Source organism: Lichenostomus cassidix, chromosome Z, assembly GCF_008360975.1.
Source record: "Lichenostomus cassidix isolate B80296 chromosome Z, HeHo_3.0, whole genome shotgun sequence".
Lineage (NCBI taxonomy): Eukaryota > Metazoa > Chordata > Aves > Passeriformes > Meliphagidae > Lichenostomus > Lichenostomus cassidix.
In genome coordinates this window covers 25,670,718-25,814,896 of record NC_139511.1, presented here as the reverse complement: position 1 = coordinate 25,814,896, position 144,179 = coordinate 25,670,718, and the positions used below count along the sequence as shown (strand labels likewise).

Genomic DNA, 144,179 nt, shown 5'->3' with positions numbered 1-144,179 from the left:
CCCCCAGCCTGTAGCACTGTATGGGGTGATTGTAACCCAAGGGCAGGACCCAGCGCTTGGCCTTGTTGCACCTCACCAGTTTGTCCTTGGCCCACTGATTGAGTCTGTCCAGGTCTCTGCTGAGCCTTCCTACCCTTGAGCAGATCAGCACTCCTGCCCAGTTTGGTGTCATCTGCAAACTGACCAAGCGGGCACTCAATCCCCATATCCAGATCATCAATAAAGATGTTGAGCAGGACCAAGCCCAGAACTGACCCCTGGGGAACACTGGTAGCAGTGAGTATACAGACAGTACCCATGTCATTGGGTATTGTCTGTATGCTCTTAAATAGTTAGTATCTCCATAATTTATGGAACCTGTGTATATATCTTCAACATGAAATAAAAGTTACGAACAATGGGTCTGCTGAATATATTATGTATTACTTGTAGACTATGCATACTAAATATTAAGTATATAGGGTTTCTTGCCATCACGAAGTATAATAGTTTTTTAAAAAATGTGTAAGACACCTTTATGTATAAACCTGTGTTTTGAAATAAACAGTTTGTTACGCTTTATAAAAATTAGGGTGGGGGAATGCATTGTTTCACGTGTATTACTGGCAGTGGTAAAGCACCTCTGATCAACAGTAAATGCTTGATACAACAGGGAAACCAAAGAAAAGAAAATTCTCAGATCTTAGCCGAAATCAGCTAACGGTAGTTAATACATGTTGTTTCAGAGGTGTAAGATTTACACACAGTTAAGTTATTGGAAATGTTACATATTTAAGAGTAATGTTGTATATGTACACAATATAAGAGGAAATGTTAGAAGCTTAAGTAGTTATGAAAAGTTTATGGATCATGAAATAGTTAATAAAAAGGGTTTAAGGTCTAAATGGCTATGAATATGTAAAATAATATATCAGTAAGCTAGACAGTATAGGGAAAAACAGTGTAAAGGAATGTGAACCTCAAGATCCATCCAGGGTAAATTTCATAAATTAATTCTCCACGTGTTCTTATCAGCAGCATGCTCCTTGTGTCACATTACAGGTGTTCTGAAGTAATTGCTTCCTTAATGCCATAGTTTAGCTTGCCTCCAAGTGAAAAAAAAGAACCAGTTGTGGCATATTGTGACAAAAAGCATCAGTCACAACTTACATTGTCATTGTTTTAGGTGCTGCAGAAACATGTGCAAGGACAGAGCCTTTTCAAATATCTTACAGATACAGATAGGACACCATAGGTTAAGACTGAAAGATGAGCAGAATGGAATATATGTTGTGTTTGGAGGGATTACTGGTAGCTGTTTCTGCCCAGGAGTTTGAAAATGAATGATAAAGCACCTGTGTTCATTTTAATTGAGAGTTTAAGGAAATTACTGAGGAAATAAGCATGGATACTTATTAAGGAAATTGACTGTGCCTGATTTGAGACAATAACTGCTATTATGCTATGGAATGGACAATATGCTATGGACAATAAATGCTATGGAATGAATAAAATAAGAGGCTTAAAAGGCTAGGAAAGTAATCACAGTAACTCATGTTTATGTAAAAGAAAGAGTTAGAAGAACACAAAGGTGATTTGTTCTACATAATCGGATAAAAAGCAAACTTTGTTGCAAAAAAGTGTTGGATTTGACAAGAAGTTGGAATAGTATGGCTTACAGCATCTCAATAATTAAAAAATCAGTAATCATGTCACTTAAGAACCATTTCTCATAAGACATGTTTTCTAGTCCTTTTTTTATAAGCCTTGTTGCCCTTGTCTGGACACCCTCCAGTGCCTCAACGTCCTTTTTGAAGCAAGAGGCCGAGAAGTGAACTTGTCCTTGTGGCCTTTTTGTAAAGTTTAGCTTTTCTAATAAACATGGTCCACTCTTTTATTCATCATTTGAAATCCCTAGTAAAGTCTGGTCATACTTCCTTACATTTTCATGTTTTTCAAGACTGTTTTTTTTAATGCAGATTGTGAGAACATTGTGCCTGTTTCTTACACCATCTGAGCGGAAGTGTTCCAGACTCTGTAGAAGTGAATCCTCTTTTAGATATGAGTCAGGACTTTTTGTTCAAGGCTTACTCAAAGTAAGTAAAATGCTTAGGAAAGTTCTGTTCTGTCGTTTAAGAACATTGTTCAGTGTAAGTTTGTTCATATGATACGTAAACACATATACACATTCATGATCAAAAAAATGTCACCTTCCCTTGATGTCATCTTTTCTGAAGCTGTAGTTTTCCTTGTAATTATCTTCATGTTAAAATTCTAAGCCAGTCTTTTCTGTGACATATTTGTTTCTTGAGGATTGTATAGAATTGTTCCTTTACATTGAGGTACCATAATTACACTGTTTTTTCTGCTTGGGGCTAGAATCCCAAAAGGCATTCAAGTTTTTGTGTTTTAACAAAACCAAGGAAGAACAGTCGCATCAGTCCTGGAGTTTCCAAGCATTTTAAACACTCTGTAGTAATGGGTGAAGATGAATAGAAAAATAATGCTTCCTGCTCTAGTGAGCAGTCAAACTTAGCAGATAACTATAATACTGTAGTGCTAATGGGCTCAGGAACCAGGTGACACAATACTGTAAGACACAGGTCACCTCAGTACCTTTTTTCACTGTTTTGTTAAGGAAATCATCCAGTATTAAAGACTTATTACTGAACTACAACCACCAGATGTACCAAACAAAATACATCCAAACAAATGGGTTATAAAATTTAGGTATGATGCTTTAATATTGTTTTGTCCCAATACAGCTTTGTGTTTTTAACTAAAATAGTTTTTTTTCACTAAAACAGGATGCAACAGGAAGCTTTGTGTTGCCCTTCCGTCAAGTAATGTATGCCCCATACCCTACTACACATATAGATGTGGATGTCAACACAGTGAAGCAGATGCCCCCCTGTCATGAACATATTTATAACCAACGACGATACATGAGATCTGAGCTGACAGCATTTTGGAGAGCTAATTCAGATGAAGAAATGTCTCAAGATCGTGTTATTCACACAGATGAGAGTTTCACACCTGACTTGTACGTACTATTCCCACATCTCACAAAGTTACTTGACTTGGGACAAGAATCTAAAGGAGTACAGAACTTACTGCCAATAAAGTACATGGAGCTTCTTAAAAGAAAAAACTTCTTCAGCTTTGGTAGTTACATTTGTTTTGGCTGAATTTACCAGGTCCTTCAGTAGTTTGGTTACATCAAATATCATTGAAAATAATTTTCAGTGGTAATTCTGACCATGTTATATTAATTTTGTTGCCTGTTTTAATTAGGGGTAAAATAGAGCTAAGTGTATTTGATGGGGCCCAATGGCTTTCCTGGATTTAGTTAACTTCATCTGAATGGTTTAAAATTCTGTGTTATCTTTAAAAATACCAGAATTTTTGTAATCACTACAATTTTAAACTCAATTTCAGTTTCAGCCTGACTGTCAACAGTAATGCTATTGCTGTGCTCAGCTCCTGGAATGTTACTATCCCTTAATGGCATTACTTCACATGTTTGTTTGCTTTCTTTTCTATAGAAATGTCTTTCAAGATATCCTGCATCGAGATACATTAGTAAAAGCCTTCCTGGATCAGGTAATGGTTACTTTTCAGAAAAAAACCCAGAAATACAGTTCAGTACTTTGACCCCTTGTAACAGAAAATTTAACACAAATAGATCATTTAATGGTTTGGTAGCTTTTCTTCATACTACTGCTATGATTGTTCCTTACATAAGTAGAAAGAAAAATACTGATATAAAACTGAAACTCCTCCTTGCACTCTATTGCTGTGCAACAGTGTCTGCAATTTCAGTACTGAAAAAACTGTCTGACTGTGCATTATTTTAGATAATTATCCAAAAAGAATTGTAATGCAGCTTCGTTTATTTTATCTGAGCTGACAGAAAACACAGAAAGCATGCTGACTATATATACAAATCTGTTATTTGCCTGCTTTGCTAAAATTAAGGATATATTAAATGTGTATGCAATGTTTCTTTATTTTCCACATTCTTAAAATGTTTCTTCAATTTCCATGTCAGTCTAATATTCTAGTACAATTTTTAACAGATCTTTCACCTGAAACCTGGCTTGTCTCTAAGGAGTACTTTCCTCGCGCAGTTTCTGCTAGTCCTTCACAGAAAAGCCTTGACTTTAATAAAGTACATAGAGGATGACACGTAAGTGAACAGTTAACAGAAAACAGATATAAAGAAACTTCTTTTTTTCTTTTCTAAAACACACATTTTCATTTTCTTGCAGGCAAAAAGGAAAAAAACCTTTTAAATCCCTTCGTAGCTTAAAGGTAGATCTTGACTTGACAGCAGAGGGCGATCTTAACATAATAATGGCTTTGGCTGAGAAGATTAAACCAGGTCTGCACTCGTTTATCTTTGGGAGGCCATTCTACACCAGTGTACAAGAACGTGACATGCTCATGACATTTTAAAATTTTCCCTGCATGTGATATTGCAGTGCTGCAGAGCACAGTATCTGTCAGCGTGACCCCCACACAGGTGACAAGCATTGACAACTGAGGATGAAGCATCAGGAGCACAGTAGCCCTGAGGTGTGTCTCAAGCAGTAGGGGTCTTGTCAGAGGGAATATCATCTTAGCTAGATAATCATGATTTTAATTAATTTTTCTCTTCTGTGTGTTTTTTTTTGTTGTAAAAGTAAATGTTATCAGAGGTTCCTTGGCCATATTGGCTTGGTAGAAAAATGTGAACATGTTTTGGTGTATGATAAAAGGAAGTATTTTAATTTTTACTCCTCAGAGACTTCTTTCAGGTGTGTGTCAGATTTTCCCTGTTCTGCTGTGTCAGTGTTTTCAGTATTTCCACAGAAAACAATACATATGTCCTCTCTAACCATGGAGGTTGCAGAACAGACACCTTCCAAGAGTTTCAGAGGGTTTTTAAAACTGTTGTTTTTATGTATGTGGTGCAAATCTGAAACACCACTTTCCTCCTCTGCCTCTTTTAACACTACTGGCTCCTTCCTTTAGAGCATTTAAAGTTACTTGGAATTTTTAATATACTGCAAAGTGCTATTCCTGAGTGCAGACTGTTGATTATTAGCAGATTAAATAGCAGAACGTTGCATGTGGGAACTAGGTCATTATTCAAGCAGCTCTGTGCAGGTAAGTGCCAACCAGGATACTCCGTCATGTATTTCTGGGCTGTCCTGCAGTGGAACGTTCAGTGGTTAGCTAACTGAGGTCTTTCAAAACCTAGAACACAAGACTTGTGTCATTCCACAGCAGTTGCCAGTCTTTCTGTGTGTAAAATGCTACTGGTAGTTCCATTGTCAGTTTCAGTGAGGTTCATACAATCATTTAGAATGGAAAAGACCTTCATGATCATTGAGTCCAGCCATTAACCCAGAACTGCCATGTCCACCAGTAAGCAACGTTTGTAAGTGCCACATCTATACATTTTTTTAACTTTCCCAGGGGCAGTGATTTTACCACTTCCTGGGTAGATTGTGCCAATGCTTGACAAAATATTCAGATTAAAGTATTCTTTCCAAAGAACATCAAAGTGATAGCCAAACTAAAAGATAAAAAAACAGGTGGTTTTTTTTCATTTACATCACCATAAATATATTTAGTAATCCTTAATTCAGAGATGTGCACAGCTATGAACTAATGTGATTAGCATTTTAGTGAGTTAACTGTAGTCATTAAACTTACCTAATTTACTAGTTCAGCTTAGCATATCTCCAACATAGCTTGAAAATCAAAACACATTTTCTATTGGTATGCCTCAACCTCTCTGTCTCAGTAGCATGTAGAGTGGTGTGGTGTCAAGTGAATCCAGACTTTTTACCCGGAAATCAGAGGTAGTAATCTGTACTGCTTGTTGGTTTATCTTCTCACTTTTTGGATAAATACAGGAATTTGTGTTAAGTTTTGGTGTAAAGTCATAACTCAATATTGAAAAAGTAAAAGAACTGCACTGATTATAGAAGCCATGGTTGCTTTGTTGCTTACCTTGTTTGTAACTCTCTTTGTAAACAGGTTTTTGTTTTCAAGATAGCTTTTTAGTGTTATTTCATGCAGCGAGGCAGAAAAATTAACAGAAATTAGATCCACAACTTTTCCTGAAGTGTCTAATACTCATATTTTAAAGTAAATACTGTCCCTTATTTAGATGCCAGAATTTCCTTGCATTTCCTGAACAACAAAGATTCTAAATCAAATGTTTAAAGCTTCTAAAAGACGTGAAATTGAGCCCCATCTGCACACCATTTTTGTGAATTTGCATCATCAGTATTACCTGGTTGCAAAAGCATTGACATTTTGTGGAGCCATCTTTTTGCTGTACATGCATGTAGACTTCTTGCATTAAGCTTGGTGAGTCATCAAAAGAACTTGTCAGAATTATGGTGACGTAAATTACTTCTGCTGAGATTCTGTTTGTCTTTCTACCACTACTTTTCCCTTCTGTGTTTTCAATCGAGGCATTACAGCCTGAATGTGCTTAAGTTTTTATTCTCATGTCTAAGATAGTGAAAGAAATGTAATAAACACTGCTGAAACTTCTAATGTAGAAGTCGTGTCAAAATATAAGAGCTTTAAATCTGCTGCTGAAATTAATCCTTTCAGCTTGATAAGCATTGGAAACTCAACACTGACACTACTAACAGTAAAGCTGTTTCTTTACTGAAGATTCTGTTACTTTTTGACATTACTAAAAACTGGAAACTCAATTGCTACTTTTGTTGCACAGCTGTCACAAGTGCAGAATGTATGGCGAAGTATATTGTTAAATGCATCTGCATGTTGTGTTGTAAATCTAGCTCAGGAAACAAAGTATTCCAATAAAATTAATGCACAATTTTTGGAATTCTTTTGTTGCTGATTTTTTTCACAGAATTTCTGTTCTGTATCTGACAGCATTATTATCGTTTATGCTTTCAATTAAAAAACAAATCTTTTTTGTTAATTTAAAGGTTATGCTTGGATGTTGATGTCACTGATGAAAATCATGTTACTTAGTTCCTTCATTTTTGTTAAGGATTTAATCATTTCAGCCTGAGACCAGTGGGACTTGCTATGCCTCTGATGTACTCAAATACGAATTTTAAGAAGTTTTAATCGCATAGGTGACAATTCAGAAATGTTTTATTTAGCTGTCAGTGAATACCTTCCTTCTGGATTTTATTTCCTTACATTTAAAAGAAAATGGCAAATTTATTTCTTCCTGCTGGATTTGAAAGGGAAGTAGTGTTTTCAAGCATTTTTAGTAGCACATTATTCCTGGTCTTTGCATACCTGTGAAGGTAGTGCAGCGAGATATCCACTGGAATGTCTTCTTTGTTAGAACCACAGAGGATATTGCCTGTCTATATACCAGTATGTTGTAATGTTATGTTTTATTCCAGAGCAGAATAGGCATTTTCGTGGCATTCTTATCTCAAAGCCAGCAGTATGATATAGAAATACAGAATACCAGGACTTCTGCACTTCATTCTGTACAGGCAAAAGATGTTAGAAATCTTTCTCTTCCTGTTCTCAGGAAGAGGGCACAATTCTTGTGAGGGCACAAGAATGTGGTCCAGCGCATAAGGACAAACAGGCATGTTGCTCACATCTGTTGAGCTCCTACACAGCAAGTATTTTGTCCTCTTCAGCAGTGAGGAGGTGCAAACTGCACATCAGTATGCAGAGGAGGGTTTTTGCATGAGAGTAGAACATGGTTCTTGTTTACTTCTGTCCTGATGTAGAGCTCCTGTTACACCTCCTACATGGGCAAGACACGAAGGAAACTCCAGGGCAGCATGTCCTTATTTACAAGGCTGTTAACATGACATTTCAGTTAAAGGAAGTGATTATTTCACTTATAAAAGCCATGCTGTTTATATGCATGTCCAGAGGTTTCAAACACAGAAGACTTCTCAATTGAAGTTCAGAAGTATGAAATAAAGGATACATTCCTGACAATGGCCATCCAAGTAAGTCTGACTTCAGTTCTAAATAAAATAATAGAGCTACCCTGCAAGAATTTTTTTAATGCTTGATTAGCATTGGGCAACTTTTAAAAGCAGAAGATCAGAGGAAAGAGAAATTTCTGGTTAACACAGAATGACAAGTGGTAATTGTTTCCTTCTCTTAGATAGATGGAGGAGGCGTTTGTCAACTGAAAAAGAGCCAAAAGACAGTCTGAGGGACTGCATCTTGACCAGTTTTACTCAGGTATCAAACAAAATCATGCCGTGTGTCCTCTTTGACCTCATGTCTAACTACATGGGGGAGGAGAAGGTGATTGCGAGCTTTCAGCACAGACTTACAAAGTGAACAATGCTTCACCCATCTCATTATATTTTGTGATAAAATGACTGCATTTGAGGACATGGAGAACAGGATGTAACAGGGTGACTTCAGCAAGGCTCCCAGCACCCTCCCACAATAGCCTTGTAGGGTGATAGCATGGGGATGGGTGCCCCACAGGAGCAGTACATACCTGGTTGGGTGGTTGGGTTCAGATGGGATAGCTACAGAGTCACATCTGACTGGAGGATGGTGCCCTGTGGGATCCCAGAGGGTCTCCGCTGGGGTTTGTCCTGTGTAACGCTTCTGCCTGTGACCTGGGAAGGTGACCAAATCCATCAGGTTTGCAGGTGGTGCCAAATCAGGGATCACTGTTCAATATGTGCAAGGTCAGGCCAGCTGTCTAGAGGGACTGGGATGGGTGGGAGGAAAGATTGGGTTCACATTCCTTCAGGCGGGAGAAAAGGGCAGCCCTGCCCTGGGCAAGCTGAGCTTTGGAAGGCAGGGCCGTGAGACCATGGGCAGTTCTGGGGAGAAGGCCCTGTATCCTGGTGAGCTGAGCAGTACCAGGGGGGCTGGAGATAAGAAAAGCTTATTTCCCAAGAGGGCAGCTGGGCGATGGGGATGTGCTCAGAGAGGTGGTGCCGTTGCCCTACCTGGAGGGTTTCCAGGCTTCACAGGATAACATCCTGAGCCCTGGTCTGACTTCAGGGCTGAGCCTGCTCTGAGCAGGAATAGGAATGGAAACCCTCCGAGGTCCTTACCACCCCGAAGTGTCCTGTGGTGCTATGGTCTGGCAGGCAGGCTGCAGCCATTGTTCCTTAGGCTAGAGAAAACTGAGGTAGGCAGTGACTTCTGGATGGTGAGGGTCCAATCCCCTGTTTGGACCAGGTCAACTCTTACCAATGTTGCTCACAGAATTCTCTGTTCTGTTCTGACCAGAACTTCATTGCAAAAGCTTCAAGGTGGCCCTGGGCTCACCAGTGAAACTAGGGGTATGCTAGTACATTAATCCCAAAAAGAAAAGTATAGGTGTCACGAATACTTTATCTATAGTGTCTAGCACACGTTAAAATTAACTGCAGCATGTCCTCTAATTGAAAGGTGGGGGCTAATCAGGACTTTTTGGAGAAATATCTCTCTATAGCAAGGAAACAAAGACTTAAGATAGAGGAATGTATATGCACAAGCAAGGATGAGTAAGTAAAATCAATTAAGATATTTTTGGCTGAATTGCGAAGTAAGAGTGTGATTGTCAAGGGCAAACATCTGAAGCTTCATCCTTAATCTCAATCTAACAAAAAGCCAAAATGTTTGAAAATGTACAACAGCCAAAAGCTAATGGATGAAGCTTTGAGTTCAATGCCAGTTTCTCTTCCATTTAGAAAATGGTCTCATTATAGTACAAGAGAGTGTCTTTTTCAGCTTCAATTAAATATGACTAATGGCCAGACCTTGCGTTTTCAGCAGAAGCAGGAACATAAGAAATTAGAGGTCAGGGAACACTGAGATTTAGTACTGCAGCGTATACATAGAGTAATTCAATATTTCTGCCAAAAGTGTTTAGTAGTGTAGCTGACTGATGAAACTGCAGTTTTGGCCTTTGGCATGCATCCATAGGAATGCAAAGCAGTTTGTCCTTGCTGGGATTTCTGTCTGTCTCAGCCTGCCTCTTCACTGGAGATTAGTCATGCATCACTTCATTGCATTCTCTGTCCTGCCTCTGTAACAGCAGTATTTGAAAATAGTTTCTGATAACCTAAAATCTGGCGGAAGGACCTTCTGGGATTTGGGTTTTGTTTAGTAGCTAGAGGCAGTTCCACAGACAAAACATGGAGGTCCTGAGGGACCTGGACAATAAGTAATGACTAATTCATATCAGTTTTTGGCAGAGAACTGGGTGCTGGCATTCTGAAGAACATTTTGGGTTCAGTCTGCTTTTAGCATCAAAACTGCCAAAGTCTGGCACTTTCCCTTCAGGTTGGAGACTTGAGAGGTAGCTGATGCAAACATGATTTACATGTTTTTGAATAATGATCCACTAGGAGGAAATGTGTAGGACAGCAAAGTTCTCAGAGATCTAGGCAATCAGATAAACCAGCTTGTAATTAAATAACAATGCAGGATATTAGGCTTGACTGTGAAACTGTTAATTGTAGGTTTGAAGTCCAGTGAAATATATAAGCATGCAATTGCAGTCAAATTACATTTTTGTTAGCGTGGAGGTGCAAAGTGATTTCCTCCAACACCAAATCTAATGGGCACAGTCCAGGTGGCAGGTTGTCCAAGGAGGGTCCCTTTGCTGTCCCACTGGGCTGGGGCACACAAGTCAGCATCACTGCTATCTGCAGACATCACTGCTATCTGCATATGTGCTGCTGTTGTTAGGGGATCCACCTTCCTTTTTTCTCTACCTGACTTCATACTTTACTCCTCATTTTTTCTTATATTAAACTGACATTTTTGCCATCCTTGGATCTTACTCCACCAAGCTCCTCTCAGCACCCCACACTTGATTATTTTTTGCTGTTGATCCTAGTTTTGCTACATCCACACACAAATGTGATATTTCTGATACTATCACTTAGGCAACATTGGGCATATGGGGCTTTTAGGCAATATTGGGCACATGTGACTACCAACAATAACATTTGGTGTGAGTGGCTTTGCGCTCAAAGATCTCCTGTCATTGTCCACTTCAGCCTGGTTGAACTTATTCCTAGATGTAATTGCTTGACTTTAGCCTCTATGCCCCTGGCTAGGTCATATTGAGCGTGAGCAATTTCTCACTATATGCATCAGCAATGTATAAACCAGAGCAGCAGAGTAACTTGTCTTTTGCCCATCTGGTGTGCTCTGTCACTGGTCTCCCATAGGACCTTGGCTGCTGTGGAGCCACATTCCCACAGGATCTTTGGTATGCCAAGGCCACTAGAGTTCTGAGCTCTAGAATGTGCAGGAAGCCAAGCTTTCAGTGCCAGGATCTCCAGGATGGAGAAACATAGTCACTAATAAGGTTCCTTATAGGGCATAGGAACATGAGTTAGTGTCACAGCAATTCCAAAACAAAGTTGTGGTTATGGTTCAGGGAGTTCCATGCCAGGTTGTCTTGATTGCAGTGCACTCATGGATGTTTGACTTCCTGTGACTACATCAAATAAAGTTACTCTTTGATGCCAGCTAATAGTTGCCATGGTAGCTCTATAAATTGTGAATTGTACTTTAGACTCTTTCACCTTCTCGCAAGTTCTCCACAAAAAATCAGCTATATTTCTGAGCATTTTTAGGGTAGTTGCAGCACGATGGAGTCCAGGCTGAACTATATTTACAGCTATCTGTATTTCAGGCAAGATTTTCACATAGATATAAAACATATACAAATAAAGTATAAACTGGGAAGATGGGACAAAAATGAAAAAAATTATTCCAGTCATCTTTCTGATAATACATTTAAGAAAAAAAAACATTAAAAACACTGTTAGCTAATAGACTACATTAACTTTCAGCATGTCTCTTTTTAAATTAATCACTGATTTTTTCATTCACATCTTTGCATATATCAATAGATTGCTTTGTCCATTTATGAGCAAACCTGCCACTTGGTCACATGTGAAAATAAATGTCTGTCTTTTTACTGCTCTCATGGATGTGGTTGTGGCTAGCACAGGTTTTTCCCATGAGAAATTTTCTTGTGTTTTATAAATAAAGTTTGGATGTTGTTGGAACAGTGTCCCAGAACTTGGACAGTGCAGGCCTGGCCAATCAGGCCTGGGGGAAGGCTTCTGACTGACCAATCTGGGTGACTTTTGAGAACTCTATATATGTGATGAAATCAAAACAGTAAAGGTCATTCCTTCTTGCCACTGAGAACTGATGCATTCATTACTCTGCTAGCTGCTCAACAGCGACATGTGGTGACAATCTGATGTCTTTAATTAGCTTCAGAGAATTGTCAGCTTGTAAATGTGCTTATTACCAAAAAAAAGTTAGCCAAATCTATAGCATCATACATTAGGGTAAGAGTATATGTATATTTTTAATTATGGATTTTTCTTAATAGAGAGCATGCACACATAAATTATACGGTTTTTGACTGGAGAGTTATATTGGTGGAGGCTGCATTTAATGTTCCGGGTTTTTTTAATGTGGCTTTTTTGTGGCTTTCTCTGCTGGTAATTTTATCTGAGAGTGCAAATTCACAAACTGAATACCAAACTGTCCCTCAGCTGTGTTAATTTCTGATGCCTAGTAATGTCACATACTGCAAAAACAATTCATTGGGATAAATGCCAAAAGGTATGTGGTTTGGATCAAGCACAGCCCTTCTACAAAATGTAATGTTTGGAAACTCCAGCAATTTTGAGGCGGGCCTTGGACAGCTAAGAACTACCAGAGCAATGCTGAAGCCACAGCCTGCAATCACAGAGAAATCTGAGAGTAACAGTTTTGAAATAGAATTTCAGCCCCGTTTCTGAAAGCTGCAGTTTGCCTCTGTGCGAGGAGGCAGGGCAGGTGCTCCTGGTAGTCTCAGCTGTTTGTTGAACTTCCCATGACTGCTCTGATTTTCAGACACTGTGAAGGATGGTGAAATAAGTTGTTTTTTTAAAAAAAGAAAAAAAAAATTACTGGAGTCTGATAGAGAGGAAGAGAGATAAGATATTTTGCAGGAAACTGAAGAGAGAATCCAAAAGGCAGCATTCTGGTGCTCTGAGTCCCAGGCTGAGTATCCAAGAAAGTGCAGCAGGATGGAAACTCAGGTCACTTCCCACCAGTCCTTGTTGTTTGAATTCTGGCTTTTACCTTTACAGCTCAGTGTGGGAAAGACAGGTTTTTCTACAAAGGGAGAAATCTCCCTATGGCCTTAAAACAGTTTAAATGGGAAAGAATTAAGAATTTTTCACTTGAGGCCTTTTGTCTGAACTCCAAAGAGCCTGATTGTGCAGAGGTTGAAAACATTTTTGCTTTTAAACCTAAACAGGGCAACTACTTTCCTTCAAAACAAGCCAGTGTTATTCTGTTGTGCGATGAAAGATCAATTCTTTAGGTTGTGAAAAGAAGGCTTTTAGATAACTTGGATAACAGAGGTCACAAAACCATCCTCTGCCTTGCTCAGGGCACAGAGACCTCCTGTCTGCCTGCAGGCAGCTGCTGGAAACAGCTTTGCTGCAGTCGGTGGAGCCTGTGACTGAACCAATCAAGGAGCAGCCAGTGGGATTTCAAATGTTCTCTGTTTGCAAAGAATTCACAAAATATTTTGAGGAAGGAGCTGAGAAGAGCAGCCCAATGACACAGCAAAAACAAACTGTGTGCTTATGACTCTGCTGAAGGGTAGCATTTACTCCAGTGCAAACAAAGGGTTTGGGTGGAAGGAGGAGGACTTGGCTTTTGGGAAATTCTTCCCAAGTGGGGAGGAAAAAAATCCATCCATGGAGGTCAGGAAAACTGAGTCAAGCTTTCTTGAAAGGAAAGAAAGGGCAACACAAGGATGCTGGCAAAAGCAGAGCAGCAAGAGATGATCAGTGGTGTTCTGGGGAAACCCATGGTCAAGGGATGCAAAGGGAGACTGTCAAAGCTGTGTGTGACAACGACAGCACTGAAACGAAAGCCAGCATAAGCATTCACAGGACACAGAACAGCCTCTGTATGTGTGTGGTTACTTAAATGCATGCCTTTTGTTTTGCTACATCGTGGTAGCACTTGGTGAAATGCAGTGGGAGTGGTTTCATAGAGAAAAATAGTTGATACTGAGGACCTGAGGTCCACGTGCATGTTTCAGCAGCACAGTGCTTCAGACAGGCTTTAGTTCCATCCCATACCCTGACTGCTCACTGGCTGAAGTACCTCTTCCCGTTCCTGGTTTAATGGGATGCAATCCATTTTATGCAGACCATTAAATGAGGCAAACCACAGTGAGGAAAGATGATGTTGAGGTGAATTATTTTAGGAGAGCATTCCTGGTGTGAACTGAAATCTGCATCACAGATGCACTCTCTGACCAAGCTGCTGATCACAAATAATTGGTGCTTAAATGAAACTAGAGGGAAGAAGGATAACAGAAAGGAGAACATATGCAAAGAAAAAGAGGGAAAGGAAAGGGTTAATTTTCCAGGAGGTTCCAAAGCAAAAGGAAAAATGGACTACCTATGGATCTTTATCTTCAAAGGTAGCATGGCATGGGACAGAAAATAACATGTTTCAAGATCACTGTCTCAGTTAGAAAAATGGTCTTTATCCCAAATGCATTTGAATGTTCAGCACTAAAAAAAATCTGAATGGTGGAAACCAAATAGATATTAGAATGACCATATTTATGTGGTTTTTTTTTTTTTTTCACCACATCTGGTCTGGATTACTGTTCTTTTCTTTCTTGTTGTAGAAGACTGTTGAAATGCATGTATCTAATTCCGTCCTCCTTTCTCCTCTATTTCAACTAATCACTAAGTGTAGGCAACATTTTTATTTTTAGCAGAAAATTCAAGCAGCATGCGTCAAGAAAAAGCAAGCAAGAACATGCCTCAGCAAATATAATAAAGTATGTGCTTTATTATAAGGTGAATTTTTAAAACTATTATAATATATCAAAATGCTTGTGAAGACATGTGACCTGTTCAGAAGGAGTTGAAGTGGACTGAAATACATCAATTCATATCAGCCATGGGATGAGGTTGAGGAAAAATTTAGTATGTTTAAGTTTTTCAGCATTTGTTTGAAAGAGTATACAGAAAGAAATTTATTATTGTGCTCATTGCTATAGGTTCCTCTGTTTCCAATGTACCCCAATTTAATTCCACTTCTGCTTTTCACAGAGTTCTTCTCCCAGGGCTCTTTGTGCTGAAGCATCTCCAATTATCAGGAGTTTGGCTTCTCATTAAAAAACTCCTACAGTACAGAGAAGAAAGGCATCTTGGAGCCATCTCACACTTGCTTGTGGGCAGAAATTGTGGAATGCTGACTATTCTGCATGTCAAATCTTGCCAAGGGCTGTAGAAAAATAAAACCATTATTTAAAACAGCATTGTTATTTTTTCCAACAAAACCAAGACTCATCTGGTTCTCATAGTGTTTGAGACTGTGTTAATGCAGATTTTGCTGACTTAGACTTCGGAACCAGATATTTTTAGTGTTTCATGTTTGAAACCTGCTTGGATCCAGGCAGGGGGGGGCTGTAGGTGAGGGGAAAAAGACAACCAAGGGCAAGATCCATGCTTTTGCCTGATTTTTGAGGCAGGAGAGAGTTAAATGTTATCTACCACAAGCTGGAAGGAGCTTGTACAACCAGAAGTTGCTTATATCATGGCAGCATCTCAGGGTTTCAGCTTGGTCCGCTGAACATACCTGGAAAAAACAGCTCCAGGGATTGTACAGTCATCTGGATAGTGTGGGGGTTACACAGTTTTTGATGCTCTGGGTTGTTAGCTTTACATTTCTTGTTAAGAGACAGCTTTGATGAGTACAAATGACTCTACAGACAGGCAATAGCACAGGCAAAAGATGATGAGGTTTCTACCTCATTAATCAGTGCTAAGTGATTGTGGTGAGCAACTTAAAGCCTGCTAAAAAATGGTCCAGAACAGGAATTTTTCAAGATCTTCTAGGTTTAAGTACTGGTTTCCTTTATTAAGCAATTTCTCTGAAGGAGACATTATATTTGCTGTTAAATCTTTTGGGTCTGTATGACAACTGTTGTGGGTTAAAGGGTGGCAGAAAAATTCATGGAAGTAGAAAATTTTACTTAACAAGACAGCTGGGTTTTGTCCGAAGTAGAGACATGTCCCATAGTCAATTTGCACCAAGTTATGGCTTGTCAGTAAGAAAGCTAGGCTTTGTTCTCTAATGTGTGTCTGCAGCACAGTATCTCGCAGCCTTGGTGATGCAGACATGTCATTCATGATCAGCTTCTGACCAGTTTGCTCATATGGATGCCCAAAACCAGCAATGCACCATGGTGGTGTTTCCATAATGCTGATCTTCACTCAGTTAGTAAAGGCCAAAAAAACACAGCGTAAGTCTTTCCCTGTTCTTCTCTCTTGTAGTTTAGTCTCTCTGCTAAGCACAGAGCCTTCCTTGCTGGCTATGTAGCAAAACTGCCCACTCAGTCACTCTTGAATCTCCCTGATAGGAGGTGACACATATATTGCTGATGGCAAGCTTCTCTGCTACCTTTTCTGCATGAAGGTTTTCAGGACAAAGGGAAGAGGAAATGGAAGCAGAAGGTAAAGGAGAAAGTAAAGAAGGCCTTTACTAATTACCTTCCTGGAAATCTGCCTAATATGAAAACTAAATATGATTAGTTTTCAGTAAGGCACTCAGAAACAGTGAGATGAGAACAGTAAATCATTTGTAACAGTTTAGATAAAACAGCTACAAACAAAAAAACCACCCCATCATGAAAGCAAAAAGAAAAATTAAAAAAAAAGAAAAACCCCAAACAATAATCCAAATGCAACGGATTTCTGATTTTTTGAGTGATTCAATTGCATAAATGCTGGTTTATTTGAGATTATTTTGTTTGCCCTTCGTTGTCTATACAGTAAATATTGAAATGTGAATGTTGTAATAGAACTAACTTCTCACAGGCTTTTTACTGTTTCATTTCAAAGCTTGCAAGGACATTTTTGACACACTTGTTATATGTTACATACATCCCATAGAAATGACAGTCTCACTTGCTAAAGAGACAAACTAAAATTTCTCTGTTTTTTAATCTCAGGCATTCTGAATACTTGCATATTTTTGCATGCAGCTTATTATACCCTCGGACCCCATTCAGAAATAATGATTACAGAACTAGTTGGACTAGAGCAGTCCGGATGGAACCAGTTAAGTTCCCACTTTAAGTAATACATGAAAGTTATTTAGTAACTATAAAATCAGAAACACTCCAGAATTACATACACCTGGAAAAACTTACAAGGAAAAATCTCTCTCTGATGTAATTCAAGAGTAATCGCAGTATTTTCCTACAAAGATTCACATCTTCCTTTGTTTCCTCCTTCTCTGTAGGAGTTGGAGATGGGGTTTTACAGTCAGATCCTGGTTTGTTAATGGACATCACTTTCAGGGTGGTTCAGGTATCTCTTCTATCACTTTACTTTGGAAATACCTGTAAAGAATGTTTGTCATGAGCTAACCTGTGTCAAGATCTTCATTGGACAATGAAGACCTTGCTGAATGCATGGTTTGATTGGCTTAAAAAGAAATATCTCTTCAAACGTAGCAGGTTCAGATAGGCTCAGGGGACCATGCCTCATCTGAAAATTATGGCGGAACTTGGAGACCAAAACCTGTGGTTCCACACTGGAATCTAAAACTGTGAAATTGTAATCCATGATGACAAGAACAAAAACATCTTGCATCAGTTTACTAACAAAACAATATGTGTGATTAAAAATGTATACGAAATTCAAACACAAGGACACTTTAGGCCTGACACTTGTTTTTTCTCTCCAGTTTCAAATCTTTTTTTCTAGAGTATAACATCTGACTCAGAGATCACTGAGAGCTTCCAGTGCCAGAAAGAACTGTTTCTTTTTGTCATCTAGCTATGGATAGAAGGAGTTAAAGCATCGTTGCATTCTCTGCCTTACTGTATATGCATTGCACAGTCAGCAAGGACAGAATAGTGTGGACAGAGATTTCTTAGTTGAGGTGCAAAAAGGCACTGGGTACTGAAATCTGAGTTTTATTCTTCACTTTCCTTTAATGTTCAGTGTGATTTTAAGTCCTTCCCATTACACTGTTGTAAAAGGTTTTTTGGCCATCTGGATATCAAATGGTGATTAGTTTATGTAGTCTGGGAATGCATTTACATAAATATTCATAACACAGTCACCCTGAGAGCAAATGAAAGTGTCTGGATATGGCTTCATGCTCAGGCTGAATAATCCCACTGGAGTTACAAGGAAATTTCTGCATGTAGGCAGGACCCACTTATGCACATTTTATTTCATTTATTTGAACCCTCTGCTTTCCACTAGTGAATTATAATTCCTAGGCAAATTGTACCACTGCAGATAATCTGCAGGTATGTTTAGACTAGTTCTGTATTTTGAAATACGTTCCCCACTCCCTTCCATTAGTCTTTGACCAGCTGTATTGCACAGTTTTATCTTATGATGAATTAGTTCACATTTTCACAGCTCAGGGAGGTGATGTGATGTGCTTCTACCTGCTCTTTAATGAGTAGGTACATCGTGTTTTACTGGTGGTCATGAAATTGGTGCTCTGAGAGATGGGACTCTTATTAAAGCTAGCATATTAATTTCAAAAAAAGGAAGTCATGCTTTGAGATTTTAGACTACGAATCTGCCTGTATTATCAAGCAAGTCTTTAGTGTTGTTTGAAGGAGACAGTCACCTTGACAAATGTAAGCCTTGTGGCCTGACTGTATTTTGAAGTTGTATTTACCTGAATCCTTTATTTTATGAGAAATAGATTGCATACTTTTATAGGCATTACTGGGCCCTTGCCTTTCTTTCAACTGCTGTGGTAGGAATAACACTGCAAAACTTGTAGGACCCAGGTGATATTGCTGCATGTGAATGAAGAGTTACTGTGTTCTTCTGGATGTTACTATAAATTCACCCAGTGAAACAGAGTGCAGAGAGAAAAAAATCACTCTGCCCTGGTAGCCAGTGCACATAAAGTTAGTCAACACATCTGTGCTGAAAACTGAAGCGCACTGAGGCTGCAGCCTCCAGGGTCGAAGAAAGAACCAGGTGGCAGGTATGGAAGTGTATGGAAGACAGTAGGGTTATCTTTAGGTAAGAGAGTGAATTAAGTAACTTTTTTTTTTTTTTTTAAGAAAAACACAAGATATTGTGCTCTGTGGTCTGTCTTGTCATAATATTCTGAATCCAAATTTAATTTAGCATTCTGGATTTGTGGAGTCTTCAAAGAATAGCTTCTGGGAGTGTATTTTATTTAGGTATGTTTTACAAAATATAAACAATGTAAACACCAGAAATGCCTTTCCAGGGATTGTATGATCTTCCTAATTAATAATAATGTTGAAAATTATGGAATTTCATCATCTGTATATTCTTTCAGCTGATGCTATTGCACTGAGCTCCTAAACTAATTATATGCTGCAAAAAGCTTCTGCAAGCCTTCCCTCTCCCAGTCGTCAGACTGGAAAATAAGCTTTAATAACATGTGTGGGAGTTCAATCTGGGGATGAACAGACCTGAATATTCAAGTGCTCTTGCCATCCACTTCTCTTCTATATCAAGGCTTCTCAATGTTGAGTGCCTCTTCTGATGATAAAATAACCAGATCCAAAACAATTAGGGCCTTGAAAGCTTTGATTTTTCCTTGGGGACTTCCAGGCAGCCAGTGCAGCTGTCTGAGCAGCAGTGTAATGCTCTCCTATCACAAAGTCCCACTTAAGTGAGCTACCAGGTTCCAAATTAGTTTTAGTGTCCAAATGGTGTCATTAAATAGAAGGAGAGATTAAAGCTAGATAAGGAACAGGCCAGCCAGAATCTGAAATGTTAATCCACAGCTTTTCCAGTTGCAGATACATCTTTCTGAAAAGTGTTAAAATGCTATGTCAACACTCATCAGGTAAGGTTAAATGCTAAGAAAAAATATTTATGATTGGTGGGGGGGGGATATTTTGAAGAGTATGATCATACCTAAACTGTTCTGATGTGCCATTCACAACACATGCGATGCAAGAGACACCATGAATTTTTCAGTACTCCCCACATGTTGTGAAGTATTTAATGACAAAGCATGGCAGACATTGGTTTGTGGTTGGTCTCCCTTCAAAATGTAGCTGAAGTATTTACAGAGTAGTGAAATTCTGCACCATTTTCATAATTTTCTTTCTTCCCTAAGGTATTTGCCCAATAACGACAGGCCAAGCAATGCAGAGGACCATATGAGCACAGAGGGAGGAGACATCATGGTAGCTTTAAGCAGGAGCTGAGAAGTTCCATGGGGGGCTTCTAAGAGTGGAGGGAAAATAGATCAGGAGAAAACTTGTAGACAGCTCTAGTAGTAGCCATGCGTAGCAAAGTATTTTAAGTAGCTCTTGTACACCAGGAAGGAGCCAAGCCGGATTCTCAATGACACTCCTCTTGCCTCTCTGTAGCATTGTAGCTATATCTTTCTTTCATCTCTGAGTGTCTCACGTTAAACAGAACATTTCTCTTATTAATTTCCTGCTGCAGCAAATGCTGATGAGAAGGCTAGGCGTAGGTGAAAATATAAACTTGTTTGATATTTGATAAAACCTGGAGATTGCTTCCTCTCCTGAAGAAGTCATTGTGCATTGTGTCCTCTTGTGAAACACTGGCAGCAAGGGCTGAAGGAGAGGGCTTATTAATTCAGCTGATGTCCTCAGGCTAACCAAGCATCCAGGCTATTCTGTCTGGTGTTCTAAAGGCTATTATGATTTTCACCTGTTGGAGAGATATCCTTCAACTATATGGAATCATTGGGGGAAGCTGGTTTCAGCTGTGCCTTTTCTGTAATGTGCCTTGAGTGGCTGAAAACAAAATCCTTCATCAAATAGCTCTTAATGGAGCCGGAAACAGAACCAATGTGTGCTTTGTGGACCTGACAGAGTCCTGAGCCCCTTCATGTTACATTAATGTTATAGCAATCCCAGGAGGAGATAAAATTTTGGCATTAGTTCCAGCAAAGCATTCTTTCTGCTCTTCATAGGAAAGAGGAAGCAAAGATTTGAAAAAACACCAAAGAAACCCATACAAAACCAAACCAACCAAACAAACAAACCCCCAAAACTATAGGGAGGGGACTTATGTTTTGTCAAAATACACTAAGATTATAGCACTTTCTGATTCCATTTTTTTTGGAAAAGAAATCCTAAAGAGATGTTGCCATTATAAGAGCAGATGTAAGTTCAGAAAACATCTTGAATATAGGCATTGTCCTGAGAGAAACCTTGAGCAGTGTTTGAGTCAGAGGAAACAGTGTTTGAATTTTGCTGTTTACTTTTTGTGGGTAGGACTGGCAAACAATTCTCTAATCTCAGAGGGACAAAGGGCACTGGGTTGAACTCTTAAACAACTTCATATAAAACATATAATCTTTTTATTCTAGAAGTGGAAGATTTTTCAAGTTCATGCTGTTAAAATTGAGGAAAACTTGTTTCCATGTACTTCAAGATAAAATCTGGAGGGTGATACCAACTGCCAGCAGAGGAGTTGTATTTTGCTTTGGAGAGTTGCAGGAAAGTTATCTTAAAGCAAAAGCACGGCTACTAATTTGGGCACATGTTGCCTTTTCCCTCTACGTATTCCTAGGTGTTTTCTCCTTAATTTCAGCATCACTCACACTGCTTGGCAAACATCAGAGAGATTTCATTACTGTAGAAACACATGTCTTTGCCTCTTGCCTTCAGCTTTCAGCCACATAAAACCGTGAGAATATCTCACAGATGAGCAGACACAGGCAGGTAGCAAGGTAAACAAGATGATTCATGCCAGTATTTTGACCTCAGCAGGGTTTCTCTTTCAGCCATGAAACCACTAGCAAATTTAGTCTGCTGGCATTCACCTGCTCTTTCCACAAAACATGACTCCTCCTGTGAGACACTGCCATGGGTCTTAACAGCAGTAACTGTCTCTGAGCACCCTACACACAGGTTAGTGCCAGTGTCAGACCTCACATAAACGTTTTTCTTCTCCCCTCACCAAATTTTCAGCCCAGACCCATAATCAATTCTCCAGGCAGTTGTGACAGAGCTGAAATAAAGGCAGGCACATGTGCAGCAAAACATGCTTAGGCCTCTGGCACCACAACCAGGCCACCAAATGTTCTGGCTGATGCCATTCAGTTGCTGGAAATGAATTTTTCTATGGGCAACTGTAATTATCAGGACAATCAGAAGAGGGAATAGCTGTCTTTCTGAATCACTGAACCAAAAAATAGGTTTTTGACAGGATCATCATAATCTCTGGTCAACATCAACAAAAAAAGGATTCTAAACTAATAAAGCTGTTGTGGAGCCATCCAATGGCTTTATTCAGAATTCTTGTACCTTTCCCACTCTTGACCTGCCTCTTGGCGGTTCTGGGAATGATGAACGCTGGTTGCAAGGAGTAGCCATTATACAGGAGCTGCTTGTGGATGCTCCATAAGTCACCAAAAAGAATGGCAAAGCCAGTCTTACAATGCTTTCTGTAACCTGATATTCACCGCTGTTGCTTGCCACCATACTGTGTATACTGGAACATCTCCAAATTGCAGAAAAAACAAAGTCACCTTAAATTGCAGAAAACAAAAACCCAAGAATCAAACCAAACCAAACAAAAACCAACCAACCAATCAAAACCAAAACAAAATAGCAAACAAGCAAAAAAAAAAAAAAAAAACCCACAAAAAACTCACTACAAACAAGCTACAAACAAACAAAAACAGGCACACAAAACCCCAAAACTAAATAAAAAACCCCAAAACCACACAACCCCCCCTAAAAATTTAGTCAATACATGAAATAGCTGATTCTGTGTTCACTTATGATAGCAAGGGCACTGTTTGAAATCCCCTGTAACGAACATGTTCTTTTACCAGGTATAGCAGTGGGAGATTTCCAGGTTGCGTTTCTTTAGAATAAGAAAAAAATCAGGTGGCACAATTCCTAAATATAGCATACAGAAGATTTACTGCTTTAGTATTTCCGCTTCATGCCAACAAGTTCAATATATGCTCTCCATATTAATTGAAAAAAAACCCACAAACAAACAAAAACACAAAAACAAACAAAAAACCCCCAAAACAAAAAAATCAACAAATCAAACCAATACACAGTAACATGAGTGTCAGGGACTCACAGGAATAGAGTACTCAGACTTTCTAAGAAGAATATTTACACCATATGGAAGCATATTGGAAGGAAGGAAAGGAAGGAAAGGAAGGAAAGGAAGGAAGGCAAGGAAGGCAAGGAAGGCAAGGAAGGCAAGGAAGGCAGGAAGGCAGGAAGGAAGGAAGGAAGGAAGGAAGGAAGGAATCTTCTTTTTATAGGTCCTTCTGTTTGTAGTAACAGGACCACATGTGTATGGTAGGGAAGGTAAACTGTCTATCTGTCCTACATGAATGGGAGGTGGAGACCACACTTTTGGGTCTAAGTCATTCTGGCCATCTGAAGAGGGTGGCTAGGGACTAGAAATAAAGGTAGTAATGAATGTGTAGAAGACACATATTTGTTTGCATCAGCAGGTGTATGACATATCATCATGGTACCAGTTCTTTCCTCACTGTACTTCAGACACTCCCTCGGCAGCACCAGCATCATCATGCCTTCAGCACATCTCAGCAGTGCAGCCACAGCTGTTCGCAGGCCAACTGACTGCCTGTTGTGGCTACACCTGGGCTGCTCAACACTCTGCATGTTTCCAGAACTATCTGAGAAGCAACTGTGCTAGATCTGTGCCATACATAGGAATTTCAAGGATATAGTATGGTGTGAAGGATATAGTGTAGTGTGAAAGAGCACTACTGTGTTGAGTATGTTTTTATGACAATAGGCCTTCACCGTGTAGTAAGGTGGAGTTAAGTCAGAACTTAATGCTCAGTACCATGTACAGCCTGGTCATGCTGTGAACAGTGAAGAGCTGTGAGTCAACCATAATGGATACTGACATCAAGTACCCTCCGGGCTACCACCTCAAAGGAGTGTAGGGAGGTAAAATCCTGCAAGAAAGTATATTTAGCTTTGAATACATTGTGGCTTGAACTTATTCAGAATTTCATTAACTGATTGTATGCATTGAATTTTTTGTCTACTCTCAATTTTTTTGGTTTATCATTTTTCTATAAATAACACAGGGAAGCAAAGTCATGCTGGTGATAAAAAGGAAAACTCTCTTAAAGAAGATCTCCTCTACAGATACAAAGGGTATCTAAAAGGCTGAGGTAGTAAATGGCTTTTAACCATTGCTGTGTGCTTTGTGCTTAGCCCAGCTTGAGGTGGGCACTGCAACAGGCTGAGGCCAGTTTGGTGCCACCACCTGGACTGGACAGCTGATTCAGGGCTTTGACATAAAATGAAACCAATAAGTTTGCTGTAGAATTCAGTAAAAATTCTATTCTTTAAAGTTTGTAGCAAAAATTATCTCCAAGTTTAAATTGGGTTTAACAAAGCCACAGCAATTTCCTGTATAATCAAATCAAAACCAAAAGCTGACCACTTGAAAAAGGAAAGAGGATGAGGCTTGCTCTAATTTTATCCTGCTTTCCCAAGAAAGCAGAGTTTATCATAGCATCTTGGTTACATACATGTTTGTATTCTTCCCATTGTCCCCCGTTCAACTTTGATTATCCTACCCATTTTTGTAAAATCAGTTAAGGGATACAAATACAAAAAATTGCATGTTCCAGCAAATCCTATGCATATTTACATCAGGGTAGACAAAAATATGTCCACAAACCTTGTGATCTACCAAGGAGAAAATGTGACTTTACTCCTATCAGGCACAATACAATACAATACTAATACAAAACAATACAAAAAACAGGCAGAGAAGAGCCACAGGAAAATAACCCTTGTTAGCTCCACTTACAAAATTTTGGTTCTTTCAGAGCATACAAACACACACAGCACCAAGCAGCAACATCACAACAGGTCGTTACTTCTAGTTCAAAGTGTTTGTACCAATGTGATTTATCCAATCTGTGTAATTCTCCATTCTGTATTCCCAACAGTGGAAGAGACTAAGCAATCCTCAACCATTTGATGCTGAATTAAATTGCATTTCAGTTTGCTTGTACTGATAATAATTAATCTGAATACCTACTTTCTTTTTTTTTCCTTTGACCTGTGTATTTTGTGTGGTAGGAAGAGGAAAGACCCTTGACTCATGCATCTTTGCTGCATGAGCTTAGAATAATAGGGCATGGATGACTGAATCGATTCCTGGTTAAATTCAGCTGAAGTAAATTGACTGATTGGGTTCACAGCCCTGGTCTCTGGCTTCTTTCCCAGCAGCAAAGGAGCAACTTCCATCAAGCATGCTGGTGAATGTAGCCATGGCAATGATCCAGAGTGCAACATGACTACAGAGAAGGGAGAGGCAGGCATCTTTCTGTTCAGAAAGTCAGCTGTCCTTGATGTGCTTTTAAGCACTCTAGTAATTTGTGATGGTTAGAAAATAAAGGGGTTGTGGATTGAAGTTCAGGAGAAGAACTGTGTCTGTAGTTTGTCCTTTCTGGGCCCTTCTTTTGTCACCAAAAATAGGTCCTTCCTAAGCAAAGCTGGCAGGTTCTTGATACGCTTTAATGATTATAAATCACAGAAAAAAGAATGCTGTCCTCAAAGGCACTGTCTGTCCCTGTTTGACTATATATAACCAAATGGATTTTGTCAACTACTCCTACTGCATTTTTGAAGCATCTTTCCATGGAGCATTTAGAGGGATGCAAAACTTTTAACTTTTGGGGATTATGGGAAGACAGTAACATGTTTTGGTTGTCCAGTTGTTTTAACAAGGAACTTGTCTGAAAATTATTTTACTGTGTCACTGGTTTTTGACCTGGTATTGTACTAGTATTATGTTTAGGTCTTTCTAAATACCTTAGGAGATTTTGAGTTTGGCATTTTCTCTTTTTTAACTTAACCCCTTCTTAGGGCTGTGATCCCACAAACTTTCAGTATGCATGTTTTATTGTCTTTAATTTTGAGAAGAGGGACATGGAACACAGTAATGTCAGTGTCTAACCTGGCTGCAGGGCAGGAAATAGAACTGGTTCACTGCCTGAAAGCAGGGAATTGGTAATGATATAAAACAGCAGCTCTACCAGTGACTTTAAACCTGTTTAAGCATCTCTGCTATCAGAAAGATTATTTCTATTGCTATTTGTTCAGATAGCTTTGTGAGAAACACCTTATGGCTGCCACACAAAAACTAAAAGATTGTTTCAAAAGGGGCCACTTTTCAGGCTTTTCTTACTGTGTTTGTGAAGGTGCAAGGGTTACTTCCACTATCTTTATTTGCACATTTGGAAACAGAAGTTAATCAGTCACAACAGGGTATTTCCTTCCAAGCATCCCAGTCACAGTATGCTGGCAGCTTCTTAGGTACCCATCCACATTTTCTTCTATGGTTTGGCAGCCAATAGTTCCTAATTCAAGCTCTCACCTAAGAGGCTACAGATTCAGTCTGTCCCTCAGGCCACCTGAGGTTCTGCTTTCACTCTGCCACATGGAAGCTGCTGCCTCACTTTATCTCCCATTTGAAAAGAAACAGAAGTCGGGCCCTTCTGTGACAGTACAGTTGGGATCCACAGCTGGGCAAGAGGCCACCTTCTTTGTCTTTCACAATGGGAAAGGAGGCACACTGGTCTTTGACAAATCTTGCTGATTTGCTGCTATTTTCTGCAAGCCTGTAAAATGGGCAGTTCTTCATCAATGTTTGCCATGCTGCTCTTGTTCACAGAACACCTGCAATTTTCTATGATTCTCTGTCTTTCATCTTTGTTAGGCTGTACCCTTGTGGGTCTCTGCTGCTTGAAAAGAGGGGCATTTGGATTTTGTTCACTCAGTGAAAACAGGATTTCCCAAATTCATTCAGCATTGCTGTTGGGTTTGAAATTTTTCCAGTTAAGAACAGAGAGTTTGGCACATAACCACCTTATTTTTAGTTGGGTGTCAGTGAAATGGGTCTCTGCTGTTATTCTCTCTCTTCCCTCCCACCTCCTGCCTCTTTTTTGTCTGTGGAAAAGATGGGTCAGATGGAAAGGTGTAAGAAATCTTTGTAGGCATGAAAAAGAAAGAACTTTTTGTCCAAGCTGTATATATATATATAGTCAGCTGGGAGAATGTGTGTTATTGTTGGGTTTTTTCCCTGCTGAGACAATCAATTCAATGTAACTGTGAAGGTGGGTATTGCTATACAGATGGTTATGTATCAACCTACTCCCATAAACGCCATGGGTTAGATAAAATGAAAATCTCATTAGCTTATAAAACAGTAACATGGATACTGTTATTTATTTTATCTGCCAGCCCTGAGGCAACAGGTCTATGGTCCATGGTGTATGCTGATGACTACCAGATCAGCTGGGATACTGCTGTGGAGAGCAAACTCCTCCAGAGCACTGTGTCTGCGAAGAACCCTGTGAAAGAGGGTCATGGGGCAGAGGTTTTCCTGCTGTTGCTACAGGTTCCATGACAGGTCAAAGACCACATTTTTTGCCTGAGCTAAGGTTAAGTTTTCACCCAACTCTGTGCAGTATGGTGTGGGATTAGGCCTCTTACCAGAAGCTGTGGGAAGTAATTGTCCCACCATCTTCTGCACTGGGGCAACCTCATCTTGAGTCCTGTGTGCAGTTTTGTGCCATTATGGAAGACATAAAGGCATTAGAGAGGGTCTAAAAAAGGGTCCCAAAGACGGGAAGGTGAAGGGCCTTGAGGGGACGCTGTATGAGGCATGGCTGAGGTCACTTGGTCTGTTCAGCCTGGAGGAGACTGAGGGGAGACCTCAGTGCAGTTACAACTTATTCGTGAGGGGAAGAGGAGGGGCAAACACTGATCTCTTCTCTCTGGTGCCCAGTGACAGCACGCAAGAGAATGGCCTGAAGTTGTGTCAGGGGAGGTTTAGGTTGGATACCAGGAGAATGTTCTTCCCCCAGAGGGTGGTTGGGCACTGAACAGCTCCCCGGGGAAGTGGTCACAGCACCAGCCTGACAGAGCCCAAGAAACATTTGTTCAAGGCTCTCAGGCAAATGGTGCGATTCTTGAGGACGTCCCGCGCAGGGCCGGGAGCTGGACTCGATGATGGTGAGGAGTCCCTCCCAGCCCTGAGGGCGCGGCCTGACCCTGGGGCCTCGGTGCGGCTGGGGATCGCCCGCGCGCGGGCAGGGGCGCAGCGCCCGCTGGGGGGCGCCCTCCGCCGCGGGAGGGCTGCGCGGGGAGCGGGGGTGGTGCCGGGGGGGCGGGACGGGAGCCGGGCCGCGCCGAGCCGGGCCGGGCCGGGCCGAGTCCAAGCCAGGCTGCCAGGCTGTCGCGTCCTTTTCCCAGCCCTCAGGCAAGGAAGGCACCTGGAGGTGCGGTGGGAGGTAAGGCGGGGGCGGTTGCGATGGGTCAGGGCGGCGCACGCGAGGGTGGGGTTGGTCCCGCCGCCTACAAACTTCCCGCCGTGAGCGGGACGCGTTTGCGGCGCGGCAGCCGCCTCCCCGCTCCCCTCTGCTGTCGGTGCCAGCGGAGGTGACAGCCCTGCCCATCTCCTGCCGACCCCGCCTGGACTGCCGTGCTCGGGGCTCGGCCGGTGCTCGCCCCGTCGGGAAGGGGGTCCTGCTGCCCCGTGGCCGCTCTGCCTGGCGCCCCGGGGCTCCGCCTTCGGCCGGCGCGGGCGGAACCTGCCCCCGTCCCAGCCGGAGCGGCAGGTGGTGCGCGCCGCTGGAGAGCACGGGACGGTGCTGGTGAGCGCGCTGCGTTCCGAGCAGCAGCGGCTGGGCTGCAGCCCGCACGAAGGTGCGCTTTCCCAAGTGCTTCTCTTTTTTCCTTTCTCTTTTTTTTTCCTGTTTGTTTGTCAGTTCGTTCCCCTTTTCCTTCTCCCCATCCCGTCTCTCAGAGGTAGGTCGCTACGTGCTTCGCCCCAGAGCTTCAGGAGGCGGCTCGGTGCTGCCCGGGCTCTCTGGACCTGTTGCCCACGGCGGGTGCTCGGGAGCGGGAGGGTCGAGCTGGGCTGGGCAGGGCGCGGGGTGCCGCCGCCTCTCTCACCGTGCCCTGGCGTGGCGGGGCGAGCTCCGGAGTGCTGCGTTGCTGGTCCTGTTGTAGCCGTGTTGAGCGAAGGGATGGGAGCATTCACCGGGAGCTTGTCTCCTTCTTTGGCAAACGCTGAGACACAGCCTCTTAAAAAAAGTCAATTTTACTGCACTTCGTTTAATTCTGTGGGCGAAGGTAGTGTGTCAAGAACCTGCTGTGCAGCTGATCTGCCTGGTCTGTTAGCTGTAGACACACAGGCTCAGGGTGCTGGATTTTGTTTCTAGTTTGCAAGGTTGCTCAAGGAAGAATGGTTTATGTTAAACTCCTTGTTCACTAGTGGAACACAGTATTTGAAATCTCTGCAGGGCTTTACAATCACAGTTTGACAGCCTGACAGCTGGCCTCTCAGAGGCTGACCGAGGGCTTGTTGCGGAGAAATGAGTAATTGCCGGTGCACGGACTCACAAGCCCTAGAGGTACCCGCTGTTGGCTTAAAAGAGAAGAACAGCATTGCAAGCACAGAGCGGCCCTGGTTGGCAGAGTCTTCTGGAGAGTGCTGCTTGGAGCTGACTGACCCTGCAGATCATCTGTCTTCTGGCAAGACTGCTGCCAGCTGGCATTTGAAGATGTAGAGCCCTTCTTGCTCCCATTTGATGGTCAAATCAGCCTGTTCTGGGGCTGGTTGTGGGCAGTTCTTATTAACAAAATACTCTGATTGAATAGCTGTATGATTATCAAAAGGATAAAGGTATTTGAGGATCCTTCCCACCCCTGCTTACATTTAAATAATTTCCTATATAGGCAGTAGGATTGCTTCTATTCTCCAAGCCATTTTGCACACAGATACAATTTTTACATACTTGGGGATACTTGTGAGACAACCTTCTGGACATAGTGGCTGGAGAGTTTATGGCATGGTTGCACTGCAGTATGTAGAGGAGAGCCTGTTTCCCACTTTTCCACATTCAGAATTTGCAAACTACTCTGAGTGGACCAGTAATTGGGGCAGTTGTGCTTCCCTACTTCATGAGGCACAGAAAAGATCATTCCTGTAACATAAAAATGCCCCAAACATAACAAAAAAAACAAACAAAAACAAAATAAAGAAAAAACCCCAAACAAAACAAAAAAAAACCAGAAAAAAAAGGAGGAAATTACTTTTTTTTTTTTTTTTACAGAAAAAATGTACATCTGAAAGAAGGATGTAGGGCAGAAAGAAACAGAAGGAGCACAAGGTAGACAGAGTACAGTCAAGCAATACTGGGAAATACCAGAAAGTGTTAAAGAGAAAAGGAGGTGGGTGCAGAAAAGCATGATGTTGCTTGGTATCAGGCCTCTTGGAATGATGATTTTATGCAGTTTGCTGGTGTGTTGGTGTAGTAGCTGGTGCTGCTTAGAGCACATTAGTTAGTGATGTGAAACTTGGGACTGGACCAAATCACTTCTTTGCTGGTATTTCTCTCCTGAAAAATATTTCTTTATTAACTGCCAGCAAAGTACTTGGCATTGTTAGGTCCCTGGGGAAGGTACTTGTGTTCTGGAACAGAAACTAAGAGAAGCAGAGAGGTCCAGGTGCCTTGGGAACAAGGATCACAAAGTCATTTGGTATAGCAGTTGTTAAAAAATGTTACAGGAAAACTGTGGTACTGTATTTAATATTTAGTCTTTCTCACTAGTTAGGTAAACTGTGATTTCAGATGGAATATTTTATAGACAAAACACAATGTTGTTTTCATTTTTCTGGCTTAGGGCATTATCTCAGGATTAGATGCTTCAGTAGTACCTTTGACAGATAGAAGTGTGTCTTGTGAGCCCCTTCTGAGCCAGGGACTTAGGCATAGACTGGCCAGATAAGATGGAGAGAAAAGTTGAAATGAGTAAGATATAACTGGAATTTTAAGCTAAGTACTTTTGAAGTAAATTTATTTCCAGAGAAATTACACTGTACTATTCTACTAAGCTGTTCTGGTGATGGGTGATTAGCATATTATTAGTATATTAAAGGAAAAAGGCTTAGGAATGAACTGCAGGTGTGACTGAAGATCAGTTATACACAGAGTAACTGAGAGATTATTTTAAAGGCGTTTGGACCAGACAAGAAAAGCAGAGGAGGTTTTGCTCGCTGTTCTTACCATCCAGTCTTGCTGCCACACTCCCCTTTCTCTTTTGTGCTGGTTCTCATATGCAGTGGATGTTCTTCCCTGGTTTTAAATCTTCACCTTTGAACAAAGGCACGGATTTTATTTGTTTGGTTATTTTGGATAATATCCTGTTGGTCTGATAGGCTCAGGAAAAGGTTCAACAAGTATTAAAGCAGGACAAGGATGTGACGCTGAAGAAAGGAGGGAGGAAGAGAGGTTGTAACTGGGGAGAGTGCTGAACAGTGTATAAAGCAGCTTCATGAGCCCTGATACCAGGCCTTTACTGGGTCAGGTGTACTCAAACTGGAAAAGTGTGACTGAGGGATGATTTCTTGCTCTGTGGTCATGCATTCCTTACATCAGCTCTTCATCTTGGGAGAAATGCAGTTTATTTTTTGCCAGCTCATAGCTATCTGTATTTCAAAGTAATCCAGCCTTTCATTGATCAGTACAATATGGTACAAATGTAATCATTTCAGATGGTGCTTCCCTGCAGAACTTTCACTTTTTCTTCTTTTACACAGAAAAAAAAATCAAGAGGATCTTGAAATGTAGTCAGTTATTTTCTTGAAAGAAATTTTAACTGGCTTTGAACCTCTTGCCATTTCTAAGAGTCATAGAAAACCATTTTCACTTTCCCATTTTAGTGTCTTCCCTCCTTCCACTCCTACCCCCCATCTTTCTTCTTGTACCCACTGACATAGTATTAGAGTGCTTGATTTAGGAAGACATTGAAGTGGTGTCTATTCACAAAGATATTAAAGCCAATACACTAAAAGAACCTGAACCAACAGACGTGGTTTTATTTCTTTTGATCTCCAGTTACAGTAGTAATAAAAAGTTACAAAAAGTTTAATTGTAATAGTTACATGTAACAACAGTAGTGTAGAATTTTTCATAGAAACATGCACTACTTAATTTTTAGGTACTCATGTAAGAAAAAAAGAAGTCAAGACTTAGTTATTTGACTTCAAATAGTAGACGACCATATTCAGTTTAGAAAACACAACTCTTCCACAGGAATAGAAAGTTGCATACCCTCACAGAGGGTTAACACTGAATTCCAGGTGAGAAATGGGAAAATAATATTGGTTGCAGTTACTTCATTTTTCTTCTGTAAGATACATAAAATTAACTTCAACTTGTAAAAGCACATATTTTTTACAGAGAGCTAGCATAGGCAGTTCTTAAACCCCTGTGTTCCCTATAAATGCTTAGCTGATCCCAGTTAGGTAAACTTACTGGTACCCTAAATTATCTGGGTACCCCAAATCTGGGTACCCCAAATTATCATCTAATGAGGTCTCTATTTCCCCCTTTCAATAAAACCCAACCAACCTGCATCTTGGAAGTGTGAGTCACAACTGACAGTGAGGAATACATGAGTTAATAGGCATATCTGCTTTATATTCATGGAAGTACCTTCCCAGAAGAGCAGATGAAGGAAGTAAATGTTTCCACACTGTCCCAGGGATGGGTTTTTTTTAGGTCATGGTGCTGTGATTACCTAACCAAAACGTGCTGTGATTCCATGAAGAATTGATAGAATCCAGTGGACTGTGCAAGGTTGTTGCCAGTCATAATCTGTTGAAGCCTGTGCTGACTCTCTGTTTAGAGACTGGAATCTGAGTGCAGAACTGAGCAAAGAGAAGAAAGTTCAGCGTAGATATAAATACATTGATACAACCTTACATCACCTTGCCTGATACATTATGCATAGAGAAACCTCAAGGTCACAGGCTTCAATTCATCAACTTCCTTCAGAATTGGTCTACATTCATTCCACACAGTAACTATACATTAAAAGCAGGAAATTAAAAAAAAATCCGAATTAAGTGTGCTTGAACATAGTTTGCAGATATCAAACATCATTTCAGTGTCAACATAGTGGCAAAGTGTTTAAATGAGTAAAATAGAGACTGATTAATGAAGTTGGTAATGTAACATTATCTATGTGTCAGAGTGATCTTATGTTCCCTATACAGCCAGTTTAGAACTGGTGGTGATTGAAAGCAGAATTACATTCAGGAGTGTGAAACCTATTCTTTCCTCCCCGTCTCTGTAAAGCAGGAGCACCTGAGAGGGAAGTGGGTGTGTCTGATCTTGTTTCCCCGGTGTCTGATTTGGAGGCCTAAAATTAGGCAGTTGTAAATACCCTGTTGTTGCATTCCTGGAATAAGGAATGATAACACCATTCCATTACAATAGCTGCATGCAGAATAAGTTTTCCTTCCCAAAGTGGGAAAGTATTTTAAGTTATTTATTTCATTTGAATAAATGAAAGGAAAGCAACCCAAGTTTACAGTCTGGTCCTTAAACTTCTCAGCAAAATGTTGAGATTCTGTCCTCATGTAGTGGTAACTGTACATTGAATTTACTTTTTGTTAAAATAATCCCTTCTTCCCCAGTTCCAGAAGTCATGGAAATATTTTAACTCTTCTTCTTACATTCTAATTTAACAAACTCCATTTATGATAAAAATATATATGGAATGAGATATGCTTGAAGATATAAGAAATCTGAGGTGGAATAAAATCTGTGTCAGAACCCGTCCAGTTTTCTTATTTATAGGGAGTGGTACAGAGACCCCAGGGTATTCAAGGTGTCTTGAGTAACAGTTACATTGGTGAAGATGATAACTTGAAGAACTGCTTGGTTCTGCCTGAATGAAAGGAAGAAAGGTGGGAGAGGCATAGAAGAGATTTGTTAAGATCTGTGTTCATACAGTAGTTCTTTTCAGATTAATTTTGTCTGCTTATGAGCTTGAAGCACATAGAACACATATGTGTTTTACACAGTGTTATGAATCAATGTATCTTAAAAATCTATGCTGTAGTTATTCAATATGCTGTATAGAAATATATATAAAAATATCTATAAAATATTTCATATATCTAGAAATAGATATATTTATATCTCTACAGGCTATTATAGAGATATGTCTATATATATGAGTATAATGTCTAGAGACAAGTATACTTGCAGAATAAGGATCAAAGCTGAAAATTGACTTTTCTTGTTTGGAAGGACTGTCTAGCACTGGTTTTTAGGTTTAAAGAGGTCTTGGTCATCTTAAATTCTCATCTGTTTTGTAATTTAAGATCTTCAGAGTGTACAAGACTGCAGGAAAGTTTTTCTTCCTTATGCATGTCTGCATCTTGTACTTGTTTTCTGAATTAGCGAACTAATGCAAAAATAAAATCTATGCAGTGTTTAGATGTAAATTTTTCATGTTGTAAAACAACTATCATATTATGTGGAAAGACCACTTTTTTATAGTGCAAAGAGAATACAGAAGCAATATCCACTTGTATGTTGAAAGAGCTTATCTTCTACAGAAGCACTGATACCAACTGCCCCTTCATTTGAGTACTCTCTGTGTTTAACTTAGAGCACCAAATGGTTTTGAAAATAAGCCCCAACTATCAATTTGAAAGTTATTAAAATGTGGAAATGAAAAACTTATCAGGAAGGGGGAAATTATTGGATTATTAAAAAGAAACAAAACATAGAAGGTTTTACCTCTTTATGCAGCGTTTTTTTTCATAAGACTGTCAAAAATTATAAGACATGTTCGCAATTCCATTTGAACGGCTTCCCAGGAGCAGTGGCTGTGTTGCTTATCTATTAGGAAATTGGTGATTCTTTGAAAGTACTTTTTTATGCAGTATATAGAGCTTCTTAGGATCCATTTTTGAAAACTGTTTCTTGCATTTGGTTGCTCTTCTGACAAACATGTCTCCAGTTCTTCAATTTGATGATGAATTTCATTTTGGAATGTCTCAATCTTGCTTGTATTCCAAGCATCAACAGGAACATTTTTGCTAAATAGTTGGAAGATCTGTTGGAGGAACTCGTAAATGATCATTTTGATGTTCTTCTGTGTGACCTTGGTAATCTCCATGGGGAATCTGAAATCAGTTGTTTCACTGAGACATTGCTGAGAAAAATAACCACCCATTTTCCACAGAAAGTTCATGATGTGGTAGTTCACTTTGGTTCCTTGGAAAAGGCAAACTGGATGTGAGATTTTGATGTACATTACCAGTATAATGCAAGTTTGCAGTACGCTTCTCTGAACTGTGATGGTCATGCTGATGAAGCAGTCAGCACTATTTTCCTTTCCTTTTTGCAGATCCGTAAGCTTGCAGTTTCTTGGTTGTCTTGTCTTGCTCATATGCTTCTCTTTCACATCTCTGAATTTATTTCCTCTGTATGATGTGCTGGGTATTACTCACTGTGTAGGAATTGCTCTATTGGCTATGGTCCTGCCAAGGTTTACTGTTTATTTCTCACAGTTGTGAAGGTTTTACTCATTTCTGCTTTGACTGTATTTAATTGAAAAAAGAGTAAATCAGTCAATCTAATGAGTCAGAGCATATTGGCAGATTAGCAGGTTAGAATCTGGTAATAGCATTTCATCTTCTCATATTCTCACTAGCACAGGCAGTCCTGCCTGAGAAATTTTATGCTTAAGTTGGCAAAGACAGTGAAAAAGGATGGCATCCCTAGCTAACAGATATGTGATCAAAGCAAGATGTAGTTTTATTGATTTAAGAACAAGTGGGGTTATTTTAGTAGGATAAATTGTTTGGTTTGGGCAATGGTTTAAATTTTATTAGCAAAATAACCTTTTTGTTGAAACAAGCATTGACTCACTAGGAGCACATATTACTATCACTATGCTGGCAAAAAAATAAATATATACAACTCTTAGGACAGATGCCTTTTTCTCCAAAATCTCTGATAGTTCACTGCTCAGAGAAGCGTTGTTCTACTTCATCACTTGATGAATCATACTAATTTTAGAGCCATTAAGGAAAACATGCTTTTATATAAAAAAGAGGAATTCCTTACATTTCAGAGTTAGAACACTCTTGTTCTGAAGCCTCCTCCTGTTGTCCTGAAGTGGGTTATTTCACCTGGTGTGCAAGAGAGAGTCTGGCTCTGCTTATGCACTGAAATTCAAAATAAAGCATCTTTTAAATCCAAACAAGTCAAATCAGTATTTGTCCTGAGTTATTTGGTTTACTGCTCTTAAATCATGTTCCCTCTGACCCTCTGGTTCCTCTGAGGTCTGGATCATTAGTAAACAGATTCAAGCCTTCATGCTTTTTCATGTGAGATATATAGAGCTTTCTGATTCAAGCATTTAACTTGCATAATAAATCTCATCCTACAAAACATGGGGACATTCTGGCCTATAGGAACTCATGAGTCAGTTTAGTGTCTCCAGTTGTCCACTCTGTGAATTGTAGGAATGGCCATAAACCTCTTTTTCCTGTTGCCTCAAAAATCAGTGCTGTAATTTTACTTAAACCTTGCAGATAGTTTTTACTGAATATGTGGCTCTACTATTTATCAAAAATCTATTGTTTCATTCCCTGGTTTTACTGGAACTGGAGGGTCTGCTGGGGATTCCTTAATATTTTAATGTGATCCCCCTCATTCACTGTAAACAATTTTCCAGCATCATAATGTTTCCATCTTGTGAAAGACCCTTACTGCCTTTAAATGCCACATTGATTCAGGCTAGGAGTGTGTGTTTGTGCAGGGGGAGTAGGGGCCTTTCAGACCCCAAGCCCTCTGCTTGTTCTGTTTCTTTAACCTGTGCAATACCAGTCTCTTTTCTTTCCACAGTAAAATATAGCCTTTCCACATTCAGTATAGTGTATGTGCATCCCCAGGTAGGGTTATCAGTTAACAGTTTCCAAAAACTGATACGCTCCTTCAGGATTCTCTCAGTACAAACCAACACATCACTTTCAATTCAACAAAGTATAAAAAAGGATATGCACAGAACCTGACAGGGCCCCATTGCTTGTTTTAAAGATGCCTGTATCATGGGTTGATTGTTTCCCCCAGTCTGGTCTGCAATGGGACTAAAATCCTTACTTCCCATTCATGCTCAATATTTTGATCCATATTCTCTGTATCTGTCCCCACTCCAATGTTACATGGTGGGAAAAGGAGGAAACTAACATTCACACATCTTCTGGATCATCCTCTCTGCAACACACAATCTTTGCCTTCTTCTCCTTAGAACCTGGCATCAGCACAACTCCTCCCAACACTCACTTTTTCTGAATATCCAGATCTCTATACAGTGTCATAAAAGCATCAGCATAAACCAAAACTCATCCCATCTACTAAGTCAGCTACAAACTAGCAATTCCAAAATAAAACTGCAACAATCCATTTTCCCTGTTCTCCAATTTATAAGGTGTCCACCATTGATTACAATATTTATTCATTTTATATTTAGTCATTGGATCTTCATCAGCTTACTCCAGTTGTTCAAAATACAACCCCAAGGCTACAGTGTGGAATTGTGATCTGGTTTGCCAATACTCAATTGCCCAATTCCTTTTTTCTTAGGTCCAGACCTCCAATACAAATCACTTTTTTGCTCTCTGCTCTGACTCTTTGTCATCAGAGAAAGGAAGAGCACTCTCTCCCAACACGCAGTTTTGTGTGTAACATTTTCAAAGCCTAGGCATGCATTTATTTCTCACTTCTGTCCCCCTGTTGTTAGTTACACACCGCTCTGACCTCGTGTCAGCAAAGGTAGGACCCCTTCCCGCTTTTGCACATTGTTTTTGTTGTGTACAGTGACAGCCACTGTTACGAATCCTCTTGACCCAATTTACATGGAGGTTGAAGTTTTCCAGTACCAATCCCACTGACTGGCCCAGGGCTGGTCCCACTGATCAGTTACAACAAAATAAAATTTGATACTCACCAGTCCAGAAATTCCCACCACTTTTGCCCCTGCTCAAATACCTCTGGATTGTTACACCTTTGATCACCTTTGCTCACCGCCTCAACACTGGAGAGGATTTGATGGTGTCCCCAGTCAGACTGGTCCAAATCCTATGTGATTTGTTTCTCCTTTGCTGGGTGCAGCAAGATGATCCAGGGAAGGCTTTATAGCAGTCCTGTTTGGGTCACCAAGATTGTTGTCCCAAAATGGATTCTTTCACCTGTTATGCAAAGGAGTGATCCACACACAGAGCCAAGGTATTTGATTTATTTGCAGGAAAGGGTGCTGTTTGGCAAACCCACAAAGTCAGCACACAGACTATCACGGCTTTTTACTATCCTACGTTTTAGCAAACAAAGGCATTAATGTTCATTCATTGCAAGTTACATCGTTCTCTTTTTAATTAGTATTCTATCTTGGTTAAATAATCCCCTTTCTTCTTCTGCTAATTAGTCTGCATGCTCAGTCTTTTTCTTATTTGAGTCAGTGGGTTTCTTCAGTCTGTGGTCACAGTTTTCTCTTGCCAGAATTAACCTTTACCCAGACGGAGTGTTGGCTTTTTTACTTCCTTATCTTGGGAGTTCTGCCAGATGTCCTTGTGGCCTATAAATTCTGCATTCTTTGCATCCACTATCACTGTTGCATCCTTCTCCCCCAGCTCTGCTAACCTCCTGCTAGGTCTGTGTTCGCTGAAGCATGATAAGCCCTAAACCATAACAAGACTATTCTATGGACAAGTAATTCATCTTTGTAACACCTGGACATCATTCCCATGAAAATAAGCTTTCAAGGAGACTGAATTCACTTGTGTTAGTAGCAAAATGTCCCATGTTCAGGACCACTCCTGCTGGTGTAATGCTGGAATTTGTCTCCTGGGGTCTGGCTGGTGTACTTCTCTGACTATCAAGTCTTTGGGCCAGGTAGCCACCACTGGATGAATTGTAAGCATCTGAATAAATCTGAGCCTTTGGTAAAGACAGTTCTGAGAAAGTGGCACATAAGCACTGTGGCTTGAAATTGAAGTTCTTGGTTTGTTCCTGAATATGCATTAGCAAAATGCCATGTTTCTACATATCTCTGACTTCCTCTAGTGTACTACCAGCCCTTTAAACTGCTTCTTGCAATGGCAATATAAGAGGTCAATGGTGGTAGAAAAGGAAGACCGAGTTGAACGTTAAGATACGCAAAATTACAACGTATTTAGCAGGCAGATTTGCTTTTCTTCTTGTGGGAATCCTTATGGATTGCTAACTCTAAAAGTGAGTTGAAGTTATTTATCTTTATGTTATTCAGCCTGCAAAATTACAGGGATATTTGAAAAATAATATGAAAAATGTATAAGCTCAGAAATACTTGATGTTGTCCTGATTTTGTCTGGGATGGGATCATTTTTCCCTAATAGCAGGTACAGGGCTGTTGTTTCCTGTGCTCTGTCAATGAGCAGGTGCACAAAAAGCTGCAAGGGAGCGCAGCCAGGACAGCTGACCTGAACTGGTAAAAGGGATATTCCACACCATAGATCATCATGCCCAATATATAAACTGTGAGGGAGTTGTACAGGAGCTGCAGATCTGTCACTAACCAGTGGGTGATGAACAAGTGTATTGTGCATCGCTTATCCTTCTTGGGTTTTCTTCCTCTTTATTACTATTTCTTTGGTAGTTGTTATTGTTGATATTAGTTTAGATTTTGTGTCACTTATTAAACTACTTATATATAAACACACACGCATTTTACTTTTCTTTTAGATTTTACTTCCCACTGGGGAAGGGGGAGGAATGACTGAGTGAGTGGCTGTGTGGTTCTTGGTTGCCAGCTGGGGTTAAACCATGACAGATGCAAGCATTGAAGGAATTCCAGGATGACCTTGAGATTAGAAACTATTTTGTTAAAGGAAAGATAAATCCTGTTGATGCTTGGGATGTTGTGATCTGACAGAGTGAAAGATTGCTATGGATAAGCAATTTCTTTATCAAACTAGCGAATGTCTTCAGCAGTTACATGGCAGTATCCTGTTAATATAGGAACTCTCACATGGTTAATCTTTTTTTGCTTCTGCTGATGTTTATGCTATAGTAATATTGTGGTACTTTCACAAATTATCTACACCCAGAGGTCTTCAGAGAGGTTAATTTATGAATGAAATTTGTGGTACAGATGACTTTGTGTTTGAAAGATGGGACAGAGAATCAGGAGGGCTATGGTAGATTTAATGCATTGATTTGCCACAGATGTCTTTTTAATTTTAATTTGGTGTATATGTGTATGGATCTTTTGCATTAAATGGAACATTGATTTCAATCAAGAAAGGACCTGTCCTGTCATCTACTAAAGCAACATGAGAAACAGCTCAGTGCTGCATGACAAATGTGGATCTGATTCACTGTTCAACAGTTGTATTCTGTTTATACACTGTCACCCCTCTTTTCCTTCCATTGTCGTTTCATAGGGGACCATGAAATATTTTATTGTTGTGAAAAAAAAATTAAAGTTTCAAGGGGACATTAAGCAGTATGAGGTGACTGTAGCTGATGAAGGAGAGAATATACAGTGTAAAAACCTTCATGTCAGGGTTAGGGATCAGAGACCTGTTGGCTTTGTGCTGCTTATCTAAGGATGAGTCAGGACAATTGGGTGTCAGAGGAGCTGAGTTGTCTCTACAGAATACTATGTTTAATCCCCCCAGTTTGGGGACTTCTGAGGACCCACATGGAAATTACCGTCTTCTAAATCAAAACTCTTCTTCCCTGAAAACAGAGAAAGAAGATATACACATTCTACCTTGTGCAAACCATCCACCCTGTGAGAAAGGGCCCCACACTGACCCTTTCCTTGTCTTTTCCTGAATGTAAGGAAATACTTTTTGTGTGGGAATGAGAAGAGTGGCTTGAATGAATAAGTCAAAAGCTGTACATCTGTGCTTTGGTTTCAATGCTTCAGGATTTTGCCATTGTGTTCTTGCCTCCTAAACGCTTCTCTGAAGTTTGGTCAATGGAGCCAGAGTTGCAGAAAGAACCATTTTTTGACTGGTGGGATAGAGTATGGTTGTTTGGTTTTTGTTTGTTGTTTTTGGTTGCTTGCTTTTGTGGGCTTTTTTTCAACATAACAACAATAATAATAATAATAATAATAATTTTTAAAGTCTCTCTGCCACAGATTCTGTATGTCTGCATCAAAATGTCTTTTGCTGTGCTCGCATAGGCTGTCATGCTTCAGTGAAGGCTAAAGAACTTTTGAACTGAAAATCCAATATTTTGTGCCAAAGTAGATCAGGATATGAAAATTTTGTGGCTCATCTGGGAGCTGAAAAAAAATCCAGAGGTTAAAACTGAAGGTCTAGTAGGAAGGACTAGGAGTCAACTGAATGGAACTGAGATCCCAGATCTGAATTCACCTGAATGATGCCTAGGTTCAAAGTGTCTTTGTTTTCCTGTATTTTAGCTACATCTCTACAAAGCAGATACATCTAGTTACTACATGTCTAGTTACAAACATGTTGGGAGTGTTATGGAGCTTTATCCAGGCTCTTTGTCGAGATTGTCTAGTGAAAGCATTGTGGAAATACTGAAAAAAGGAGGAAAGAAATGTCTGAGGCCTGAAAATCAGTTTTAATTTCAGACAATGCTAAATTCTGAGAGAGAGGCTACTTTAACTTCTGCATTGTCTTTGTTTCCCTCAGCAATGCTCTCTTTTCTTGCTTAAGAAGTAATAGTGATAAACTGTTAGTTTATGTGATAAAAACTTGCCTGTGCTCTACAAGGTAGTGCAGAAAAACACTGGCAGGTGGAAGAGTCTTAGTAACTCTTTCCCCAGCTGCTCCCAGCACCATCCATGACAGGAGTCGTCAGCCTATCTCCACAAACCCAGAAGACAGAAGGGCACAGTGGCAGGCAGAAACCCAGTGCAAGGATTCTGAGGAAGGGCCCCTTCTAGCATTGTCCTGGGCAGCCTCACCCCCATGGCATGGGAGATGCATGCATCAAGACAAGTCAGTGCTGGAGCACCTTCCTGGTTTTGCTACCTGGAAATAGACAACACATTGCAGGATACAGAGGAAGACTTTCAGGATTACACAGGACCTATTATGAGATGTTTAGGGGAGAAACCAAGGGCAGGGAAAGGGATAGATGGGTTGTTTAGGAAGTAAAAAGCATGTGAAATAGAGGCATGAAAAGGACTGATCATGTTTAAACAGCAGCTGGTCAAAACACTTCTCTGTTGTGACCTGTGCCTGAAGAGCAGTATGCCCTCCCAATAAACTCAATTTCCCAGAATTTTCTCAAGTGAGGAACTGTTTGGCTTTCCAAAGGAATTTCCATTTGGCTGCATTGTCAGACTCTGTGTAAGATTTTTGTGACTAGTGTTCTCAATCTGCTTGCAATCAATTGTAATAAACAGTTAGACTAATGTTATTGTTCATCCATCTGTAAGAAGGTCATCTTGGCAGCTAGTAAAAAAGCAGTTATGAAAGCACTACCTCAGTGATACCAGATACAAAGCTCCCAATGCTTTCTGACTTGTACTAGTTAGTGCTGGTCTAGTTAAAATTGAGGTTTTGTGTGGTTAAATAAGAAACCAAAATGCCTCACTAGATTTGCTTGGTTTTCCTCCTGAACAATGTTTTTCTTTCTGAAAAGACTGCATACTTGCTTACCTCTAACTGCAGAGGAAACGTTTCACACTGATGTCTTCTTAGAGATCTTTGTCAGCCGAATTACTCCTTGGTGCAAGTCTCTTAACGGGACATGGATGATACCAAGCTTAAGGTGAAGTTTTACTGCACACAGCCAAATTGATCTAATGGTTAGCTCCTACCCAAAGAGCTCGTCCTTTTTGTCTCCTGTTTGGCCTTAGAACTGTTCCAGCTTGGGAGAATAGTGTGACTGGAAAGCCAACGTCTTTCCTTTTCTCTGGGCAGGGATGATCATGATGACAACAAATTTTGTCCTGTTTTTCTACTTTGAACTGCCTAATCAGAGTAAAGCTAATGCTGGCACACAGGGATGAGCAGAACATGTCTGTTAGCATGGGAGCAGTATCTGTTTTTTAAAAAGAGACATGACACCAAGAGGCTGGAAACCTGGTATTCCAAGTTTAGGATCCAGTGCTGTGTAGAAAGCAATCTGAAGTAATCATGATCTTTTCTCATTGTGACATCCACAATCCACAGAGAGAAGTTATAGCTATATTGCAAAGTGTCTCAGCACTTCATCTCTAGTGTTTGAATGTGAGACTGAATACAGAATATAGAATAGATCAAAACCTTTTAAAACCAAACTAAGGGAAAGCTAAGAAATATAACAATTTAACCTGAGATTCCTGGCTACTGTATGTATGCTACAGACCTCTTTCTTTCAGGGAATGCCAGATACAAGTCAGTTTGTGTTCTATATTAGCCATTATGACTCTTAGAGGCTAAAAATATTAATCAATATTATTCCACATTATGTTATTCCACATTAACATTATTGACTCTATTCCACAATATATGCATGTAGGGATTCTGCAGGCTATCTTGTATCATCCTCATAATAATAAGTAACAGAGTATTTCTGGTCACTCAAATTGGGGGGCAAATACTATTCTGATGTAATGAAAACATCTTTGTATTGCTGAAAAATCCTTTTTATGTCAGCATGGCAGTTTGCATGTGAGAAATGTCTTAACAATGCTCTAAGGAGGCCGTAAGGAGACCGTTAACTAAATAGTGATACAGAATTGCCCTGTAGTAGTGAGGCAAAGACTTAATTATATGAGCCAGGGATGTTTATAAATTTTTAATCTTATTTTATGAACTAATGAACTTTGGTTTCTGACCTCTTTCACTTCATTCTCCCAATTCCTTTTCCTTACATCATGTCAGAGGTTACAGAAGGTAAGGCAGAGGACATGCTAATTTTCAACTCCACATCCTTCTGTGGTGTTACAGCAGTGATGGACAAGGGAATTGCAACAGACATCACCTAACTGGACTTGTGCAGAGCATTGGACATGGCCATCCTTGTCTCTAAACTGGAGAGACGTGGATTTGACCCTGAGATTAGCTCAGCTGACTGGAGCATGGTGCTAATAACTCCAGTGTCATGGTTCAATCCCTGGGGGCCATTCATTTAAGAGGTGGATTTGATGATCCTTGTGGGTCCCTTCCAGCTGAGAATATTCTGCAATTCTGTGATTTCATGGGTGGACCACTTGGTGGATAAAAAATTGACTGGATGGTTCCTCTCAAAGGGTTGTGGTCAACAACTCAAGGTCCAAGTGGAAAGCAGTGATGAGGGGCATTCCTTGGGAGTTTGTATTGGGACCATTGCTTTTTACTATATTTGCTGGTGACCTGAGAGAGCGGGATCAAGGACACTCTCAGCAAGTTTGCTGGTGACACCAAGCTGAGTGCTGCAGCTGACTGCTGGAGGGAATGAGTGTCGCCCAGAGGTACCTGGACAGGCTTGAGAGGCGGGCCTGTGTGAACCTTGTGAAGTTCCACAAGGCCAAATTCAAGGTCCTGCATCTGGATCAGGGCAATCCCATGCACAAATACACACCCACAAAGGCTGGGTGGAGAAAGCATTGTTACTTCCTATGGAGTAGGATTAGAGGGTGTTTGTGGATGAAAAGCTCAACATAACCTGGCAGTGTGCATTCACATCTCAGAAAGTGAAACATGTCCTGTGCTGTATCCAGAGAAGCATAGCCAGTAGGGTGAGGGAGGGGATTTTGCCCCTCTGGTCTGCTGTGGTGAGACCCCACCTGGAGCACTGCACCCAGCTCTGGGGTCCTCAACACAAGAAAGATGTGGCCCTGTTGGAGCAAGTCAGGAGAAGAACCACTAAGTTAATGGAGCACCTGTCCTGTGAAGACAGGCTTCATGAGAGAGTTGGGGCTGTGCAGCATGGAGTGGAGAAGACTCCAGGGAGACCTCATAGCACCTTCCAGTACCTAGAGGGTCCTTATAAGAAGGCTGGAGAGGGCCTTTACACAAAGGCATGTAGTAATAGGACAAGTGGGGATGGCCTTAAGCTAAAGGACGGCCAGTTTAGGCTAGATATTAGGAATAAAGTCTTTACTGTGAAGGTCAAACAGGTTGCCCAGAGAGGTTGCCTAGAGGTGTTCAAGACCAGGCTGGATGAGGCTTTGATGGTCTAGTGTAAGGTTCCCTGCCCACAGCTGGGGGGTTGGAGCTGAATGGTCTGTAAGGTCCCTTCCAGCCCAGCTATTCTATGATGCCACATGCTGAGTGATTAGGTTTTTCCTTTGTGTGGTCAGTAGGCTTGTTTTCATCCTCATTCGGCTGCTGATTTTGTGTGCTCTGGACGACTGAGTTTATTTTGAGGTTTTAATGGCTCCTTTGTCACCGAAGGAGGATGATCGTTTGGAAAGTTATTGTTAGCAAGACAGGCACTTTGCACTGTGTAGAGTCTTGCTTCTAAGGAGTCAATTGAAAAATGTAATAGAGACATAATTAAATATTTTCCCTTAAAATGTTCTTGAAAGTTAATGGCATACATTGACAATATGTCTTTCGAATTAAGTCTAGGAAACTGTTGTCAAGTGTCACTGCTGGGGACATTTATTAACAACTGTAAAATAAGGTGAGAAACAAGAATATTTACATCGGCTTGGTTTTACAACAGGAGTAGTAGCCATGCCAAGTTCTGCTTTTTTGATGAGTTTTATAATTGTTTTGTTTGTGTGGGACTTTTGTGTTTGGTGGTCTTTTCTTTATTGTGTCCCCATGTCAACGTGCAGTTTGTGTATGTGTGTCCTGTCCCTTCCTCAAATGTTAGTGTTTCAGATTAGCTTTGTTTCCCCGGGGGAGCTGGTGGCCATTACCAGGAATTCTAAATCTGCCTTGCTAATGATCTTGGCTAAGTATGAACTGTTAAATGGTCACAGAAACACTTCTCTCTGTGGTTGATGTATTATCAAGTAACAAAGTTGTTCTGATGCCTCTCATAAACCTTGCCAGGAATGTGTGATCAGAAACATCCTGTAAAAGGATGGATTCCAGTTGGGAATAGCTCATGTAGCGCCATGAAAATATGGCTGTATCTGTTCCCTATCTGCCATGTGCAGAGAATTGTTTAGAGAACCATCCATTCTCACAGAATCACAGAATGGATAAGGTTGGAAGGAACTACAGTAGGTCCCACATCTGTTCCAACTTCTCCTTAACACTATATCAGAAACAGTTTGGATTTCATGCTTGAAGACTCACAACGAATCCAGTGATATTCAGTTCATTTGCTGTGTAGATTACAACTCCAGAGTGAAAACTACTGGTACTGTCTTTTTTGCTGCTTAGAGTTTTGCAGAAGTCTGTCTGTGAAAGAGCTAGGTGGGTTTCCTAAGCGCTTTCTTAGTCTTTGCTCAGTAAGCAATTGGACTATATGGGAGAAGATCACTTCTGGAATTGGTGAACTGGCATATGAATCTTTTAATTCTGTGTCATTTGTAACTGATCATTGGCGCCAATGCAAATTTTAAATTTGCTCAGCACACAACAGACAACTAAAGAGGGTTGCACATGACAGATCGGTGTTTTGAATAGCTTCTGAGCACAAGAACTTTTGATGTGCTGAGGTAATGCTTATTTCAAAGTCTGCTGGAAGGCGAGCTTGAAAACCCTTGATTAGTAAAGAGCGTGTGTGTAGAAAATGGCAAGTTTGTGCTATCCATTTTCCTTGCATCCTAAAGTCCGGACATTTCATTTCTCCTGTGAATTTATTAGATCCAAGGATGCGATTATCCAGTGGAAATTGGGATACATGTTTTGTTGAGCAGGTTCAAGCTGAGTTAAACAGAGGGGCCAAAGTCTGTTTAAAGAATGTGTTTGGAGTCTAGCTTTATGAACAGATGGCAACTCCAAATGAGGCAACTGTGGTTTTCTTCCTTGGTCTGCTATTGGTCTGGTGTGTGACCTTGGACAAATGACTTGCTCTCATATTTCTTGCTTTCATCTGCTGTTCCCAAAGCACTTGAGGAGATACATTTTTACACGAGACCTTGGTTTTAATAAGAATATATCTTACAGCAAAGAGAGCTATCATTTGAAAACCAGATTTTTCACTATTAAAATAAAGTACCTTTCATAATCTGATTTTTTAAAATTGTACTGATAAAGCTACAAAACAGAATTTAATTACAGTAATGAATTTTATAGAATTATAAAGAAGGAAAATTTCTCTTAGATTGTACATCTCATTATGCTTGCAAGCGTAATTTCTTACTTTCTGGATTTTTCTAGTGCTTTGTGATAGCAGTATACTGGTTTCTGCAGTGTCATGAAGTGTGGTGGATTGCAGGGGCAGTGTGCTTCCATTGGGCACGCAGGGAACGAGAGAATCAGGAAGTGTAACATATAGTATGGGAGATATTGTGGGCACTCCACTGTAATCCCTGAACAAAATCTTGATTTCACACTATCTTTAAGAGATACTATCTTGCAGTGAAAATACTTAGGCTGAAAAGCCTTCTGCTGAAGCATCTTGTCTCTGGGAATGGAGGAAAAGAATAGGATGAGCTGCTAAAAAATAGAATCATAGAGTATCCTCAGTTGGAAGGGACCTGTGAGGGTTGTGAATGTTCAGCTCCTGGCTGATATCTGTAGTGCACAGCACAGGGGGTACATGGTTTAACTCCCTTAGTGTTCTTCTTCAGTGGTTTTTCTTGCAAAATCCTTTGCAAGTAAACAGATTTTGCACTCCTTCCTGACTACATATCTGCACAGCTTTTCTCTCTTTAATTTGCAGAACTGCAAATTATTAATAATCAGTCTCTTAGCAGTACAGCTGGAGCAGAGCTGGGAGTTGCTTGTGTAACCAGCTGTCTCACTCAACCAGGTAAGTTTTCTGCAGTCTCCAGAATCTCTAGAATTATCAAGGCTTTTGCATTGAGACAGACTGCAGAACCCACATGGCATGAGGAATCAGAGTCTGCTGTGATAACATCAGTAATCGCAACCTTCCAGGTACTATATTCTGCATCATACAGTAAGCTAACATGTTAACAAAACAGAACTTAGCAAATAAATAAAGGCCTGAGAGAGAGCTGTGCATGACCAAAACAGCTTCTGTTTTCCTAAATCTGTCCTACCGTTATTCTTATCTAGGAACTAGTTCAGATTAAGGGATGGTATCCTTGGCTATGGGTGGGTTGACCCTGGCTAGATGCCAGGAATCCACCAAAGTTTCTCTATCACTCCCCTCCACAAAACGAACAGAGGATAGAAAATTCAACGGAAGGTTCATGAGTTCAGATAAGGATTGGGAGAGAGATCACTCACCATCAGGAACAAAACAGGCTCAGCTTAGAGATATGAAGTGAATTTATTGCGCTAACAAAATCAGAGCAGATAATGAGAAGTAAAATAAGCCCTTAAAAACACCTTCCCCTCACCCCTCCCTCCTTCCAGCTCTACCTCCTACCCCAGTGGTGCAAGGAGACAGGGAATGGGGGTTATGGTCAGTTCATCACCCGAGGCTTCTCCCTCTGCTTGGGGAGAGGAGTCATTCCCCTGCTGCACCGTGGGGTTCCTCCCACAGGAAACTGCTCTCCATGAACTCCTCTGACATGGCTCCATCTCACAAGCAGCAGCTCTCTATGAACTGCTGCAGGCTGAGTCCATCCCAGGGGCACCAGTGCCCCTCAGACTGCTGCAGTGTGGTCACTCTTCCATGGAATGCAGTCCTTCAAGGACAGGCTGCTCCAGCATGGGAGCAGAGCCCTTCTCTCCATGGACCTCCCATGGGGTTACAGCCTCCTCTCAGGCCTCCACCTGCGCCAGTGTGGGGCTCCTCCATGGGGTGCAGGTGGATCTCTGCATCCCCATGGACCTCCATGGGCTGCAGGGGCACAGCTGCTTCTCCATGGTCTCCACCATGGGCTGCAGGGGAATCTCAGCTCCAGTGCCTGGAGCATCTTCTCCTCATCCTTCTGCACTGACCTTGGTGTCTTCAGAGTTGTTTGTCTCACATATTCTCACTCCACTTTTTTCTGATTGCAAATAAAACTGTGCAAACCCTTTTTGTTTTTCTTTCTTCTTAAATCTGTTCTCACAGAGGCATTACTGCCATTTCTAATTCACCCAGCCTTGGCCAGTAGCACATCCATCTTCGAAGCCACCAGGAACTGGCTCTGCCAAACATGGAAGAAACTCCCAGCAGCTTCTCACAGAAGCCCCGCCCTGTAGCACCCCCACCCCACTTCCAAAACCAGGCCATACAAATCCAATACAAATGGTCATAATCAACATCTTCTAAGAGAAAGCAAGGTGGATATACGAATTTAATTTACACTACAGTAGAAAGTTTCACATGATAATATGGAGTAAATAAGATTTATTATCTAAAGGATTTAGCCTTGGGGGACTGAATTCAACTGAGAGCCTTTTAATATAACACCTTGTGCCTCATGGCAACCTATTCAATACAATGAAAATAAAACACGGTGACTGATAGGAGTCTGTGTTTGCAAGGGCCACACAGTAGAGGCCACACGCGAGTAGAGGCCACATATCAAAGTGTCAATTGCCCTGGTTCTAACTGTAAACCCTGTGTATCTTACCACTATCCAGAGCCTCATCCAAGAAGAAGTAAATACTCCAGTTTATGTACTTTGCTGTGAAAATAACCCACATGGCTTACATGAAAGCTTTAGCTTTTGCCATGTTCTAGTCATGGCAGTGGCAGCTGCACTTGGTCCTGCTGGACTACTTCATTTATCTGTGCCAGAGCCACCAGTGTTGTGCATTATTGGAGCACTGATTAGCCTGAGCATACTGCTGGACCAGTGTGCTCCAAAGGACCAGAAGGCATCCCTAGTTTTCATTCTTTGAGGAGCATAATGTAGTGACACTTTGAGGACAGGTCTGGGTTGGTAACCAGAAAGCCAATACATTTTTGTGTCCTTGAGGTGCAGTGATGAAGCATCAGTGCTGGCTAGGTCACTTGGCTTAAGTGATCAGGTTGTGCACCATATGGAATTGTCCACCTGGCTGGTAATGCTGCCCCTGTAAATCATACAGTCAAAATTTTTTTAGTCCTATGCCCTTTCAGAATGTAGTCCATTTTAGACCATGTCAGTCCAGAGGCATAGTTGTCTTACCTTCTGTTCTTTATGAATGGTTTCCTAGTGAATTAAGCTACTGATAGATAATTTACTTTCTCAGGTTGCTTGTTAAGAACTTTGAACATGCATTTATTTGTTGTAATATGTGTGATTGTTTATTATGCCATGCAATTTGACATCTAGTCCAGAAAAGTGGAGTTGCTGAGTTATTCTTTGTAATCATGATGTTTCTAAGGCAGGGCGATTAGCTGTAATACAGACTTGTGGTCTGCATTGCAGCAAATTAAGCTGATAGATACTATGTTGTTATATTGTTCATATTGCCCAGTCATTTGTAAATTGTGGGATTTAATTATGTCCTAATGATTGTTTTTCTATAGCTACAGTACTACTGTCAGGCATTTGTGTTACATTCAGCGCAAACTGTACTGTTTTTCATGATCAAAGCTAATTTTGTCTTTAGACAGGTCAGACTTGTTTTATTAGTTAAACTAAAGGAAGGGATGTGCAAAGGTCCAGTATATTTCATCTGACGAGAAAGATGTTTTTTAAACATCTCAGATTTGAATTCCAAGATTTGTTTCAAAAGCACTTCATGGGGAGTACACAAAAAATCAGATCTACTAAAATACATTTTTGCCACACTTTTTCATATTATGGTCATTTATGCACAAAGTTTATTCCTGAAGATCTTTCTGTGTACATGCTAGTGTTTCAACTCAAAGTAGACATAAGGATAATAGTAGGGGTTGTTTTAGTTTTCCAGGGTGCTGGGGCCTGGATCAGTAAGCTGATTCCTTGTATTCCACAAATGTCCTCTTTCCTCAGTCCATTTCATTATAACTTCACAGAAAAAAAGAAGTGCAGCTGAACCAATTTACTTGTTTGGCTTGCTGCCTGCAGTATGGAACATGTTCCATCAAAGTCTCATCTTTTAATGCTCCTGTGAGCAGTAGTACAGTAGTGCACCATCTGCACCCTAGACTAATTCATCTGATAATGTTTTAGAGACCAAAACATTACGAAGTCTTAAATAGACAAGAAGCATAAAGCTTCACATAATGTTTCTTGCATTTTTTCAGTAAAGCTGTTCTGTAACATCTGCCTGATGCTGGAATAAACCATGCAATTAATCTAACAGTACTAATGACAAAGGGATGTGAGAGATCAGAAGCAAGCCGATAAGGTTACCCCTTACACTTTGGCAGCCATATGTTGAAATCTCTTTTGTGCAAGGCACAGTTCAGGCATGGAGTATGCAGTTTCACAGTCTAGGTACAGTATCTCTGCTGCAGAGCTGAAATACAAGTCAGTATATCCATAGACTGCTGTCAACAGATAGGTTTTATATGTCCAACCTACCACAGATGACATCTGTTCTGTTGAGCTTTGCAGGATATTGTGTCACTTGGCTTTAGGGGTGTTGGATGGATACCTGTGTTAAGGGTCGTATTCTGCCTCCATGGGAGGGTCTCCTGAAGAACTGGAGATTACATTAGTAATCTGTAAGTAAACTGGAGAGTGCAAGCTTTGAATGAAATCTGTAGAATGTGAAGGGCACCTGTTGTATCTCTGTGGGCCAGAATAGCTACATGCTACATCAACGTGACTCTAGACAGAATCTGCTTTGCTAAATTACATTGGAATGATACAGTTTTCGTGGCACCTACACAATTTCAGAAGCACCCTTACTTTAACCTTTTATTGTATTCTCAAGACTTATCAGTATGTTTATAATGCAGTACATCTCAGTTAACCCATTAAATGGATCTGGATGGACCTTTGAAAGTTATTTTTGTTGAAGTATAGACATGACCATTTTTCTGCTGTGAGGTTAATTTGTCTGCTTCTGTTCAATACAGTGATTGAAATATAGTTGAATCTGAATGTGTGCTTGCATTGCAAGTTAAGTCTTTATTTTCCCATACTTAGGACATTTGGACATTTTGTCTGTTGTTTTGATTACTTCTTTATTCTTTCAGTAAGTAGTGGAAAATACAGTGCCAGTGTCCATATTTCTTTTGCAGTAAAGAAGCTGGAGCTGAAAGAAACAGAAGAATGATGACACTTAGCAGAATTTGGAAAATCCTGACTTTCTGACACTAGTATATTATCCATTATAATTATAACTGGTGTTATTCAGTGTTTGGAGTTTCTCCTGTATTTTATTGTGTTCCTTTATAGTAACCATGTTCTTTAAATTCACATATCACCTATACCACACTTTTCATGTCATTTTAATCAGGTTATTAAAGAATGAATAACAGAATGAGTAGTGCTTTTTATCTTGAATTCTCATGTGTGCCACATCAGTATGGCTCTGACCTAAATGAAGCTAATGTCCTTTTATTTTAGAGCAATTAGGTGAAGAATTGCATGATAGGTTCTAGTCTTACAGGCTGTCCGACTTTGTAGTATGTTGTCCTGTTGTTAAAACAGGAAGTCCACAAGAATAATCCTCTAATTGCATGTACTCCCACACACATGCAATAATTTAATAATTGAACCTGACTGAACATGATTATATGAAGGGCAGCAAATGTTGGTGGTTTACACTATCTTTGTATATTTGCCTGATTGTTTTCCATGGTTGAACCTAGGCTTGGAAATTCAATAGAGACAAAATGGGGTGTGGCCAGCAGCATTTGATTTAGTGCCTGTCTGTCATCCTTCTGAATTGCTGTTCAGCTGACACTTAAACCAAAGCCTCATGTAGTTCCTGGATAAGTGAAGAAGAGGAGAAAGAAAAAGTGTGAGGTGATGAAGAGGGTGTTTTGAAGTGAAGAAAGGAATAGAAGGTATAGAAATTCCTCTCAGAAAAAGAACAATGAGGAAAGCATTTCAGAATTTGGTCTGATCTTACAGCATCAGTGAGATGTGTATTTTCTGCACATGAAGCAGTGTGGGAGAAGGCATCTATTAGTTACCATCCAATTGCCTGTAATCATGACAACTGCAGATATACCTTCTGTGTTTTGCACCTTGGTACTCATTTATTATTGGTGGCTCCTAAAGAAATACCTAAAGTTGAAGTTTCCAGTCTTGCTGATGCCAGAGTGGTGGTTTCAAGAAAGTGACTCCCTCAGAAAACTGCTTGCTTAGATTCTTGTTTCTATGGCTTGCCATCATGGATTGTTACTCATTTTTCTAAAGAAAATTTGGACTTCAGTCCCTGCTGTGCTACAATGGGGATTCAGTCTTCTCAGTTAGTCACCCTGGTGGCATTCTTTTCAGAGAGCAGGTGTATTATTATTTGAGAGTACTCTTGGGATCTATGGTGATTGCTGCCTCAAAAATTCTGATGGCATCTGCCTCTCTAATGGCAGATATTGTGTGTGATACAGCTGGGTATACTCAAATAATTTGGGACTGGATCAAAACCATAAATGTATGGAATGCATGAGTGGCAAAAGATGTAATTGAAATGAGATAGCCAAAGAATAGTAAGGTAGCAATGCAGTTTCCTAACCATTTGTTATGTAGCAATTAGAATGATGAAATCATCCTAGAGGAAGTAGGTCTGACATTGTTTTGGGTTCATGCCAATATAGGAATAAATTACAAATACTAAAATCTGTGTGAATTTAATCAGTATCCTCAGTATTGTTAAAGATTCAACCAAATTCTAATGGATAAAATAAAATGTTAGGATAAATATAACAGAGCTATGTAACAGAAGTGCTAAATATATAGTGAAAAAAAAGATCTCAACACCATTATTTTTATGTGTTGAAGAGTGTGTGTTTCTGGCAAGAAACAGGGGAGGGAAGGAGACAGAGAACCTGGGCACGGGGACATTCAGAAATATAACAGATACTCTTGTTTCTGTTATGACGTGAGAGAGGGCATGGCATCTAGACCATGGTCTGGATGAACTGGTGAAAAGACAGTTGCTGGTCCAAGAGTTTCCCATTTGGAGAAATGCACAGAAGTGAGGAGAAGACTGTGGTAGTCTTCTACTAAGTCTTCTGAAACCTCAGGCAATAATCAAGCAATAAGTGATGTTTTGAAAGGATAGTCTTGTTGTTCTTCTACAGTTAGATATAATTAAATTGAATGTATGAATTATTATTTGTATGAGATTCTCCAAATTACTTGCAAAGATTGTATCTTGAAGCCTTCCTGGGTTTTTTTAAAGTCAGTGTTTCACCACCGGAATATTAACTCACAATAAAGTGCCAAGTATTCATATTCTCAAATTGGAGGTAATCTGTTAAAAGAGTACAATAGAGAATAAGTGCAGATTGAGTGCAGGTAGTGCAGATAGTACAGGGCTGCAGATAGTACAGTTTATGCCAATGATTTCTCCACCATTTTGGTGGCTTTTCCTTCTGATCTCACATGTTTTCTCTCTTTGGTGGTCTTCTGGCTTAAGGGCTTTTTCTGGGTTGGATTTTTTTGTTTGGTTATTTGGTGGGGTGGGGAGGGGGAGAGGGGATGCCTTGGGGTGGTGGTTTTGTTGGTTGGTTTGGTCTGGTGCTTTTCACTGGTTTTGGTGGTGGTGGATTGGGGTTTGGGTGGTTTTTTGCTATAATTACTCTGAACTAACCTCTGCTTCTGATGTCTTTAAGTGTCATGTAACTGTGCCAGTCTCACGAAATCTTGCTTTGAGGAAATAGGAATCTTACTGGTGAATTGGTTATATGCATGTGTTTGGTGATGTGCTGAATATGCTGTGAATCTTTGATTCCTGTGATTGCTGTGAATCTGTTGTTCTACTGCTGTAAACATAGTTGATTTGGATGTGTCTTTGATAAGACAGCCTGTCCTGCAATATATGTTTCCCAGTATCTACACTGTCTTAGTTAAAAAGTGCCGAGATTTTGATACTCTTTACAGTTCCCATTAAAATTCTTCTGTGAAGTTGTGGGATGAGATATGGTGGAAAGTGGCCTTAAGAAACATCACCACAGAACCCCCCTCACAACCTTTTAATTATATTAGCAAATAAAATTTATAATGGTGTTACTCTGATTGGGGCCTGAGACAAATGAAGACCTTCCTATTGAGTTACAGCATGTGCTACCCACAAATGTGCAAGTGGAAAGATGAAGCTACCAGGCTTTCCTTTTTCTTGGTCAGAAATTGTTGGGGACATGATGTGGGAAAGATGCTGCATAAATGCATTCCATAGGAGGAAGCATAGCCACCTGAAAACTCCTGCATTCAAACCATGCCACTTTTACAGTCACTTTTGGATGAAAATCCGCAATTGACTTGTTTCGAGCTAAACTGAGCAGTGCCAGGCTGTGGGGAACCACTCCAGTGCAATGCAGATGGCAGCTTCCAGAGCTTGTCAGCTGTGCTTTCCCTGTGTGCTGGCAGCTGTGACCGAACAGACGACAAAGAACACTCATTTATTTTTCTTCAGAGTAAACTGATTGCTATGATCAAGGAGGAAAGATGATCCCTTAACCCTTGTTACTGATTATGTGCATCATATACTGTAAGGATAATGAATTTTGTTCCTTTTTTTGTAGAGTTGGGTATTTATTGGCTACAGCTGTGGGCAACTTGGTTCAAAAAGCAAGATACTTAATTTGCAGTGAAGGTAGTTTTTCCTTTATTTATATCTTTTAAGAACTTGGTCCTATAGCTCTGTTCCAGTAGATTTTTTGGGTGCGTGGTTAGAAGGAGAGCTAGTACTGTGAGAGAGTTGCTCTGACCACAAAGTGTACAAAGTAATCAAATACTGTACTTCACCTATAAAGTGCTTAACCACAGGGATAAACTCATATAAAAAACTACCCACATGCTTCTTCCAGATCAGTTTGTGAGTAGTTTTGTTTGCATGTTAAGTTCCTTCCAAAGCACATCATGGGTTAAGCTGTATGCAGAAAAGGCTTTTGAAGTAGTTTAGTTCACTAGAAAGGTTAAGCAGAGTCATAAACTGGGAAGTTACTTTTCAGTGCGTAGGGGGAAGAAGGCAGTTCCACAGTTGTTCCCTGGAGCACACTGCTAGGGCATTGCTCCTCTAGTGCTGGTACCTTATGGTCTGTGCAGAGCTATGCCGTCAATAGAGTCCTGGCTAGTTACTCTTTGCTAAACTGCAATAAGGGGCAGCATGTTTTTGCTGTCATAAACTCTCCCCAGGTGAAAAATCTTATTACAGCAACAGTTGTATTGTCAGTTGGAGAGGAGGCTGGCATTCCTCAGTGGAGGTAGTTTAAAATGCTAAAGTGTTCTTTCCAATATTAATTGTTTGATATGTGATGTCTCTGACTTCCTTTACTTGCTTTCATAATTCACAGATAGCAAGGAAAACAGGTTTTTTCATCCAAATGAGTCCTTCAAGACTGCTGATTTAGAGCTCTGGAGTGTGGATGGTTATTACACCCCAGGTATTCTGTTTCTATCTAGCAGATCCTCTTTTTTTCCCCCCTGTGCATGGTAGTGTCCAGTCGATTGACAGGGGCACTTTAAAGAACACAGACACCAGTGGAAAGAATGGTCTTATTTTACTATGAATATTAAGGCAACACAAAAGTCAAATGATACATCCAGTAAAACTATGCATGTGGCTTTAGCAGCAAGCAAAAATAAGCAAGGTAATACACCTAATCATTTCTATACAAGAGAAAGGATAGTGATTGAGAAAGGTACATCACCAATTGCCTGAATACTTCACCATCATCCAGACTCCGCAGTTGCTGGGGAGACCCATTTTGCAGCAGGGACGTGGAGAATCCTCTCCAGCAATTGGGAAAATCCTGTGCAGTGCACACACCCATAGCTGGGGTCTCCAAATTCACCCCAAAAGTGGGTTCTGCTTTTATTGGTTCAAATCAGCAAGTCGAAGCGGCTTGGTTATGTTTAGCACAGAAACATCTGGATTTGGTGGCACAGTTCCTGACCAGCCAGGGCCAGGGCTTGGCCAGAGCCCAGGCCTTGACTGCAAGGGTTTGCCCCTAAAATACCTACAAACAAGCCTGTATTCATGTCAGATGTGAAAGTTTCTTAAAGTGTTACATTTCTTGCAGATAACTACACAAGGTTATAAGGAGCTGTAAGTGTCTTTGTCATCTATTTTTATCTAAATAATACTGATGGTGTTAGTCACATAGTGCCCAGGATCCATCTTGTAAGTCAGCTCTGGCTGAGGTCTGCTGCCTCAGCACATCAGGTAGTAGGTGTTTTTGGCCAAATGATAAGTTTGAACATGCTGAAGTTACATTGTGGTGATTAGAATTACTGTCCAGCGAAAAATCTCTTTAGCCATCAAGTCAGTTTTGTCCTGCATGTTAAGATCAATGTAGAAATCAACACTATAGATGATTTATTTCTTTGAATTTTGAAAGCATAGATGCTGCAACTAGACATTTATGACCTTACCACTGCTTGCAAAGGATATGCCATGTGACTGCATGCTTCTGAAGCAGCATTAGCATCACTTGGCAAGTTGCAGGCTACAGCTACCCCATTCCCTTGACCTATAAAATTGTGAAATGACAAATCTGTGAAATCTTTTGCATTCTTCAAAAGACATCTGTACAAATACCTTAACTTTGTTTCCTTGGTATTAGTTCGAAAATGTCCGTCCTGTGGTGTAACAGGCACAGCATCGCCAACTCAGGCAAGAGATGGGATTGTCCTGCTCTTCTCTGTGCTGGTGCAGCCTCACCTGGAGTGCTGCAGGCAGTTTTGAGTGCCACAATGTAAGAAAGATATTAAACTGTTAAATAGAGAATGTCCAAATGAGGATGGTGGAGGGGCTTGAGGTGAAGCTGAATGAGGAATGCCTGACGTCACTTGGTCTGTTCAGCCTGCAGCAGACTGAAGTGAGACCTCATTGCAGTTACAACTTCCTTGTGGGGGAAGAGGAGGGGCAGACACCGATCTCTTCACTCGCATGACCAGTGACAGGACCTGAGGGAATGGCCTGAAGCTGTGTCAGGGGAGGTTGGATATCAGGAAAAGGCTCTTCATCCAGAGGGTGACTGGTCGCTGGAACAGGCTCCCCAGAGAAGTGATCACACCACCAAGCCTGACTGAGCTCAAGAAGTGTTTTGACAATACTCTATGGGTCATACTGTGACTCTTGGGGATGTCCTTTGCAGGGCCAGGAGTTGTACTCAATGATCCTTGTGGATCCAGTCCAACTCAGATGATTCTGTGATAATCAACTGTAGTTGCTTCCACTCTTTGTATTGCTGTATTGAGTGCTTTGATCCAAACCATGGAAAGATTTCTTCTTTTATTTCCTACACTTAGCTTTTCTGATAACAATGTAGAGCTGTTTTTTTAAAGTTAATGGATTGGGTCCTACAGCTGCTGGAGGTCCGTTTCAGGATAAGGTTTCAGATTTATGGTATAAATAATATAATATATTAACAATAATATATAATAATATTAACAATTAAATTATCGCTTTTGAGTTATTTGCAGTCAATTTGAGGGGCTACACTTACTCCAACATGATTTTAGGTAAGTTTTGCTTCTTAGCAACATTAAGGGTAGTTTTTTTGTAACTGAAAATCATGTTCATGTTCAGATTTATCAATGTTTGTTAGAAAGGGTGCAGTGAGTGCACCAGCTAAGGATGTCATGGCCTCCTTGCATATCTTTGCTTTGGAAAATACCTCTGCTATCATGAGAGGCACTGTGTCACCAGCTGTGTATCTCTGCTGTCTGTCCGGCCACATTAATCTGACCTTCGGTAGGAGAAGCCAGACTAAGGCTAATGGGTTTGAATGGGTGTTAGCTGAACTTTTTACATCTTGTTTTCAGTGTGTGTGCTTGCAGAAAGGCCTGTTTTCACCATGGAGTGTTAGCTATTTGTCTCTGTCAGCACAGTGTTTGTAACTTGACTCTACCATTGTATCCCTGTTTTTCTCCATGCTTGCCTTGGACAAGAAAATGAGTGGTTTTATTTGAAATGTCACTGAGATGGAACATATGATTTAGACTTTTTTCTTAAAGCAGAACACATACATGGTTTCCTAAAGCTAACATTTAGACCAAAAATAAAGCTGGCCAGTGAATGCAAAGTTGGGCACCTGAGGTTCTAGGGCATAGACTGCCGGCTTCTAGCAGATAGTTCATTTTATTACCTTGTACAGAAAGGCCGTGATGTGAGGTCTCAGACCACACTTTTGTGCATGCACATTTTTCTTCTCTCTATCGTTCATGTGAACTGACTGGCATTTTTTTCAACAGAACTGAGTGGACTTGATTTTGGGCTTTCATATGGGAATTGCACGGATGATCTGATAGTGTTGGAGAGGGCAGGAAAAAATATTTTAGCTCTCTCAATGTCTACTCAGTAGTACCAGTGCTTTTAAAAACCAGAATGCAGATTTAGGATTTAAGCTGAAGAGAACAAAGAGATTTTTGAAGTTCAACCATAGTTTAAGAAGGACAGCTTACTGTTTTGTAAAGGAGAGTGTTCAGAGTTTAACAGTAACATTTTAGCTCTGTTCTCTGAATTCATTATCACAGCTCCCACTGAATGCAGCTTAGTCAACATTTCATCTTCAGGAATGGCTTGGAATCAGAAATTTAACAAGCTGGAGGAAACAAACCTATTTATCATAGAGAATCAAAATGTAATCTAATTTGTATGTCCTCTTCTTCTTCAAGGCCTTTAAAATTCTCTTACTCCTTTCAGCTGATCTTTGTGTATGATTTTTAAAGGAATGAATAATAACTGTTGTCTGTTGCAGCAAATGCTGCAATATGCATACTACAAAAGCTTAGCAACCATCCACTGTTGTGGTGAGGTCGCCATCCACAAAAACAGAGAGATTTTGGCAGAAGCAGGGTGAGTGAGCTGGTTCTACTGGTGCTCATACCGCGGTTAGTAAACTTACCTGCCCAGTCCACCAGTGTGGTCAGCTGTGTAAGAGCAGTGTTTGAAACAGTAGCTGGTGAAACAAGCCACATGCAGCCGTAAAGGCTTTGCTTTATTGGTGGTGGAAGGACATAACAGGTAACATGGGCTTGGTGATGGAAAACAGAGGCTGTTTGTGTACTTAAAGAATGTGGTTTAGTGAGACAGGATAAGTGGCACACGATTCACTGTGCTTGCACACGTGCTACCAACAGCTCAGACCAGTAAAAGCCTGTGAACCAGTGAGAGAACTGGAAAAACCTGAGTATGTGATGAAAAAAACAGCATTTAAAGGGACTGTCAGAACTGCATGCTTCAGTGTGACCTGTCACTCTGTCAGACTTCAGCCTCGGTAGCTGCCTGAGCTAAAGGGAGTTCCCAATATGCTTTAAAGGTTTGGGAGGTTTGAAATTATCGTGGCAAGCACTGTGATTCACTTAAGTAGCCATGGCTAAATAACCACTCCCATGTGGTCTGTCTCATCCTCTGCCTTCCACACTCCTTCCCTTACTTGGTCCTTTTCCCTGCTTTGTGTGGCCAAACAGGGGTTCAGAGAAGTTGATTTGGATGAAAGGTTGGCGGTTTGTTTAATTATTGCAGTTTACATGTGAGTCTTATGCAGCTCCCTGCAAAGGGATGTATAAATGCCTGGGCCAGGTATCATAGGGGAGATGACAAGAAGGTAGGAACATGTAAGGAGAGGAGAGGAAGCAGGACTGAGTTTTCAGAAAAATAGCGTAGCCTGACACATTCCTGCATGACTGTCAGTCTGTAATGGGTCAAGACCTTACATTCCTGGGTAACAGAGGAATAGAAGCTGAACTTCAGTGTAATCAAAATCATGTATTTTTTGTAGTTTCTTTATTGTAGTTCTGAGAGATATTTACTTCAGTTCACCTCAAACTGTATGTACAGGAATTCCACATTCCTAACTAGAATGCCATGGATGCTGTAACCAATATAAACTTACAGTGAAGAAGTGTCAGGGTACTTTCAGTATCTTCTTCGTGATCAGTGTTCTTTTACAGAACTTCAGGTGCGGTATAATTGATTTAAGACTTGTAAAAGGCATTAGAATGATACTTGTTGAAAGGCCAGTCTTCTGTTAAAACATAAACATTTATCCCCGTAAAGGAAAAACATGCTTTATTTTCATTAATAAACAGCATTTTTCATCTAAGATTTGAGCACTCATACCTGATTCTGCTTCTGTCAAATAGGTGATGAACTTCATCATAGAAATTATTGCTGTTTTAAATTATTACTTCTAATTGTTTTGTACAACTGGTCTTAAAAGGAAAAGAGGGGCTTCTCCATCTGCATAGAATGGAACTTTGTTCAAAGAACTGGAATTAAATATTTGTAAATAAAGTATTGGGATATTTAAATGCAGCAGTTCTACCTAACATCACCTCACATACTCAGGGAAAATATAATGCAATATTTAAGGGTATTTGTCTAAAAAGGACTACAAAGTTCTTGTATTATCCCTTGATGTAAGCCCAAGCCATTCCTACTCAGTCATGGCAGAGAGATTGACTATATCCTGTAGCCAATTATTATTTTTCAATTTTATCCCTATGGAAACCTCAGTATTTTTGCAGAATCATAAATCAGCACTTATTTCAGATTGATCCAGTTTAGTAACTGATTGTCTTTTCTTACATAGCTGCATTCATTTTTAAAGCACACAGTTTTACAGACAGTGATCCATTGTATCTTGCTTTCCCTTTCCAGTCTTTTTCCTTAGAAAAGTATCAAAGGTTACTTATATTTACTCCATTGAGCCTTAACACTTTGATTATGAGAATGTGCTGATTTCTGTGATTGTTTGCAATTGTGGGTTTTTGTTTAGTCTTACAAAATCACTTGCTCTCTTTTTTTTTTTCCATTCACAGACAAAACAAAGGCTGCTTATTGCATGTCGAATGGATATTGTTCTCTGTCAGAAGTGTTTCTGACTGTGGAAAGGCTTCTTTCTTAATCCACACTTTGCACCTGAGTATCTTGAGTCTGCAGTGTTGTTATTGTGGTTACTAGCATCAAGTAATCCCAGCAGCTTTAGAGTAAAGGAAATTGCCACTCAACCAGTGTCATTCCTGAAAGAATGAGGAACCAAGACTTAGATTTTGGAAAGACAAATGTAAAAATGTAGAAGTCACCTGATGTAGAGTTGGTTTTCGTATTGTGTATTGCTGGATAGACAGCTTGCTGTGTGTTTTTTGCCAGAGAAGTCATGTTTCCTCACCGTCTGAATTAATAAAGCAGGATTTATAGCAGCTACCTTCCCAGCAGACTTCCTAAAGCTTGTGTAGTTTTCCCTGGAATGCCATGATGACAGGTACGTATCTATAAAGAGTGTGTTATTTTACATTTTTTTTACCTGTATTTTAATAGAAAATACATGAGGAAATTATATAATATGCTTTTAACTCAGCAGTCACTCAGATAGGATGCTGGTTACGGTGTGTGGTTTGTTGTGGGTGTTTTTTTAGTGGTATCTGCATGGGTAGAACTAGTTTATTATTTCCAGATGTTGGTATACCTGATAGTATGCCGAGTTGCTGTCTTGGTCTCTGCATAAGGCTGGTGGACAGCGTTGGTCACTGTGGTGCTGATGCCATGGATGAAGCTTATGAGGTCTGGTTGTCCTGAGATCATCTTTAAATCTGTGGCATTCTCAGGCTTGGCGCTGCCAGCAAGGGAATTCACCCAGCCACATTATACATGCAGTGGAATAGTCCATCAGGAAGAGCTGTTGGTGACTGTCAGAGAAATACTTTGCTCTGAGAAAAAGGAATGGAAACTGAATAATTGGGAGGAGTTGCCTGTCTGAGCTGCCCATACCAGGACTGTCATATATTAGGCACTTAGTTCAGAGGGACGTGCAGGACACTGTCCTAGTATACCATTAAGCCAAACACCATGAGTGACAAAGTCGTTCTTTATGCCTTGTTTGTCCTGCTAGTTGATGGGGGCAATTTAAAGAACACAGACACCAATTGAAAGAATGGTCTTATTTTACTATGAATATTAAGGCAACACAAAAGTCAAATGATACATCCAGTAAAACTATGCATGTGGCTTTAGCAGCAAGCAAAAATAAGCAAGGTAATACACCTAATCATTACTATACAAGAGAAAGGATAGTGATTGAGAAAGGTACATCACCAATTGCCTGAATACTTTACCATCATCCAGAGTCCACAGTTGCTGGGGAAACCCATTTTGCAGCAGGGACGTGGAGAATCCTCTCCAGCAATTGGGAAAATCCTGTGCAGTGCACACACCCATAGCTGGGGTCTCCAAATTCACCCCAAAAGTGGGTTCTGCTTTTGTTGGCTCAAATCAGCAAGTCGAAGCGACTTGGTTATGTTTAGCACAGAAACATCTGGATTTGGTGGCACAGTTCCTGACCAGCCAGGGCCAGGGCTTGGCCAGAGCCCAGGCCTTGACTGCAAGGGTTTGCCCCTAAAGTACCCTAAAAACAAGCCTCTATTCAAGTCAGTTGAGGAAGTTTCTTAAAGTGATACAGTTCCTGCAGATAACTACACAAGGTTATAAGGAGCTGTAAGTGTCTTTGTCATCTATTTTTATGTAAATAATACTGATGGTGTTAGTCACATAGTGCCCAGGATCCATCTTGTAAGTAAGCTCTGGCTGAGGTCTGCTGCTCAGGCCTCAGCATATCATCATTGCGTAGTTAGAACCTGTCATAAAAGACTAGAAGCTAGTTTCTATCACTTTTGACACCACCATAAGCCAGGAACAGTTCTGCTAGCATTATTATGATATAACAATAAACTGCAAAGTATCTCTTATCAAGAGACAGATTTAGTTTTATGTGGAACATGGGTGGGTGTTACTGTACCACAGGTTTTAAGGGGCTGTGATTCAGTCTGACCACGACATTGTTCACAGTGTTTCAGCTCTGAAGCATTCTCCCAAGACCAGTTGAGATAATGAAACTAGAAGCATTTTTAACTCCTGTTAGGTGAAAACCATCGTAGAAGTGAATGTGGTGAATGGCAATCCAAGTTACACTCTCAGTGCTTTAAAAATAATGAGATTTTTCTCATCACTTCTTGTTGATGCTATCTGATGACTTTTCATTTTGTTGCTGTTATGCAACTTTGAAGCAATAGCTTTGATTTGTGAGTTCCCCTCTACAAAGTTTTAATTGACAGCATGTAATTTGGGATGAAATGACAAACCTCTTGTCATGATTGTTGATTCAAACATAGTACAGGAAGTGTTGGAAATCTAAAGGCAATTGAGTTCCTGCAATAGATTAGTGATTCAGTCCTAAGCAAAGGAGTGGCCATCCTACCATTAACTCCTGCCACTTTATTGCTTAAGCAGAAAAGATGCTCTTAGAGCCCACAGATTTTGGATAGAGCTTTCCAAATAGCACCAGCCTCTGAAGGATCCAAACCTGAAATGTCTGTATTTAATCTCTGCTGAAAATAAGGTGAGTCTGTACCTTTGTCTCGTGTGAGTAAAAGGAAAGCTTCTTTATTCCAAGGAAGTAGCGGTGATGTTGTTTGTAAATGTTCAGAAAAGCCTAAATTCTTATTTCTTTGTTCATTTCTATTAGCTGTTGAGTAAAAACAATGGTTAATTAGACAGCAAATACCATCAAGAACCAGGATGTAAAAAAATTATTTCATGGGGTTGCTTCACTGCAGTATTTTTGTGAAACTCGGGTCTTCCACTTTTCTGTTTTGCATTCTTGCATGTGATAGTGCATGACAAAGCAGGTCTGCTCATCCCCTGGCATTCCACACCCTTCAGTCACATTTTCAGACAGAGAAACAGGAAAAAAATAAGCTCTTAGCAGAGCTGTATCTCTTAAGATAAGAAGTTAAACAGTGAAATTTGCTTCTACAGACAGCTTTGTATTTTTATATTGTGTAAAGTTACAGAAAGATGAAAAAGGAAGCTTTTATTTAGGAATTTATTTAGGACTTATTTTATATTTTATTTAGCTTTTATTGCAAGATATCGAACAGCAGATTCTCCAGACAGGAGATGTATGGGAAAGTCTTGCTTGCTGTGTTTCTGCCCTAGTGAGTTAAAGAACAGTTTCATCTGGTTACACAGTAATCTTTTGGATGAGTCTTTGAGGCAAACTTCACCAGGATGTATGTGTGCTTCCACAGACACCTTCAACATTGACATAAGACTTGAGATAATGCATTGTTTGCTGAATGTTTTGGTTGAGTTTTCTCTGCATTTATTGATTTTATGCAGACTTCCTGAATGTGGGGAGAGGAGTGGGAAACAGTGTTTAATATTATTATGCTTGCGTATTCAGTGGAAAATAGCTTACAAAATACAGTGTGTTCTGTTTTCCTTGAAGGAGATTTAATTGCAGTGACTGCTATGCTTCAAAATGTCTCTTTTGAAGATGAGTTTTATTTGGTGCAACAACAAGCTTGTTGTTTTAAATAAAACTCCTTACATGTTTTGGTGACTATATGCAGGTGATGAAGTGAGTCAAAGTAACCACATAAGAGCACCAGGTGTATTACAGTGTGCAAAAAAGTAGTTACCTGAGCTGTAAAATTCTGGAGTTAACCTGCTTGTTATTGCAAACTGGGACATTGGCTCCATGCCATCTCCAAGTGTGTCAGTCACAGGCTCAGTCTATGCAGCAAGTACTCACGTGTATTTTGAAAGGCTTTTAAATAAACAGCCAGCTGCCACGCAGCATCTGAGAGGTGGAGGTTATGGGTCTTAGTAGAAAACAACAAGCTGTAGGGCAAAGCTGACTATTTAAAAGTACCTTCCTTTCCTACCAATAACACTTAACTGTTACAAGGCTACTTTTGTTCAAAGTCTTCTTTCCCTGACCTTTGTCAGGTTTCAGAATCTCTGGATTGGAATATTCATGATCTTGGTCTTTTAATATTACTCAAAGGGCATGCCACATATGACAATAATCTCCCTGGAGTTCATTCCCAAACTTCTTGGATTTTGCAGATATGGAAAAAATGACTGTTTATAAGGTCATGATTGGAATATCCCTCCATCATGCCATCAGGAAAAGTTAAAACAAACACTTCTCTGCTGATTCTGTGTAGCTGCTGCTTGCTAACAAATTAGCTTGCATGCTAATCTTTCACATATTTGGGAGAGGATTTTTTACGGCACTTACATTCTGTTGTGTGGACAGAGGGGCTAGCACACCAGATTTATCTTTGCTAAGGTAATGTTGCTTTCTTGTGGTTATTAAGAAAAAAGCAGCACCCTTTTCTCTTCCTTTTTGCCCCTCAGCAAGGCCTTAGGCAACTGTCTTCAGAAGAATTTAGTGCTAGACACATACCGACACATAGTAGAATTTTCAAGGACATGATTTCTATTAAGGGAAACAGTGGAACATGGATAATCCCATAAGAATTGGCCGTTGATAGGGGAGGATTTTTGTATTGCTGTGCAAGTTTAACACATATTGTGTTATTAAGTATTGCACAGAATGAAATGTTTATTCTCTATCATTATTCGTAAAATCTTCAGTACTAAAAGAAAAGTCTAATTGAAATAGCATCTATCTATCCTATCACTCGTAATGATCTACACTGAGTGATGATATACTCTTTTTGATGAATATACAAGAGCAAGGAAAGCTGTACTGCAGTAATTTATTTGTTCAGTCAGGCTCACTGTTAAAACCATTCCATTGCCAGAGCAGGTTAGATGGAACAACGCAAAGTCTATGCTCTTCCTTTTGTAAGAGCAATACAAAGTATTCCTCACTAAAGAAGGTGAATAGAGCTATAAAAAAGTGACGACTTCACAATTGCTTTCTAATAGTTCTACACAATCCAATTGAAAAAATTGGATTGAAAAATTGAAAAACTAAGTCCATTACTGATCTTCTGAAGATAGGTCAATAAAAGTAACAATTTCCATACAGTTCTATGGGAAACAGGAAATATTTCTGTGCAGTGCTGTAGTTATCCCTCTAACTAGGTTCTGTGAGGTTTGCAAAAGCAAACACCTCAATAATTTAAAACAGAGAACAAATACGGATCAGTTTTGCTTCCTGATTTCTTTTTCCCACAGAGACGAGCACTGGAGCTATGGCAAATGCTTAGAGGCCCTATTGGTAACTCTAGGTGCAGTTAGATAAAGCTTCTAAATTGTCACCCAGTATTTTTTCTACTAAACTTATATGCACATTTTGTATATTATGCAGTGACTGTAAAAAGGCAGCAAAGTGAAAAGGTTGGATTTAAAATTTGAAGATTATACAACATTTATTGAATCCCTTTATAACTTAAAGTTATCTTTATAACTTAAGAGCCTCTATTCGGATAGTTATTTAAAAATAACAGAGCAGTTAATTCTTTAATACTTGAAAAAATGAGGCGCTTTAAAAAAAAAATTAAATCTTCATCAGGTTAGGGGTTGGCCAGTTTTTAAGGTCAGCTTGTTAGATGTTATTTTTCGTCTTATAATTGCTGGAAAATTCTGGTGAAACTGTAACAACCTGACAGGATCAGACTTGAGTTTGCCACTGATGCATATTGTTTCTATATCCTTAGGGACATGAAGCCTTTCAGGAAGGCTTGCAAGCGGAAGAGCTAATAAATTGCTCTGAAGTTGATACAAGCTTCTCTGGGAAAAAGAGCAGGGCCTGGAGAGCCTCTGGTAGAGAGCAACTGTTTTCAGATACCTGCGTTAAATCTCAGACGTGTTTTCCTGCCAGCTGCTGCAGCGCAGAAGATTAGCAGACATGTCCATAGCACTCAAGCAAGTCTTTAATAAAGATAAGACTTTCCGCCCAAAACGCAAGTTTGAACCTGGAACCCAGAGGTTTGAACTACACAAACGGGCGCAGGCATCTCTCAACTCAGGCGTGGACTTGAAAGCAGCTGTGCAGTTGCCCAATGGAGAAGACCAAAATGACTGGGTGGCTGTTCATGTTGTTGACTTCTTCAATAGGATCAACCTCATCTATGGAACCATCTGTGAGTTCTGCACAGAGAAGACCTGCCCAGTGATGTCTGGAGGGCCTAAGTATGAGTACCGGTGGCAGGATGACTTGAAGTACAAGAAGCCCACAGCATTGCCAGCGCCCCAATATATGAATCTTCTCATGGACTGGATTGAAGTGCAAATCAACAATGAGGATATATTTCCTACAAGTGTAGGTAAGTGCAAGGAAGAAGTCCTAAAGCATAAACTGCCTTTCATTCTTGTTCCTAAGCATGTTCTCTCCCCACCTTCATTTTTAGGGACATTCAAGCTGTTGAACAGCAGGTGGGGAGGAGGAGGGATGAGAAATAGTGTTCAGCATATGAAATCTTCACTGTGGCTGCTAGGTATGGTAGAGTTTGTTAGCCTTAAACATTTGCCCCTGTTGAGCCTCTTTGGTTAAATACAGAGGGTGATCAGCATTACATTAATACCTTCTTGAAAGCTAATCAAATTTATATGGCTTTGCACTTTGCCAGGCTACTTAGACAGATGCAGAATGGATGGAAAGCAAAACTACTAGGAGTGCCCTCATAGTGTCTACATCTGTGCACAAGATAGTGGAGAGTCAGGAATACAGTGAACTTCACCCTCTCACACTCTTTTGATTTCTCATCCAAAACTTACAAGTTGTGAAGTGAATTGCTCTCCAAAGTGTTGTTTTCAGTAATATATATAACTAGTAAGCATTGCTATTATTTAAGCAGACAGCCCAGATGAGAGAGCTGTTAAGAGCTTCACAAATTCCCTTTTATAATATTCTTTCTGAAGAATGAAATGAGTAGTTGAAGTATCCTTGCTGAAACAGTTCCCTCTGGATAAGGACAACTTAGCATAAGAGTTCATTGTGTAGTGCAGACAGCATAAATCTTTAGCTGTGGCTGCATACAACAAATAAAAATGTTATACCTTACAAATGACAATGTATTTGCATGATTTTTAGGAATTTAGTTAATGGGTCCTGATTTACTTCTTTCAAATGGAAAAGCTGTGAGCTTGCTATAAGAAATGTGAGTTGTTGTATATTAGTTGGCCCAGATGAGCAACAAACAAGAAGAATGCCATATGTTCAGATTAGTTCAGCCCCATGTTTTGGACTTTATATGCATCTAGGGCCTGCAGCTAATTGATAGATGATGCATCAAAGGCTGTGTCTATCAGTGTTTCCAGATCTTTGAAATACCTTACTCTTGGCCTTGATGCCTAGTTGTCTGGACAACCTGTGGTCTGATTCTAGGTTTCTGTCCCTTTTCTGTTTTACTCTAACGGGTAGAAAGCATGCTTTAACTACATTTTTAATCTGGACTTCGGCAACACAACAAGAAGGAGGATTTCAGAGGAAGCAGTATCATATATTTTGCGTAGTGAAAAATGAGTTTGATTTCTCAAGCATTTGGTGGTTTATGTTTCCTCAGGGCAAATGATTTTTGGAGTTGAAGGTTGGTTAAAAGTGCAGAGAAATAGGTAACTTTGCTCCCACTGGTATTTCTGCAGGCTATTGCTATACCAAGTTTCTACCTTGGAGCATTCCAATGTTGTTCTGGTTTTTTTGTGGTTTGCATATGTAGAAAGTATTGCCTGTCAGCAAATATGGGGAGCAGGTAGCTCACTGGTGCACACCAACTGATAATCTCTTACACAGAAGCATTCAGCCCTACATGCTCCCCCATTATATTTGTAGTAAGACACCTCTGAAGGAACTTTCATCTTCATGGCTTACCTATTGTAAACTAAGAATGAAATCAATAAACACTCTAAATCTACAGGTTTTATCCTCCCAGTAGTTTCTGGTCTTGTCGATTAAATCAGACATGAAGAAACTGAAGAAGGGGAGGATGCATCTGGTCTCTGGAATGGGGCTGGATTCTGATAAAAGTCAAATCAGGAAAGCTCAGTATGCCTGAAGAGCTTTGTCTCACTCTGAATTGACCCAAAGGAAAGGGAAAGGTCTGTATTGGACTGTGCTGTATTCATGTTGTGGACTGAGATGACTAGACAGTCCCATAAGGAGATTTTATAGATACCATTGGAGCATTATTCCATAGAGCAGCACTTGTACCCCTATTCTTTTCTCCCCTCCTCTTCAGCCTTTGTTAGAGATACCGTACTGGCCCTCTCCATACTTTGCATGATCTTTTGGATTTACCACTTTTTGTATGACACTGATGATAAAATTGTTTGGAAGGCCTTAGATCTTTCAATTCAGAAACAGATATGTGCTGTGTTGAATTTGGTGTTCTGGATATCTCTTATGTGAAAAAGTCCTTACTTAGGCACTCAAAACAGTCAAAGTGAAGTTTGGATCTGTTCCTTAGGTAAGTTGTCATTTTAAAAAATCTTTTTGATTGATTTGCACATCAGTCCCATATTTGGATATGATACTACCTGCCAGCCTATCTGAGTGCTGCTTATAAAGCTGTTGAATGAAATGCAGTCACTGGGCATGTCTATTGTTACCTGTTTTGTATTTCACAAGTGAACAGAGAGGGAACCTTTGTTGCTGTGTTGGGTACTGTTTGTTCCTACTTGTTCTGCAGCAGCCTTTGGTTAGATGCACCATAGGCATTAATTCATAGGCACTAATTAAAATCTCTATGTTCTTTCATATAAATTAATGATAATGAATATGACAATAGTTCAGTCTTCAAAGCAGCTGAAATAAATCTTGAAAGATGATATACTCAGAAAACAAAGCAGGCTTATGTATGCCCTTACTAATAGGGCAACAGTTTTAAAGTGTTGAGTGGCTGTAACTTTTTTTGCTTTGAATCTTTTTAATCTGCAGATAATAGTTCTGAAAAAAAAATATATATCCAGTTGATGATATTTGGGCTGACTTTTCCATTAACAAATAAGTTTGCTGAAGAGATCCAGAGTGAGATTTATAAGAGCTATTCACAGAAACCCTGAACTCACTTTTCTCAGCTTAATCCTATTTAACATTTCTTCTTTCAATTGGCATGTCTCATGCAAACTGTCTAAGAAAATATTTCAAGTACTGTGATTCAATGCAGCTTTCACTGAGGACCTAGTTTCAAACAAAATAGTTTCAGAGTACAGATAGCCAGATTTGGTGGGATCTTTCATTTGTGGTGGTGGTGTTCCTCTGTGGTTATAAAAAAAAGACCATGAAAGCAGTTGAGTTATAAATTGTTATAAATGTTATATTTAACCTTCTCAGTGTTTATACTGGCACAATGGCCTCTGGCCTCTTACCAGTCAGCCTGTGGTTTGGTATTCCTTCTCTGCTTTTTCCAGTTCCTCTGGTTTATTAATTTTTTTGGTAAAGAGCCTCTTTCCTCAACTGGTCTTCCACTAATACTGAGCTGGTTGTATGGAAGTGGAAGAACTTTCAAGAATTGTGTGCAGGTGATAAAAGCAGGTGTTGAATATCAGGATCATTTCTTTGTATAGCAAAACTTTAAGGACTGTGTTTGTAAAATGACCTCACAATCTGTCTGATTGCAGACATGATTATGTTCTTCTTTCCGTCATTATTAATTTCTTTATCCATTTAAGTGGGTTTAAGGCATGTAAGAGGCTGAAAGCTCTGGAAACAAGTTCTGTAAGTAACCACATACAGACCTTTCTGAGTTCTCAGGGAGTGACAATGCAGTAATAGAAGAGAGGAGAGTCTGTATGCCTGCTCAGGCATTGCAGTGAAGCTGCCCATCCCCAGCATGAATTTTTCTAATGTGCTTATGATTTATTTAGCGTTATGGTAAATTCTTTTCCTTTGGTTAATACTTTAATTACTCTAATGCTCTTTAGGGCATCTAGTAGTCTCACTATATAACACTTTTCAACTATTTTGGTAAATAGTCTGAAGAAATAATTTGGAATGGAAAGCCGTAGGTCCTTGGAACAGATGCAGTTTTTGTTGAAATGTAGCTGTCAGCTTTCACCATATGAATTTTTGCAGTGTCAATAAAGGAGCTAAGGAAGAAAGCTGCTCTATTCTTTTGTGCTCCCTTTAAATCTGGATTCCCAAATATGATAAATTCAGTTGCTTTAGGTTCTTTCCTCTAGTCATTGCAACCTTAAATTGGGAGTAATTCTGTCTTGTTTGAATCTTCAGTGAATGGAATGCTGAGGTTTTTTTTGTTGTTGTTGTTGTTGTTGTTGTTGTAGGAGTCACTGGGAAAGATATACAGAAATTTAAAGCCACAGGGAATTCTGTCATTTATTCTAATCTGACCTCCTGCATAACACAGGCCAAAGAACATTACCACATGATTCCTTCATCAGGTCCACAGATTGAAATGAGAAGATGGTCAAAAGACAAAATATTTTGCCAAAATTAACAGAAAATTAACTTCTTTTTTGGCTTAACATAATGAAAATTTTTACCCAATGAAGAAAATAAAGCAGTTGAGAGAGAACCGAGAGAGTCTGAGCCATCTCCATCCTTCAGGGTTTTCAAGACCAGGCAGAATAAAGCCCTGAGCGATCTGATCTGATGGGGTGCAGACTTACCAAAATCCTGTGAGTCTTAGTTCTAATTTCAGCACTGTCAGGATGCCTAAAGCACTAAAAGAGCTAAATTGATTAAATGTGGCAACACAGATTCTTTCCCATGAGAACTTTTCTTCTTTCTATGTTTTATAAACAAAGATAAAGTTTTTGTGTTATTGAAACGGTCTTTGGAGATAGGCGGTTCAAGCCTGGCTAATCGGCCTGGGGGGGAGGTTTTGAATTGGTCCAATCCGAACGGCCCAATGATGTCTATATAAATTGTTAAAATAAATAATAAATTCAGAATCCTTTTGATCACCTGAAGCCTCTCAACTCTTCACTCCGCTAGCAGTCCAACAGCAACAATTAAAAACTGATTAAGCAGTTAAAGGAACCACAGTTTGACATTTGTAGGAAGTACAAAATCACTTTTAAGCTATGAGAGGTATTGTATAGGAGGATTAAAAAGGTTAAGTCAATGTATTGAATAGCCTAGTTATGATCAAAATGAAAAAAATACTTAAAAATATTTAAAGCCTAGGACTTCAGGTGAAAAATTAAGGTACCTTTATAAATATACTGGCTGTTCCATGTTTGACTAGTAAATTTTGGTAGCTAGCAGCTTCACAGTTTTTGCGCAGATAATGTGTGTGATGCTGTTCCAAAAGAGGAGCCCAGTATGTCACCAGAAGGCACCTACAAAAGTAGACCAAGGCTCTGCAGGGCCCCTGTGGATATGCTTCAAATTTTATTTCCTACTAATGTTGTGGTAGAATTTTCTGAATCTCTATCCAGTATTAATGATTACTGGTTGGAGCACTTTTCTGCAACAGCAGGAGAGCAGATGACTGGAGAATGTGAATAGGCTCTGCTCAACTACTTTTACTGAGCAAAGACCTCTTCACAATATAGCCCATAGAAATGTGGGGACAGTGTTTGAGATCACTGACTTTTTTTTAGAGTTATCTCTGTCTTATTCCTGTTTGAAAGTATGCGGAGGTGTCCATAGTAGGGGCACATACATATACATAGACTTTTTCTTCATTTGTTTGCAGCCATTGCAGTTACACTGTCTAGGTACTCCCATTGTTTCATGCACACCCACACTGCAGTAAAAAATATACAATCTCTATACCTGGTATGTTTTCTTCTTTTTAAGACAAAGCTTTGCCAGCTTTGCCCTTTTGCCAGGGACCAAAGGCAGGGGTCAGGTTGCTGGCTCTTAGCTGGTAATTCAGTCACCCAGTGCTGGATGCTATTAGCTGCAGTCTACCACCTGAAGACTAATGTAAAATCCAAACAATCCTTTCTGCTTGATCTTTACACCTGTCACACTGTTGATGAATTTTGTCTATGGAAGGGTTTTTTTAGTACAGCTTAACTGCTTGCCTTTGTTGCTGCCCTTGCTTGGGCACTCCTTCAACATGGATGTACTTGCCAAGAGCTTTGAATTAATCTTTGTGTCAATGAAATAAAGAAAATTCACAAGACACAGACTGTTCTATGGCTATAGCTTTTTACTATTCATTAAAATTTATTAATTCTGTGTGTATATGTATGTTACAGCAACAGCACAGCTATCCTCTTAGAGAGTTTGGTGTCTTGAAATATATATGCCTGGAAAATATCTGATAGATATTTTACTACTAGATTATATGTCTGATGTTCAGATTACATGTCTGAACTTGCTTTTCCTCTCCTCTTTTTCCTGCTCCTGTGGTTCAGGATCTAACAGGTGATTCTAAGTAAACTAAGCTGGCAGATGAACCAGCCCACAAACCTAGCATGCTTCAAGAGTATCATCACAGAAGGTTAATGAAAATTGCATTAAGACCATCTGGATGGTGAGCGATGCAGTTTACTAGAAGCTAGCTATTTGGTCTTTTTAGTATTGCATTACTTTCTTGCTGACTGATTATATCTTGGAGTAATTTGATTCCCTGTTTGTGTCTGATATCTAAAATGCCTTGATTAGTTTAGATATTCTACTTATACAAGAGTAGGGGCTGAAGCTTGGGAGTAGTCTGGACAGTTCTCAAGCCCTGTCATTGTTATCCTTCCCACTTCCTCAGTGTACCCCTTGATCTGTTACTAAGTGTACCATTCGAGGTACATAAATGTCCATGCCAGCTCAGACATACGAATTAACCCATTCTTGAGTCTGGTTCTGATGACAGTAGAAAATATATGTGCTAGAAAGTAAGTGCAAATCTATTAGCATATTCTCTGCTTTTCCACTAGAAGGATTTGGCACTGCTGGTGTCAAGGAATGCTGTCTCACCTGGAGAATGTATATTGGGAGTCTGAGTCACACAATGCCTTGTGTGATGTGTTTTCAGTATTATGGAAGTCATTAAGGGCTAAAAAGCCCGCTTGCTGACAGATTAAAAAGCAGTTCTCTGTGCCTTTCTTCTTCCATTCTCCATTTCTCAGATTTGGGGGGAAAAAAGAGATCAATTTAAGTGGTGGCATGAATGGTGGTGGAGGGAAAATTTGTGGGGAAGAGGGGTGTGTTAGCTGGCTCTGCAAATGTTTCAGGATCTCTTCCAATCAGATGCTGTTTTTAGAGGAAGAAAGAAGTGCAGAACATCTGCAAGAAGTGGCACCCCCTGTGGGAACAGGATTGATCTGCCCAAGTAGCTGCCATCTTCCTTGCTCTTGAAAAATTTAGCTTTCAGCACATTGTGATGGCATACGCTGTGCGACACTACTTAAATTAGTCTCTCAGAGAATCAGCAATGCCACAACCACAAATTTTACCTTAAGTGAACTTGTGACCTCTTCTCTTTACCTACCTTCACAGCACAGCTAGTGTCTACACTGTTTAATTCTATGGCGTGCTGGAGTTGAGTTTATGCCCTACTCAAAAAGTGGGAAATGTGATACCTTGAACATGCTTTGCCTTGGAAAGTGGGTTTTTGTGAACTCTGTGCTCTGCATTCTGCAGTGGTGTGTGTATTCTTTCCCCTGATGAACAAGGAGAATAGCTCCTTATGTGAAACCTTATAAAACAAACTTTGTGTCATAGGCTGCAAAGCAGAATGTGTAGGAGAAGAATTTACATATCATAATGAATTTGCTGATTCGTTGTTTGGAACACAAAATAAGATTCACAAGAATCAATTTTCTTAGTGACTGCTTTTTGCTTATGTTTATTTTGCCAAATTGCAGTTGTTATTTAAGCTCAAATGTTGTAGAAAATTCACAGTAGTCCCTGCTTTGAGAAATATATTTTCCTCCTTAAGGTCAATCTTTTGAGGACAACACTGGTACTTTGGGGCATGTTTCATGTAGAATCTGGCCAGTGGAAGAGGTGTATGTCGGGGGGTCATCAGCTGACCCAGACATATGGTAACAATTATCAGAATGAAGTGTGGTCATAGAGGTGTGAAAATAAAATAATTTAATTTGTTTAAGGTACAGTCTCAATTTAACTTCACTGTTGAGTGGCTGGAGTGCCACTTAGCATGACTCTAAGGGAACTTCTGGAAAGCTTACATCCAGGAAAAATCTTTGCTTCAGCCAGAAACATCAATACTACCTTCAAGTTTGACCATCTTCTTTCAAATAGAATTTTGGGTTTCTAAATTCAGAGAGTATGTAAATGGAGTAAAATCAGAAACCTTAGGAGGGGGAAAACTTACTAGTTGTTTTTAAATTAGGTTCTCATGTCTTTTATAGGGGTTTTTTTTGAGGAAAGCCAAATATGTATGTGGAAAATCGTGGTTAAAAAAAGCATTGCGTGGATAAAAGTCACTGACACAAGATTCTCTCTAGCAGATCGTTTACCATGGCAGTTGGTTCCTCCATGTGCAAATGAGTATAGGAATTTCCCAGAAACACAGATCTCTCTAGTGTTTCATGTGTCTTCCTTTCCAGAAGTTTGCTTCATTTGGAAAATCCTCTGAGTCATGCTTAGAATCCTTGGAATCGGGGGTATGTGTGATACATGTTCACTGACTGTTTTGTGTGACTGAGCAGAAAAAGCCTGTTTCAGGAAAGTCAAAGATTAGGAAAGACCTGACAAATTCTCAGAGCATCTCAGCAACAGTACGGAGTGAAATAGCCTTTACCAACAATGCTGACACAGGGGATTTTTTATTTCTTTCCATCTCACAGTGAATCATGTCTAGGAATTTCAGGAGGCAATGCTGTTCCGTATGCTTGAAAATATACAGTGGAAACTTGTATTTCCTTCTCCTAATGTGAATCAGGGGCGCTTTGACTCATTTAGAAACAAAAAAAAGGGTGGTTCCTGAGGCATCAGCAGTAATCAGAGATAATCAATTAGGGAAAAATAAAAGTCAGTTAATAGTTGGAAGGGAAAAGGTTGGACAATGAACAGGATGTCTTTGTCATCTGGATATGGAAAGAAGTATATTTTCTTTTAAAGAGGTGATGTTCAGATGAACTGAGAAGCATTATAGTTTACCAATAAATGTATACTGTCAACATTAGCATGATGAAATAATGGTGATTGTTGTTTGTACAGCATTGACACTAACCAGCCTTAACAGAAGAAATTCAGTCCTCTCATAGACAAATCCCTAAAGCTGGCTGTGGCACTCAGCAGCGGAAACATGTCCAAACCACATGGTGGATGACATATCTTTTAGAAAAGTGCCAATGAATATTTGGGCATTATAACATTACATCTGTTTAGAATTTATATATTTTAAAATTAGTTGCATACCGTGACTGCCTTTTCTTTGGATTTTTAGGGCTTGGTTTTGTTTGAGTTTTTTTAATGATATGTAGTTCTTCAAGAGCCCTATAAGGCAATGTAAATGTTACTATTTCACTTGTCAAATTGAAGACCAAATCTCAGGTACTCAAAATAGAGTAGATATTGTGTAAGTAGCTGTTCAGGTAGGAAATTCTGAGTAAAAATTATTTTTCTTGAGTTGCACAGTGGGTGGTTTGTGGCTCCAGAAAAAAGTCACAAACACATGTTAATGTCAGTGATTCCACGGGTACTCTTGATCTGTTCCTAAACTCCTAGCTTTGTATATGCATGTAGAGTAAAGAGAATGAAAACTGAAAGGCTTTAGAAAGACTCCAAATCCCATGCATTTTTAGCCCTCCAGGAGAATGCTTGATGGAGTTTCTGGGGGAATTAAAATTGTAGATCAACAGAAAAATTTTGCCTCGCTGTTGATTTACTCAGGACCTACAAGTTTACAGTTCTTTGAATGTTTGGTTCCAGATCCTTGGCTTTTAAACACAAAATTTGCAGAAACAAGGCTCTAAAGGTCAAAGCAAGGGTCCGTTCAGCCAAACAGAGGATGTTCCTTGGAGAAGAATATAAGAAAAGGGAAAGATGCTATTGCCCAGCTTCCAGCAATCCATGTGATAGAGATTGTTTCAAAAGAATCAGAGTGTTCTTTGGTCTGGAAGATTTTGGTAAGAATGAGGATCCCACAAATGGCAATCTTACTCTTTTGTCTTCATGATGACTTCCTGTTCTGTGCCTTTCAGTTTTCTGCTGGTTTGGGCTGCATTGAGAATTTCTGCCTGTAAATTTTCCTGACAAAGAAAAGAGCAGTTGGAAGTTTGGTCTGAAGATGAATCCTTCTCCTTTAAAGTGAAAGCAGAGATCCAAGATTTTATGCACCCTTTTTTTGTCTTTTTCATTTACACTTGCAGTTTCTTTGAATGCTTTATAAATTGTCTTTGGGCAGGCATATGTTGAAAATCTTTTATGCCACAGTAGTAATCACATCCAGACCCAAAAATTTTGAGTAAAAAACAGTGCTCATTTCAGTATTCAGGTTGTGTTGTAACTGGAGCTGGCTGAATATCAGTTAACTAACAGTATGTATTTTTGCCACAGAGATCACAGACATTTGTAAATGTTCCAAGGCAGGGCAAAAAGGTGTCAAGAAACTAAAAAAAAAAAATAAACATCTTCTGAGAAACCAACAACAGAAAAAGAAAAAAAAAAAAACAAACCAAAGCTTATTAACTCTAAGAAACTAGGGTTATTCACTCATATGGACATTTACGACCAGCATTGTGATACAGTTTTGGGTTTGCATAGTTCATGTCTCCTGCAGATAATTGTGTTGCAGAGCACTGAGGACGTCTTTTTGCAGATTCAGCTGCTTGCATGTGAGCTGAGAAGTTTTACAGTAAAGCAAGCAATGATGTATATATTCAAGATGAAAAAATTATCACATGGAATATAGCCTTAGCTAAAATGAAGGTTTTCCTTGTTAATCTCTCATCATCTGCCCAAGCTTACCCTAGCATGTCTCCTATTGTAAGGCCTCAGCTGTTAAAGCACACAAAACCTCTTTTCATTCCATTTACATTATGTCTTAACAGTTCCTCTTTAAATAAACTTTAAAAATCTTTTCATTCTCAAAGTGAATGCTAGTGACAATGAGACCTTCCTTGATTTTTTGAGCAGGCTTTTCTTTATGTGAGTTTTTATAGGGCTAATTAACAAAAATTATGTTTGTTATATCAGGATCCGGTTTTGTAGGTAGTGCAATTTCCTCTGACTTTTTTTGTCATCAGGCTAGGTTTCATAAACATAGGGGAAACAGAGTCAGGCTCTAAATGTCATTGACTTTCAGTGAGATTTTCGAATCTAAAAGCTGAATCTTTTATAAAACCTTTCTAAGACAGGCTGATTCTATATGGCATAACAGGGAGCATTAAACTGTCATTGGAAGTATTTGAGTGTGTAGGCCAAAACAAAGAAATAGATGAAAAAAACCCAGAACAGTTCTTTTCACCGGTTGCATTTTGTCTTCACTGTTTGGCCAAAACTATCCTAAAGGTCACAGAAAATTTCTTGAACAGGTGGAATCCTCAGACATACACCAGTAGTATTGTAGTGCACCAAACGCTGTTTATGGGATGTGTAGCATGGGACAATAAAAATGGATTTCTGCTTTGACAAAAAGTTCTGTGCCAGGCAGCTGCAGAGATTATGGGAAAAAACTTACAGCCACCTCTGAAAGCTATTTTGACTCTTGCTTTATCCTCCAGTTAAACCCATAACAGCTCACTGGAAATAGCAACAACTAATGAACTGTACCTTCTTTCAGCATCATGGGGATATATAACTATGGAGGCCACAAATGGATTTAAAGGTCTTATTAAAATACTGTTCCTTTAGAGAATTCAGAGTCCCCATTTCTTTTAATAGTTTGACTTTAGGAATATTACACTTTTGAACTAAACTCCTTTCCACTCCTAGTGCATGTTACATAGTGTGATAACATAAACTGTCACCTGCTAAATTTCTCACCCCCAGACTACAGGATAGATATTCACAAATGTTTCCAGTGATAACTAGCTTTCACTCTTCCAGCAATGAGTAAACAAACTGTCCAGTGTCAAAGTCATAGTCTGCCTTCACCAAGGTACCTGGCTGAACAAGTACCTAAGTTATCTGCATCCCTGAATCTGTTTCCAGTCTCCAGGCTGTACTATTGGACAGAAGTGCAAGTGTGTGTGCATTCCTCTCTCACTGTTGGGGAAGGAATTGCTCTGTGAACCTGTGAAGATACTTGTAATCAGTAACATTTGGTCTAGATCTGGTTAGTCTGTCAAAGTACTCACACAGCTGATGAAATACAACTCCAAATGAAAGTTGGACAATACAGCTTCCCAGGTTGATGGGAACAGGCCTCCTCACCTCCTAAAGTGATCGTATTTAAATCACCCCCTAGTAGCTCTGGTGTAAAGATGCTCCTTAAAAGCCTGGTAAGACAGCATGATAAGACAGTGAGCTCTCTGGCACTGATCCTTGCATTTGGAGCTGTACTGGACAAACTTAGAGAGTCAGCATAATTTGGGCTTGAAAAGACTTCTTGAGATCATCTGGTCTAACCTGCCTGCTCCAATCAGGGCCATGTATAGCAGGTTGTCCAGTGCACAGATGGAGACTCCACAAGCTTTCTGGGCAGCCTGTTGCAGTCCCTGACCACCTTCGCAGCAAAAAAGTGTTTTGTTGTCAGGTGATATTTCATGTCCTCTAATTTGTGCTGGTTGCCTCTTGTCCTGCCAGTTGGTCTACAGAGAAGAATCTGGCCAGTATCCCAGGTCATTAGTGAAAAGCATAAACTGTACTGGCCCTGGTATTGAGCCTTGAGATACACAAGTACTGACTTACCTCCAACTGGATTTCATGCCACTGGTAGTAACTCTTTGGGCTCAGCAGCTCAGCCCGTTTTCAGTCCATGTCATTATCCACTTTTCTGACCTGCACTTTGTCAGCTTGTCTGTGATGGCAGGGATGCAGTGACTTCACTGGAGTCAAGGTAAAGAACATCAGCTGCTCTTCCAATTTTATCTCCCTAGCTAGTGACCTCCTTGTAAAAGCCATCAGGTTGGACAAGGGTGTTTTCCCCTCATAAATACATGCTGTCTACTCTGAATAAACTTCTTGTCCTTCCTGTATTTGAAAATGTCTTTCAGGAAGATTTTCTCCCAACAGCTTTCCAGAGACTGAGGTGAGGCTGTGTGTCCTGGAGTTCCCCACATTTCCTACTCACCCACCTTGAAGATAGAAGTGATAGATACTTGCTTTCTCCTCGTTTCCAGGAACATCCCTCAATCATCATGACCTTTCAAAGGTAATCAAGAGTGGCCTTGCAGTAACAGACAGTTCCCTCATCACTTTTGGGCACATCCTTTCATGCCTCATGGATTTATGCATGTCAAGTATGCTTAACCTTCCTCTAAGTCTCTTACCCTCCACTGAGGGTAATTATTTTTTCCATACTTTCCTTCTGGTCTTAGAGGCCTTGGATTTCTAAAGGCCAGTCTTATTAGTAACAGCTGAGCCTAGGAAGGCATTGACTTCTCTGTGTCATTTGTCACCAATTACTGTGCTCCATTCAGCATAAGACCCATATTTTCCTTTGTTTTTCTTTCTGTTTGTGTATTTGTAAAATCCTTTATTGTTGCTGTTCACATACCTTCCAAGATTCAGGTCCTGTTAGGAGCAATACGCTCGCTCATGGCACATCCATGCATGGTTTTCCTGCTTGATTTCATACTTCTCTGGACAGACCTTTCTTGAGTGCCAGGAGGTGACCCTTGCATATCAGCCAGCCCTACTGGAACCTTCTTCTCCACAGGATTTTATCCCATGGGATTCTTCCAAGCTTGCCCTTGAAGAAGTGGAAATGGCTTTTTGTAATTCAGGGATGTGGTCTTGGTTTTTGCCTTCTTATCTTCTTCTAGGATCTGACTTCCACCACTTTATAGTCACTGCAGCGAGGGCAGCCTCTAACTTTCACCAACAGTTCTTCCATCTTCTTTAAGTATCAGACGTGGGTGAGCACCTTTCCTTCTTGGCTCCTCTGCTCTGTGTTCCAGGAGGCTGCAATGCACTCAAGATTGCTGATTACTCAATCCTAGATTACTTGAGTTCTCCTGGAATGTCCATCTGGTAGATCTTAAGGAAGGTTAAAACTCCCCTTGAGGACCAGAGGCTGTGACTTTTAAACTTCTGTTTGTTTGCTGAAGGCATTGTCTAGTTTCTCCTGAGCAGGCAAGCTACAGCAGGTTCCCACCACAACAGCGCCCAGGTTGATCTGCCCACTAGTCTTGATGCAGAACCTCTATAGACTGATACAGACTGACTCCTGTCCTGTCCCAAGGCAGAGCTGTTTGCATTTCAAATGCTCTCATGCAGCAAGTCACTCTGCACATCACTATCCCTGCTTCTCCTTCCTTAAAAGCTTTCATCCCTTCATTGCACTCCTCTAACCATTCTGCCAATGTTTATAGTGTGGTTTTTAGAACAAGTGTTACAATTTCTGATACGCATATAACTACATTTTAAGTGGCATTTTGTGGTATAACCCTAGATGACAAACCAGCCTGAATCTGACTCAGCCAAAATGTTCTCTGCTGTGTCTGGTGGATGACGGACTCTGTCTTCCAAAATCCCTTGAGGCTGTGTAGCTGACAGCTGCTGGGAGACACAGGTGGGTGACTCTGGGGAGGGATAACAGAAGGTGTGGCAAACAAAATCCTTTTCTGTAAAACCTCTCAGAGTGTAGCTGCTTACACACACTTGTTCAGAAAATACATCTTGGATTATATGTCTTGTAAGCCGAGAGAAAAAGACAGAAGGGAAACAGAGATAATGAATCAAATCACAAATAAATCCTAAATTATTTAAAACTGAAAATTTTCTTCACAGTAATGCAGCTGACTACAAAAATTACAATATCGAAGGCCAGTCTTACTAGTTACAGATTATTTTTACTGTTTCTTCATAGTACTTTCTTCTTGTATAGAACAAATTGTATCTTTCTCTTGTCTATATTTTCTCTCTTATCGGCTGCTATATGTTCCCAGAATTCTTCCTATAATGTATATATTCATCTGGTTTGCATTTATTCACCCAGATAGGAGTATCTTCCACCACCAGCTCTGTTACCCAATGACTAAAGTTTTGACTAATAACCTATTTGTCAGAATATGATTCCAAAAAGGCAAGTAATTTGTCTTCCTGGGGAAACTTCCAACACTCCTTACAGTGCAAGATGGACACTGCTTTCTATTTAAAAAATCCTACTGTTAATTCCTGTTTACTGAGATAGACAAAGAAATGAGTAGAAGGCCTCTTAGCTGCAGACCCCAGCCACTAATTCAACCAACCAGCTTCTGCTGGCTTTGGCAGATGGTTCTTTCTTAGTACTGCATCTTTAATGGCCCATTTCCCCCTGTTGGCTAGGGACAAGCTGTAAAATTACCTAGTGGTACTTAAAGATATCTATTAGACTTATCATCTGCATACCGCGTTTGAACTCCACAGAGTGCTTCTTTTCTAACATGATTATTCCAAGAGGGATAGTCACAAAGCTTCCAGTTTATATTTTACTAGTTTTTTAACATTTCAAATTGGGTTTTTCCCTCTTTTATTTTTTGAGCTGAAGCAGAAGACTCTCTTAATGTTTACTTTTAGCTATGGTGGTCTCAAAGGAAAAGGAAAAGCTCAGAGTAGCTTTTAAATTCTCAGAAATTATTAATGATTTGATGATGTCACTATGTAAATGACAGAAACAAGAGGTTCTTTGGATAAGCCTTACACAGGATGCTGGCATTGTGTAAGAGGCAGCACATGATTCAGGGCAATGGACAATCTCAATCTCAGGCCATACACAGCATTATCTTCCAGGAGTGTGGTGAAACTACTGCCTGAAGGAATAAAAAAAAGGGCAGTAGGAGAGTTTTAAGAGTTTACTGTGATCTTGAAAGTGGGAGGAGATGTTTACAAAAGTCTTATACACCAAGGGCACCAGATAATTCTTGGTGATTCAACAAACCCAAGAACTTAGTTGAAATAGCAGAAAATGGTTAAACTGCCATGGTTGACTGACTGTGAATAACTGCCAAAGAAAGTCAAGCAGGCCAGGGTGTTCTGAGTGGGTGAGCTAACAGAGTAAAGAGCAAGAACCCAGAGAATGCTGAAGTATATTGTACTCTAGCTTCAGTGGCCACTGAAATTGGTCATCCAAGAAAAATCTAAGCACTCATGTTAATGAGGTGCTACTGCAGGGAACAATTAACTTTTTTACTGTTGCCTGACTTTAGGATTGGATGATGGATGCCAACTTAGGGAAGGATTCAGTTTGCATTAACCTTGTAATAAATCCGTAAAAGAGAAATTTTATTCCAGTGAAATCAGGGGGCCTCCCTTTCTCAGCTGCATTTGATAATAGAGCAAATAAATTTATTTTTGGTTAGTTACGTCTTAAAATAAGACTTCTATTTGTTCTCTTTGAAAACTTTTGATCCATTAGTATATTTGAAGTTTATTGACTTATTTTTGTTCAAAATTTTACTTAGCCCATTAATCTTGCAAAAGTCATTGGTTTAGGTTCATTTATTCCAACTTTTGAAATTGTTTCTGTAATTGTCCTTTGCTAATGACATTAAAATATTGTTATTCTGCTTAGGTTCTTTCTTTAAAAGAGGTAGGATGCTCTTGCTTATTGATTTTCCAGATTCATTTTCAGTGAAGTTAGTCGCAAAGCTTTCTTTGATTTCCAGGTACCAGATGGACACCATGGCATCTGAAGAGTCAGATCTTATCTATTAATGGCATACTGGAATAATCTGTTTAAATGCTAGTAGCTCCTTTTGCACAGTCAATAGTAGGTTTTGAGTGCCTTGTAAATCCAAGCATCTTTGGCCTATACTTTAACAGTAAACATAGGTCTTACAGGACATATGCAATCAAAGTATTCAAATTCTCTAGATGGGATTTTTGTTCCTAGTTTGGAATTATGATGAATCCAAAACCTGTCAGTCAATGATAGCTTTTCTTCAGCCTTCCGTGTATGCTTGCCTGTGGATTTGTGTGTGTGTGTGTGTGTGTGTGTATGCTTGCTGACAGAACCTGAAATTTCTTGGAAAGTGCTGTCATGTGTGAGTATAAAGCCCTGTGTACTCTCATTCCTTTTCCAGAGTGGTTTGAAATGCCTTTCCTTTTATGAGATGAACATTTACTTCAGGTGAATATTTACTCCAGCACAGGAGCAATCACCTGATAGCACCTGAGTTGCTCTTTATGTGAGAGAGCAACTGGAATGCATCAAGCTCTATCCATTTGAGAGTTTATGGGTAAGAATTAAGGTACAGGCACAGTTTGGGTCACACTGTTGTGGGTGTTCACAATAAGCTGTGTGATCAGGAGGAGGAAGTTGATGAGGCTTTCTATGAACTGCTGGAAATAGCCTTGTAGTCACAGGCTTTGGTTCTTCTGAGGCACTTAGTGGTATATGCTGGAGGGACAGCACATCCCAGCACACACAGTCCGGGAAGTTCCTGCAGCTTATTGAAGATAACAATTTGATGCAAGTGGTGGAGGAGCCAGTGAGGAAGGGTGTGTTGCTGGACCTTGTATTAACAAAGGAGGGAGTACTGGCTGAAGACATAAAGGTTGGGGGCCGCCAACCCCAACAATTCTGTGATTCTGTGATCTTTCACCAGGGTTTAAAGGTGCAGCTTTTCTGCAGGAGGTGATCATCCCTCAGTGTTGTAACGTGTGTCCTTCCTGTCCCTGACCCCGCCCCCCTGACCCCTTCTGACTGGATGTGAGTCAGGACCGCCCCCCATCCCTAGAGATAAAATCCCCAGCCAGATCCGGAACAGCCTCTTTGGTTCTGGGCTCATATGGAACCTGCACCCTCCCTCGCCTTCTCTTCCCCCTCCACAGTCTCCCCACTCCTCCCCTGTTTTCCTCAATAAAAACACCATGGAGACCAGGAACCAAACAGCTGCCTTTCTAAACCTGCAACGCTTCTACAAGAACCGTGTCTGACCAGCCCCACAGCTCGTGGCCATGGAATGACCATCCTGCGTGTTCCGGTTCTAGGGCAGCCCTCCCCCGCAGCAGGGGAGGGCTGCCCTCAGGTTTTGCACTGCTGCACCTCAGTACATCAGTGGTATGTACAGCCCACACTCCCGAGAGGTGTGGGTACAGTCATACTCACTGTGTTTGTTACCAATTATACCATGCATATCTAAGCCTCACTGTATTATTTCCCAATTGCATACATCGTTCTGAGTTAAAGGAGCTTCTGCTATCTGACTGAAATATTTGAAAGCTGCTTGCACTTTCTTGAAACGCATTGAGGAACTCTAGGGTTTTGAACACCAGCTTAACCAAAAGGATCCTTTTGCTACTTTCTTCCATTATGGCAGCACTGGGGCTCAGCCTGCATATGAATCAAGGCTGCCATTTCACTCATTCAGAAATACTTTTCTCAGAAAGTATCAGCTAGCTCAAGAATTTCAGTAACGTCTTTGTTTTCTTTTGTCTTTTAATAACCATAACTGAGCAATCTAGTGTGGTTAGTTTACATTCTACCCCTTTATTGCAGCAGGTAAGACAGTTATTCTTTAAACTACGTCAGGAAGGGGAAGGGGATAAGGCCAGGCTCTCTATAGATGAGCCTGGGGGTGAAGTGTCAGAATTGGTGCAGTGAACAGCCCAGCTGAAGTGCACCTACACCAGTGCATGCAAATGGAGGACAAACAGGAGGCACTGGAAACCATGGAGCAGCAGGAAAGCTACAATGTGTTTGCGATCACAGAAACGTGGTGGGGTGATTCCCATGACTGGAGTTGTAACCAAAAGATAGTTACAAGCTCCTCAGTAGGGACAGGCAGGGAAACAGAGGCGGTGGGGTGGCTCTGTGCATTAAGGGAGGGTTTTGATTGTATTGAAAGTGATGATGATGCAGATGACACAGATGAGTGCCTATGGGTAAAGATCTGGGGAAAGTTCAGCAGGGCAGGTTTTATGGTGGGAATCTGTTAAACCACCCAACCAGGAGGAACAGGCTGATGAGGCATTCTACAAGCACTGTCAGAAGTCTTATGGTCCCCAGCCCTAATACTTGTGGGCAGCTTCAGCTTGCCAGGTGTCTGCTATAATTACAACACAGCACAGAGAAAGCAGTCTAGGAGGTTCTTGAAGTGTGTGGAAGACAAATTCCTTACACAACTGGTAAATGAGCCTAGTAGAGGAGGTGCCCTGCTAGACTGGTTGATTGTGAACATCATTTCTGGGTGATGTGGTGGTCGATGATTGTCTTGGGCATAGTGATCATGAAATACTACTTTTCAATACTGGGTGAAGTAAGGAGGGGCACCAGCAGAACTTCCACTTTGGTCTTCTGGCAGGCAGATTTTGGCATGTCCAGGAGATTGATTGACAAGAGTCTCTTGGGACTCAGTCCTGGAGAGCAAAGGGAGTCCAGGAAGGCTGAATGTGCTTTAGAAAGGAATTGTTAAATATTCAGAAGCAGGCTGTCCCCACACATAGAAAGACAACTTGTCAGGAATAAGACTGAGTTGGTTAAACAGAGATCTTCAGCTGGAACTTAGGGGAAAAAAAGAGAAGCTATTGTCTGTGGAAGGAGGGTCATACAACTTCAGAGGATAATCGGGATGCAGCAAGGCCATGGAGGGAGAAGATTAGAAGGGCCAAAGCCCAGCTAGAACTTGATTTGGCCTTCAGTTAAGGACAACAAAAAAACTTTCTGTAAATACATCGGCAGCAAAAGGAGGTTCAAGGACAATCTCCATCACATGTTGAATTAAGAGGGTAGTGTAGTGACAGGGAATGAGGAAAAGGCTGAAGTACTTTATGTCTTTTTTGTCTTAGTCTTTAATATCAAGACCAGATGTCCTCAGGATATGCAGCCCCCAGAGCTGGAAGTTAGGGATGGGGAGCTGAGCGAAGCCCATATAATCCAGGAGGAGCTGGTTAGTGACCTGCTTTGCCAATTCGACACAAGTCTATGGGGCCTGATGGGATCCATCCCATAATAATGAGGGAACTGGCAAGAGAACTTGCCAAACCACTCTCAATCATCTACCAGCCATCCTGGTTAACTGGAGAAGTTCCAGCTGACTGGAGGTGGGGATTGGTCTCTCCTACTGTGCCTTCAGTGACAGCAGAAGAGGAAATGGCCTTAAGCTAAGACAGGGGAGACCCAGATTAGTAATTTGAAGAATATTTTCACTATCAGGTTGTCAGGTATTGGAATAGGTTGCCTAGGGGGAGGTGGTGGAGTTGCCATCCCTGGAAGTGTTCAAGAGGCATCTGGGTCTGATGCTGGTTATGTGGTTTAGTGTTTTAGGGACTACAGTTATAGTTCTGGGTAGACAGTTGGACTGGATGATCTTTTAGGTCTCTTCCAGCTTTGAAGATTACGTGATTCTAAGTCTGCTGTGGCTGAGCTGGAGGACGGAGAACAGGCTTCTTAAATCAAATTGTCTAAATCTAAGTCTAGTCCCAAGAGCCACTTGTAATTACTCTGTTCTGTGGCTGATTTATTTATAACTATAGAGTTGCAGTGGGAACAAAACATTAGGCCAAGTTCTGACCTTGGAATATAAATCTAGAATAATTTTGCTCTGATTTTTTCAATTTTGATGGCGTTATTTTGAGCTCATTCTACTATAATTGAGGTCAGAATCTGTTCTCTTTTATCTAATTCTGAGCGCAAAGAGCAGCAGGGCATGTGTTCAAAATAGGGCTGCAGCCACCTCAATATGCTTGTTAGTACCTAGAGGCTGACTGGATTTTGAGTCTCATCTGTATGCCAGGGACAGACAGACAGACTGACACGCTTTCCAAAGCTGAGGAGTCTAGGTAGCTCACTACACGGTTATCAGTTGCTTTCAGTGATTCTAGGAGATGCTTTTTAACTCTTTAGGACATTTCCGTTTGTATATCAGTTTTGCCAAAATGGGAGAGAAGTCAGAGAGCCATTACCAATTCTGCTGTGCCCAAATGATATATGGGTGATACCAGCAATGTTTCTCTGTTTCTTTAAGAGCAAATGAATCAGATACAGCTTCACTAAATTGGAGAAATTCTGCAACATCAAATGAAGCTACACAATTTGTCTGAAATCTTGATTCCTGTGAGGAGCAGGGGGAAACTGCAAGTTTGTCATGAATCCTAGGCTGTTCTGTACCAGTTATTTTTAATGTATTGTTTACATGTTTTCAAATTGACTGCGTAACGCATCTAAAAAGCTGTAAAATGAAAGTCCTCACTTGCAGCAGAAACAGTGCTCTGTGGCTTTTGCACTTACTGCCTATAACTGTGAAGTGGGAACATGGCCTGAAGAGAAAGGATTTGTCAGCTTGGTTTATTCAGATTGTTTTAGTCAGTTAACACAGAAATAGGAATGTCTTCATTACAGCAACATTTTTCAGTAACAATCATATGTCAGTCCTTGGAAGATTAAACTTAATTATTCTCCATTTTGGAACATACCTGTTCTGGATTAGAGTATTAGAGTGCTATCAAGAATTCATCTCTCAGTTCAGCAGACCAGCTTGCAGTGAAAAGTGCCAGTTATTCCCCTTCCCCTTTTTTTCAGACTTAACATTTTCTTGGGTATGATTTTAAATTTCTGGTTTGGGTTGATTTTACAAAAATGTAAAGCAGGTTGCTGCTTTAATCATTACTGAATTTAGCCATGCTCTGATGGCTGGAATATGAAGGTGATTCCCCTGGTTGATAAGCAGCTACCTAGGGTTTCTGTTATATTTTTGATAGGTTATGTTTATTTTGCCCTTGGAAATAACAAGAATTGTAATAATCCAGGTACTTGGCTAATCACGTGGAGTTGTGATTTAAACATTGCCAAGACATCTGTACATATTGTCATTTCTGTAATTTAACCATGCCTCATTTCGTGTCTTGAGCATTCAAGCCTTCTCTTCCATGACCTTCCATAATAGCTTTAGCATTTAAGTGGATGGATGTGACAACAAAAAGCAAACATTTCTTTAGAAGATAAAGTGGTTGTACTTTAATAGATGCAGCTATTTTTCTGATCCCTGGTTTGTATATCAGGAATAAGAAGGGCTGCACTGCAACTCTAAAGCTACTTAAAATTATTTCAGAAGGATTTGACTCTAGTAAACACAGTACAGGCCAAAAAAACCCAAGACATTTCCCAACATTATGTGCACCTCAGCAATGGCAAATGTAGAACAGTTCAGGGATACATTGAAAGGACACTTCTGCAGACTAATTTGCTTTCCTATTCACATCCTGGTAGACACACCACTGTTCATAGCCATAGTGGATATATCCTAGTACCTCCTTGGCCAGGGAGCCCAAAACAAGGTGCATGTTTATGTTGATAAAATCCAGACTGGTTACAGCCACAATTGATAATTTTTGATCTCTAATCAAAAATCTGGTTTTAGTGTGGAAATTCTCGCTGTATACCCTCACATCACCCTCAGTGAGATGGGCAATTTGTCCATTAATTCACCACTCTTATGAGTGCTGAGCAATATTTAACAGGAGACTGGAACTTGAAAACTAAAAAGCTTGCAACTGTGTTAATTTATATCTCCTTCGTTCTGCCAATAATAAATTTTTTCTTGTTCAGATCATTAATTAGATTTTTAGGGAATATGGTACTGGTTGGCTGTGAGGTTTTTTTTATTTTTTAAGAAGCAATAGCTGCATTTATGTGGTTCAAATTCCACTAGAACATGAATTATAACTAAAAAATCAGGAGACTGCAACAAAGCAAAGTAACAGTAAAGTTCTGCACATGGCACTACAGTCATTATGTGTGAGAGGCAATCACAGAAGGAGATGAAACTTTAAGATTTTTGGGACAACTCAGTGGCACATAATTCCGTGCAAGATCAGTCTTTAATATAGAGCAGTTTTGAAGAAATTATTGGTGCCCCATTATTGATGCCTGACAGTTTATTTGCAAATGGTGCTTTTGCAGCTACTTTGGAGTGTCCAGCTACAAATTAGTGTAAGTTTAAAAGTGTTTTAGAAGAGATAGCTGTTTCTTCTGTCTCTTCAAGAGATTTTGTATAAAAGGAGCAATCAGATTGGTACATGTAACTGGGAGGAAGTTGAAAGCAAAGGGGTCCATCTGTCAGTTATTTTAAATGTGTTATTAAATTTGATGCTGTGAAATGCCACTGTTGAATAACATGAGCAGGAAGTTCCTATTACTCCTAACAAGAGCTCTGTATGTATCACTTTGGAGAACAGTCATTGCATGATGTATATACATTGATATTAATGGGTCACGATGCACTGCAGTAAAAACCACCTTTCTGAATGTTACAATACTGGATGTTCCTTCATTAAATTATACAGGGTAAAAGAAATTACTTCTTCCTGTCAGTCTTGATCCATTAAAGTTGTTGAAGTATTTGGCTATCTTTGGTGCTAGCTGTCAAATAAATATATGCATGAAGTGGTCTTCTAGATTGGAAAGGAGGCCTAGGAAGTCATAACCTAGTTTGCAGTTACAATCTCACACTTTGCTGTAAAGCTTTTGTCTTGGGAGGATGACAGGATGGTTATGACAACCTTACCTTCTCTATTCACAGGTGTTCCCTTTCCAAAGAACTTTCTCCAGATCTGCAAGAAGATACTCTGTCGACTTTTCCGGGTGTTTGTTCATGTCTACATCCATCACTTCGACCGTATCATCCTTATGGGGGCGGAGGCCCACGTCAACACCTGTTACAAGCATTTTTATTACTTTGTGACAGAGCTCAACCTCATAGACCGAAAAGAACTAGAGCCTTTGGTAAGTGTGGAGTCTGGAGAAAAGCTCTAGGACATTTTCCTCCTCCCTTCACCAAGTCTTTCTCATACTTGTTGCAGTGAGTTTTCTTTAGGAATAAGGTCTGTCATTCAACATAGACAATTTAAAGGGATGAACTCTGCCCCTCTGCATAGACCCATTCCATCTGCTGCAGTATTTGTAAAATGCTCAATAGGCTCTGTAGAAAGAAAAAAGTGTAGTGTATTTTGTATGGAAAAATACAAGGTGGAAAATCTTGGTATTTGAAAATAAACGTTCATATGTCTTCTGCTTCTTGCTGTACTATATATGTAGTATATAATTTTATTCTGTCTGTTTTCGTAGGTCAGTAACAGCATGGCAATAACTCATGGCAGTAACTTAAATGCATATGAAGGGAACCATTATCTATATAAAGGCGAATTGTGAGGTTTTTTAAGTCTTTAAGTAGGTGTTTGTGAGGGTATTGAGTGTGTTAGATCCAGAGCACACTCTGAATCTAAGTGAGATAGATGAGGTGAGACAGAGGTTCAGATAATTAGCAGTGTAACAAAACCAGACACTTCCTTGTGGACTGAAATAGATTAAAAGTAAATTTATTGTTTCCAGAAGCAAGGACCCAGAAATGGAAATGCTTTTGCTGTTGCTTGCAGATGCAACTAAAAAAAGTATAAGCCAAAAAGAAAAGTAGGGGACAATTCAGAAAGCAGTTCAAGTCCTCTCTATGGGCGTTTAGGCAACTTTAAAACAGATCAGGGAGACATTTCTGTGTAGGTCAGAGTTTGGAATATACTATATCATGCAGCCTATTCAAAAGTCCTGGAATCACTGGGATTTATTGGTTTTTTGGTTATTTTTTAGGACAGCTGAGGTATATGGGCTGGCACCTCTGGATATCATGTAGTCCAAATCCTTGTGTCACCTAGAAAGGGTACCCAGGACCATATAATGTTTTAGTTGTTTCATATAAAAGTACATTGCAATGATGAGTGTAGCATAGTTGATATGAAGTAATTCTGAAAGTGTGGCGAAGTGATGTTTCCCTGCATTTCTGCAGGAATTGGAGCTGTTGCAGGTGTGGTTCTTGTACACGCTTACACTGATTGGAGGAGAGTCTGTGAAGTAAGACAAAATGTATCATCTTGTTTTCAGCAGTTTGCGAGGCCCACTGAAAGGCACTTCATTTGGCATGTATTGATAAATTGAAATGTATCTGTGTTTTTTTCTGTATAGGAGATTTAATATGCTCTATAAATATGTCCCTGGGGATAGAAGGCAGCCCTGCAAAAGAGGAATTTTCTGCCGGAGTAGTGATGCTAGGTTAGCTGTAGCTGTTAAAGGATGAAGTTGAATCATAAGCAAGATACAAATGAGAATATCTCGGAGATAGGAATAGAGGTGATCTTAGGGCTGTTACAAGAGCTTTAGAATACAGAGGGCACAAAGATGATTTAATGCTGTGGCTAGCCCTACACAAAGCTGGCTCATGAAGGTTTGGGGCCAGAGTGGTGCAGGAGGGTACTCAAGTCCAGCAGCAGAGCAAGGTAGGAATGTGCTCCGGTTGGTGTGTGCTTTCCTTTTGTGTTCCTTCCTTCACAAAATTATTCTTGGAATCATCATATGATTATTAACTTTGCTGGGATGCACCATCTCCCAAATAAACGTTTCACCTGCTTCCCTCTTCTTGTCCTTGACTTGGGTGGGTGTTAGCAGTGTGAAAATGCAGAAAAAAAAGCCTTTATTTTTCTCTTCAGCTGAGCAAGGAGAGGGGAAGGAGTTGCCAAACAAAGCAGTTATTACAAATAATTTTGAATTTGAATGTGGTAGTTGAGGACAACCGGTGGACTGCCAGGTTCACCATGACAGGAAATGAGCCTGCATTATGTCCCTTAATTAGAAAATGGGCCAAGAGATGATTAAATAAACAGACTGCCACATGCTTTAATAGATGGGAAGACAACTGATTTATCAACATAACTTTACAAAGGGAGAATAATTGGGGAAGTTGGCAGTAGATGAATCTTAATATTAGTCTTCAGGACTTATGCTCTGTGTTTAAAATAGATTTTACCAGCCTCTTGCAACCCAGCGCAGGAGTTATAAAATCAAATTAAGCAAATAAGTCAAACAGGGTTCTCCCTCCCATCTGGGAGTTGCATAACTTGCCCTTTCTGCAGTCAAAGAGGGGGTTATAGTTTAAAATGCTACGTGTCATTTTCCCATACTCATCAGTGGGTTAATTTGACAGATTCCTGATTCTTTCATCGAGTTGTTTTCTATGGGGACAAAAAAGGAAACTGACATGGTCACTGACCCCACAGGGGGTCCTGAGGAAATAACATACATCCAATTGGTTAATTTAGCAAAAAAGGAGTCCAAAAGCATATTCATTCTTTTCTGCAGCCAACAAACAGACAAGGCAACACCATGAGAGCTCTCAGAAGACCTTTAAAGTATGCCTCCATGGGGAGGCTGTGGGGAAACATATTGAGCTTTAAAGATGTATTATTTGCTTTGTGCTGTTTCCCTGTGTGGCTTTTCCCTGTGTGGAAATAAAGCTGGTAGCTTTATTTCCCACTGTCAGCAGTTCACCTTAATTTACTTCTGAGCCTCTTCCCATGGCCAAAACACCATAGGCGTAGGGCTGGTTATTACCCCCATCCCACCCTTAGCATTTGTAGGGGACAGCTTGTCAAACTTCAAACACAGCATCTGAACATGTTTTTTAGTGAGAATCTTTATGCACCTGCCTCAGCATATAAATGTGTTGTTCAAACATTAGCACAGATATGGCAAGTATAGCCCCTCTCCTTCCTGTGACCCCTTTTCTCTAACAATGTATTTTATAGTATGTAGGACTTAAAAAATATACCATATAACTTTATAAGCACATCATGAGCAAAACAGAATTGGTTCATGGAATTTACTTAATTTATTACCAGTTAACAATTCTTTTGATTAATGTGTATTGAGAAGAAAAAGGACAATTAAACAAAACAGTTGGCAAAGAAGCACCTTTGTTTCCTGGGCTCCAATTCAGTAAAATACTTCTCTCTGCTTCTGGATCTCCTCTCCCCTTGCATTTGGTGCATGTTACGCTCAGATAGTCCAAATCCCTTTGGTGAGGTGAGGTGAGGTGAGGTGAGGTGAGGTGAGGTGAGGTGAGGTGAAGTGAGGTGACGGGCAAAGTAGGAGACTGGGGAGGTGTCAGTTGCTTCTTGCTTCTTACTTGTATTCCTTCACCCCATTGTCCATTTTCTGTGGGACACAGTCCCGCCACGGTGTCCCTGCTGTGGTGTGCATCCCATGATCCACAGTCCCTTCAGGGCTGTGCCTGCTCTACCACACAGCCCTTCTAAGCAAGAGTATGTCTCCAGCCACATCCCAACAGTGCCACCATTTGTCCTCTCCTTTTAACAGCTGTTGCTTTCTTAAATATCTGTGAGCAGAAGCACCATGGGCTTCCCTAGTTGAAATTTTGGCACACAGTGGGTTTATTGCAGTGGTGTTTGGGGCAGATGGGAGTAGCTGACTGGCGCAGTACATGACCTCCTGCCACAACAACCCACCCTGCTAGCCCCCTGCCACCAAAACCCTTCCAGTTAAGCCCAGTACAAAGCATCCTTTTCTAAGTAAGTTGCGTGTTGGTTAAATCCTTACTTTTTGTTTCAAATTTGTTATAGGTTTTTTGCCTATCTCTGGGTAATAGCTCTCTTCATCGCTTTTCTTATGTGAAATATAAACATACTTATCATCTGAAAGAAGTCTTGTGAGCCTGAATTTAACAGTGTTTGCAGAGTAGTCTGGTACCACAAAATAAGAGTTGTACTAAGAGAAGAGTTTGCTCCTAGTTCCACTTCTTACCTTCAGCAGCAAACTGGATCCTTTCCACACACAAAAGAAATGGGAAGGCCAAAGCTTCTTGTTTTCCTTGACTTGGTGTTTGCTGATTTGCTTTGCTGTTGCTCTAGGAGTTACACTGGTGGAAACAGGAAGTGAGCAAGCTTTGAGAAACCTCCTCTGGTAGAGGCTGATGAGTGCATCTGTCAGAAGAGGGGAAGAACATCTTCGGCCATAGGCTTGCCAAGCTGTTGAGAAGGCCTTTAAACTAAAGGTGCCAGTGGGAGGAGAACTTCAGTCCATCCCACTCCTACCAGTTTGATAGCAGTGCAAATCAGTTAGTTTCCCAGCTGATTCCTAAATAATTGGAAACTGTTGATGGTAGTGAAATTTTCTTCTGAGGTCAGGGATAGTAGACAGCAGAATATAGTCATCTGCTTTGCTTATTCTTTTCAAGTTGTTTCCTTTTATAAATCACATGAAAACATTGAGCTTTTTGTCAGAAGTAATTTTTATGAGCATTTTTTCATAAGAACAGGAAGTAATAATTACACTTGAATGACAAAAAGTAGAGAAGAATATTGCTTATGTGCATTGTTCTGCTTGCTGTTGAAATACTGATTTCATTCAGATGCAGAGACTATCAACCACTGTAGCAACTGGCTGAATTGGGCCTGGAAGTGGTGACCATCAGTGGAGCTGAATGTGCAAAAATGGTGAAGCTGGTACTTGCCTCCAAGAGCATGGAGTTAATCTCTATGATAAACAAGGGCATTAGGATTTTCTTGCCTCATTATTCTCAGTGTAAAAGCTTCCATTGGCTATGATTCGTTTCTGAAAATGTTTTCATCTAATATTTGGAGCTGCTGAAAAGTAATTATAACGCAGAAGTCAGGATACCAAATCAAGAAATCTCTGTTCTCACATGAGTTCCCCCAAGTCCCATTTCAGGATGGGCAGATTAACAGTTCTGTAGTCATGTAGTGCTCAGGTGAACACATCAGAATTTCTCTTTTATGCCTTCTGTTTTTCCAGGGTTACAGAAAAGCATAAATATCCCTTCCCCAGCTCTGTAACTCTGTCACTGTGCTTCTGTGCATGAGACCCAAGTAGCTACTGCTACACATCTAATATGTGTCTTTTCACTAAATAATTAGCAGCTTTGCTGCATCTTTGTCTATAGAACAAAAAACTGTTTGCTCATCAGGCAATTTGTTGCCAGAAATGCCATAAATGTAGTAGAAATACTATAAATATAGCATGTCTGGCACTAGCTCCATTCAGTACTAACAGTGGAAAACTCAGCTGTAGCACGTTTAGCAAAACATGGCAAAATACTGGTGTTTTGACACTGGTACACTCAGATGAAGCATAGTTGAGTGAAAGAGGATGATTAAATGAGACTTTTTATGCAGGCAAAATTTTAAAGGATGTATTTTAAAATAAAAGTATACCTTTTTTAATTCACTGGAGATTACTCCAAAATACTGCTTTGCCTACTTATTTTTTAATGTTTTTGGTGAAAATTGGAATTTGCACTTTTTCAACCTATATTCTTTGTATGTCCGCTTATAATCTTCATGAAAGTAGCAAAGGTGCCTACCCACAGAAGTATTTGCCAGGGTAATTTCCTAATCCTGTTCCTGCTTGGAGTCAGTTGATAAAATACCTTTGTCATCAGTGATAGGGGTTACATTTGCAGACAGGAGTATTATCTGTGTCCTGCAAACGTCACCATACAAATTCAGGAGGAACCAAATAGGATTACTGTCAGCCTGTCCTTAGTTTCAGGATAACTACCCTGAAGCCAAAGAGATTGTCTGAGAGATTGATTTAATCCTATGCATCATGATAATTGAGACTCATTCAAGAGGAAGACATCATGAAACCTAACAAAGGAAATAACCAAATGATTAATATACCCACTGGATAACAATTACCAGTCTGTTGGGTTTTTTTTTTTTTCAGTCAGGATACAGAGACAGGGGCAACTAAAGAAATAGTGGAAGTTTTTTTACTACTTTGGAGAGTAGAATTTCTAAATTAATAGTGAGGACATATTTCTAACTAAACATTCCAGAAAAAAAAAGGGAGTGTTGCAGATTACTTTAGTGCTGCAATTCTTGTGTCAGCTTTCCTATCCCGATCAATGAGCTGTCTGAATATAGATCAGTTGTGCAGCACAGGATCGTAGACCTCATGATCCATGCTATTCCGTAGTAAACAGCCTGTTTGGTCATCAGGATACAAAGAGCTTTGGCCACATGTTAATTATTTCTCAACTTTTGAAAGGTTTGTGAAGAAAGCAGCAAGAAAAAGCTGCAGATATCATAGTCATTTGTGCTTTGAAGAACAGGTCTTCTTCATCATCTGCTTATTCTGCAGTTCTGATCTGAACTATGCAAAGACTGCAAACTGGCTGCATTGGTGCTTCCCTGGGCCTCTCCACATACATATGGCACTCCCTGTGGCTGTGGGATGCTCTTCTGTCTGCGAGGGTAGGGAGGAGAAAGCTGTGCCCCAGGAAAGCCCGTGTCTGCTCAGCAGAGCCTTCTAGTCATGAACCTCAGATCAGAAGGGCTGTTTGGGTATTGCCTTTCTGCCCAACACCGTGCATTGCTTCACAGGATGGTTGCACAGATACTAAGTTCCTTACATTAAGAATGTGGTTGATGCTGGCCATGGTTCTTTTTGGTTGCAGTGTTTGGAGACATGAGTGGCTCCCTGTGGAAGGTTGTTTTCTCCAAGTCAGTAAGCTGGGCAATGGTGACATGGTGTCCTTGCTAATGGTTACTTGGTCACATCTTCTGCGCTGATGGCTGCCTCCAGGCAAGGTATCTCTGCCTATCACGAGGTCATGCTTTTTCTCTATCTACTTGCCTACTGACACACTTGTGTATACATCTTAAAACCTCACTGTGTTTGAAACAATTGTCAAAGGATTAAAACAAGATGCTTCCACATCATCCTTAGGCTTGCTTACTGGCAGCAGGAGGAGCTGGAGAGGGGAAATACCAAGCCGTGCTTTGCTTCAGTTGGGGAACTGGAAGTGAGGATGGGACTCAGGCACTGAAGGAAGATTTGAGTCTTTAAAGCAACCCTGGTTTTAGTGAAGGTCATTATTGCATTTATTTTTTTTTTCTGGTTTTCTCATAGAATACTGTTATTTATACTATTTACTCAATTCATCCACTTTCTTATCAGCTTTTGCTCAGGATGGACTGCTGTCTTCTATTTAATACTGGTACAAAGGTGATGTTTGTTTGGGGGGATTTTGCCCTATGTTTTGCCAGCTCTATATTTTACTCACATAAGCATAGAAACACAATTTTCTCAGAAGAACATCATTCTCTATGGAGAACTCATTCTCCTTGGAGCCTGTTTAGATTCTATCAACATCTTCCCACAGGTAGGTTTGTCATGTTAGAAAGTGGTTTCTTCAACTACTCATGGCTATGAGATGTTGTATTTTCTCCATTCCTTTCCTACTGCATTTAAAGTTGAACTGAGAAGTAAAAATTAAAATAATTTAATGTGCTGAATGTACATGAAATGCATGTTGAAGCACTGCAGAGCAGAGAGGACCAGACGTTCTTCAGATATAAATGCTGATTACCTTTTTAAGACTGCTTTTTTCCCTTCATCTGTGAAATCAAGTTGGTACTCTCTGAAAAATATTCAGGAATACATCCTTCCATGAAATCACAAATTCTAACAAAACAGATAGATTTCTGATTTTTACAGAGTGGCTTGTTAGCGTTATCTCCAGCAAGTAAGTAAATACTTAAGGACTTGACAAAGAATAGCAAATGTATCTCTTTACGTTCCTTAGAAGGGAGTTCTGTGTTAAATTCTCCCCAGTTGCTAGTGTTACGCATATTCAACAGATAGAATGGTCCAGGTTTCTGGTTTGGATTTTGGATTTGAAAACCAGCATTTACTTCTGCCTTCATTTTTTGAGTTAACTGTGTAATCCAAAATTGAGAGCAGGAACAAGTCTAAAGGTGGCAAAACAGAATAATGCTCTGGAGTGTCTTGTAATTAATTTTCAATAAATATATCTGCTATCAAACACTCTGGTATGGGGAGATTCTATTAATGAGGTTTTGGGTGTTGAGTCAGCACAGAAAAACTCCAAAAGTTTTAAATATCTTTTGAAATGCTCATATATGCCTGTCTGTGTCTCTGTGTTTGATTTTCTGATTCCCTTGTCTGTCTAGTCTTTATATTTCATATAATATCCAGCTGGGACTGGGTATCACAGTATCTTAAGCCAAAGAGTCAGCATTTCCAGTCTTCCTGCCTTCTCAGAACAGTCAGTCAATAACTAGTTGTCATTTCCCATGTTTAGGAAATACCTTTCCTTATGGGTCTTTAATTAATTGTTAGTCAAGAGCATACCTCTACATCTTTCTCAATTTAAAAAGAACAGTGAAATTTCAGAGAAGCACAAACCCAAGAAGACTCAGGAAGCACTGAAGAAGATTCAGCTTTGAGTTTTTGTTAGACAGTCATCACCTAAGGCTGTGCAGGAGAATAACTAAGGAGTCAGATTTTGAGGAGGTTTGGGGCAGGGAGGAGTGCTCTTCTGCAGGTTTTAGTGGAGAGGGGATTATGTGCTAAATTCTCTGGTGCCCATCAGAATCAGTGAGATTCATTCTAGTAGGCGGTGTGAAGAGTGGGTGGTTAATTTTTAAAGGTAAGAATCTGAGAGGGGGCAGAGTTTGGCAAGTAGGAGTAGCTTGCTCAGCAGCAGGTTCTGCAGCACACAGCACGTTTCGTGCTGCCACCCAGCGAAGGCTGCACACTGGGGGTGTGACCCTTCCTCTCCTTACCAGCATTTTGAGTAAAGCTAACTTTTTCTTTGACAGAGTCATAATTGTATCAGTCTCTTTTAGAAGATACAATTATTCCTGGTGGTTTTTCCTCTCTATTGTAAATTCCTCTAAGAAAATAACAAGAAGTGGGTCACTCCCACAAAGCTTGTACTGATTCACTATCACAGGAATCATGAGCTTTTTCTTTTTTTAAAGCACATCTAATTCACTGTCATTGGCTGTAATCAGAAAAAGCTTAAGCACATATATGCTGGAATGCAATGTGTCTGTACTTCTGTGTCCTTCATTTACTAGTAACAACCAGTAACCAATACAGAGAATGTTTCTGTGCATCAGAGAAGTTGATTTTTTGTAAGATTAAGCATATTTCTGACATTACAACTAAAGTGAGCATTTCCAAAGCTGTAGCCAAGCAGCTTTTGGGACAGAAGGCCTTTTAAGCAGAAGCGAGGAGAAAGTTGCAGAGCCATTTGCAGCAATGTTCTCCTGTCAGGGTAGAGAAATAGGATCTAGGGAGAAGGCTTTGGTTGTAACTGTATAACCAAAAAAATTTCAGAAATTAAGGGAAAGAGAGGCTTGGGGAGAATTAGTAGTACTGTAAAAAATAAATTCTACCTCTACAGAGAAGTTAGAAATGGATAGAGAAGTTAGAAATGATAGGTTCATGCTTCATGACTGTCATGGCAAAGTGGTTTAAAGCCCTCCAGTTTACATCTTTTGCATAGATCATCCAAGTTGTCATAGTCATCTTTCCTTTTCCTGCATGCATTTACCCATATCTAGATTCCTGCCTCTATTGCTATTGCAGTTTCCCTCTCACTGTGTCTGGAGGAGGGTGGCCCAGTTTACAATGGCTCTGACATGGTCCACATTACTCTGTGGACTACTTTTATAACAGGATAAGGTGCTACAGTCTGACTGAAAATTGCTGTTCAGCAACAGTTGCAAAAGGAAGTTGTAGTGTTTTGCCTCACAATTCTATCAGCCTTGGTTATAGGGAGTACACTGTGAACATGCAGACACTGAGTATGTTCAAAATTAGGGGCCAGTAAGGTTAAGAACTGCCTTGAAAAGCATTAGCATCTAACTAATCTTCAGTAGGAAGTTGTCCAACACTGCGCTGAATTAAATAAAGGTCTGCATTTGGTTTTGATGCTGTGATGATATAAACCTAATTGCAGCTGTTTAAGAGAAAAACAAAACACCCCCCCAAAAAAAACCCCCACAAAATATTTAGGGAGAAAAGGAGACATTTTTCCATGAACAGTCACCTTTGTAATCTTTAACAAATTAGAGGAGAGCCACTACTAGTTCAGCCTAATGTATGGGTCACTGTAAAGATCACGTTACTGTAAAAATTCTGTAGTAATTACCATTGTCTTTATGACCAATGACAATATTCCATTCTGTTACATGCATGGCAACAAAATAATAGATAATGCAAGATGAATGTACAAGAAAGAAAAACTAGTTAAAGGTCTGTAAGGGGGGAAAAAGCCCTACAATTACGTGTAAGATTCTAGGTGGAAAAGTAATCTGTTAAATACAGAGAAAGATACAGTTACAAAATTATCATGAAGCTGCTGGCATTAGATCCTAATGACCTTATAAATTATAAGAAATTATTCAAGCAAGCTAAGAGGTTTTTCAGAGACTTTTGATAACTTGGTAAATCTGAATTGATTTTCCAAGATAAATGCTGTGTGGTCTGGTGTATGTGGATGGCTGTTGGTCAGATAATGCCTTTTCAGAAAATCTACTGACTGTTCAGTTCAAAAATTCAAATATGAAGTTTTATAGAATGGGGCAGCCAGTTACCAGAAAGTTTGTATCAGAGTGCTTGTAAATCAGATCAAATAAAATCCCGATGTGGATCCCAAACCCCTGTTCCTAATGGAGTCTGAGAATGGTCCAGAACCCCATACTAACGATGAGTGCTATAGCTCTGGGCAAGTCCTCAAGAAAATTTGTATTCCTGTGCCCTTTGTGCCTGTGTGTAGGCAGAAATAACTAGGCAAAAAAGGCGTATCTAGGATTCCTGTTGGCTTCAGGTTCAATGAGAATGATTTGAATCCTTTTTCTTACATCAAATTAAAAGGTTTCTGGCATTTGCAGGTGATTTATTTCTTTACATGGGGGGATGCAACACAATTTACCTGATATGGCTAGGGATTTATTAAGTTACTAAAGCTGTCAAAAGTGACAAAATGCTATATTTGAATTGCCACTTATGTTCACTGTCCTTGAAAGTGACAGAGGGGGCAGAAGCGTGGTGCCACATAAAACCGCATGGATTTGCAGAGCTGCAGAAATACTAACAGTGAAGAGGCCTGTGCACACTTTATCACAAATGCCATTTGCTTTTTTATTTCCCCTTCTTGTTTTACAGAAAGAGATGACAACCAGGATGTGTCGCTAAAAACTATCCACTGAAGAAAAGCAAAGTCCAGTTTCCTTCCTACTGCAGAGTTCAAGAAAATGATAGCTCTCATGGACTGAGCCTGCTTGTTAAGCCCTGAAAGCAGGAAAGCTGGGAACCAAAATTACTGTCACAAATGATTCTCTCCAGTGTCAATGTTTTTAACCCTGAATATACTGCTAGGAACCTCATCTAATCAACATGGATTATTGAGAAAAAGAAGAATCATATTGGTTCTAGCTCCTTTGTTAGGGATAAGAACCTCTGCAGCCACGATGACAAGACAGTGCTCCTGCTGCTAAAGCTCTACTGAAATTCAGGCCTGTGTGCTAGCCTTCAGACTAGTTGTTTTGAAATGAAATCTGCAATCTTGTTTTCTTTTTCTTTTGTTTCTTGGTATGTACTTTCTTTCCTTACTGCAACAGACTATTAGAGAGGTTCTGGAATCAAAGGCATCTTCACCTTTAATGCCCCCTACCTTGCACCAGGCCACCCAAGGCTTGGCCACCATTCCCAAATGCCAGCAAGCCTTGTGTTTCTGGGAAGACAGCCATGTCCTTCAGCTGAACAGGCAGTTTGTGCTTCATTGTGACTCATAGTTTAATGACAGTGGGGAGGTTTCTTATCTCAATTACATGAGCAGGGATCCAGATATAACTCTGCAGTGCTGAGGTATTTTCCTTGAATTCATGCTGTGACTGACAGCGAATGTGCTCAGTATCTGTATATTACATTAAAAAAACAGCTAAAGACATCATTTTGCTGAAGTACCCTATGGAATACACCAATCATGTAATTTCATATCCTTCTATCCCCTTAGAAAACTGATCCTTCTCAATCACCCTAAAGTTTCATGTGTTCAGAGAAAAAGAAATCTAATTTTAATAACTTTCAAGAAGATACAATACAGATGAGTACTAAAAAGGTTAGCTAAGGAGGGACTAATTGAAGAGCTCTGTTGCAGCTATACAGTGCCCAGCAATGTGTCTTGCTTTATACACTGGACTAACACAACATTTTTTTGCCAGAACTTAATCCAACGTAATTAACATATTAATTTCCTTACGTGTATGGACAGTCTGGAAGGATGCATTGCAGTAAGTCAAACCTTCTATGCCAAATAAGCCCTGAAGAGGCTTTCTTCTAAAAAATAAAAAAATAAAGAACTAAGGTGATACTTAACAGAGGTATCACAAGAGAAATACTGCTAAATACATGAGAATCAAGTGGAACGCATCTATGTATTCTGTGCCTTGTAATGAATTTTGCACACTTGTGTTATTGTGAAAAATTGCTTTTTCCTGAGTAAGTGCTGAACCCTGTTGCTGCCTTCTCCCTGAGTAAGTTAGGTATGTTTACATCTTCTGAGACAGCATCAGAAGAAAATCTCATGGAGTATCTTGTGACTGGATCATTTGAAGTAGAGAGGTAGCAGACACTGGAGAATAGCAGCAAGCCCTTTCTAGCTCAGTGTTATAGCACATAGTGATTTACTTGCCTGTTTGTTTAAATCAGGACTTATAAATGTCAGCGATCACGTTCTTGCTGGGAAAAAGTGGTTTTGTGTGTGAACATTTGGTGTACCCATGGTGGAGGCTTTCCTGCATTTCAAGAACTACACAAGCAGCATTATCCTTTGCTTTAAAGGGGATGGACCTAAATGTTCCTACCTCTGTTGGTGATCTTTGCAATCAGGTTAATTCTTTGGGGATTGGAACACACACACAGATGATTTCTGTCCTGCTGTCACTTCTTCAGGATATAACTAGCTTCTGGAATTCATTTCCACAGCTACTCTTGAGCTTGCTTCATTTTAAAGAAGATGAAAAATGTAACATCTTTGGGGCGGTTCATGTAGCTGGCAACTGCCTGGAATTGCAACTTTAATTGCTTATGAAGGAGTTTTTTGAACTCCTCCGAAGTGCCTGAGCTGTGGCAGTGTTTGAGATGGAGCTGTAGTTGATGCAGTGCTCTTGAATTCCACTGCCACTGTGGACAGTTGCCATGTGGTGTTCTGTATTTGAACATGGGCAGCACTGTATTTGAAAGATTAACATGAATATGCAAACATGTGGAATTCTGTGCATAAAGATCAAAGTCACTACACAAATTGAAAAACGTGGTATTTTATGCATAATTTATTCCGTATTTTATTACACTACTTAACATATGCTGTTTTGAGTCTATTCACTGCAGCTCAGTCTGAAGATTAAGTAGAATTTTTTCTCAGTTAGGTTTTTATGATTGCATTAACTTTGTGAATGCAAAACTTAATTGTTGGAGTGTTTTTCTTTTCTTTTAAACTGTTTTTTTTTCCCCAAAACCCTCATGTTTCTTTTTCTGGCATGGCACTCTGTATGAGGCAGAAGAGTGAAATGCAGAGTTAAACCTTAGAGGATTTGGTTTTGACCTGGCCAAAATCCCTGTAATGGGAAAAGCCCATTATAATGCAGGAGCTGAACCAGCTGCAAAGAAGAGCAAAGTGTAGTTGTTTTGGTTGCTTCTTCTGCTAGGAAGAACATGGAGTTTCCTTCCTCCAAACGGTAGGATGCGACCTTCCGCTGAGTATCTCCCAACAGGTACTCCTGCTTCCACAGCACAGGTATTCAGATACCACCTGGCCACAGGCTGTTTCTCCTGTTCCTCTGCCTGGTAGCTGATAAGCCAATAAGAATAATGTTTGGAATGTGGCATCTCTACATAAAAGCATCATTTTATCACTTTCTGTAGAAGTGCAGCTTCCTCTTGACTCTTGTGATCAAGGATTCCAGCTTCATCAGTAATTTGCTCAGGGCCAGAAACAGATAGAATCATGTTTTGGTTGTTAATTCTTTTTCTATCTGATCTTACTATTACATATGTTCCTAATAATGCCAGCATTCCATATTGTTCTGCGATTGGGAAGAGTGGGGGGAGGAGAGGGAGAAAAGAGGTTATTGTTTGGATTTTTTTGTTTTGTTGTAGTTTTTTAATCACCTTTGTAGTCCTTCAGTCAGGTTTTGTTTTTCTTGCCTATGTTTTTTTGTGGTACTTAGCTTTAGAGATGCTGTTCTGTTAAGCTTCAAGGCACTTTATAGTGCCCTCATAGAGAAATCATTTCAACTGACTGAAACACAGCGTTACTTCAGAGTGTGAAAGGTTCCCATGACACCAAACTTCTCTTCAGTGGTTAAAGACTTAAGAGCTTTCATTGACTGTCTCTGTAATAAGAGATTTTGTAATGAATTTCTGCTTTGTGGGAACATAGATTAGTGACAACTGTAATATGAAACAAATCTTAGCATAACCTCCCTTAGGTTTTATGAGTGATTGAGTCCCAGGGTTTACTGAAGGGCGAGGCTTTTTACTAATCCACAACAGTGAAATTGATGATTTCTATCAGATTTGCGAGAAGTTGGGGACTTATGAAACTTAAAAGTTTTCTCCAAGAACTCAAGCTCCAAGTATCAAAACTTAACACTGGACAAGTTATTTTATTCTCTTGATGAATGGATTCATTAAGAGCAAGGCAGGGAAAGACAATGAAAACAGATAACGTGTAACTCTACAGGGACCTACAGACAACTCAAGATGTGCAGAAACCTAATGGGTGAACATTGACCTCAGCAATCACAAATTCCTGTTCTGTGGAGAGGATACAGAGAATGATACTCTTTGTAGTTGGGAAGCCACTGTTGCCAAGTCTCTCTTAAAAACAGACTAAAAGGATCTTTTAGCACTTTTGGGTTGAATAACTTGCACGTTTTGGAGCCCTCTCACGAAAAGCTACTTACTCCTTCCTATCACTTTCTACCTTTCCTGCATGTTCTTGATGTTTCTTTCTCCGGGTGTGAGGTCTCAGAGCCAGCCTTCAGCCTTTCAGTGTTCCTTGTGCTTCCCCAAGGACAGTGCTGTTATAAAATGTAGGTTTCTCACCCCCCTCTGTGTCTCCAGAAGGCAAAAGTAGGTTTCTCACCTGTGCCCTCTGAAGAGAGACCACTGAGGGCTGGCTGTCTGTCATCTCTTCAGAAGAACAGAAGCAAGAGACCAGGAGGTACCTGCAAGAGCAGCAAAACAGGAGTCACTTATGTATAAAACAGGAATGTGATTGCTGTGGTGTAGCATGCTCCATGGGCTTTAGAAAGGGGATAACACTGGGGCACCCAGTATATATGAGTGGTCAGTATTTAAACATTTTTTCTTATGTATTCAAAGAAATTTTTAATAAAAGACATTTTTAATAATTTTGGAGGCTATTCCAAGGGCAAAGCAAGCCAAATCAGCAGTAAGAACCTGGTGGTGGTGTACATATAAATCAAAAATTATCAAAGCTGATTTTTTCATGTATTTTATGTTAAATAGACAGTGATTTCCAAGGTTTAGCCAAATATGCTAGAGCTCTTAAAGTAGTTTCTGTTCTGCATTTTAGTAAGTTTTTCTGTTTTAAAGACAGATGTAATTAATATAATTAAAAGTTATAATAATTTTCTCCCAGGGAAAAAAATAAGAAGTTACTTGTCCAGTCTAATACATGTGTGTCTGTGTATGTGCATGAATGCATATATATACATATATACATGTATGTGTGTGTGTTTGGGGATATGGATGTGGAAGCATCAGCATATGCATGTGTACACTTCCTGCTCTTTCCCATAAAATACATTTTTTAATTTTGATAATTTTTAAGGGGAATGCATCTTTCTAATAAATAAGTGGTTGATTCTTTTCTTCCATCATGCATCAGCACTATTTTGTGTGTTAATTTTTTTAATGATGTCATGTTCGTCTCAGACTTTTTTAGTTCTGTTTGTTATTAAATAATGGTTCAACTGTATGGGAAGAAAGACCGACATTAACTGTTGTAGTCATTAAAAGAAAAGGAGAGTTTACTTTACAAATCAATCATAATGGGTGAAGAAATGGAATACAAATATAAATAAAATAAACGTAACAATGCGGAAGTGTTGTGAAGTTATTTGGGATCTAACTCTTCAGCAAGAAAAATGCATATGGTTTTCATACCACAGAGTAGAAGTCCCTGGCAGGCTCGCAGGACTCAGAGGTGAGTGATATCCGTCACTGCCAATGTACCAGCTTCACAGTCCTCCTGTCACCAGTGTGACACCAAGAAAAATTGACCAGATGTCATACTAATGTAAACTGGCCAGCATCTCACCAACACCATGGGATCAGGTGAGTCCAGTGAGTAGCCATTCCTTAGCTAAGCTGGCCTGCTCATCTTTGCCTGTCAAATCTTTGAGCTTGGGTAACTCACAGGCTTCATGATGTCCTTCAGCTGCCTCCTGATGGGACACTCCAAGGAATGTCCAGGAGTGACATGGAAGTAGCGCCAAGCCAGTTGAAGGCAAAGTTTTGTCTTCTAAAAACAGAACTGAAGAGCCTTAGTTAGAATTTGGCTGCCACAGAGGGAAATGGAGGCCTAAGAGGGCAATAGAAATTCTCCAGCATATGGACTTGGAGCTCACTGCATTGTGTTCTTTGTCCTGATTCCTAAAGCACAGATGACCACATATATGTGCAAAATTACATGTAAAGGTGCTGCACCTAGTACAAGTCAGGTACAGAGCTTGAGGGCAGCAGGAGTATTTGGGTTAAGAATGGCTTTGTAGAGACAGCACCCAGTAGGAGAGCTGATGCTGGACTTCGCGTGTCTCTCTCTGGCACAGGGAGGATCTGAAGATTAGAGATGCTGGGACTGATGGAGTAACTGGAAAACAGCTGCTGAGGGAAGCTGAGGAGCTTGACAAGCTAAAAGAAGCCCAGTGGCAAGTGTAGCAGGAAGTTTTCCAGGGTAGCATGTGCATATCTATACATCAGAGGGGTGTGCTACCGTTCAGAGGGCCATCCATGGTTTGTAGAAAAATGCCAAGAGAAAGCTCATGAAGTTGAATGAAGGGAAATGGAAAGCCTTGCAATTGAGAGTCCTGCAATTGCAAATACCAGACTCAGCCTGTATAAGCAGGGGCCACCCAGGTGGCCGGCAAGGACACCAAGCAATCACCCAGTAATCTGCCCTCATGACAAATAAATCCAATGGCCTCCTGGACTGCATTAAGAGGAGTGTTACCAGCAGTTCAAGGGCTGATCTTTCCTCTGTCATCAGCTGTGGTGAGACATGCCTGGCGTGCTTGGTCCAGTCCTGGCCTCATCAATACAAGAGACAGTACAGACTGGAGGAATGCAGAAAAGGGCCACAAGGATGACAAATGGACCAGGGCATCTCACACAAGGAGAAGCTGAAAGATGCAGGACTGTTTATCCTGTAGAAGGCCAATGGAGGATGTTATCCCTATTTATAAACATTTAATGAGGTGAGTGAAGAAGACAACCAGACTCTTCTTAGCGGTATCCAATGACAGAAGGAATTGGACACAAAATACAGAAAAGTCCTATTAAACCCATGAAAAACCTGTTCAAAGTGACCCTGCTCTGAGTGTGGCATTGAACTAGGAACTGCCAGAAGTGCCTCCAGTGGTGTGGCTGGCCTGTGACCACAGCAGCCTATACAGGCTGTCCAGCAGTGCTGAGGCTCTTCAGTCTGCTGTTGACAATTTCTCTCTTGAAGCCAGAAGAGACCTGTCAAAAGCACTGTAGGAAACCTTTGCCCATACAACATTGTTGCATGCCTGCCTTGTGTTCCCTATCCTGAAGCCATACAGCCGTGAAAGCTGAGCAGCAAGTGGAAGGCACCTCCCTGCATTAGCAAAGAAGTAAAGGAGCAGGGCAGAAGTGAGACTGGCTATTGCAGCCTGCACACCTTGCTGTACTGCACAAGTTGTCTCAGCTGAGTCATTGCCACTGTAACTGCGATGATGTTTTTCCTGCTGCTGCTCCATATGATAGCAAAGCAGGACTCAGCCTCCCTTTTCTATTCCAAACTGCTCTTCAAAGTCCTTGGAGAAAGCACAAAATAAAAGTGAGGCAAACCCAGCAGGCAGCAGGGTGAAAAACAAGCAGATATTTCTGATTAAAAAAAATAGACCTGACACAGAACAGATGGCACTGGTGGTTTGAAACCTTAGATTGTATTTAATATGTCATGGCAATTAGAGCAGTTCCAGTAAATGGACAGGTCATCAGCAGGTGTCGCCCACCTGGTGCATGCATTTTAAGAAGTGGAGCCATTCTGGCAGAGTAAAAGCCACACATTATTCACATCCCTAAAAGCCATACTGTAGGTAATTACTAACCATTCACTAATAAATATGGCACAAAGGGTAGCAGTAGTTAGGAGGGGAGGTGCATGAACAGTTGTGCCCTCCTCATGTAACCGCATTCTATCCATCAAACAGTAGGAAAAGCCCACAACAACACAAAACCAAAACCAGACCAGTTATGAAGTTTGGCATTTATATCAGCTGGAACTGTGTCACAGAGTACTCCTAAAGCACCACAAAATCTTGTCAGGCTAGTCAGCTCTGCAAATCAGGACACTTTTTTTTTGTTCAATGTTAAGCACTTGTCATGTTACTTTCTGACTTAAAATGGGCAACTGCCACAAGCTCATGTACTTGTAAGGCATCATTGCTGTTCATAGCAAGAGACTGGTTTCTAAAAAGTGACATCACTGACCAGATGAAGAAAAGAGCTTGCAGAACACACCTAGCTTTCTGTGGATGGAGAAGCAAAACGGCAAAGTGTCTGGGAACACACTGAACAAAGCTGCATCCTCTATTGCTTGTAGTCTCTGGCTCAGTGGTGCTGTCATTTTAGACAAATCGTCAAGCAATTTGTTTTCTACACAGTGGCATTAGTGTTCATGAGGAAAAAAACAATCAGCGAATGCAGTAAGAGAATTCTGGCGCAGGTTTGGAAGGCCTCCTGTGTCTGAAGATAGGTCTAAAGTCAGCTGATTTTTCAAGCCTTGTGCCACCATGCTGTGCTGGAGTGCACTTCACTCATGGTCTCTGAGTCTTTCAGGCTCCACTGATCGCAAGCTGTAAAAATCAGATGTTTCCACAAACTGCTCCACTGTGCTCCCAGCAGACAATTGTTTACTAAACTTAATTTAATATGTGCACTTTATACTATGTTAAAAAAACTATTCCACCACCTACTTCACTTTTCTGAGGCATTATCTTAGAAAATTATCAGAGAAATAAGCTAACAGTCTAAAAATTCTCACATTTACCAGTAGCTTCAGTGACACACACAGGTAAGACCTTCAGAGTTAGGTCCAAGCGTTAAGTCACCTGATCTCCCAGTTGCCACCAAAACAGCCATCCCAATACTACAGCCAATTAATCTACCTACTTGATTGCCTAATTTTTAGGGAGCTATGACATGATCAAGTATGAAGAGACAAATGATATTTGCTAGTGGAAAAACTCTTTAAACCCTGATAACTTAATACACTGCATTTATCCTTCTCAAACAGGATAATAATACCTAAATGGGACCTACAGGAAAACTTTAGGCTGGCGCTTGTAGTGATAGGATAAGGAATAATAACTTTAAACTGAAACAGGGCAGGTTCTGTGAGCTCGCTGAGGCACTGGACCAAGTTGCCATGAGGTGCTGTTCAAGGAGAGATGGGATGGAGCTCTGAACAACCTGCTCTAGAGGGAGGTGTCCCTGCCCATGCCAGGGGGTTGGAGCTACATGACATTAAAGGTTGCTTCCAACCCAGACTGTTATATGGTTCTATTGTTTTGTCAATGAATTTCTGAGGAAGGACAATTTCTGGGAAGCAGAGCTGATTTGCTTAAATAAGCAAGGTTCACTAACAGGATCTGCTTCATTAAGAATTCCTGTGCTAGATTTTCCTAGCACAAAAAAAAAAACAACTATTTAAAAAAATTGCACAAAGAGTATTTTTTTTTTTAGTAATGGTGTTTGTAGCCTATTGATCAGCTAATCTGATGATAATTTGCTTCTCAGCTGATCACCCATGGCAGTGAAATCAGACTTGCCTAGTCTGTGTTTCTGCCTCAGAGTTACTTGGACATGACATACAGTTATACAAATGGGAGGAAGGCTGAACTGAAGGAAGACTCTGAGTTGACTCAAAAAAATCAGCTTTTAGTGTCACCAGTGCATGATCCTGAGTTTTGTGATGTATGTCTGGCCCTCAAAATGTTTTGTGATGTATGTCAGTTCCGAATAACACACAGAAAATTGAATTTTACTGCTAGATAAATGCCCAAGTGTTGGCCAGGGTTTCTATGTCAAATAACCTGGACGCTCCTGGAGATGAGCAGGAGCTGTGATAAATTGCTGCCTTAGTTTGACATAGCATTTCGTTGCTCTTAACCACCATTTCACAAACTGATTTCATTCAATGGGCCTACATGAATCATTCTTTATGCCAGCCCGTTGGATGAAAACAATTCTAAAATACAAAGTACAGCAGAGGAAAAAAGAGAGCAAAGCAACTAAACAAGCTGATGGATTTACTCTGCAGACCTTGAGTGTGATGTCGAAGGCCAGCCTGTACTGCTGTTGTTTCTGACACTGCCACTTCAGGGGCTTGGAAGCACAAGCCTTTATTGTTTTACTTCTGATTTGTGTGCTCTTGCATTTCCACAGGTTGCCATTATCCAAACTGGTCTCTGAAAAGTGATCAAACTACTGGAATGGGAACATAATAAAGCTCAAAACTCACACATTAGATCAAACTAATGGCTGAAAAATTGACCTCCATAAAATAAATGGTATAAAAGCCTTCCTAGAGCCATTCACTCATTCACTGATTGGAATAACAAATGGGACTGAACTTTACTGCCATTTCCTGTTCTTAGTTTGGAGGTGGTTTTGCCGGATTGAAAGTGGACTTAATGTATTCAGTCAAAACAGTTGCTCTAACAGGTTGGCTATTTGCTGGGACTGTAGCCCAGCCAAAGGCTCATTATTAGATCCAGCTAGGATTTGTTATGGGCCATGTTCAGAAGGATGAAAGAAACTTCTCCTTTCCTCAAAAGGAAAGAGATGTACAGAGCAAGAAACCTACAGCACAAAAAATCTACACCACAAGACAGTGAATGAGAAAGGTCTTTCTTTGAATCAATAAAAGAAAAAAAGACTATGAACAGAGCTATGGTATTTAACTTTCCTAGTGAAACAGCTGGAAACAGTTACTGATTAAATGTTTTCAAGTGCAAACTCTAAAACAATATTTTTTTTTACTCTTATAGTTCTTATGTGAAAGTAAAAATATCAGCTGTTGCCTATGTTCTTTTATATAAATACAGAAAAACAAGATGGTCTCTTCTATAGTGGTTTTTACTGTGCAGACTTTAAGCTCTTCTGGTTGGAGTTCTTTTTTTTGGTTTTCGTTGATTGGTTGGTTGGGTTGTTTGGTTTGGTTTTCTTTTGGTTTTTTAAATGTCTCTGCTGCTCTGCCTTTGGCCTTCTGTTCTAAGTCTAGGATGAGACAAAAAAAATCTGGAAATGTCCAAATCCTTTTGTCTTTTTGTCTCTGTAGTCTAAAGTCACTAAGGTTTTTTCTTGGATGTCAAACCAAAGTCCATACAAGTGAATTACTAAAATTCTGCTCAAAGTAAACCTGTGGCTAGGAATCATCATGTTAGAAATGGCACCAGAACTCCTACTCCTTAAGGTTGCTGTGTAATTACTATATATATATATATATATAAATTTAGTTATGAGATGGAAAAATCTGTATTTTCTTCCCAAGTGAAATGCAACCTATGCCTTTTGCTGGCTTTAATTAAAAGTGTAGTTCTGTAATTGATGGACAGAATCAAATTCATGAGGAGAAATTAGTTCCTAGACTACTATGAAGTGCCTCATATTTTATTCTATTCTGGGGTTTAATTCTTTGGTTTTTGGGCCTGTGGTTGAGGATTTTGTGCGCGTGTTTGTGGGTATTTTTTGTTGGTAACAGCCTCCTCTGGCACTTGTTTTAGGAAAAATCAAGTAAAGAAATCATAGAAAATGATGTAATTTTGCCAAAGGAAATCCTCCACAGGTAGGAGGTATCAGCTGTGGTAAACACTCCACTGGTTCCCTTCTGGAGCACTCAATGAGGGCAAAGGATGAGATAATCCTAAGTAAAATATATGTGTGGAACATAAAGCATTTTCAAACACCATGACAGGAAATTAGCAAGATAGATCTCATTTGCTTTGTTCCTCTAGCAATACCTATTCATTAAGATGTCAGGCAGTATAATTATTCGTTGAAAAATGAAAATGGAAGAGAATCTGTGATCTATGGTAAAAGGAGAAAAGCAAGTAATAAGACAATTAGGTTCTTGTAGATCATTTGCAAGACAGCTAAGAGCTAGTATCCTGAAATGAAAACTTCTATTGATTATCTGTATAATACAGATGCACCCATATCTCTTAATTTGCTCTGTATAGAAGCAAAACATATACATAACCAATCTGAATAATTTCAGTACCATGTTGTGAGGTTTTTTTTTCCACAGCCCCTCACTTACCATGTGGCCAGTTGTGCTAACTCAGCCTCTCAGCTCAAAATCACATTTGCTTGTGACTTGTAGTAGGAACATCCTGGTAGCTCTTAATGTTGGTTTATACTCCCTGTACTCAATGAGTCACTTACAGACTGCTTTGGATATTCACCTAAGTCTTTAGTGCCACCCACACCATGCTTAATCTTAGCTTGAATTCCTTGTGGACAGGCCTGTCCCCTGCCTGGAATGACTGCATAGGGAATGATTGCAGGCCAGTCACTTCTGTGTTGTTCCTCCCCTCTGGAGTGAGGAATTTTAACACCTGAATACGGTCTGCTTCAGAGGTTTAACCTTCCTTTTCCTCCAGAGAGAGATGCATTCATCTCTGATGGTAAATAAGGTGTTAGATTTTACACCAAAAAGGGTTCAAGTACTCATGCCTTTGTGGGAGTTTGGAAAAGTAGTGACTGTTCCAACCAAAAGTGAATGCTTCTGGGAACAGAGATGGCTGTAGGATTGTAGTCCATTTCACTGAGTCAAAAGCCATTTTAGTAAACTGCCGAGGGTTGCAGACTGGATACAAATGTGCCACACAAAAAATGTTCTTCCTTTTCATCTTTGCATTATTCTGTCAACTTTAAAAACCTTTCTCATGTGTGTAATGTGAGTCAGCAGTAACTCAGCTAATGAAAGTGCTGATTAAATAAATATTTACAAACTATGGACTTCTATTCTCCTAAAATAATTATGTTGTTTCTTAGCTGGTGGGTTTTATTCATATTTTTGTTCTGTTTTTTTCTTAGTTTACCTTTTAAAAATCTGACTTGTCTTTATGTAGTCAGCAGAGGGAGCCATATCATTTACTTATGTGAGACCTTGGAGCTTCGGGCATTCATTTGCTCTTTTTTCAGTTCAGCTAAGCTAGAAAGATTCTCTAGCCTTAAAATTCATCTAAAAGGCTCTAGTACAGGGGCAGTCACGTAATTAGTCTGACAAACTGTTTCAGACTAGGAATAGGATATCTTTCTCAGATACTTCATTTAAAGTTAACCATGTCAAAAATTACTAAAAGTCTACACTCTACACTCTTAACAAAATATATCATGTTTTGAAACAATTATGTCTTTAAACAAAAAAAACCTTGTAATCACAAGCATCTTTTAAAGAGTTGTAGCATATAGTCAAGCAAGAATAATAGGTGAAGACACAAAGTTGCAGGTGATTCCTGTCTGCCCACTTATACATTTTCATCTCATTATATTTGTGCATGAAACTGAGTGTGTCTGTGTTGAACATGAGGTTCCAGGTGTGTCTGTTTCTTTATCCAAGGAACAAGTGGATGGATTTCCCTTCATCCAGTTAGTATTTTTATGAGGAAGAAAGCAAAAAACTTGTTGAGCTTTGTGTTAAAACATGGGGGCTGTACCTCAGGGGCCAGTGAGCACTGCAGAGATGTGTTTTAATATCAGTCCTTGTAAACAACATAGTTAGACCAAACTAATTCTTTAAAATAGCTGTAAAGCTGGTGTCAATCCTCAAAGAAGAAAAATGTGCTTTTGATGATGTAGTTCCTACTAACTAGGTCAGCCAGTAAAATCAGACAAGATCCTTTGGATGTTGAATAGCTGTGGCTTCATTGGGTTCATATTTTTTTGTGTAGAAAAAATCCCTGCTTAAGCCTCTGAAAGGGAAGAAACTGACACTGGAGACTGGAGCTTAAAAATGGGGTCTAGGTGAGCAAATATGGATATTTAAAAAAACAGAGTCTCGGGTTTCTTTTTTCTCTAGGCACTGAGTCTCAAAGCTAGGGAAGAAACAGCAAAGCTGCAGAAGTGACTGTTCCCTGTGTTCCATGACTTTCTGAACTGTTGTTTGAACAAGGACAGGTGAGGGTCTGCCCAGAAACTTCTGAAGGTACAATGCAAGTGGCTGCAACTGAAGCAGCTGTCCTGTGTAACAGGTTTCTCATCTGCTAAACTTCAAAGCATCAGATGGCCCCCACTCATATTAATCTCCAATCTCAGAGCTTTTCAAATGAAAACTAAGTAGAATCACAGACTGGTTTAGGTTGGAAGGCATCTTTAGAGGTCATCTACTCCAACTCTCCCTGCAGTGACAGGGACATCTTCAAATAAATCAGGCTTCTCAGAGCCCCATCAAAACTGACCTTGAATGTTTCCAGGGATGGGGCACCTACCAGCTCTCTGGGAAACCTGTGCCACTGTTTTACCACTCACCTCATAAACAATTTCTTTCTCAGACCCGATCTGAATCTGTCCTCTATTTAAACCATTTTTAAAACCATTTCTCCTCATCATTTTGCAACTAGTCCTGCTAAAAACAGGTGTCCTCATTTTTTCTTATAAGCTCCCTTTGAAGTATCTATAGCTGGCAATAGGATCTCCCTGGGACCTTCTGTTCTCCAGGCTGAACAACGCCAGCTCTCTCAGCTGTTCCTCAAAGGAGAAGTGTTCCACCCTCTGATCATTCCTGTGGCCCTGTTTTGTATTTTGGTACTCCACTTATCTTTACCTGGCAGCAAAAGAACGGCAGTAGAATGCCACTGAGCAGGGAGCCCTGAATGGTGTTGGTGGTGGAGGAACCCAGTGAAGCCATATCCAGCCAAGCAGTCTGGTTTGTGGGAAGGAGGGCACTGTGGGCCCTGACTGTGAGCGTCCAAGGGGACCCAGCTGGTCCCTCCTGCCCCACTCCTAGAGCTCTCTGCCAGCCAAAGAGGGACAGATGAGCAGGATTTGTTCCTGCCCCATTTGCTGACTGGCTTGGTCAAGCGGATGAGAACCGCTGCAGGTTTGCTGCCAGCTTTTCTGGCAGACAGGGAGCTGCTGACTGGGCCACTTCCTTGGCTGTACCTGCTGAGAAGGAAGATGCAAGCCAGCACAGGAGGGGCAGGGGATGCCAAGGTAGACACTGCTCTCCCTGCAAGCCACAGCTGAGTCCATCTGCACTCTGCCGCTTGTGTTCCTGCTCCTGGCTTGCTGCTGAAATCCTGTGTGTCCAGTGGTCCTGGGAACAACACATGAGCCTAAATCCTACTGGATCAACACCTCTTAGAGGTTTTCTGACAAGCAGACTACTGCTCTTCATCCTTTTTGACAACTAAAAGAGGATGTCTAAAAGAGGATCCTAAGGAAGTATTTTGAGTTTTCTGAAAGCTACAACACCCTGGAACAGCAAGTGGCAATCCATTTAGCAAGCTGGCAACACCTTGATAAATGGATTATTGAGATTATGTGCCATGTTTGCCTGTGATAACAAGATCCTGGACATGAAGACAGAGGTGCAAATGGTCCCCTCAGTTCTACTTCTGAAAATTTCTGGTGACCTGACAAATACTGCTTGAATCTGTGAGGAACTGAGTTTCAAAAGTAATTGTTCTTTTTTTATTTTCTCCTCATTTGAGCCTCTGTCCAGCCTGATGCTTTTGCTCAGTACAGCAAAGCAAAGGAGGGAGGACAGGAGACATGACTGCTTCAGGACAGCTTTCTCCAGAGCCAGCAGTGGGTGAAATTAGGCATAAAATCTCTACACAACCTCAGCTCTGTTAAAAGATCACCTTCTTACCCTGGGAATAAACTGCATATTCATATCTAAATTGTCAACTGTTTCTTTCAGATGGCAAGTCTCATATATGGGGTTTTTGCTATTGTTTGGAATTGGAGAAGGGTATCCTCCATTCATCAGCTTCAAACTCTGCTGCATTTGGAATATGGCCCACTGGGTGGGTTTTGTCCTGCCATGGTACTTCTAGATGAGGAAGAAATCGCAACTGTATTTCCATCCAAAACCCACTGAAGAGCAGGACAGCCAAAACATCCTGTTGAGCTAGAGGCTTTCAGCTGTGAATAGAGTGTCTCTGTTCTTGACCATTGGATTTGCATCACTAATTGCAGTCTCTTTGCCTGAATGAGAGTCTTACTCAAATGAAAAATCAGAAGGGTTGGTGACCGCACTCTGGAAGATCTCAGCTGATGCAGAGCTGTCAGGGACACGTGAGGCGAGAGCAGCCCGGCCTTGCCTCATGCTGAGCCCCAGCAGAGCCCTTGCAGAGGGCAGAGCAGCCTCAGCCTCCGCAGAGCCAGGCTGCAAGAAGGCACTTGTAGCAACAAGCAGCGCTACACCAGCACTGAGAGCTTGGCTCTTCCTGCAGTTGGTCTAATTATCCTGCCTCAGAGCCGAGCTGGCGGAGGACTGCTCCTGAGGCGATGGTAGCTGTGCTGTGCAATGCACGCGCTGTGGGGTTCGGCCTGCGCAGGAGTGGAGAAGGGCAAAGCAGAGCAGGGCAGTGGTGTCACTGCTGGGGACGCCGCTGTGGCGCTGGGTGTGTTGCAGCTCCTGGGAAAGGCTGGGAATGTCTGCATTGCTCTGGGCAGAGGGGAAGGGAGCTCGGCTGCCCCGCAGGCTCAGGTGAGTGTCCAGCAGGCATGCGACTTCTGCCACGGGAACTGAGGCCAAAGTGACTGAGCAACAACTTGTGCAGTTTGGATCTGCGTGAGCCACAGCCTCTCTCAGCTCAGCACCCACCGTGACTGACACAGCTGCCCAGACAGAGCCCAGTGGGGTCACGCTGTCCCCAGGCTGTGCCCTGCTCTCAGGCCAGTCCCACTTGGCATCAGGGAGCTCAGGTAGGATATCCTCCGCTCGGCTCCAGAGCTGAGGGCCCGGTGAATGGGCTGAGTGGTGTCTGGGAGAGCAAGGGACCCAGAGACTAGTGGAACTCCAACTTACCTTAGCTTTGGAACAGCTGTGATGTTCTGTTTTCCTAAGCCTACCTTCCTGTAGCCTCTCCACCATCTGCCCTATTTGGTCTCTGCCTCGTAGCTCCCAATTTTGATGGAACTTGCCCGCTTTGGATGAATGGTTTCCTGCCATCATCTACTAAGTTTTAAGTTCCGCATTCTGTATAATCTGTTTTTTCTTGCTTTGTTTATGTCAATTACAGCCAGTTCCCTACAGCTCACCTATATGTCCAGGGAAGAAATGTAGAAAGTTATTGTGGCACACAATAACTTAAATGAATATAAGAAGAATATTTATAAGGAGACTTAATTGTTCTTCAGGTAAATTTACAGTGAGACTTAAGCACTTAAAATGCAGACAGTATTAAGAACTATTTAGTTGATGAACTACACTCTGATGCTTTACTTATGTGACTTAATGGTCCATGTAAAAATTTGCCACAGAAGGAGAGGTTCACATCAAGTAGCAGAATAGTCAGTTGTGTCTGCTTCTTAGAAATGTATGAGAGTATGAGACAGAAAGTTCTTTGGGCCTGCAAAAAATTCTGTTCAGATAGTGGGGCAGTTCTAGCAGATGTTGTTAGCCAGCTTTGCCTGGAAGTCTAGAAAACATCCATGGAGGTACATTCTTATTCACCTCACTGACCTGTAGGAATGTAGTTTGTTTCTCTCTTTTTTCATTTGTTTTTTTGGGGAGTTGTCCCTTGGTCCAGTGATTTCTGTGCTCTTTGTAAATGTAAAAGAAGAGTCCGGATCCTGGGTTCTAAGGCAGACTCGGTTTATTTCAGTTTGAGCTGGGTGCCACCAGAGAGGGACCCTGACCAAAGAAATCCCTGGGCCGTTTTACCCTTACAGTCTGTGCACCAACCTTCACACACTCGTCACGTGCCCTGCACGTCCCTCTTCATCCTGTGGTGATTTATGGTCTCAGGTCTTCTAACACCCCATTGGGCACTTTCTCCATGTTCATGTGCCATTAACTACTCTTAGCTTCCAGCCTGGGGTGGCCTTGGGACCCTCCAGGGTCTCAGCCCTTATCTGAAGATAACCAGTCTTTCTCTGTTTCCCTGCTTAGCCATTATGCTAACAGAGTTCATTTAAAGTTCACCTACGCTAAGTTTTGGGCAGGGCCCTCTCATGCTAAGCTGTAAGCAAGTTACAATTAAACTTAAATCTACAATTAATTTCTAATATTCTGAAAGTAAACTTTTTAAATCCCCAACAATAAACTCCTAGTTTACATCTAGCACCTGGTTTACAGTGCAAGTTCTGCCTATCTCAAGGCCACACAAGTCATCTCAGCACCCTTGTTTGTTGGCTTGTTCCCTTTTAATAGGGCTCTTGGTGCTTTTATTTGAGTCTTATTGAGTGTGGTGTATGTCATTAGTGCTACTCTATAATCTGCTGTTATACCCCCACCTTGTAACCAAATACCCATCCACAAAGTAAATATCAGCAGGGGTAATCTTGTACTCTCTCAAGCATCTTTCTCCAAGTCTTAGGGAATGACTTGAAGCACCCAACTTGGAAGTCACTGTGGTCTGATGGACAGTTATGAGCTGGTAAATCAAGGGGAAGAGGGGAACATGTGTGCAAAACATGAAGTTGGCTGATATGTGAAATTTGGGTAGAGTAAGTCCACCAAATCCCTCCTGGTTGACTTGACACCAGAAGCTCAAGCCAATCCTGCCTCTATTTGTCTTACATAACGACTAGGGATCTTTTTGGCAGGTCAAATATCACGGTTTTGAAGCATTTCAGCACAATATTTTTATGAGGCCATACCACACTACAGGCTGTATGAGGGGGTAAATAAACAAAAGTAGGTAAGCCCTGCGTATAACAGGTAGTAATTTATAATTATGCAGTGACATTATTAAATGACATACAAACTGAATAAATCTCATGTATATGCAGGATAGTTGTAAAAATGTGGTTTACAATATGTAGTACGCTCCTCAACCCTGTGCTTCATGATAGTTGCTCTATGGCTGCCTCTGATAGCATTAAACATTTCAAAATATATGTATATTTTTCATATTGGCAAAACCTGACTCACACTAGGCAATGAAAGAGCAATAGCATGCGTTATATCTTACAAGTGTCAACAGAACTTTTGAACAGTTTATTTCTACTACCTGACTTTTGCATTCAAATAGGAGTCTGTCTTAATCATCCTTGTTGAGCACACACTTCCATTGTTGCACTGAAACTGCCTAGCCTTTTTGTTTGGAACGCAGTGAAACATATATGGAATGCTGCAATAAGTTACCACTTTGCTATGAGTAGCTCTTGGAAAATACAAAAAAAAATCTAAAATGGCAATACCTAATGCATTATAATATGTATGTGGACATTCTATCTACATGACTAGGAAAAAAGAATACCCTGCATATGAAACAACAGATTTCATTACTTCAGTCTATACCTGCTCTGAACAGTATATACACTCCTACAGCCTGTGAAGGCAGAAGTTACTGTGTGATATACACATACATAACTGTGGTAAAACAGTATTGCTGTTTTATATATAGTTAGAGCTATACACAGTTCTACACAGCACATCACATTTTGGGCTCCAGCAGATTGAATTTTGGTTTCCTGTAATACATCACTGATGAATGAAGATTTGTCCCCTCTTAAGCAGCTTCTTCAGCGGAGCAATCAATGCCTGCATAAGTAAACTTCTCATACAGGGTAGTATTCACATAGGTCTGCAAAGGAAATACACAGAAAAAGTGGGAAGCAAGGTGCATTACCTCAAGAATCCTAAACAATATTTAAATTATTCATAGCCCAATTATTTATATATATATAAATATGTGTATATTATAGACATTTATTCTTACCTTCCTTTCTTCTAACATCCTGTTCAGTGACACCACTATCTGAGCAAATGATGGCCTTTCATATGGCTTCTCTTTCCAGCACTGTCTCATTAGGTCATACCTTTAAAAATCAAACACCAGCCCTTGGTAGTTTAGATTCACAGGTTAAAGCTACAGATTCATGATAATTTAAAGACTTTGCACATTCTATTTTTCTGAGGAAAATGGATTTATATATAGCTGAAGTTACACTTTCTATAGCTGTTTGCTGTCTGAAGAACTTCCTTTTACACTGGAATAATCAAAAAGCTCTCTTTGAGCTAAAACCCAGGCATGTTGAGTAAAGAACAGGATAACTGGCAGGATCAGAGAGCCTGGGCAAGTGCTCATGGCAAATTAACAGTGCAGGCTCATGGTGTACTAAAGGACTTAAGTAATTATTTCCACTTGTTCACTTTTAAATTTTTTAAATGTAGCTTTTATATTTTCCACTTAAAAAAAAAAGTTTATTAATTTCTTGTGGAAATCATGTATTTTCTACAGGTGATGTTGTGTTATGCTGTTTCTTTTTGGTTTTTATCTGAGGGGATACTCACACTTCATCGTCACAGTTGAGCGGCTTTTCCAGTCGGTACCCTTGAGGGAGTTTTTCATATAGTTCTGCACATGTCATTCCACAATATGGTGTTCCACCTAAAGCAAAGTTTAACCATTGTCATGAACAGAAGTGGGTTTTAATAAAAAAATATAGTTTGATAGTAGAAATGGAAAAGTATGAATGATATAGTAAGAGGTAAATTAATCCAAAATTAGGGAATATTTTGCAGCTACATTTTCATTGGTAGTGCTTCCTTAGTGATTGATGCACAATAGAAAGATAAAATTGAAGAGAAAAATAAAACTAAGTGCTTTATTTTGAAGTCCACTTTTATAATCTGTGGGACTAAATTTCTCTGCAAGTCTGAGGGCCTGGATCTGACTGTGTTCAAAGTGTTTTTTTCAATATCCCTGATGTCACTAGACAAGTAGTTCCTTCATTAGCACTATATAAATAGATCCGGTATGGAAACATGAAGCTAGTTATGTCAAGCTAGTTTTGCCCCTTTCTACAGATATTTGGTTGTTTATGCTCTTGATTTTCCACACTGCATCCCTATCTAGTGCAAATCCATTTAGTAAGGAAAGCCAGGAACAAATCAGAAATTCAGAGCTCATGATCAGTCCAGTAGGCATTGTGCACCTCAGTGAGTAGCATCTCTTGACCAGCAGATCATGGGCACATCTCCTGGCAAAATCACAAGGGAGGTGTAACACAATGATTTTGAGTGGTGCAGGGCTGTATCTCAATCATGATGAATAGAGGCATCTGCAGAAATGAACTCTAAATTTTATTTGAATGTTATTAAAAAAATTTCTTCATGAATATTTGAGTAGGAGATGATTACTCTCCCACCTTGCAATATCATTAAAATATAAGTCTGTATTTAAAATGCAGAAAGGCTGAGGAAAAGCCAAACTCAAAACATGTGGGATTAAGGCTATATATTATATGACATCCTGGATTTTATATGTAGGTGTGGCCTGGGTTTTACAGTATAACGCAAACATGATCATTATGGTTCTTTATCATTTAAAATGGTACCTGAATTGAAAAATTGACAATTGCATTTCCAAGCATACTGAAGCTAAATAAAATGTAGTAGAATAAAACAGAGAAATATATTGAAATATATTGTGAAGTGATGTTTTTTAAAAGACTGAGTGAATGGAATTGCCTTAGCTCAGATTGTTTATTTGTGCAGGATAAAATTCAGATACTTACCTAAACTAACAATTTCCCACAAGAGGACACCATATGACCACCTGCAACAGAGGGATATTATGAAGTGTAACAAGAATACAAGAAGATTTAATATTGTAAATGGCAGATAGTTTCGCTAGTATTCAGGAAACACTGAGAAGTGGGACATGATTGTATTTTTATGAAGATTTATATAATAATAGGGTATGTAGAATCAGAAAGGAGGAAAATTAGCAAAATTAATTCACTCTGAGTCAACTAGAGACTTTTATCAGATTGCGAGCTCTCAGCAAACACTGTAATTACAGAATTGCTTTGCCAAATATAATTTCTAGTTTCCTAAACAAATACCAATTTACTCTGGATTTCCCAAAGATTCATCAGGTCTCTGATTTTGAATGAGAAATATAGCTAAAGTAGTGGTGCAGAACTAGTCAGGCTGTGAATACATAACTTGATCAGACACTGATGAAGAAATAAAGTAACTTTTCTTCATGAGTTTTATTTTTTGCTTCCATTGCTCACTCACGATGACGTGACTCCTGAGTATTTTAAATTAAGAGTGGATGTCTCATTCTAGCTCTCAAACTTTCCTTGCTATTGAAAAATACTTTTTTCTTTAAAAAATGCCATTTGAACACATACTTACACATCACTATTCGTGGTGTAAACACTGTAATTCAAAGACTCAATTGCCATCCATCGCACTGGAAGCCGTCCCTGGAAATTATTTCACAGAAGTTTATTTGTCAGTGCTTGGAATAGCAATATTGCAAATTGTATGCCAACAGTTGCTCTGTGTTACCTTCATGAAAACTGACTTTATGCAAGTAAACTTTATCAAGTAAATAAACTCACTAAACTTGTGCATTTTTACAGAAGAAATTCTTTACTGTGAGAGTAGGGAGGCATTGGAACAGGGTGCCCAGAGAAGTTGTGGATGTGGGAGTGTTCAAGGCCGTGTTGGATGGGGCTCTGAGTAACCTGGTGTAGTGAAAGGTGGGGCTGGAACTAAATGCTCTTTAAGGTCTCTTTCAAAACAATTCCATTATCCTGTGATTCTATGATTTCTTTCCCGAAGTCCACACTAAAGTTAATGAAAAAATTATCCAATCAGCATCAAGGTGAAATGTAAATAATTCCGAAGATGTTGCCTCAGACCATCCTGTTGCCTTGACAACACAGTGCTATTTCTGGTCCATAGCTAAATAATGTTTATGACATGTCTTCCTCTTTCAGATCATTCCAAAGCATTAGCTCTGGGCAGATCCTGATGTACCTCTGCTTACCATGGTGCTAACTTTGACCTTGTTCAATAGAATTAGACCAGCTTGACTCGTCTAGTTTACTGTCATCCATATTCACATAAATAATTTCAATTACATTGTATATTATAAACATGGGATGGAATTTATTTACAAGAATATGTATTTATGTGTATATTAATAAACATACACATATTTTACATGCTAATAAATAACATTTGAATATTTAGTTTTGTAATACTCATAAGCTATCATTTTTGTCCATATGAAAACACAAATTAAGAAATAAGAAAAAAAAAGAAGAAAACAGAATGGATCAATTTAGTTTGATCTTTACCATAGTCTTCTTAACATAAACTTCTTGACCTCTTGATAAGCCGAAGTCAGCTATTTTTGCAACATAATTTTCTCCAACCAAGATGTTTCTTGCTGCCAAATCTCGATGAATAAACTAAAATAATAATAATAATAATAATAATAATCTAAAATAAGGAAACAAGTATCAGTGAGTTTTACATGTGTTACTTTACTGCTATATTGAAAAATGGCAAACATTTGGAGTAAGAATACAAAACAAAGAAATTGGCTTGGTATGTCACTACCAACAACATTTTAAACTTTATCTGAAAAAGACAGCAGTTAATGACCATGTTGTTTTAAGTTTTAATGCCTCTTCCATGATTCCCCATGACATAGTATTTGATAGGGTTAAATGAAGACAATGAAGACAACAAAATAAACCTCACCCAGTGTGTGTTATAGAAGCTAAAATTAAAACTTCATTTTGATTTAATTAAAGGCCATATTCCCTGGAAAATTATTTGCCATTGCTTTCAGTGAGTAGAGAGTTGAAGACTGACCTGTTTCTGGCTCAAGTAGTCCATCCCTCTGGCAACATCTGCTGCAAAATGCAGAAGTTGTTGAGAGGAAAGTGTAGATGCAGTACTGTTGGCAATAGCAAATGCTGGGTCTGTCTCTAGTACTCTGCTTTTCCGAAGGAAGTCCAGTAAATTTCCATGGGGGGCATATTCAATAGCAAGGTAAAGATATCCTAATGAAACATCAGAGTGTGAGCATATCACAAAGAAAGAGATGATCAGTAATAGTCTTCGGAAATTTACAGTGCATTGAGTGAAAAAAGGAAATAAACACAAAACAGCCTGGAGGGAGATGTCAGGCTAATTTCTAGTAGTAGACAGGAATTTAGAGCTATTGTTGAACATAATGTCTGGAGCATTAATGTGGGTTTGTAGATCCAAACACAAGTTTATCTGACCTTTTAACAAATGTTGCACACAGACCTGCTAGTGTTTCTCTGGACTGCACAGGCTATATTGTGAGAGGGGTTTTTTATAACTAATTTTTAAACTACATGTATTCAAGAGTACCTTACCTCTATGTTCACATGCTCCCAAGAGGTTTATGATATTAGGATGATGACCAAGTTTACAAAGAACTTCAAGTTCTCCGGCAAAATCTCTGTGATCATCTTTTGAGGCATACTCTGAAAATCAAATAAGCGTACTTTTATGTTTTCCTTTGAATTGAATTTATGACAATGCCTTTTTTTAATTATGAGGACTCTTGATTTGCTTGGGCCACTACTGTTTCAAACCCAGTAGAAAGAGAAAAACTTTAAGATACAATAGCATTTACTGGAAAAAATAGAATTTTTCAATCAAAGGAAAAAATGTGATAAACTAATGTCTGTAGAAGTTATCTGCAGAGAAAAGAAGCATCTTAACACAGACTGTCCCTCTCTTTCTTATTCGAGAGTGTAAAATGTTGTAGTAGATCTTCTGAAAACTAGCTGCTTAAAAATCATTCCATATGTGTGCTGTTGATTATTTCTGCCTGTATGCAGACCTTGGATATTTTTAAATTAATCATCACACGTAAAAGGGTTTCTCAATTTGCCTAGATAATGATCTAATGAATTACAATAAAACATGCACATTCTTGCAGTATTGTATGTATTGTAGCTCCCTCTGGAATGTAGCTGTCATGCTCAATGAAGAAAAAGAAAACTAGTGATCCTCATGTTATGTGTATATATAGATGCAGAGATGCAGTTGCCTCTGAATGGCTAAGGTAAAGCAAGATGAACAATTGCTGTGCCCCAAAACTAGCTCTCTGCTCCTCTCTATTAAATGCATTCTGCCTTGCAGATGAACTCACATAAAGTTCAAAGTGATCTATGAATGGATAAATACACAATAGTTAGTTATATCAACCACTGAGGAGTAATAGAAACCAACTTTACCAAGCAGAGACAGTCTTTGACAAATTTGGCCTAGTCACAGCTGAAACAATTTAACTACCATCTTTGGATATTTATTTTAGCTTTATAGGAGGGTTACTAAGCATTTCATATGACAGAGAAACATTTGAATTAAACAACCAAGAAAATCCTGTAATCACGGAATCCTTGGTGTTTACTACCTTTCATCCTTTTTATTGCAGCATCCATGCGTAAGCCATCTTTCTTAATGCGTGCTTTCAGGACTTGCCCGAAGTTACCTTCCCCAATCACATCTTGAAATTTTATGTCATTCCATTCAAGAACTGGATAAATAGTAGGATCTGGACTGTTTTTGGCTTTCCTGCTCAGGGTGAGAGTACCTGAGTTAAACTGCAGAGCTGGTTCTTCCCTCTGAAACAGGGTTAAGCAAATGACATTAACTATGATTTCTACTTCATTGAGCAATGCTCTGATTACATTTCCCAAATGCCCATGTGCTCACTCATCTACACACACATACAGAGCCTAATCCATCTCTTACCTACACAAGAGAGAGTGAGTGCATTAGACATTTACACCGACTTTAGACACTAACTGCAACAAGCAGTTCTGCCCAGATCCACAAAATCAATCAGGCTTCTAATTTCTGTGTAAGTACCTTTTAGACCTTAGCCTCCTGAACAGTTTTCTAATAATTTTGAAGATTAAGGACATGGGCAAAAATAAGGTCATATAACTGATCTCAAAACCAGTTATAAGTCTTGGGTTTGAGAGTTATCTCATATTAGGCTTAACTAAGTCCTGTGCTGGTCAGGCTCAGTAGGAAAGGTGACGCAAGAAGAATCAGCAAGGAAATAAAAAGAGAGAGGAAATTATCTTCCTCCATACTTGAGGAGAGACCTCCTCTTCAGTTACACATTCTCACAAAATACTGATGTAGGAAAAGTTTCAGGACAGGAAGCCAAATCTACTCTGTGTGATTTGCAGACTGATCATATCACTGGGTGAGCCCCCTGCCCCTGTTTATGAAACAACCTATTCAGATACAAATGAAGCAGGTCTTTGACCCAGCTTCATTCTGCTTCACAGATTCCCCTCTGAAGGGAGAGAAAAGCACCAGAAAGCAGAGTGATTAACAGACTACAGCAGAATACAAATATATACATGTGTATAAAGAGAGAGACATCTCCCTGTGATGTTAAAACCTCCAGCAGTTTCCTCGCAGCCAAAACGTGATGTTGCCATTGACTGATCCCTGGTGTGCTGTCACCAAGTTGAAAATGGATGAGCATGCATCAGCAGCTGCTGATGCTCAAAAGCAACATTAAATATTTGGTAGTTTTCAAAATCAAGCATGACTTCATAGAGGAAGAACAGGCTCCTCTATTGTCTGTTTTCATACTTGTCATACACAAGTGTGACAAGGCAGAAGAGGGAGCAAGCAAATGGCCTGTAAAATTTCTTTTAAGTCAAGTTTTCTACCTCCTAGCTTGTAACTGTGATTGCTTTAGCTTCAGGGTCACTAGTAGAGAAACTTTATAATGGTACTAATTGCACGGTGTTTGGGAAACTCAGGAAAAAGAAATTGGAAAAAAAAAAAGCAGGAAAAGATGAGCTAAAGTTAGTAACCAAACTGACACAGGAAAGCTGGAAACCCACCACCACATTTTGGAAAGCCTGAGCCATTCGACGCTGGAAGTTGGCTCGCTTTAACTGCAGCATGATGAGAAAGGCCAGGAGAATTGTTACACAAGTCATCCCTGCAGAGCCAAGGATAGCAATAAGCAGCATTTTGCCTCCTTTTGATTCATAGGGAGCTGTTGAGGAAGGGCATAAGAATTCATCATTATTTTCAGCTTATTCTGAATTTAGCAATACATTAGCAATGTGTAACTAAATACTCCTGTCTTTTAAACTGTTCAGACATAAGGATACATCCCTTTGTTTTCCAATATGTCGGAGATATTGGGTGCTCAGAGTTTCAGATGTATGAGCACCTGCATAGTCTGTTGAATTCAGTCAGTGCAGAGATGAGGTCATACTCACTGATCTAATAATCTTACTATATGCAGCTCCTTTAATTTTTGAGTTGCTGGGCCATTTCTAGTGGATATACACAAATGGTACATGTTGTCACTTCATCATGCATGAATACCATTCCCATACCATGCAGTGAACTAAGAATTTAATTTTGGTGGTGCTGTGTTGTGTGTCAAAATTAAGAGCCAAAGAAAACTAAGATTAAAAAATTAGTATTATGACTATGTCTTAGCTAACTAGTTTATACTACCAGTCCTGGTTTGTGCAAATCCAGCGTGGTGAATTAACTAACCTTTGGTTTCTGGAAGAGTCTTCAGTTCAAATGATGTGTTTGGGTTGCTCAAGCCAATGTTGTTCTGAGCATTAATCTGAACCTGGTACACAGTGTTTGGCTCAAGGCCCTTGAGCTGATATTGAGTAATGCTGGTGTTCTTTATGATAATATCGATCTGGTTGTACTCAGCCTTGCCATAAACTTTATAGCTGATGATGATGGAGGAGATGGAATGACCCTCAGCAGCTGTCCAAGAGACGACTGAGGATGTGTCTGTGGTGTTAGAAAACCTGATGTTGTTTGGTGCAGGAGGGATTCCTGAGAACAAACATAAACACACAGAGCATTGGAGTGTACATCCACCTCTTTCTCCTTCCCAAATATAACAAAACATTTTCCTCAGTGCTTTTGCTGTGCTAAACAGAATTTGTTGATGACCTATGGTAAGTGAATGCAATAATTTTATGATCCTGATGTGCTGTCATCCTTGTTGCAGTATTCCATACTTCCAGCAGAGGTTGGAGTGGCATTCAGTACACTGTCTTTGGATGAAGATACACATTCTCTGAGCTGTATTCAAGCACACCATAATTGCTTTCAGATACATGCAGAAAGAATTAATTCCCTTCTATACTGAATCATCATTTACTTGTAATTCCTATGTCCCATACTTTCATTGCTTCAGGGAGAAATTACCTGTCAGGATGCAGGCTGTTAGGAAGAAGGGAGATTGACACCAACACTTCCAAAAATCTAATCAGAAAACCACCAGCAGGGGTGAGTGCTTGTGGACAGAGCCATGAATACTAAGCTATGTACCTTTTCCTGGAAAACAGCAACCTTATGTGTTTCTTAGTGCAGCTTGGGGTCAGAGCTCAGGAAAGCAGAGAGTCCCATGACAGCCACTGATACTTCTGCTAGTACATGGATTAGGATTTCAATGAGGGCCTCCTTACATGACCAGTAAGGAGGAAGAAGCCCATGTTTCCAGTGTGCAGTAAGGACAGTGGCACCCATCAGCCATTCAGATGGACAGCTGTTCAGATGGTACTTCATTCATTTAGGGCATTTGTTGTAGCATTATGGAAGCACACTGCTCACACTCAGGGAATTCAAGAGCAGTCTTCAGTGTAGCACACTTAACTACTCTTTGCTCACAGAGATTTCACCTTGCATTGTATCTTCTCTTCTTTAAGTGCTGACTATTTCTGTATTGTCATAGTCGAATTGAGTAATAAAAGAGGTTGGAGTAGGGAACTCTGATGGCTCATCATTCTGAGGAGGAAAAAAATGCTACTTGTGTCAGAAGCATGAATGGCACCGAAATGAAGATGTGGATTCTCAAGCTTGTTTTTCTCCATTAAAAAAAAATCATTAATAGTTGCTGACAATTTCCAGCAGAAGAATTCCTTTGGATACTGAGCTTTCAAAATAATGGTAATAACAACCACAAGTGATCATCAGGAACTAAGTGTTACCAAAATAAAGGATTACATTTAATGTAGTCATCAAGTGACAATTAGTCTGATCACTGGGGGTAAAATGAAGAATTAAACAGAAGGATGTGAATCAGCACTTACTGTCACTGAAAGTCCATGCATACAGATAGTTGCTCCATTCTCCTTGGGACCTGGTGTTCACCCGTACCCTGCACATGTATTGCTGTCTAGGCTCAAGATCTTTAATGATCAAGGTGGAAATATTTCCTGGCACTTGAGTAATAACACTGCTCTCGTCACCGTTGTCATTCACGCTCTTCCTTTCCACTTCAACACGAATATCATCCTCTGTCCTCAGTGTTAAAGGATGCCATGACAAATTCAGTGATGTCATACTTTTTGGAAAGAGAGTGATACCTTCTGGTGGAGGAAGACCTTGGAAAAGCCACAGTGAAACAGGGAACAACATTTCATGTCTGGTATCTAAGCTAAAATAGGGGTACTAGTTATTCCCAACCACTTGCCCCAGCTTGGGGTGACATAGGGTAATTGTCTCAGTCATCCCACATAATTTGGCAGAAGTTACATCTAAGAGGTGTTGATAATCCCACAGTATCTTGTCAACAACTGATGTGTCAACAAAAGGGTGTCTTCAATGAGATGGTGTAGCAGATGCACTTTTTAGATGTGAGAAGCCAACTGTTGTTGCGTTGCTAGATAACTCCTGGTGCAATCCTCATTTATTCTGTATGACTGTATTCAGTTTGGGATCTATCCTCAGTGGACTAAAAACTGCCTTGATTGTTCAAACATCTTCATTTTTAAAGCAGATTTATCTAACACTAAGAGGAAAGACCGCAAAAGAAGGTGGTTTTTTTTCTCCAACTCTGCTGTATAGCCAGCCAAATTGTATAAATTATCCTTTCCCAGATCCCTCATCTATAAATCAGGGAAAGTAATAGCTCTGCCTTTATCTGGTTTTCTTCACCTCTGTTTTCTGGATTTTTTTCTCCCTTGTCTTTTCCAATGTCTCTTTGCCGGACATTATACTGAAAGAATCTACAAAGTTTTCAGGTCCAGCCTTCTTTGCTCAAGTGAAACTGTTCTGGCAGAGATCAGGGAACAGACCACAGAGAAACACAGCTGAAACACCCTATTTGTGAAATGCCACAGTGGTGACTTACCAAGTGCAGCTGTTGTGAAGCTGGCCTGTGGTCCAGGATGGCCTTCCCCACCTTCCCCTTGCCGACTCAGCTGAACACAGAACTGATACTCTGTTTTGGGTTCCAGATTGTCCAGTCTTTTAGTTGTGCCTTTTACTGACAACAAAAGTCAAAAGAAAGTAAAGCTGTGGCCCATGTTGAAATGTGTTATGAATAAAAACTTTGTAAAATATAAGGTAAGATACTCGGGCTCCATTTTTTGTTGTTCTTGATTCACTAAGATAAACTAATTAGAAGTATTAAATAATTATTTTTAAGTTGAGCTCCAACCCAGCTCAAAGGTTGCTTCATCTGCCGTTATTTCAGGACAAAATAATAGTGGTTGCTTAGGCAGTGTGCTTTATGTAGGCAGATTTTGGGCAATAGTGATTTAGTAACAGCTGTTGTTAAAATTCCTGTAATGTTTCCTACAGTATTTTAGGCCACGTGAAAATGGCTTTAAATGTGAAAGCATAGGTAGAAGAGGTCATCTAACTCATAAGCAGATTTCATTTTGCCCATACCATTACTGATAAATATTTTGGTAAGTTATTTGTCTCACCAGGAGCACAATGGACATGACACAAGATGGTAGATGCCCCAGGATGTCTCCATACTGCTCACTGCTTTTGAAAACCTGCTTTTTACATGGGAATTTTCATCTGCTGGGCCCAATACTGAGTATACTTAATCCTAAGGAAGGTAGGGAAAACCTTTTTTTTCTGACCTGAATATACTCTTTTGACTACTGTTGGTGTAACACACCCACATGAACATTACATGTTATGATAAACAGTCACACAGCCAGTCATAAAAGGTTTAACTTCTGTGCATTGTAGAGTCTTTTGGGCCTAATCAAGAGCACACAGACATGACATTTAAATTGGTAGCTGAAGTTTCCTTTTAAGAGAAATAAAGAATGTCCTCTTACCTTCCACAGACATCCAGGACTCATAACGTTTTGTTTTTGCTGGCTTGTACAGAAGTTTTGTTGACACAACAGGTCCATCTCCATTGTGTAACTCAGCATTGATATCAATTATGAGAAAATTATGTCCTCTGTCTGTCAGCCTCGGGGCATACTGTGGCACAGGAGGAACTGAACAAGAATACAACTATTAAACTAATCTTTTACCTCCCTATGTCATTAAGACTGTGGTATTTCCTAGATCTGTAGGAAAACGAAAGATGTTCTTCAAAACATTCACAAAATAGATGGGGCTTTACACACTAAAGCTGATGTTTAAGATATTAAAAAACAAACAAACCTGGGTGTTCTTCTAAACCTTATAATCACATTCTTTCAATATACATAATTAGTATGTTACTTATAATGGGTTTCTATATTTCAACTATAAATATTTATTCAGGCATTTTCTGGCAGTGCAGAGAACAGAAAGCTCAGCCATGATGGAGTATGAAGCTGTGCTTAAAATTAGAGAGACAAAGACACTTGAAGAGATTAATGCGTTTACCTTTGACCATAACTTGAAATGGTTTCTCTGCCATTCCTGCTACTGTCTGCACACTGCAAACCCAAGTTCCTGTATCACCAGGCAGGATTCGATTAATTCTAAACATGGCTTCAGAATGATTACTGGTAGAAGTTTCATCAGGCTGAAATGACAAAAAATGTACAGGGCCTGAAATATGTGGGCATTTTGGAATATTCCAATGATACTTTCTCACAGTTTAGAAATCATCTAGAGTTTAGTGATATCTATAAAAAGCATCTATAATTGTCAGTTCCATACTTTCATATGTGCTGAGAAGCTATTGAGGTATCCCAAAAAATCATATATCATATTATGCTTGAAAACCATGGCGTGTATTAACTACAGATAAAGTCAGTATAAACATTAGAAACAGCAGAAAGCAATTGATCAGGAGCCTACCCTTAGGACAGTTCCATCTTTCTTCAAAAGTTTGAATTCTTCAGATTTAGGAAGTGGCCTCCCAGTTGCTATACAAAACGGTTTGAACTCTACACCAGAATTGACTTCTACAGGATCTAGTAAGTTTATTATCTGAGGTGAAAGATCTGCTGAACCTGCAGGAGATATATAGTGTTATGTCATCCTTCAAACAGACCTTTAAAAAGAAAAGTTTAGGCGTGCAGGCAATGTGGATGTCTGGTTCTGCCTTCCATCATGTAGGCATATACAAGTATCATGCTTTAAAAAGTCATCATTGTTACATCATTTTATGTAGCATAGGAGAGGGAACAAGCCCTGTGTTCACTCTTCTGTTTTTTCCTGACCCCTCTCCTCTCTTTCTTGCTGACTCGCTAAGCACAGACAGTCTAGCCATGGCAAAATCATGCACATGTTTTGTTCTGAATGTACAGTAACTTCTTGCTCTCTGTGTTTTCCTTTTGTAAGGACCAGCCAGATCACAACAGTATAGTTTTGCTGGTTGGATCACAGTCTTATTTATCTCTTTTTTTTTTGTTGTTGTTCTTGAAAAGTTTCGCAAATTAGCAGTGGATTTGTCACTTTATTTATCCAGCTGAAATAATAGATGCTGGGTGCATCTTCCAGAATACCTTGCCTGAATCCAGGGAGACAAGGTAAATTCAGCTTTGTAAGCTTAACATTATCTCAGAGAGACAGAGCAGTCTTAAATTCTGATGTTGTCTTGGTGTCCCAGTCAGAACTTTCAGGTCACGAAGCTCATGACATAGGAATATATGCAAAAAAATAAGAGTTAGATAATGGTAAAATGCCATGAGATTATCCAAAAGCTGCATGTGAAGCTTCTGTCAGGGATTGATGCTAAGATCAGAGTCAAATGCTATGGAGTAAAGCTTGAAAATCTACCTCTAATGAAAGCAAAATCGGATTAAATGTTAGCATATCATAAATGCAACATGTAGGTCAGAGGCTTAAAAACTATTGCAATGAGGTTGTACAGAAGTGTCTGGGCCATTGGAAAGTAGTGGGCAGAGCAAGAATATCAGCCTAGAGTGGTAATCCTTTACCAGCATTAAGATCTGTTTCAGTTACACTGGAAAAAGACATTTACTACCATATTACCTTGCTTACCTTTTTTTTCACATTGCAGACCATGCCATCCAAAGGAGCAGATGCAGCCCTTAAACCTGTCGCATGTTCCTCGATTGTGACAATTACATTTGAGTTTGCAATCTGGCCCATAAAACCCAGGTTTGCATTCTGCAAGTACATATTTGCAGTTAGTACAAAGGTACTAGAAAATGTCTTCCATTAGTTTTCAATCTCATTACTGAAAAAAGCATTTTTTACATGACTGTAAAAAATACAGTCTGTTGCTCTTCTCTGTTGGTTTCCTTCTGTTTTTCCTATGTGCAGAACATTAAGGACTTTTTTTTTTAATGATACCTTCATCACATTCCAGTCCCGTCCATCCTGTGGCACAAGAACAACCATATGGATCTGGCAGACAGAACATATAGTTTCTGCAGCCATAATTTTCTTTACAGGTCTCTTCACATGTTTTGCCAAATGTGTTGGCTCCACAAGCTGTTGAAGGGAGAGAGGGAAAGAATAACCCAACAGCATTATCCACAAAAGAGCTAGTGCTTCTAAAGATACAGCTTTAGACAAGAGACAACATAAATTTAAATTAAAAATAGCAATTTGATCATTCAGATGCCAGATATATTAACAATCATAGCAACTTAAGTTACAGCTGTTCTAATAGTCAAGTACAGTCAGCAGAACAAATTTTTTCACTGTGAGGAGCTGTCAGCCAAGCACTCCTTGCTTTAGATATGTGGGGACAGAGCTTCAGCAATAAATCCTCTTTATAAGCCTTTTAAATATAAAATGGACAAACAGTGCCATGAAACCCAAGTATTCTTCTTAGCAATGAATGCACGTGAAACTGCTGATGTTACAGTTTTGCTTTTATGATAAGAGCAGTGCTGTGCTAGAGTGGTTTGGGTGTCAACTGTTCCAACAGCTTAGCTCTAGTATTTGCAGCACGGCAATTCCGTCAAATAAAACAATATATATTTATCAATGAGCCCAATAGTCTCTCAGGGAGGTAAAAGCAATGTGATGCCAGCTCTAATTCTTCCAGAATCCAAACTAATTGTCACAGACAAAGACTTGCACAGACAGACATACACTCAATATATAATTGCCTCTGCGGGGACATACAGTCAATATGTCCCTACAGAAGCAAAGCACCTTGTGAGCACATCAGCATCTTCTTCAGAAGCAGCCAGAGAATCTCTAGCATATTTCCTAGTCCCAGTGTATCCTTAAGACCTCCTGTTCTACCACGCATTTAACAGTTAGTAGCATTGAACATACTCATTTCAAAGGAATCATAGCACAGCCCAGATTGGAAATGACCTCAAAAGATCATCTTGTGAGAAAAGAGCCTAGAAGATACTATTGAGCACACTGTCCAAGTGCATATTGATCCAGGAGTGTTGGAAACATTCATCTTCCTTAGCAACATAATCTCCACTAGGAGGAGAGAGAGAGAGAGAGAGAGTGGGAGAAAGAAATTAAATCACATGAACAGCCTTACTAATTCAGAGCTCATCTCACCCAACACTGTTCTGTGACCAGCACCACCTGTAAATGCTGTAGCTTTAAAGAGTAAAACAAGGCTGCTCCACATGATGCTTCCCTCAATAATATTACTGAGAACTTTATTACTGAGAACAAATTAGTAAGCAATCTCTGAAAATATTATTTACTTGCCTTTCTCACATGTTTTTCCCATAAAACCTGGAGGGCAGATGCATTCCCCAGTATCTTCATGACAAATGCCATTGTTCATGCAGGGAGGGCAGTGGAAGCTACAGGAAGGGCCCCACTTCTCAGCTTCACATCCTTTTATAGAAAAATATGATGACATATTTGTTGTCTTCTTATTCAGTAACCCATCAAGTTCTAACAGTCTTTTTAGGGCAAAAATACAGTACAGTACATAAAGTTACAAACTATATGGACCCTTTTACTCCAGCCAGCTGGACCAGTTTAGTTATTAAGGTAGCAGTAGCTTCAAAATCCAAACTGGGGGTATTACGTTTATTCATTCACAACTCCAGGAAGTATCCTGTGGATATTCATGAGTGAAACGTGTGTTGCCATCATTAATATTTTCTCTATAATGTGAGTTATTTGAACAGCTGTCTACTTTTTCACATCAATTTTATGTTTCTATCCAAGTAAAAATTATAATTTTCTTCATATTTGATGAAAATGGACACAGCAGCATGAGCAAAAAACATGTAGAATACTTAATGGAAAATATCCAAACTCATTCTTTCATCCACTGGGAAGTGAACCTTAAGAGCTAACTGAAGCTAAGTAGTTTGTGAAGTTACAATAATGTATCCTAAAGATGATGAACCTTAAAATGAATGAGGTTTGGATATAACCCACCATAGAGAACAGGTAGACCCCATGAATAACAACCTCCTTCATTCATACTTTCTTGGTGTATGAAAATCTGAGATGCTGAGATAAGAGCTAGCTGTCCTGGCAATAGGTAAGAGGAGTTGAACTTAAATCTGACAGGATTTTTTCTCTCAGCTGTTGACTTCAATACCAGCTTGTACCAAAGACCCTTGGGTAAAAATATCTTCTCACATAAACTGATGGAACCATATGTCAAGGAAGATTTTGGCCCTTACTTGGGCACAATATATTACATTTCAGATTCATTACAACTTTTAACAACTAATCATCAGCACACATTAATGGAACTTACGTCTTACAATAAGCCTTGTGTAAGCAGAAGTGAAAAGGTTTCCTCCTATGTATCTGGCAGAATAAACCCCTGCATCATGTGGCTGAACTTGAGGATAGGAGACTTCCAATTCTCCTGGCACTTCGTGCCTAGGCACAGAGTGGATGAAGGAACCTGAGAAAGGAGCATATAGATACCACAGAGAGAAGTCATTGACCCTCTGAATAAAGAAATTAGTCTGCATCAGTTACTGAAGGAGGACAGTTGGGGCAAGCTAAGCAGCAATATCAATATATTAATTATGAATTTTCTGACAACTCTTTAGATATATTGGTTTTTCATAATTGGAGGGGTGGAAGTAAAAAGGAAGCTAGGTCTTGAGGAGATTTAGTAGATGAATGGGACAAACAACTTCATGTTCAGCTTTGTTAATAGCCTAGTGGTTAAAAGTGTTCATTTTGTTTCTTGGTCTTTTCTCAAGTGAGGGTTAATAATCCATAAAAATTCTAGGGTGGCTGGAATTGAAGAGCAAATGCCAGCCAGGTCCAATGTAATCTGACTAGCACAAAGCTTTACTTAAGAGATCCAAGCAGGAAGAACTCAGCACAGCTTCGTCTTTTCTTCCCAAACTTAATGTATTTCTGTCTCTTCACCAAAGAGCTTATTTATTTTATTCTAAGTTTGCTGTGCTTGGTCATACATGTTTGCTAAATAAGGCAATAACATTTGGTCTTCTTCCATCCCTCTGGATCACCAACCAACAACATTTGAACACTGGTTGCTGTCAAAGAGGAGCTGCATCCATTGAACTTCGGGACCTCTGGCAGTCTTTCCACTCCAATCTGTTAGATCAAGGCTGCTGCAGTAGGTTAATGTCAGGTCCAGACAGCTCTCACTAAAATATATGTGCCCGTGCTCATCCACACTATACAAACAAAGCCATCCACCAAAAACCCACACAGCAGAATTCTGATTTTATGAGTACTGCATGTCCATAGGTGACTCACTAAAATAGCTTGGGTTGGAAGGAACCTTAAAGACCATTTAGTTTCAAACTCCCTGCTGTGGGCAGGGATACCTTGCACTAGGTCAGGTTGCTCAGGGCTTCATCCAACCGAGCCTTGAAGACTTCCAGGGATGGAGAAACTAATACTTCTACTGGCAGCCTCTTCCTGGCATATTACACTCACATACAAGAATTTCTTTCTTGTACCTGATCTAGACGTGTCCTTTTTCAGATTAAAGCCATTTCCCATTGTCCTGTCACTACATGCCGCTGTCAAATGTCCCTCTCTGTCTTTCCTTCAGGTCCCTTCAGGTACTGGAAGGCTGCAATAGAGGTCTCCCTGTGGATTTCTCTTCTCCAGGCTGCAAACCCCAGCTTGCTCACATTAACAGCCCAGACACCCTGACAGTGTTCTGTCTTTCATGCTAGAATCTCTGAGTGACCATTACAGATGACACTCTCACAAATCAAATTGTCCTTACCTTCTGCATTCCCTTACAGTTACACTAAAAATGCAAGAACTTTTTTCACTTTTCTGAAATTATTTAAAAGGTAAACAGCATCAGGCAGGAGGACCTCTGCTGTCTGTGACCATACATACTATAGTATCAATTTGACTTCAGTCAAATTTCAGGCAGCCTAGAAATGTAAAACTTTGCTGAGGATCATAACCAAAACAGCAGAAAAACTGTGGGTCATTTCAGTCCATGACAGAACATGACAGTTCTCCATGAAAACAGGGCCAAATTAAAAGAGCAAATAATGAAAGGGATTTGTTTTGAAACTGTGGGCCATTTTCTACATATCTTTTGAGTTACAATCTCCATAACAAGCTTGACAGCAAAGCAATAAGGAAGCCTTGTGCTTACAGTCTGCTAAGCAAGGCTAAATTCTTATGGCTTGTTTTCCAAGATGGCATATGTTGTTCCAATGTCTTAACCCTGTATAGCAGAGCCATTTAATTGTCTAGACAGCCACTGTGAGGTTCTGTAAGGGAGAAGGGTACTTGAAACAACTGAAGGGAAAGACTGCAACAGCTGAATGTAGAGAAGCATTTTCTCTTCCAGCTGCTGTATCAGGACTTCTCAGGGATGTTGTTTCAACATCAACCTCAGGTGAAAAACTTAACCTACTCTCCAGAGACAGTTTGAGACTTTTTGCTGAATTTACAGATGGAATGCCAGCTAAGGGAGTACCACGATGTAAGTACTCCTGCTCCTACATCTCATCTGGCTCTTTTTACTGAGAAACTGCTGACAGGAGATGACAAAATTCTCCCAGTGAGCCTGAAATGACAAGTGATGGCAAACTTGTCAACTGTGCCCTGACATAACTGAGTCTCTGAAGAGCAAAGAAACAAGTGTTTTTGCAAGTCTACTTTGCCTATTGCCCCTTTGAAAGACACCTTTTGCCTATTTTACTTTTCCAGCCTGTTGAAGTGGTCCAGGTAATCAGTAACTGGGGTTGAGGCTGACCCACTGCTGAGTTCTTTTGCAGCGTGTTGATACTTCCTTACCTCCCCCTGCTCCTTTTTACTCTCTTTCCTGGTGGCTCACTGTAATCTAGACTATCAAAGATGGAGCAGTACATTATGTATGCTTCCCACAACTACAATTTGTTGTGGTCTAACATTCTGATTCTGAAGGCATTTTGAGTTTTAGTGACCTGTATTTTCCTACATTTCTACAGGAGGCAGATAGCAACCTGAACACATTTGCAAAAGTCAAGCAGGAGCAACACCCTCCTAACAGTGAATTACATGTGATTTAGGTGCCATGTTAGATAGAAGAGTTGGTGTTATAAAATTGACAACCTGACTAATTCTTGTAGTTGAATGAAATAAGAATTATATTTTGTTTACAATTCTTTCTTTCTAATAGCAGAGTACTAGTGATTAATTTCTTAGCTTGAAGGGCATCACAGAAGCTAAATGGCCTCAAAAAGCCCTTTGCATAATGAAAGTATTACTTGAAAAGCAGTAGAAATGCAATGAAAGATGCAATAACTGGGCCTTCACAGTAGCACAGAAAGAAAAACAAACAAACAAGCAAGCTAAAAAGAACCAGGCAAATATTTGAGGAGATGTAGAACAAAATCAAAAAGGAAAACAAAAAAAAAAAGATACAAACAGAGGATTGGGCATTTTGGTTGAAGAGAAACAGGTCAGATCAACATATTGGATATGGCAAATTGCCTCTTTAGGGAACATTAAATGTATGAGGAATGATGTCTGCCCCATCTGCACAGCATGGGCATCATCAGCAACAACTTTAAAACAGTTGGCACTCAGCTAAAGCAACGATAGCAGGAATAGATAAGGCAAGAAAGATTGATTACCATTCTTGTAGATCACTGCATCTTCCTCTTTTGATGCCATCCTTATGAAGGAAATGTTCACATATTCTCCCTTATTTGCTGTAACAGTTAATGCCACAGGGTGGAAGGAAGCTGAAAAGAGATGAGATAAATAGCAGTTCTGGTCTCTGGCCTGAAAGCTGAGAATTGTTTACAGCACGACCCTCACTCAGATTTTGACACCTCAATTTTTTTAGAGCATGAAATTTTTCTTTACCATCAGCAGCCTCAAGCTCTCTTTGGGCAAAGACAGAAGACTTGCCTATAACCTGAAACAACAGAGTGCTACTAGAACTTGAGGAATAAAAAAAGTAATTGGCTTTCGGCTGAGTAATTGGAAACAGTTTATAACTACAAGCTCCAACTGGCTGTAAAACACTTTCCCAAGTTTCTTTATCCCTTGAGACATTTTTAAAGCAGACCGGATAAAGTACTGAAAATTGTATTGTAGGGAACAAGCTGTCACTAGCAAAAAAATACCTAGGGTGATTTAGTTATTTTCTAGTTAAGCTTTATGATGCAGAACTGTCAAAATAGTCCACAGTCATGACTAAACTGACCACAGTCACGCAGGGCTGGGAGGAGGTGAGGTAGAATGAAGTAGGTCTGTTATTGTGTTAGATCACTATACACTCTGGAAATACAGAGAGTGTTGGATTGCACTGAAAACCAAAGCAAAAAAAATCATATTCACAGGCTGTAGTACTTTTACCAAAATACTCTCACCTGGAAATTTGGCTTAATGAAAATAGAAATTCTATGTGACAGACTGTGTAGACCAGTCAATTTTCCAGCTGGGAAATTGGAATTTATTTTCCCGCCTTAACAGAAAGGTATTTTTATACATTTGTTAGAAGACTATGGTTTAAACAACAAAAGAAAGCCATAGATAAAAGGATTTTCACAACATTTCTGCCTTTTCCTTATCAGTACTAGTGGAAAAATGTCATCAGAAAATAATTGAGAAAGGGACAGAAAAATCTCAAGAAATAGTTCTTTTAGAAGCCAGTGAAATTGTAATTTTAATTACCACATTACTTTGAAACAAGTTAGAAGTTAAGCATGCTTCCTTTCATTTACTTGGAAAATTCCAAGGGAAAGTCGTGAGTGTTTTGAGGACAAATTCAGGTTTTCCAGCCATTTTTAGGTCTGGGGTTTTATGCCATGCTGTTGTTTGTATGTTATATGGAAAAAGAAGCTCTTCTAAAACTAGCCAAATTTGGCTTCCTAACTGTTCAGCTGCTTACCTGATGGGGAATGTGATATATTTGAACTTTCCCTTTTAGAGCACTCAGGGGAGTGACACATTGATTTAAACCAGTCCCTTTGCTCTTTCTGGGTTTGAAGCTGTTTAGCCTTAAGGATTCCTCCTATGCAAGTTCCTCTCAGGTAAGTCCATCCATCCTCAGTTTTCCTTCTGCTGTCACCTGCCTCCCAAGCAAGGTGAGTGGGACTCTTCTGACTGTAAGACCCACCTGGGTTTCAGCTGAAAGGAATCCTTGAAGAGACATTCATGCTCCTAATCTGCTCTGCATTTGCACAGGTTCCATTTCTATTAAAGTTACATTTATTTCACAACAAACGTTTTGTTTGAGGAACATATATATGAGTTAGCATGACCTGTTAGACAACTTATTCATCAAAAATTGTCTTTCATCTAGAATCATGACTCCTTTTTCAGCTAATTTTTACAAGACTTGATAAAATATTCTTTGGTTCATACTAACAGTTGGAGAAAAAAAAAATTGGAGCTTGTGGCTAAAATTTGGTGGGAAAGAAAAACACAGAGATAGAATCAGAAAACAGAGAAAAAAACCATGAAGCAACTTTCTGTCATACGTTATATGTAGTAGAGCTGTAAAAAATGAGCAGGTAGCTGCTACATCAAAGTTTGTATGAGGCTGAAATTCTGACAGTACCTCCACATTATTTTGCAAAATCTGAGGCGTTAAAAAAGGATAATATTCTTGCAATACAAGAAAGAACATTTTGATATTTTAGTTTCAAAACAGAATTTTAAGTAAAAATCAAAATGTTTGTGTTACATGATGTAAAATTAAAGGAAGAAAATCTGAGCAAGAATGAAAACATTTTTATCAGTCCAAGACAACATCTCTCCTAGGATATTATTTCCTTGAAAATTTTGACATTTTATTGTTTTATTTATGATTGGAAATAAGACAACTATTGAAAAATCACAATTCTTTGCAGAATGGAATTTCCATCCCCTGTGCAGTTCTAGTGTTTATGCTCTGAGACTCTGTCACATTCCTTTGTAAGTGATATACAGATGTGATATACACATTTTTCATTCCTTTGTAAGTGATATACAGTTGATTTCAGCAAGAGTTTTCCTGCTTGACATTAAGTGCATGCATTTGTCATTTTACTTAAACTCTGGTATCTGCACTTACATCTTAGAGAAACAGAATTCTAATATAGAATAATGAAATAAGATTTCATTAGAAAAAGGCAAACAAAAACTGAAAGCAATTCCAACTTACTGTCAGCTCCTAAGTTAGAAGATATTTATTAGTAACAAATGCATAGTGAAAAATCATTATCTATTTAAGAAAAAATAATTCAACAGCTTTTGCAAAAAATTAATTGTTAGCTACAAATGATCCTAAGGGGTTTAGTTGCAGTGATTTTTGGACCAAATTTAGTGAGACAATACAAATTGTTTTAACATTATTTTAAACTTTTGTATTCCCATTTACTTTTCTTTGCATGTTGTTAGGCTAAACCACAAGACTTTTCTACAGGGTATTGTTGCGATGGAAAGGAATGCACACTCCCTGGTGGGCTCAGTTCCAATGTATTTTTAGACTGTGACTTGTATTGCATGGTTTAACATCTCCAGTGTGCCAATTCCTTATACAGACATAGTGAACTGAGCTGCAGAACAAGGGCCATAATGCTCTGCTGCTAGCATTTCCATTACTGCCCCTTCGCCCACTCTGTGGTTGAGTTTCTGTGCAGAAAACTTAAACACTTATATGATAATAAACATTGTGTAGAGAAATTGCATAAATTCTATTTGACTAAATTGAGAACACCCTGTTGTATTCTATTCTAGATATGTGTACTAGATATGTATTCTTGATATGAATACAGTATAAGGACTGCTCTCCATAAGAACATAAAACATAAACTGTTCCCTCCATTGTATGTGTGAATATTATGTGTGTAACCATAATGTTTCAGTATAAAGAATCCAGGAAAATGGACTCTTTACTTTCAGAATAGCAGATGGCAGAATAAATCAGGAAAATGGACCTGTTATCCTTCCATATTATACAGCAAAAATCTTCACACTATCTTTATATTTGATAATAGGCATATAATCAGGCAGATGGCAGCTCCCACCAGGTCAGTGGGGCTATCCAAATGATTAATGCTTAGTGAGTGTTTCACCAGCTTCTTGCTGGGAGGATGCAAAACAGTTGCTGGGTTTTCAGAAGTGCTGCTTCTTCCCATGATTTTGGTGTCCCTAGTGGGAAACTACACATTTGAACCCAATTTTTGCTGTTGAAAAAAAAACATA

At 39.9% G+C, this 144,179-nt stretch overlaps 3 protein-coding genes across 10 annotated transcripts in view; 2 read left to right on the top strand and 1 right to left on the bottom strand.

Annotated features, from left to right (window-relative positions):
* The window catches only part of C9orf72 (C9orf72-SMCR8 complex subunit), a 15,268-nt gene extending 8,430 nt beyond the window's left edge, over positions 1-6,838 (top strand). For both annotated transcript variants that reach the window (XM_085041904.1, XM_085041905.1), the window contains 5 exons: positions 1,959-2,075; positions 2,787-3,022; positions 3,525-3,582; positions 4,059-4,168; positions 4,251-6,838. In XM_085041904.1, coding sequence (XP_084898030.1) covers positions 1,959-2,075; positions 2,787-3,022; positions 3,525-3,582; positions 4,059-4,168; positions 4,251-4,437 — 708 coding nt within the window. In that variant the 3' untranslated portion in view covers positions 4,438-6,838. The remainder of the gene's footprint in view (positions 1-1,958; positions 2,076-2,786; positions 3,023-3,524; positions 3,583-4,058; positions 4,169-4,250) is intronic.
* A 21,341-nt stretch (positions 6,839-28,179) lies between these two features.
* MOB3B (MOB kinase activator 3B) lies at positions 28,180-107,288 on the top strand. 6 transcript variants are annotated; one of them, XM_085041753.1, is made up of 5 exons: positions 28,186-28,287; positions 56,158-56,247; positions 67,286-67,894; positions 91,056-91,258; positions 102,323-107,288. In XM_085041753.1, exons 3-5 carry the CDS (start codon positions 67,477-67,479, stop codon positions 102,350-102,352), a joined length of 651 nt encoding a protein of 216 aa, XP_084897879.1. In that variant the 5' UTR covers positions 28,186-28,287; positions 56,158-56,247; positions 67,286-67,476; the 3' UTR covers positions 102,353-107,288. The 6 variants fall into 6 exon arrangements, with proteins under 6 accessions (XP_084897876.1, XP_084897879.1, XP_084897878.1 ...); XM_085041752.1 differs by lacking the exon at positions 28,186-28,287 and adding an exon at positions 28,368-28,702; XM_085041751.1 differs by lacking the exon at positions 28,186-28,287 and adding an exon at positions 50,952-51,411.
* Positions 107,289-119,250: 11,962 nt separating this feature from the next.
* TEK (TEK receptor tyrosine kinase) overlaps positions 119,251-144,179 on the bottom strand; it is a 39,038-nt gene continuing 14,109 nt past the window's right edge. Inside the window, exons 3-23 of one of the 2 annotated variants that reach the window (XM_085042852.1) lie at positions 140,615-140,725; positions 137,293-137,445; positions 136,278-136,409; positions 134,940-135,080; positions 134,625-134,753; positions 133,476-133,630; positions 133,056-133,197; positions 132,512-132,679; positions 131,563-131,697; positions 130,520-130,813; positions 128,958-129,257; positions 128,285-128,442; positions 126,826-127,036; positions 125,777-125,887; positions 125,244-125,434; positions 124,721-124,834; positions 123,768-123,838; positions 123,140-123,180; positions 121,914-122,010; positions 121,339-121,438; positions 119,251-121,203 (exon numbers count right to left, since the gene is read on the bottom strand). In XM_085042852.1, coding sequence (XP_084898978.1) covers positions 121,129-121,203; positions 121,339-121,438; positions 121,914-122,010; positions 123,140-123,180; positions 123,768-123,838; positions 124,721-124,834; positions 125,244-125,434; positions 125,777-125,887; positions 126,826-127,036; positions 128,285-128,442; positions 128,958-129,257; positions 130,520-130,813; positions 131,563-131,697; positions 132,512-132,679; positions 133,056-133,197; positions 133,476-133,630; positions 134,625-134,753; positions 134,940-135,080; positions 136,278-136,409; positions 137,293-137,445; positions 140,615-140,725 — 3,029 coding nt within the window. In that variant the 3' untranslated portion in view covers positions 119,251-121,128. The remainder of the gene's footprint in view (positions 121,204-121,338; positions 121,439-121,913; positions 122,011-123,139; positions 123,181-123,767; positions 123,839-124,720; positions 124,835-125,243; positions 125,435-125,776; positions 125,888-126,825; positions 127,037-128,284; positions 128,443-128,957; positions 129,258-130,519; positions 130,814-131,562; positions 131,698-132,511; positions 132,680-133,055; positions 133,198-133,475; positions 133,631-134,624; positions 134,754-134,939; positions 135,081-136,277; positions 136,410-137,292; positions 137,446-140,614; positions 140,726-144,179) is intronic. The other variant, XM_085042853.1, reaches the window with a different exon arrangement.

Coding starts and splice junctions, on each gene's coding strand:
- MOB3B (XM_085041750.1), top strand. CDS start 67,477: ATGTCCATAGCACTCAAGCAAGTCTTTAATAAAGATAAGACTTTCCGC. Junction 67,895..91,055: donor TATATTTCCTACAAGTGTAG/GTAAGTGCAAGG, acceptor CTCTATTCACAG/GTGTTCCCTTTCCAAAGAAC. Junction 91,259..102,322: donor GAAAAGAACTAGAGCCTTTG/GTAAGTGTGGAG, acceptor CTTGTTTTACAG/AAAGAGATGACAACCAGGAT.